This window comes from Pituophis catenifer, unplaced genomic scaffold (genome assembly GCF_029215685.1).
Source record: "Pituophis catenifer annectens isolate HBS135680 unplaced genomic scaffold, rPitCat1.0.hap2 SCAF_3, whole genome shotgun sequence".
In the NCBI taxonomy this organism is placed as follows: domain Eukaryota; kingdom Metazoa; phylum Chordata; class Lepidosauria; order Squamata; family Colubridae; genus Pituophis; species Pituophis catenifer.
This window is the reverse complement of record NW_027256883.1, coordinates 123,265,350-123,409,528: the sequence shown is the minus strand read 5'-3', so window position 1 is coordinate 123,409,528 and position 144,179 is coordinate 123,265,350. Positions and strand designations below refer to the sequence as shown.

General features: G+C 37.5%; 2 protein-coding genes across 2 annotated transcripts in view; one reads left to right on the top strand and one right to left on the bottom strand.

Annotated features, from left to right (window-relative positions):
• The window catches only part of LOC139313839 (arylacetamide deacetylase-like 4), an 18,008-nt gene extending 8,401 nt beyond the window's left edge, over positions 1 to 9,607 (top strand). Inside the window, exons 3-4 of the mRNA XM_070939315.1 lie at positions 6,917 to 6,980; positions 8,833 to 9,607. Coding sequence (XP_070795416.1) covers positions 6,917 to 6,980; positions 8,833 to 9,607 — 839 coding nt within the window. The remainder of the gene's footprint in view (positions 1 to 6,916; positions 6,981 to 8,832) is intronic.
• Positions 9,608 to 61,083: 51,476 nt separating this feature from the next.
• Positions 61,084 to 130,324, bottom strand: NEK7 (NIMA related kinase 7). Its single transcript, XM_070940979.1, has 10 exons — positions 130,267 to 130,324; positions 124,239 to 124,324; positions 116,213 to 116,353; positions 101,504 to 101,566; positions 98,978 to 99,088; positions 85,921 to 86,029; positions 83,388 to 83,495; positions 79,060 to 79,154; positions 74,484 to 74,597; positions 61,084 to 65,361 (listed from the first exon to the last, which is right to left on the bottom strand). The coding sequence occupies exons 2-10, from the start codon at positions 124,293 to 124,295 to the stop codon at positions 65,251 to 65,253; spliced, it is 909 nt and encodes a 302-aa protein (XP_070797080.1). The 5' UTR covers positions 124,296 to 124,324; positions 130,267 to 130,324; the 3' UTR covers positions 61,084 to 65,250.
• Positions 130,325 to 144,179: the final 13,855 nt, after the last annotated feature.

Here is a 144,179-nt window from a genome sequence, read left to right as displayed (position 1 = left end):
AAGCTCCAGCGCGCATGCGCACACCAGCCAATTGATTTTCAGGCCTTCCGGTCCCACCGGAAGTCGGGAAACTGGCTGTTTCTGGCCTCTGGAAGGCCTCCGGGGGGATGGGGAAGGCTGTTTTTGCCCTCCCCAGGCTCCTAGAAAGCCTCTGGAGCCTGGGGAGGGGAAAAAATGGGCCTACCGGGCCCACCGTGCCATCATGTGCCAAAAGCAGGGGGAAGTATGGGGGGGGTCATGTGCGCATGCACGGAAGGGCGGGGCACATTGAATTATGGATGTGGGCACACGCACTTGCGACCCCCCCCCCTGCTCCCTCTGCTTTTGGCACGCGATGGCAAAAAGGTTAGCCATCACTGGACTAGAACTAACATCTTTCTTTAGAGCTTTGAAATATATATGTCATATTGACTCATTGATGCTTCAAACGCTATAATAGAAAGGAGGAAAATAATTTCTCTGGCTGATGGCTTCTTCCTAATACAATAGTATAATAAACAATTTTGCATAATTTTGCATCAACCTGCTTCCAAAAGGAACAGCTCTCAGAGTATAATTAAAGTATCCATTTGTATCTGTATTTTCAAAATGACTTGCAATAAAAAATCAATTAAGTAGTTCTTGCATTACCTTTTTTTACTCAACTACCAAAATACTCTTGCCCAAGAACACTTTCAATGAGGTGGCCTGTCCAAAACAGAAAACACAATTCAGAGAAGAAATTGGGACATTAGAAATTGTAACAGCAACATCATGTCGATAAAAGATATATTACCTAGTTTGGTAATGAAACATTTGCAAGAAAACCACTAAGCTCAGAGAGCACTAAGGACCCCACAATACAACCCGCAGATACAAATACTCTCTTCTATCTATATCAGGGGTGTCAAACTCAATTTCATTGAGGGTTGCATCAATGTTGTGTGTGACCTTGGGGGGCCAGGGTGGGCATGGCTGTTGGATGCTTATCCTACCGTTGAGTAGGTAATATATAGAAAACTATGTTCTGTAACTTTAACTGCTACAAGATGACCAATTGGCTGTGCTAAGCAGACATAAAAGAAGGCAGGAAGTTCATTCACTTCTGCTCCTGCTATTAGAAGGTTGAACTGCTGAAAGGAACTGTGTCTGTTGTTGTAGCGCGGGAATAATGAGAGGCACAAGCAAGCTAGTGACAACAGCTCTTTAATTCAGGGTGAGACTTCAGCAACTAACACAGGCAACAGCCCTCCTTATATACAGTTCTGGAATAACCATTAACCAATCACAAACATTCTATCATTCAAATCTTCCGCACAAAATGGATACATACATAACACCCCTCCATTCCCAGAAGGCACTTATTCTATCTATTTACATATTTACATACAAAATCACGCAGGTGACCAGGGCGTGACTTCACTCTGGTTGACCTGCGCAGTTCAGTTGTTGGTGAGGCATCGAGCCGGTCAGAGGGACCTCCCATCTCTCCTGGCTCCGCCAATGGAACCTCCTGGATTTCTCTAGAGGCGTGGTCATCCCCGGCTGGGAGTGTCGACTCGTTGGGGCGGCGCTGGAGCCTAGGCTTACCCGATAAGTAATCTGGTTTACTCGGGCTTGAGATAGCTGTTTTGGGGAAACTTTGGAAGTCAGGTTCAACAATATTTGGATTTTCATAGGCTTCACAATTTAAACGTTTACGCAATTGATCTATGTGCCTTCTCCAAATTTTACCTTGCCCAACATCTACAGTGTATGATTTCGGGCCGGTGATTCCTACAATGGTTCCCCCTATCCATAGTGGACCACTAGCATAATTCCTTATAAGCGGCCAGGAAAATAGACCACCTGGTCATTCGGGGGGAAAGAGCGGTCGGGGTTGGTTTGTTGCCAGCCAAAAGTCCCAACAATGGCTGATGGTCCATTACTAGTTCAAAAGTCTGGCCAAACAAATATTCGTGAAATTTTTTAACCCCCGCCACAGCCGCTAAGGCTTCCCTGTCCAGCTGGCTGTAATTTCGTTCTGCACTGGACAGGGTGCGAGAGTAATATGCAATGGGTGCCTCTAACCCATTCGGTAGTCTATGGCTCAATACAGCGCACACTCCAAAAGGGGACGCATTGCAGACAAGAACAAGCGGCAATTCCGAATTGTATTGAATTAGAAAATTGTCTTCCGACAAAAGTTTTTTGACAGCTTTAAACGCGGCCGCTTCAGTCTTTCCCCAAACCCAAGGAACGTTTTTTTCCTAACTATCTGTGTAACGGTTCCGCAATGGTTGCCTTATCCTTAAGGAACATAGTATAAAAGTTCAGAAGTCCCAGAAATGCCTGTAATTTGGCCTTAGACTTCAGTCTGGTGCATTTTGGATAGCCCTTACTTTGCTCTCTGTGGGGTGTATGCCCATGCCGTCAATTCGGTAGCCCAGAAATTCTACAGACGGTACTGCAATTTTACATTTAGTCTTTTTGAGTTTTAGTCCCGCTTCTCTAAATCTGGTGAGCACTTGCCTAACTCTTTCTCCAAGCTGCGCCTTATTCAGGGCACTAATGAGGACATCGTCAAAATAGGGTACAACCCCCGGAAGTCCTTGAAGAAGGCGCTCCATGGTGCTTTGAAAAAGCCCTGGTGCAATACTAACCCCAAACTGTAGTCTAGTGCATTTGAACGCACCTCTGTGCGTTACTATAGTCTGCGATTCTGACGTAGCGTCGTCTACCGGCAGCTGCTGGTACGCCTGCGCAAGGTCTAATTTAGCGAATATCTTGCCAGGGCCCAGGGAATGAAGCAAATGATGGACGATCGGGACTGGGTACGCACTCTGTTGGAGCGCCTTATTGATCGTGCATTTATAATCAGCGCAGATTCTGATTGATCCGTCTGACTTGACTGGGGTGACTATTGGGGTTTCCCAGTTAACATGATCTACAGGGACCAGCACCCCTTGCTTAATCAGTTTGTCAAGCTCTGTGTCTATTTTTGGTTTTAAGGCAAATGGTACTCGTCTTGCCTTTAACCTAATCTGGGCTACGTTGGGGTCTGGGTTAAAAGAAATAGGGGTTCCCACGTACTTGCCTAGCGTCTCTTAAAAAACATCCTGGAACTCGTGCAGGAGGCTGTCCTTTAGAGACGGTCCGCCGAGGCTGTGGACACCTGTAAAGCCCATGCCGAGGGCCCGAAACCAACCTAGGCCCAGGAGGCTGATGATTGTCAGGGGAAGCTCCTTTTGGAAATCGCCGTAGGTGATCCGGAAAATGCCCACGTCTTCCACAGGAACTCGGTTTCCTTGGTAATCAAGGAGGTGAACTCGTTGCCGTGAAAGCTGGTTTCTCTGGAACTTCAGTAGAAGTGACTTAAGCATTGCCCAGGACATGATTGACAGGGCAGACCCGGTATCGATCTCCATGTCACATGGTCTTCCTTCAATCTCTATTCTGGTGTAGATCTTTTCCTCTACAGATGTGCTGGCTTGGCCGATTCTCGTGCTGTAGGTGTCTCGCTTTTGATTCTCGCGCCGTTTTCTCGCGCCACCATCTTTGGTTGGCTGATTTGAATGTGGCGGTTCTGATTGGTCATTGTGGTCACGTGACTTGTTATTTCTAGGAAATTGAGCTCTACAGACCCTAGCCAAATGCCCCTTTTTTTCACATCGCCTGCAAACGGTGTCTCGATATTTACAGGACTGTCTCTCGTGAGCTTCACCGCAACTTGAGCAGTTTTCTCGGCGACGATTTTTCTTGCCTTTCTTTTTGTCAGTGTGGAAAACGTCCTCGTCTGACTCTTCTTCCGTACTGGTCCGCGCCTCCTCTCGATGAACAGGTGTTGACTTTGGGCTGTCTTTACCCGACTGTGGACATTGTAGTGCTTCAGAAGCCTTGGTGGACGCTTCGTGCGCTCTTGCTTCATCAAGCGCGCCGGCTAATGTCAAGTCTGGCTTTGCGAGCAGACACCTCTGTAAATGAGTGTCTCTAACGCCACAAATCAACCGTTCAAGGAGTGCGTCTTCAAGATCCCGGTAGTCACAATGCGTTGCGGCTTTTCAAAGGGCAGCCACGTATGCGCTGACCGGTTCCCCTTCTTTTTGTACTCTTTGCCGGAGCTCGTAACGTTGTACAAACTTCGAAGGAACGGGAGCGTAGTGGGCTCTCAGATTTGCTTGCAGGATGTCCCAGGGACTGTCTGAACCGGTGTAGGTTCGCAGAGAGATTTGGCCATCTCGAAAACGTCTGGCCCACAGTGGCTTAGGAAGAGAGCTCTTTTCCGATTTGCCGAGAGACCTTGCATCTCACTTGCTTTCAGGGAACACTCGAACCTGGTTAGATACGACCCCCATTTCTCTCGGGTCGGGTCGAAGGGTTTTGGCGGAACGTAGGCAGCCATCGCAGTATGTCTCCACAGTCTGCTCGTCACCCCGGCTGAAACACAAGCTCTTTTTGTTTTGCTTCTTGTGGCCTCTATCCCACCTTCGTCGCCAATGTTGTAGCACGGGAATAACAAGAGGCACAAGCAAGCTAGTGACAGCAGCTCTTTAATTCAGGGTGAGACTTCATCAGCTAACACAGACAACAGCCCTCCTTATATACAGTTCTGGAATAACCGTTAACCAATCACAAACATTCTATCATTCAAATCTCCCACACAAAATGGATACATACATAACATCTGTGTGGAATTGTAAGCAAACTATGTTTTTGTGTTGAACCGTGATTATTTGAAGAAGTGTTTTCTTTGTTTTGAGAAGCCAAGTTTGTTTTTTTACTACAAGTAAAGACTGTTTATTTTTCTTTAAACTTTCAGAGTCTGTGAGTATCTGTGTGTTTTGCTAAGCAACGTATCTATTTGCTGTCTGGTCTGTTGCACCACTTTGCAGAGGGCAGTTTTACCGTCAACAATGGCCAACTCGATGTCACCTGTGTCGGGGGCACCTGTGGTGGCCCGAGTGCTCTGCCAGCAAAAACGGGCTCCCAAGCTCCATTTTCGGCTGCAATGGCCTCCTGCAGCCCTCTGCCAGTGAAAACAGAGCTCAGGATGCCGCCCGCGGCCCTCGCAAGCTCCGTTTTTGGCTGTGGTGGCCTCCTGCAACCCTCTGCCAGTGAAAACAGAGCTCAGGAGGGCCGCCTGCAGCCCTCACAAGCTCCATTTTCAGCTGTGATAGCTTCCTGCAACCCTCTGCCAGCAAAAACAGAAGAGGGCTGCACGCAGCTGTGTTCTTTAATCAAAGCCATCAGTTTAGCCATCTCTGCTAACTCCATCAACTTTTGCAGCTATTCCTCCATTGTGGGAATCACAGCTTCCTTCCATTTTTGTGCATAAAGTAATCTTGCCGCCCTCATCATATATAACATCAAAGTTCAATTTTTTCAAGTTCTTTATCTTTATCCTAAAAGAAAAGTCTCTTGTTTTATCTTTATATTCACTTTAAGAATCTTCTATATTACGATGTGAATCCTACGCCAATATTTCTTTGCTTTATCATATGTCCACCATAAACGATAAAAAGTCCTTATTTACATTTACATTTCCAACATTCTTTAAAATTCCTTTATATATTCTTGACAACTTATCTGCTGTTAGATACCAATGATACTCCATCTTATAAAAATTTTACATGATATTTCAATGTAAATTTTAGATCTTTCGTCCACATATTTTCCCGTAGTTCAGCATTACACTATATACAAAATTCTTTGCCCACTGAATCATACAATGCTTTACATCCTCTTTCTCCTAATTCAAATTCAATAACAATTTATTTAGCAATAAAATCAGTGGTGAAATCTAAATTTCTTTCCTACCTGTTCTGTGGGCATGGCTTGGTGGGGAGTCATGTGACTGGGTGGGCGTGGCTATGTAACCATGTGACTGGGCGATCAAAAGACAGAAACTCACTAAGAATGTCCTGCTGGAGCAGGGTTGGACTAGATGTCCTCCAGGTCCCTTCCAACCCTTGATTATCCTCTGAAGCTGCGTCTAGTGCCAGGTTTGTAGTCCTTCCTTCCTCTCCTTTTTCTTTCCTTCCTTCCTTCCCTCCCTCCCTCCTTTCTTTCTCTCTCTCTCTCTCTCTCTCTCTCTTTCTTTCAAAAACGTACCCCCCACCCCGTTTTTTGCCTACACCCCCCGTTTTTGGCCTAGCAGGCCTCAGGGAAGCCTGCTGGAAGAAAAAATGCACCCCCACCCCACCCCCGTAAAAAGAAGGTTCTGATGATTATGCGCTTTTTTACTACAGGCTCGGGCAAATAGGTAGTAAAAAAATGATTTAAAAAAGAGGAAAAATGGCTCTGATGATCATGCGGCACAGCTGTGATCATCGGAGCCTTGTTTTTACTTTTTTAAAGCATTTTTTACTACCTATTCGCCCAAGCCGGTAGTAAAAAAATGCCTAAAAAGTAAAAAAAAAAAAAAAAACAACCTTCCGACGATCAGCCGAGCGATGTTGGAACTTTTTTTTAATTATTTTTTAAAGCATTTTTAACTACCGGTTCTGGCATGTACCTCTCCATGTGCAGAGGGTTCAAAACACATTACTTCCTGGTTAAAACCAGGAAGTAACGACAACCGGGCAGGTGGGCAGAGCCTTGCGCCAGGATCGCTATCGGTTCTCCGAACCACCCGCCATGCTCGCTACCAGATCAGGCGATCCGGTCCGAGCCAGGAGCATTTCACCCCTGAATAAGATGCTCATCACTGCCAAACAGGAGGATATCCAATTCATTTTTCACAAAATCAAACTCTTTTTATCTAGTTTAAATCTTTCTTTCAATTGTAAATATGTAAACCAATGGCAAACACCTCCTTTTGATTCTAACTCCTCTTTAGACTTGAGGATAGGGTCACTATGATTGAAAGAAATTATTTGGCCATAAGTCAAAACAATATCAATAACATGTTTGCAATATGGAGGTACCTGAACATTAATACTTATTTTTCTTCCCATAGAAACTTATCATGCGCTATGCTGCTATCTTTCTCGAGAAAGCGATTCAGTGGTAGTATTTGTAGAGTAAGTGATCTTATTTGTATGCTTTGCCTACTTTATTTTTATGCATCTTTTAATGTTTATGCATTTTATTTTGTATTTACAGTTGTTAGGCTTGGGCACTGCTTGATGGGAAAAAAAGGGGTAAACATGATAAAGACAATAATTAATAAGTTTGGCTGAAATTCTGTCTCCCTGAAAGATTGTCCCAGGCACCACAAAATAGATTTTCAGCCTCAAAGAGAGATTGGATCCCTCAGTTCTCTCTCCCCCCCTTATTGCACAGCCATCAGTGACTTTTTGCCTCCATCAGTGGTGTTTCAACATCAAGAAAGGCAAAGTAATAAAATTGGAGCAGATCAAAGGAACATTTGGACTGGCACAGGACACAGTTTTCCTATTTTCCAAAATCTCCTAGAGAAGACTCTCTGCCCTAGAGGCATCATTCATTTCTTTCCCACTCCTCCAATCATAAAAGTAAAGAGGGAGAGGAGAGGAAAAAATGGCTAATTTCTCCTCTTTCCCAACTGAGTCAGAAAAGGGGAGTCAAGGACTACCTGTATTTAGCAACAGAAATAACTGTAAACACTGTATCATCATGATAGACTTTTCTGTTTAGTTTTCCTGCTTATTTTGATCTGATAATATAATAATGCAATACAGGTAGTCCTCACTTACAGATCACTTGTTTGGCAAGCATTCAAAGTTATGACAATGCTCCAAATTTCTCCAAACATTCACACAATTATGTGATCACCATTTGCTACCTTCACAGCCAGTTTAAGGCAAACAAAGGCAAAGAAGAAGTGGACAGGAAGTCACAACTTGCGGTCATATGATATCTTGCTCGACCATGTGTGATTCACTTAGCAGCCTTGGCATAGGTCCAGGTTACTTGAGGGACCATCTCATAACATTGGGATTGGCCCATACCACTAATGCCAGCAGAGGAGTCATTCTGTGGGTCTTGTCAGCCCAATTATTCTGTCTGACAGGGTCCAGGAGGTTGTTGTTGCTCCTGCCCTCTAAAACATCTTGCCCCCTGAAGTGAGGTGGGTCCCAACCATCCTATCTTGTCATAAGGGCCTAAAGATGTGGCTGTGTCAGTCGGCTTGGGACCCCAGGGGGAGAACAACGCAATGGAGGTGGTTGATTGAGAATAACAGATCCCACCTTGGCCCACACTCTCTGCCCTCCCCATGTGTCTTTGGTTTTAATGTTTGTTTTTTAACGTTTTATGTTTTAGCTTTCATGTAACTATAAGCTGCCCAGACTTACCCTATGGTAAGATGGGCAACAAATGGATGGATGGATGGATGGATGGATGGATGGGTGGGTGGGTGGGTGAGTGAGTGAGTGAGTGAGTGAGTGAGTGAGTGAGTGAGTGAGTGAATGAACAAACAAACAAAAACAAACCAATCACAGCAGATCCCACATTGTAAGTTGGCACAGCTACATGACATTTCATTTTGAAATGAAATTGCCATAATGAGTGAAAACTTATTGTAGTCAGTAAGGAGGATAATATTTCCTCCTTGTTTTCTGTATGTGGCTCTGTAGCCCTATCCTTCTGATCCTTCTTTTGCTCTGAGGCAAAGTGGTGGAAGGAATCTCCAGAGCAACTATGCACTGGGAGAAGTAGCAGAGAAATACATCCAAGGAGAAGGGAATTGCTGTTCCTATCAGCAGGGAAAGTACAAGACATTCAACGACCATCTCCTTATCAGAATAGTAAAAATATACTAAAGTTAAACAATTGATACAGTGCATCCTTTTATTGGAACCCAACAATATGTTGTCTTCAGGGACAATCTCAGAATACCTAATTCCTTCCGAGAAAATTTCAAGGTCTGACAAAGTCTTATTGTTCTTGCAGGTATCGTTTAGGTCCTGAGCACCAACATCCTGCCCAGCTATCAGATGCCCTAGCTACCACTCTGTATTTTATGAAACACGCCAAAGACTATGGAGTCGATCCAAATCACATTCTTCTTGGTGGAGATAGCAGTGGTGGAACAGTGGTTGCTGTGGCTTGTCAAGAATTGATCAAAATAGGGAACCAGCCAAAGATCCGAGCACAGATCTTGATATATCCTTTCCTGCAGAGAATGGATCTCATGCTACCATCCCATTTTCAAAACCAGCATGGTCCTTTTCTAACCAGAAAGCGGTTTATAACGCTTGGTTTAAAATATATTAACCAGGAATGTGTAGACAAAAAAAACCTGGGAAGGAATGGCCATGTTCCTGAAGACCTGAAGCAGAAATGCAAGAAATGGATTAGTGCAGATCTTATCCCCAGAGAGTTTAAAGCCCGAGGTTATAATCCCCCAATGCCAGCTCCATTTTCAAAAGAACTGTATGAAGCATCTCAACTGTGGAATACGACATTGCAGTCACCAATTATCAGTGAGGATGACATCATAAAGCAAGTTCCAGAAACATACATTTTGACCTGTGAATATGACGTAATTCGGGACGATGGACTGCTCTACAAAAAACGACTAGAGGACAATGGAGTGCCTGTGACTTGGAATCATGTAAAAGAAGGAATCCACGGATTTATACAATTTATTGACAGTGGAGTTTTTGAATTTTCATTTACAAAACCAGCAGCTGGAAACATAGTTTCCTTTATTAAGGGGCTCTAAAAATGGGGACAGGAAAGTATCCTGAAGTCATCCATTTGTACTTATATAAGGAATAATTAAAATATATTCCTTAAATCTTTCATTTCTATGACAACTTCACAATTCACTGTAAAATCCTTTATAAAATACATTTCCTAGTCATTGAATCCAAAGAAGTGTCATTACCTTATTTTCTACAGCAAGAGCCTTGGTAGTACAGTGGTCTAAAGCACCCTGTTATTAAGACCAGCTGCCTGCAATTACTGCAGGTTTGAATCTCGCCAGGCTCAAGGTTGACTCAGCCTTCCATCCTTTCTAAGGTAGGTAAATTGAGGACCCAGTTGTGGTGGCAATAAGCTGACTTTGTATAAATATACAAAAGGATGAAGGCTATTGCTTAGTGCATTGTAAGCCGCCCTGAGTCTCCGGAGAAGGGCGGCATATAAATCAAATTAAAAAAAAAAAAAGAATTGGTCTGGTTATTTTGGTTTGAACTGGTTTGGGGTTTCTCTCTCCCTTCATAGATCATTTATCATGCTGAGGAAAATGTTAATCCAATACCACATCACTGACAGCAGCAAGGATATCAGTCATTGTCCTCAATTTGTTATTGTTATTTTGTGTCTTCTGTTGCTCAAGTATACTCAAAGTAGCTGACAGAAATAAATAAATAAAAAGAAGCAGCTGAAACATGTAACATCTACAGAACCTACATTTAAACTATTTGACCATTGACCATTGCAAATTTGTCCACAGCAGTTCATTAAATATTAACAATACAATCCTATATACTCTGATGAAAATACTAACAGGGTTCAATGGGATTTATCTCCTAGTAAGTGTGTTCAGCATCACAGTCTATAAATGTGTCTATATTGATAAGACATTAAAACTCAGCTGAATGCAGGATTTCCACCAGAAAAATATTTCCAGTTGTGAGTGTAGGTAACAGCAACAGATAATAGAATCCTTAACTCACTCCCAGCTCACTATGAAAGCACCTCTCCAACTACCGGTTCTACATTATGACAAGTACAATTTCAGTAACTTATCACCTTCTCTGATAATACTGCAAAAGATTTCTTCTTTCCATATCTCATGCATAAACAAATTCTGAAAGTCTCATCATTGAGTCTCATTTTGCTATGGTAGTCAGCGGAAGTCTATAGAAGATACCAGAAATAACAACATATATTGTATATCAATCAAATAAACCCACTCTATACTCCTTTACTTTTAACATAACTTTTTCTTAAAATAGGATATCTCTTCTTCCCATATCTCAACTCTTGTCTTTAGATAAATGTTTAAAGCCTCATCATTCAGTCCTTAGGAACCTTAGGAACAAAAATCCAATAGGTTACCAGAAACAACAACAGATTCCAACCTTGATCAAATAAAGCAACTTCATTTCTTTACATATCACTTTTCTTTTTTGCTTTATTATCTATGTGTTTCCTTTTGTCCTCTGCCCTTTCTTTTTCATTTTTTTTAGTTTATATTAATTTTTTATATTTGTATCTTTCAACTTTAAAAAAATATTATAAAGAGAAAGGAAAGGAAAGGGGAAAGAAGGAGAAAGGGGAAGGGAGGGGAGCGAAGGAGAGGAGAGGAGAAAAAAAGAAAAAAAAAGAAGAACCTTTCCAATTGTGTATAGTTTTGTGCTGGCTTGTGCTGACCATATTGCTACATTTTACTACTTTTTACACAAACTCAGGTACTTTAATTGACTCCCAGATTGCTACCCTCCACAGCCATTTTATCTGGGGCTGCTGAACTGGATTCCTCATTCACAAACTTCCCTGGGTTTATTATTGGTTTTTCTTGTTACATATATATTGCTGTTTATAAACCTAAAGCAACAAAATTTATTTATTAATCAAATTTATACACTTGATTCATCTAAGTGACTTGAGTGATTTACAAATAAAAAAACCCATAAAGTTACTTACAAAGATAATCAAAGTTTAAAAGGCAGAGTGTGCCCTCCAGCCACTAACCACCCCCAGGATTGTGCACAACTACTGGATCCCCATTCTAGTTGACAGACCAGATCTTAAAGCTTTTCTGGAAGGCTAAGAGAATGGGGGCCAACCTCACATCTGGGGGCAAAATGTTGATAGGGCAGGGAAAGCAACAGAAGAGGTTTTTCTTCTAGACCCTGCCTGACTAAATTCTTTGGCCAACAAGGTCCATGACTTGTACTTCCTTCCTGCCTGATTGAATGAGATGAGTCAATATACTAGGAATGAAACAATTCTCAGTTAACCCCAGACCTTGCCATCAAGGGCTTTAAAGGTCCTTGAACCAACATCTTGAACTGGACCCAGAAACAAAGGGCCATCCAATATAGTTCACCCAGCAGAGGTGCTATATCAGCTGCCCTAATGGTGCCCAAGATTGCTTGGGATGCCGCATTCTCACATGCTGTGCTTCTGGATATTTTTCAAGAGTAGCTGCACATAGTGTGCATTGCATTAGTCCATACAGGAGATAACCAGGGCATGAGCAATTGATAGAAGGGCTTTCCAATCCAGGAAATGGTGTAGTTGGTGCACAACACAAAGTTGAGCAAAGCCCTCCTAGCCATAACTGCCACCTGCTTCTTGAGCATGAGTCCTGAGTCCAGGAGAAGGAACAGTGCAACCCCAACCAACACCAAAGATGGTAAGCCCCCAGATACAAAAAAGCCACTATCCACAGTCACTCTATCTTACCACTGCAAAAGAACATCCACAGCATCACTTAATTCATCTAATTAATTGTACAATTGGGTATCATGTGCATACTGATGATATCTCATCCTATGGTGATGGATGATCTTATTCATCAAATTCATGTAGATCTTTTTAAAAAATCAGAGAGCGTGCCGAGCCCTGCCGCACCCCACAAAGCAGGAACCATGGATTGGATTTTTTGTTCCCTATCAAAACCAGCTGGGATCAAACCTGGAGGAAGGAGGTGAATCAGCACAAAACTGTTCTCTTCACTCCCAACTCTCACAGCTTACCAAAAAGGATACCATAATTTATTGTATCAAAGGCTGACGAGAGATCAAGAAGAGTCAAGATGGATACATTACCCTCATCCTGCTCCTGCCATAGATCATTCAAAAGTGCAATAGAAATGCTATTTCTGTCCCATATCAAGGCCTGAAACCTGACTAGAAGGGGTTGAGATAATCTGTTACATCCATGATCCTCTACAGCTGCAGTGCCACCACTTTCTTAACTCAAACAGGGAAGATGAGAGTAGCCAAAAGTTATCTAGAATAGTGTGGTCTAGCAAAGACGAACCTGTATCATATTAAATGACGCTTGGAACATGCCCTCCCTCAAGGATAAATTGGCTATCACTAGGACCAACCCACATGTCAATTCCCAGGAGCCTTGATCAGTCAGCAAGGGCATAAATATAGTTCCAATCCCAAGACCATGTCCACTTCCTTGGGTCAGACAGGATCAAACTATTCCTAGATAACTAGGTAAATCCACTCTTGATTGCCTACTGAGAATAAATCTGAGTGATTTAATCCACCAGACGGACAGCAAATTCTACTGCACAGCCTTGAACCTCCAGGCCCCCATTACCCAGTAGGGTCCTAGTAATCTTTTAAAAGGCTAGCAAGCCTATTGTGCAGCCAGGATGGAAAATTTATATAACAAATGATAACAAATATGATGTTAAGAGCACCAAAGGACTATTTTAAAAAAGAACAGCAAAAAGTAGGCAGGTCTGGGAAGGAAAAATATAATTAAATAAAATGTTTCTTCCAATTAAATGATGTAACCACTATTCTGTAATAATACCTGCAGCAGAAATTAGAGAGTGAAGTCTGGGGAAATGCAAGAAGGCAACAAAGCTAATTGTTGTGCTTGCACACTTTTGCAACATTTTTGACAAGTTTGAGTCAGGGGTGGGTTCTGCTTACCTTTATTACCGGTTTGCAATGGGGCCACGCGCGCACGCATTTTGATGACATCAGGGTCAGTGGGCGGAGCCTCGCGATGGTTTTACTACCGAACCGGTGCGAACTGGGGCAACCTACCACTGGTTTGAGTACAATCAACTATTGTAGAGATTCTCTGATGGATCTGAGCTTTAGCAGCATTGATTTTCAGTGATTCTCATGTGCCAAAAATAGACCTGGGTGTAAACCAAATCACATCTCAATATCTGGTCTATGGTGTCCAGCAGGTTTCCCTTTTCTGTCCTGCATTGTTTAACATTTATTTGGAACCAAACTAGATGAACCATTAGAAACTCTTTTACTTCTTGTCATATAAATGTCAGTCTGTCGAGGTAAACCAGACAGGAAACACTACTAGATGAACTAATTCTGCTTTATTATAAGGGTACATTAACAGAAACTTGCAAGTCTAAAAGTAGAAATTTCTCACCGTCACTTTTAACTGCTTGACTCATTAAGGCAGGTTCTTCCTAAATTTCTTTCTTTGATCATTATGCCACTGGGGGCTCCAGCGTCTTTTGACTGATTGTTTCATAGGAAGCATCATTTCCCCTTATTCCCCAAGGTCATCCACACTTTCCATTACATCAAATCAGTAATGAGTATTCTTTCATTATCACTGGATGAAAGAAATTAAATCCATCAAAGTTGTTCTTGATCAGTAGAAAGCCAAAGTTGGGGCATTCAACCTATGCTGGCTAAGACCATATTATTCCTAAAAAGACCAATTCTGCCTGGAAATGCCCCTTGATAGTCAGTGATTGCTGGATTGCCAAGTAATAGAAGTGCTAACAATCCCATTTAGACTATTACTTCTAGTGTTGCAGCTGTGACTGTTTCCAAACAGGTCATATCTATATATAAATCTCTGAAGAGGGAATAAATGCAGCTTGGCTCCAGTTTTTAAACACAGTATGTAAATGCACAGGTATCAAGAATGGGATATCACAGAAGAAACAGTCTCTTGTCTAGATTTGATCACAGATACTGTCCATGGTGTCACAGAGAGCAGAGCAAGATAAGAAAAAAGTCGTGGAATATGATAACTTTGTTTATGCATATGATAACTGCAGCAAAAGGTTTGTATGACCAAGGATGGAGAAATTGAATACTGCCCACAATGGAGTAATAGTTGGTGAAGATGATGGAAATTGTTGAGATGGCTAAATTGACTTCTTTGATCATTTTCAGTATTTTTTAGGAAATCCCTAATGAACTTAATGTGAAAAAAAATGAATTTATGATTCATGGTTTTGATATTTAGGCAAGACAGATTGTAGAAAGAAGAGGGTTATGTTGTAACCATAGTGTAAAAGGTAATTTATATTTGTACTTATAATTGCTCTATAGAAGTTTGGAAACCACTTTTTTGTATCTTTATAAATTGTACCTCCACACCCAGTATGGACATCCCAAATTCCAGATGTTTGCGACCCAAATCCATTCATTATGGATCAAATCACAGTTTTTACCTCAAACCAGCTTTTTTTAATGACCAGTTTTTTGGGGGAGAAAACTATGAAGGCTTGCTTTCAAATGTCAAGTTAAGACTAACTTCTCTAAAAAGAGTATCAGGAAGTTCCCCCACCTTTAGTTTCCCTAGATGCTTTCATGACCAAGGAAACCACCAGAACAAAGAGAAATTATACTTCACTTCATTTTCGCTATGATAAGTTAGCAGCTACAATGATTAAGATAAGACAGCATAACTGTTATATAGAATAAAAAAATAATATATTTATTTATATTAAAATAAGATGTTTACCGATTTGCAGATCCTTAATTGAATAGTCAGTTCAATTAAGTGTCTTGTTGAATACCACAAAAATGCAAATCAGCACAGCAAGAGATCAAGTAGTTACCAGAGACCCTGTGAAAATCTGGTTCAAAACATCCAGATCTTTCATATCCTCAGAGGTCCAGGCTTCTAGGAACCATCCTTTCCAACCAATATCCCTGATTACTGATTGGTCCTTCTCAGGCTAGCTGAAACATTCTGAATCATGTGTTGACACCTTTATATTTCCAATATGTCTATATCAGTGGTTAATATGGTCTTGCTTTATATGATATGACAAGTTTGTCCACTTTATAGAGGCCCATTCACTCTCCAACTATTTAGATTCTGTAAAGAGACTTCTATTCTGCCTTCTCCATCCTCTTATTTTAACTTTAATTAAAGCAGACTTGCTTGTCAAGGCCTAGGCTTCCACATAGGGCCTAAATCAAAGTACCAACTCCATAGTATGCAAGCATTATTTCTTAATGTGGGTAGCCTTCCCCTGTAGACATTCACACTTGAACTGTGCAACCCCTCAGGAGTCTATGTTACTTCATTCCAAAAAGCTATGTTCCTTCACAAGTCTGGTTTATTTCATGAGCTTACTTCACAAGTTCTATTTTTTATTTCACACATTACCTCACAAGTTTGGTTTACATCTCAAATTCATTTTCTTTAGACATCTAGGGACAAACTGAATGTGATATTAAACACAGGATTAAATAGCATGCTTTCTGTAGTTGATCAGGAATGAGATTGTTAGGAATGGGAAGGAGAAAGTCTACAAAGTAGGTATATTCTAGAAGATCTCCATTTGTGGATAAATGAAAGGAAGGATTTAATTTTTGTTACATTATCTCAGTGCTAACAGGGAGGCAAAGTTCTTTTAAATGCAGATGTTTAAAAAGACCTATTAAGTGGATTAAAAGGATCATACAGTATGCAACAAATCTTTCTGAAAAAGTAGAACTTCTAATGCCATGGTGAAAACATACATTAATAATTCATATTATGATATGCCTTAATAATCATACTAAGATTCTAAGCAGAGTAAGAACTTCAGCTTAGATTAAATATTTGAGATTCTCAAAAAATGTAAATTTGGAGAAAAGTGGAATTAATTTTAATTAATGTTTTTGAAGTTTTATAACACTAATCTCTCTTGGAGTTGTGTTGTAAATGTTTCTGAGGAAATGATGCTCTTCAAATATTTTCAAAATAGTTTTCTTCAATTGAAATTATTTGATTGCATTGGTTTATCAATTCATATAGAGTGGATTTTAGGAGGAGCCCTCCTATTCCAACTCTTACTATGTTAGACAGCACAGTATCAACAATAGGTCCTTCAGGTTTTGGGGTTCTATAATCTTCCAGGATTTGAAATGGATTCCTAACTTTAGAACAATCATTAAAAATACTCTACTCTACTCTACTCTACTCTACTCTACTCTACTCTACTCTACTCTACTTACTCGGCTCGGCTCGGCTCGGCTCGGCTCGGTTCTATTCTGTTCTGTTCTGTTCTGTTCTGTTCTGTTCTGTTCTGTTCTGTTCTGTTCTGTTCTACAGATATCAGGCCAGTTATTAAAATTGAAAGAATTACAATCCCAAACATCTAAAGCAAACCAGGTTATGAAAAATTGTTGCAAAATACTATATGTATTAAATGCCTGAAACTGAATTTATTTAAACTTGAATTATTACATATTAGGCCTCAGAAAAAATATGAAAAAAGATCTCTTTTGATTCAGTCCATTTCAGAACCTGATGTGATTTAGAGCATAATCTGAAGTAGGATTAAAAATGCAAAATTTACTTCCCATTCTATAGTATTTGGGGATCCACAAATGGTTATAAATTTGTTTTAATTACTATTGGATGAATTCCCAAAGCATATAAAACTCATCTGATGCATTAACTTTCTCTTATACCGTACCTTGAATGAAATAAAACCTTGGTAATAATAGTTGAAATCAAATTGAAACCAACTTGATTCAATAAAAACCAAAAGTAATCAATTTAGGTTACATGTTTATGTGATCAATTTTCAATTCTTATTCTGCAGCTTATTCTGCAAAATCCAGAAAGGGAATGTGAGGTAGTGTAATGTGGCTGTCTATATAAAATAGGTTTCAGAGAAAATGATTTCCTTTGATAATAAGAATAGCCCAGAGGCATTTAGGAGTTGGGCAGGGCCTAAATCTAAATAAATACATGAATTTCCTTTGCAGGCACATAAGGGAAAGGTAACCAGTGCTCAGAAGACTGCCAACCTTAGCATGAAACAAGCTGGCTATCCACCATAATCAGATTTTACGAAGAGTGCTGAGCTTTAGCAGAGCAGAAGATATATTAATGGAGGGCAAGAAATCTGTGATTGGCAAGGAAGCTGGAAGGAGACATGCCCGCAAATAAAATCTGTAACTGAAGATACAATGAAGCAAAGGAAAGTCGTTCTTTTTATGTCTACGAAAGTTTCAGTAACAGTAAACATTCAGCAGGTGGAGAACAGTGACATTCATTCACTAAAGATTATCCCGGAGGAATTTTGTGGGTGCTTGAAATGTTTTTGTTCTTTTAAAAAAATGTAACAAGAATGCTGATTGCTTTAAATACTGATCAGTATTTTCCTGGGTAAAATACTATTTAGCCTAGGGAAGTTAGCATTCGCATGTGGATATTGAACAGTGTACAATTAAGTTTCTAATTGTGAGGAAAAGTTCTACCAAGTTTTCATTTAGAAAAATCTGCCTTTTTTTTCATGATTTAGCCTAAGTTTTCTCCTAGACACTGAAAGACAGCTCCAGTTTTTAGCAGATCTCATCTGGATCACAAACATTTCTGTACTGTGAAATACACAAAACCTTGCTTTGATTCTGTTCTGTCTTGTCCCTGTCGGGGTAAGTTTTCAGAAGCTGACAGTGCCTTTACAATTTAATTGGTGTTGACACCTTTTGAAGCAATGCCTTCAGGCGCTAGAAGTCATTGTCTTCTTGTTCTTGTTTGTCACAGGCTACTTTCAGTTGGCTACTTGGCAGCCTGTGATGCTGCATTGGCCCCTGCACTTTCCATTCATGTACGCACTTGTACCAGGCCTTTTTACAAGAACCCTTGTTAAATGCCCAGCAGGCAGTATTGAATAGAGATTTTCATTATCTTGGATTTTCCAAGGCCTCTGGCAAGAGCAGAAAATATACAGCAAAACACAAAACATCCTAGTTGAAATCTGGGTTTAAGCAGGAAAGAACTAAAGATGGAGTACGTTGGATTAGCTCTGCTTAAATACTTGGAGCATCTGCATGATGTTCACTCTAATTCTAATTAGGCTGAAAGTACTGTTCTTTCTTAGCCTCTTAGCAATTCAACGTGCCACACTTTGGCCTTGACTATCCAAATGATTTCTTTTATTCCTCTTTTTATTCCTCATTCCCTATATCTTGGTGAATTTGGGCAAGCCCTAATAATGTTCATTTAAATGAGCCAAGTTCCAGATGATTAGCTGTGTTAGGTCTGTTTCAGTAAAGACAAGTCAAAGAGCATCTTCAAGATGAAGAAGTCATTATGGAATTGCCTTTGTTGGCTTCTTTCTAACTTGAATCACAAGGTTGTCTGAAGAACAAAAGATTAGTCCAGTTGCAATGATTCAACTTTCAGGCAACTTCAGACAACCTTCGGTCCCCTTTTAACATTCTCTCCTTGAGTCCTGCTTATGATTACAAAGAAAACAATGACTATTTTTGCACTGTGCCTTTATCTATCCTCTGTGATTTTGTTACTTAGCCACAAGCTCCCCACAATGGATTTTGCAATAAAAAAAATTAGGTCTGGGCAAAAGAGTAAAGTATCAGCTCATACTTAAACCAGTAATTTAGTTTCTGAAACGCAATGATTAAACAATTATTTAAAATGCAAGAGACTCCTAGAGAGGCTCTGGAGGCTGGGGACAGCAAAAAACATCACTTCCTGTCCAACTGGAAGTTGGGAAACCGGCTTTTTCAGGCCTCCGGAGGGCCTCCGAGGGGGTGGGGAAGACTGTTTTTGCCCTCTTCAGATGCATAAGAAAGGTGAGAAAGAAAAATGGGCCTCCCCCTCCCCGGCCCTCTGGAGGCAGGAAACAGCCTGTTTCCCTACTTCTGGTGGGCCCAAAAGGCCTGAAAATCAGCTGGTTGGTGCATGCATGCATGCATGCCAGAGCTGAGCTGGCATGCCAGGCGACATGGCACGCGTGTTATAGGTTCACCATCATGGCTCTATAGCGTTGTTTTGAAGGTAGAAGTTGAAACAATTTATGTCCAGGATGTGAGGGGTCTGTAGATATTTTCACAGGCCTCTTTTTGAATTGTGCAGTATACAGATCCTCAATGGAAGGCAGGTTGGTAGCAATTTTTTTTTCTGAAATTCTAAGTATCTGTTGAAGTCTGTGTTTGTCTTGTTTGGTTGCAGAGCCAAACCAGACAGTTATGAAGGTGCAGATGACAGATTCAATAATTCCTCTGTAGAATTGAATCAGCAACTCTTTGGGCAGTTTGAGCTTTCTCAGTCTGAGAAACTCAGTTTGAGTTGGCACAGAAAGAACATTCTTTGTTGTGCTATTTTGATGACGTTTTTGATGTTAGGTGTCCATGTTAAGTCTTGAGATACGATAGAACCTAGTAACTTGAAGGACTCTACTTACTTGCTTCAAAATGAGATGGGCAGCAAATAAATTTAATAAATAAACAAACATAATGAGGGAAAGACAGGGAAGGGGTAGGGCATCAACTGAAACTGATTGTTTTCACCATCCCCAGTGCAGCCAGAGGGAGTGCTGGTCATTTGTTTAGACCTCTTGGTGGTTCCAGTAAGCACATTCATGGTGGAATGGGACAACTCACCATGGCCAACTTGCCACGGTCAGCTTGCCATGGCCAACTTGCCACGGTCAACTTTCCATGGGATAACTTGCTACGGCACAATTCAACAATTCAATTTAATTATTTAAAATTATTTTTAAAATTATTTTAATTTTTGTCATTCACATTTTATTTTGTCCTTCCTTTGGCCTTTCTTTAATGATTCCATTGGACTAATTCTTTGATATTAATGCAACTTTTGTCCCGCAGTAAGTTGTCCCACAGCAAGTTGGCCAGGGTGAGTTGGCTGCAGCAAATTGTCATAGACCGCATTCATGGACCACAGCAAAAATGGATATAAAGGTGTAGGGTTGATTTGGAACATGACAGCATTTTGCCTTCTACTAAATGAACTGATCAATCTAATTCAGTTTTGCCCATCTTTATACATATGTCTGTATTTTAAAAAAACCATATACCATATACATTTAAATATGTATTTCTGAATCTATTCACTCTTATCTGAATTAATGTGCTTCTATAAGTTTTATCTTAAAGCATATATCTTAAACACAGTGAATATCTTATTGATAAAATTCAAAAGAATGTGAAATGTGAAAATCTATGAAAATGCAAAGATGATGACAATCCAGAGATGCCATTGTTCCTGGAAGTGCAGAGGCATTCAAAATGGGATTCAAAAATATAAGCCTTCAAGATCCCTAATGTGTATCTGATTAGGTAATTTTCCCTACTTTAGGCAAGGCTTAGCTCTATAGTATAGCTCTTCTTTTTGCTCTTTTTGTTATTATCCAATATTAATGTCAGTATTTTTTAAAAAAAATATATTGTAGGTCTGTTGCTGGTTGATGAGCGTAATAAAGTTATATTCTATTCTATTCTTTTTGCTCATCTGACAGCTCGGCCACACCAGCACCCAGTCATTCTGCAAAGTACTTCAAGTGATCCTCATTTCAGAGCCTGTTTTTCCCCAATGCTCCTAACAGCCTCAGACTGGAAACATTTGAAAAGCGCTTTCTACTCCCCCCCACCTCCTTTCTCAAGGAAGAAAAACAGCTCAATTCCTCATGCAGAGTCAAGTGAGGAGAGGCAGGAGCAGAATGCAGCAGTATGAAAAGCTTAAGAGCTGCTTAGCACAGCTGGCTGCAAGCAGGAAAAAAGGAGAAAGAAAATGGTCAAAATCTAGCAAGCTTGGGGTGTTGTTTTTTTTTTAAGTTCTCTTAGAGAACCTTACTGGGTTCTGGTGAAAGGACTTACTGAGGGAAGATGGATATGTTTGTATACATGTGTATGAGTGAAAACATAGAGAACAGGGATCAGGGCTTGGCTTCCTTATTAAAACTGAAGTGTGCACTAAAATGCACAGATATGACAGGCAAAATGTTCACAAAGATGAAGAGAGTCTTTGCATTTCAGCTGCACTATATAGCATTTCAGTCTTGTTTTGCAGACAGCATTATACTGTAACCAGAATATGAGTCCAGCAATGGTCATGGGGTACAGGTTCCAGCTCATTGATTCCTATCTATTCACATTGTACCTTCATCCTCTGGACTTTACAGCCCAAACATGGTAACTACAGCGTGAAACTCCAACAGGTTGAGTGGATGAATAGTGTGGAAAAAAAGGGACAGAGGAACAAGGAAAAAGCTGCTGCCACTGCTGTGGCTCCCACCTACTGCTCCACTCAACCTGGAGGTGTTGGAGCAGGAGGAGAATGCTGAATATCCTAGTCACATGTCTTGTGCACAGACTAAGAAAGGGCAGCACACAATTAATTCCATTTTTATCATCTTTTCTGCTCCGCTGTACCAAAAATGCCTTAAGCTATGGACCTCTATGTGGCTAATCCTTTAAAAAGGGCAGTTGTAGCTATAGTCACCCAGCTGCTAACACTTTATAATGCTAAGGCCACACTTGGAATATTGCATCCAGTTTTGGCCACCACAATATAAAATGATGTTGAGACTCTAGAACAGAGGTGTCAAACTCACATCATTGTCACGTGATGTATCACAACTTTTTCCCCCATTTGCTAAACCGGGGGTGGGAGTGGCCAGCGCATGATGCATCCAGCCCGCAGACTGTGAGTTTGACACTCCTGCTCTAGAAAGGGTGCAGAAAAGAGAAACAAAGTTGATTAGGGGACTGTAGGCTAAAACATATAAAGAACGGCTGCTGGAATTCGGTATGTTTAGTTTAATGAAAAGAAGGACTAAGGGTGACATGATAGCAGTGCTCCAATATTTGAGGGACTGCCACAAAGAAGAGGGGGCTATTTTCCAACGCACTTGAAGGCAGGACAGTAATATCAGTCCAGTAAGTATCTTCCCTTACCAAAGCAAACAGACTTTAGTAACTCTTGGTATTCAGTACCATATAACAGATGCAGTAAGCAACAGGATACAATCAGGTATCAATCCGGAAGAAGCAGGAAGAAGGAATGCTTCTCTGTGCTGCTTATTTATGCACTGTAGCCTAATTGCAGGGTTCAACAAACCCTGATTACGTGGCTCAGTTGTTTCTTAAAGAAACAGATATATTGCCTGACCAACAAGTTAGGAGTAAGCTGCAAGCTGAACCTAACATTCTCCCCATTGGGCAGGACAATATACACAATAGATACAGAAACAAAAATACACATCCAAATCATACATTGTACAGTGGTATCAGTTACATTTCAGATTCTTAATCCAAATCTTTCACAACAATTGGTGTGTTTAATGGCATCTTGCGCTTTAGTAAAGTTGTCAGCAATATTGTCCTCTGATGCGCAATATTCCAATGTAATCATGTTATCCTTAACACATTGCCGAACATTCAGATAACGTATATCAGTGTATTTAGTCCTTGTCTTTACAGCAAGGTTTGTTGCCATTTTAATGGCTGCCTGGTTATCTTCATAAACCGTAATAGGATAATCCATTTTGAATCCAATATCTTCCATCAACTGTTTATAATAAATCAGTTCAGTACATGTAAGTGATAGACAAGAAAACTCCGCTTCCATGGTAGCCAAACTGATGTGTTTCTGGCGAATTGATTTCCATCCAATCAGGTAGTTATCCAACATGATTGCTATTCCAGATGTAGATTTTCTGGCAAAACTGGCATCAGCATATGCCTTTAACATCATATTGACATTTGGTTCTAAATACATAGCAAAATGCAATGTTCTTTTAAGATACCTAAGAACGCGTTTTGAAGCTTGCCAATGCCTATCAGTAGGCTCTGAACTATATTGTGCTAGTTGATTAACACTAAAAGCTATATCAGGCCGTGTCCAGTTGCTCAAATACGACAAACTGCCTATTAATGATTGATACAGTTCTTTACTGAACTGTGGACTCTGCAAACTATCCTGCTGGAATTCCTGTGTCATAGGAGTCTTGGCAGGTTTACATAATTCCATCCCATATTTTTTCAACAATTTGCAGATCTTATTAGATTGTGAAATTTTAAATCCTCTAGATGTTTTCAGGATATCCAGCCCTAGATAATGCCGTATATGTCCTAGATTTCTAAGTTTAAATTTTGTTTGCAACTGACCGATAATCTCTCTGGCCTCAGCGTCAGTTCTGGTAATTATGGCAATGTTGTCTGTAAAGAGTAACAAGAATGAAACACATCCATCCTGTTCTTTTTTAAACAGACATTTATCTGCTATGCCCTCATAGAACCCAATGTTATGTAATTCCTGCACTATACATTGGTTCCACTCGTAACCTGATTGCCTTAAACCATATAGGCTTTTTTGTAGCCTCCAACACTCAGTGCTATCCTGTGTATCATAACCAGGAGGTTTCTTCATATATATTGTATGCCTCAACGGAGCATTCAAGTAAGCTGTCTCGACATCTAAATGAGTAATAGAGCATTTATTTCTAGCTGCCCAAACAAGCATCGTTCTCAAAGTGCTCGCTCGTAGACTTGGAGCAAAAACCTCATCATAGTCTCTATCTGTCTGTGAGAACCCTTGTGCAACAAGCCGAGCTTTATGGGTTACTACCCCATCTACACTTTTCTTTACCTTATAGACCCACCTACAGCCTATAAGTTTCTCATTTGGTGGTATTCTTACAACTTCATAGACACCAAGCCTCTTCAAAGAATCAATTTCTCTATCCATTGCCTCTTGCCAGGCTTTTTGCTCTTTTTCTGGATATAATTTTATATCATGATAACTGGATGGTTCGATATCTACTTGGCAAACCACTGTGGCTTTATAGCGATCTGGTGGATGCCGGTCCCTGGAAGATCGTCTAGGCATAACAGGACTAACATCAGGTATATTGGGTTCATCCTCCCCTAACCCTAATTCCTGTTCTTCCATCTTAATAGATGGTTTATCATCCATCTCAGATGAACTATCATCAGGAATATGGTCTATCCTAACATCTACATCTGTAAAACCATAGTCTGCTTTTTCTAACCTGTCCCAGCCTTCATGTTCTAGGAATTTAGCACTAGTGCTACACAAAACCTTTGTTGTTCCTTTTTCCCAGAACCTATAGGACCTATGGTTAGCCTCATAGCCAACAAAAATCATTTTCTTTGCTCTCTGTTGGTCCTTCCTTCTCTGACTAACTGGTATATGCACCCAGGCTAGTGTACCAAAAGTATGAATATAACTTAAATCAGGCTTCCTCCCGTGCCATAAAGTAAAAGGAATTTTATTTATTTATTTTATTTATTTTATTTTTGAATTTGTATACCGCCCTTCTCCCTGAGGACTCAGGGCGGTGAACAGCCAGATAAAAACATCAGATACAAATATTAAAACACATTTAAAAATATATATAAATTTGGCCCCATTAATTAAAACGATAAGCAAAACAAAACAATTAAAAAAACCCTTAAAAAGAAATTAAGCCAGCCCGGCTTGTTGAAAAAAGAAAGTTTTAAGGGCACGGCGGAAGGCACTGAGGTCATGGATTCTCCTTATCTCAGGGGGCAACTGATTCCAGAGGGTAGGTGCCCCCACAGAGAAGGCCCTCCCCCTGGGGGTCACCAGCCTGCATTGTTTGGCTGATGGCACCCCGAGGAGGCCCTCTCTGTGGGAGCGCACGGGTCGGTGGGGGGTCGTCGGTGGCAGTAGACGGTCTCAAAGATATTTTCCTGTAGAGGAGTGCACCACATTATTTAAAATATGATTGGCACATAGTATTGCTTCTCCCCACAATTTATCAGGTAAACAAGCATCAGCCAGCATAGTCCTAGTCATAGCTTGTAGGGTCTGGCCTCTTCGTTCTATGTATGCATTATGTTCCGGCCGAAAAGGGGCAGAACGTTTATGCTGTATCCCAGCATCCTTCAAAAACTTAGCCAACTGATGGTTAGTAAACTCAGTTCCATTGTCAGTAACAATGCATTTCACCTTAAACCTCTGCTTCCTTTCTACAAAATGAAGCCAGTTTGTGATACATTGAAACGTATCACTTTTGGACTTCATAAGGTAGCAAAAACCATATCTGGTAAAGTGATCAACTATACTCAAAATATAGCATGCTCCCCCTAAACTGGGTTTCTTTGGCCCTATTAAGTCTAAAAAGACTACCTCCAAAGGTTTAGTTGTTTTAAACCCATTGCAGCGGTTTGCAGGTGTAACTTTACTTTTATGCTGGTTACAAGTATTACAGTTCAGGTATTTGCTGCAAGCCCTTAACTTTATGCCTTTAGACTGCTTAACAGTCGAATTCAACAACCTGAAATTCAGATGACCAAGCCTTCTATGTAGTAAATGTACGCATTCATCATGAGGCTTTACATTTCCAAATTTAGCTTTTGACTGAACTAACAGTAATGACTCATCCCTAATGACAAATAAGTCATTTTCTAATTCTGCAGTAACTACAGTGCCTTCACATTCCAGCAAACATTTGTTGTTTTTAAAAGTTACTGTAAACCCAGAATGTAGTAATGACTTTACAGATAAAAGGTTATATTTCAAACTAGGGATATAAAGCATGGGTAAAGGGTGCTTACTAATAGAACATTGAACAAGTCCCTCCCCAGCTACAGTCACATTCCAGCCATTAGCTAATTTGACCTTTTTAGTACTTTTCTTCATATTTAGAAACAGTTTTCTGTTTTTTGTTATGGATTGAGAGGCACCGCTATCAATCACCCACCAATCATCTTTTATATTATTAGATGAACTGGTTGCTAAATTACACCCTTTCCTGGGTTTAGCAGAGCTTCTAGCAGATACTTTCTTATTATTACAATATTTTGCAATGTGCCCCTTAGCCCCACAAGCATAACAGCGTTTAACAATATTGACATTCTCATATACAGCTTCCACTTTTGGTTGCTGTTGCATCCTTAACTGGTCTCGTTCTTGCCTACGTTTGGCCTCATCCAGTAACCTACCAGTTATACTGGCCAATGTTAGTTCATCTCTAGACAATACTTCTAATGATGAAACAAAAGAGTCATAACTGTCATCCAACGATGAAAGAATAATATAAACTTGCTGCAGTTCAGTAAACACAAGGTCTTTCTCATGTAGCTCCTGGAAAAGCCCTGTCATGGAGTCCAGGTGAGCCATCATGTCTCCTCCTTTCTGAAGATGTAAGTGAAATAATTTCCGTGTCAGGTAGATATGGACACCCACAGAGTCACGAACGTAGAGCTTCTTTAGCTTTGACCAACACCTCACAGCAGACTCTTCGCCCCAGAAATGGACAAGTTGCTGGTCTCCCAGTGTCAGGCCAATGATGCATAAAGCACACTCGTTGTCCCTGTGAAACTTCGCTATCTTTTTGGCATCTTCTTCGTCATCAGCATTCAGTGCAGTTATGTCCGGTGGATTATTAACCGTGTCCCACAGTCCTTCTTTTCGCAAAAGTAGACAGCATTTTGTGGACCAGCTAACATAGTTTGTTCCATCCAACCGGGTTATAGTAGAATAACTTGTACCTTGCTCAAAAGCCATCATCTTGACTACTACACCCACTGCCTGCACTTCTCACTTCCACAAAAACAAATTAAAGAGCCCTGGAATGTTCTGGGCCCATAACCAATGTTAGGGTGTGTGTAAAAAGTATTTGTTGCTTGTGCAACGAGCAGAGCAGAAACACACAGGGAAGGAGATAAACGTACGGCTCGTGTGAGAAAAATACTTTATAGATAACAAGCAGTCTCGGTGTAAGTAAAACAGTCCAAGGTCATAAACAGTAATATCAGTCCAGTAAGTATCTTCCCTTACCAAAGCAAACAGACTTTAGTAACTCTTGGTATTCAGTACCATATAACAGATGCAGTAAGCAACAGGATACAATCAGGTATCAATCCGGAAGAAGCAGGAAGAAGGAACGCTTCTCTGTGCTGCTTATTTATGCACTGTAGCCTAATTGCAGGGTTCAGCAAACCCTGATTACGTGGCTCAGTTGTTTCTTAAAGAAACAGATATATTGCCTGACCAACAAGTTAGGAGTAAGCTGCAAGCTGAACCTAACAGAAGCAATGGATGGAAACTAATCAAGGAGAGAAGAAGCGAGAACTGAGGAGAAATTTTCTGATAATTGTTGGAACAATTAATCAGTGAAACAATTTGCCTCCAGAAGTTGTGGGTGGAAGTCAGTGGACGTTTATAGAGATTGGACAATCTTTGTCAGAAATGGTAAGGTTTTCTGCTTGAGAATGGGATTGGACTAGAAGACCTCCAAGATCCCTTCCAACTCTATTATTCTGTTACCAAAATAAGAAGGCATGACCAGGAAGTGTCAAAACCAGAAGACTTCCAAAAGAAGAAGATTAAAATTTCCAATTGTTCATCCTATATGCCTTAGCCTGTCTTTAGAAAAGCCCAAAGCCTACCCTCTCAGGAGTCTGCCAAGGAAGAAACTGCATCAAGGTAACAAGGTTGTGGATGAAAAAAGCAAGACTTGGCAAGACTGGTACATAAGAAACACATTGCTTTTAGGTTCCACTTTATTTGCACTTTTGCCTTTTTTACATCCAAAAGATAGATGCTACATTCTGATCACAGTTAGAGCTTTCAATCACAGCTCCTATATGGGCCTTCTGAGGGAATAACAATCACCTCTCAAGAGCTCTGTAACATTCAGGCTTGCTTTTTGAGAATCTTCTTAACACTACTCAGTTGTGTAACAAATGCCATATTCCTTTTAGCAATAGGGTAAAGCTCAATAGAAGCCAGGACAAAGTGAATGGAGAAAGGGATGGTCTATGGCCGTGATGGTGAACCTATGGCACGCATGCCACAGGTGGCACATGTAGCCATAGCAGTGGGCATGCCAGCTCAGCTCCGGTGTGCATGTGTGCACCGGCCAGCTGATTTTCAGGCCTTCTGGGCCCACCAGAAGTAGGGAAACAGGCTGTTTCCTGCCTCCGGAGGGCCTGGGGGGGTGGGGAAGGCCTGTTTTTCTTTCTCACCTGGCTCCAGATCCTCTCTGTGCATCTGGGGAGGGCGAAAACAGCCTTCCCCACCTCCTTGGAGGATCTCCAGAGGCCTGAAACGGCCCATTTCCCAACTCCCGGTTGGACAGGAAGTAGCATTTTTTGCTGTCCCCAGCCTCCAGAGCCTCACCCTCCACCCACAGGGCAGGGTGCATAGAATTATGGGTGTTGGCACACACGCATGCGAACCTCCCTCACCCCCTCACCCTTCTGGCACAAGATGGCAAAAAGGTTAGCCATCACTGCTCTATGGCAATCCCTGCAGCCTAGAACAGCTGATTGGGGGTATTCCGGGAGGCCGATCCATCCGCCAATCAGCTGCTCGTGCTGAATCAGGCTGCAATAATGTGCTGAAACTGACCTGGCTGTTCACTATTTGCTGCAAGGACTGTCAGAGTTTGCAGTAGCAAGCAAAACATAAGCAGAGGACAGGAGTTTCAGTTTCAGTTTTAGTTTCAGAGATCAGCACAGCATGCAGCTTTAGAACAATTGACCTAAGCCATGCCCAGGCTCCTTGCTGTCTCCTTCCTTGTTGCTCACACAGCAAATACTGTTTCAGTTTCCAAACAGCCCTCAACTCTTTCACACACTGACAGGATGCTAGCCAGATTAAAACCGATGGATTCTGGTAGGCAGAGGCAGAATTTTTTTTTCTTATTTTCCTCCCCCAAAACTAAGGTTATTGGTTATACTCCAGAGCTTATACTCCGGAGTGTCTTATAGTCCGAAAAATACAGTATATGCTGATCCATTAAGCAGTGTTCCTGTAAAATTTCAATAGTAATTTCCCTTTACCTATAGTTTTTTCCAGTTAATCACTACAGCAGGGGTGTCAAACTTGTGGCCCATGGGCCAGATGCATCATGTTTTGGCCACGCTTATCCCCAGTTTAGCAAAGAGGGGAAAAGTTGTGATACATTACATGACTACAACGTGACACCACGAGTTTGACACCCCTGCACTACAGCAACAATCCCAAATTTACAAGGCCTTAGAATATGAGGCAAGCATCTTCTGAAACTTACCAACCCTAACCATTTTCTCCCAGTCTCTAACTTTTCATTTTCTCTACCTTTCTAGAAGAGACAGCGGTTACAGCAAAAGCTGCTGGGATATAAAGACCAAGGTTTCAGACTCATTACATATCAAATGATTAACAGAAACCACAAGTTTTGTGATCCCTGCCACATTGCCACTGGTTAGATTTGCAGGTCATTTTCAGTTCACTGTAATCCAACCTTCTTTGTTGTCACCAATTGTGTATTGCAAATGACTTTGGGAGCTTGTTACTACTGGCTGAATAGCTATAAAAAGTGAGATGAGACATGATGAGTGGTCAGTCTCTCCAAATTAAAAAAAAAAGAAAGAAACAAAGCATTGGGGAAATGTATTGAAAGATGTGTTCCAAATACAATGTGAAAGTTTAAGGGCAGGGGGGAGCTGGAATGTTTGCAATTGAAAGCAAAACACCCAGTAGCCAATGCTTTGTCTTGGGGAGAGGTTGTAAGAATCCTTGTGTGAATGTTTTGTCACCTAATTCTGCGGCACATAACCCTGCACATGGTTCACCTAAGGTTAGCACTTCTCAGGTGTCAGATATGAAATAATCAGTTCGCCAACTCTCGCAGGAATAAAATAAAACTAGAGGCCTAAGAATTGAAAGCCCTTGATATGGAACCTGGAGAACTGAATTTTTTACAAGTAATTGACATCTCACATTTGGATACTCAATCTTGAATGGAACATTTTATCTTAAAATTTAAGGAGCTTCAGATCCATTGTCCTTTCTTTTAGAGTTTGGCACTCATCAAACATGAAAAGTTGTTAACTGTCCGTGTCAACTATTAATATGCTTATATTTTATATCACACATCGATGATGTACTAATACTGTTAAGTGCCTGTTATCAAGTACTAAATACTGTTGTGATGATAGTTCAGTAATGGATTTGCATTTTATGCCAACTAACTGAATGTTTAATAATTGGCAAGTAATATTCAATATTTGTGTTTAATATTTATCATTGTCTACAACAAATATTATGTCAGGTCAGATAGAAGCATCACATATATGGAAGTTCTAGAGAATGGTCAGTGCTAGACTGACACCGAACAAGTAACAAATAATTCTGTGGCTTCTTAACAAGCAGAATTTTTATCATGTTACTACATTCACCATTTTAAGTTTTTGCACCAGCCACCCAGAGTCACCTTGTAGGGGAGATGGGTGGCATTAAACAAACAAACAAACAAATGTGCATACATACATACATTTGTTATACGGCAGTGATGGTGACGTTTTTGAACTTGGCATGTCAACAATTCAGAAAATGCCTAATTTGACTCTCCTGGTATACCATACACATACCCCTGAACAAATGAGAAACAATTCTCTATCCTGCCCCCCGCCCCCCAAAATCTGGGCCATCTTGAACACAGCACTGGCAGTAGCACTGGAACTGGGTCTGAGGTAGAGGCCCAGACTTTGACGTAAGCTCTAGCAATGCCCTTGCCACTCAAAAAGGCCACCTTGCACCATTCCCCAAGGCCCATAAGCCTTGGGGAATAGCAATAGCAATAGCACTTAGACTTATATACTGCTTTACAGTGCTTTACAGTCCTCTCTAAGTGATTTACAGAGTCACTATATTGCCCCCAACAATCTTGGTCCTCATTTTATCCACCTCGGAAGGATGGAAGGCTGAGTCAACCTTGAGTCTGGTGAGATTTGAACTGCTGAACTGCAGCCGGCAGTCAGCTGAAGTAGCCTGCAGTACTGCACTCTAACCAATGCGCCACCATGACTCATGGTGAAATGGTGCAATTGGCCTGCATTCCTCATTCTGCTGCACACCACTTACCCTCAGACGGTATCATATTTTGATGGGACCCTGTGACCTACCTGAGGCTGCTCCAGGTTGCAGGAGGCCTTTTTTCCTGAAACAGCTTTGGAGAATGCTCTTGTACATCCTCTGCAACTCCAAAAACCATGTGAAGGCATACCTCACTCTTGCATAATTTTTGGAGGCTGCTGAAGAGCACAAGGTCCAGAGGCAGCACAAGAGTACACCCCATTTTCATGCAGCCTCCAACAATCACATGAGAATGGGGCACGCTTCTGAGAAGTGTTGGTGTTGGTGAATGCTAGCATGTTATTCAAAATCTTGTGGCATGTCTCCTTTAACACACATGTCACAAGGAATACTCAGAGCCTAACAGATCATGAATATTTCTAAGGTAAGGCGTTAACAAATATTCCAAAATTCGAAATGATGTAACTATTTCAGACCTGCACTACAACTAATAAATATACAACCCATGTCTCTTCATGTACAGCCATCTTTATTGTTTCAAAAAGGTTTCCAATGCTAGACAATAACATTGGATAAATTGCTTTGTGTTGATGGCTTAGCGCAATGTTCTAAAACCAGCATCAGCACTAAACATTTTAGTAAACCAGGTTCCTTTGAAGAGCAAACCCTGAATCATGCTTGTGAAAGCAAATGGCCACCAAGGTAATTCAATGCATAGCTGACTGCAAAACCACTTTAATAGTTGCGTAATAAATCACCATAGCCCACCGAGACTCAAGAACTAAGGGTAAATATTTCCAGCTCTGTCATTTATGAGGGTTTCTTTCTCCATTTATATGTTTTGGTTTAGAATAGTGTTTCTCAGTGTGCTATTCCCACTCATGCACGCACAACAGGTATAAGTAGTCTTTATTAAAGCTTCCAAGCCTGAATTGGTATTCCTCAGCAATTCTCTGTGCCAGCACCAGTTCAACCCCAATGAGTTCCATAGGCTACTCAAATGAAGCCAACACAAGTTCCTCAAGGCAAAGGCAAGACCAGCCCACTAGGCAAAAGCAAATTCCCAATGGCAAAGCAAAGCTGAAGAGACACAATCCGAAGTTCAAGGCAAGAACACACAGCAAGGAAATGAACATGTTGTTCCTAACATCGTCTCCATCTGCTGTGCTAAATAGCCAGATTCTGGTGCAGCCCATCAAGAGGGGAGAGGCTGCCTCCTGATGAGTAATCAGGCTGACCTTAGCTGCTCCTGCCTTTTCTCTGACCTACCTGTTCTTGAATCAGGGGCAGAAGGCAGTTCCTCTTCCTCATCGCTGAGCACCTCCAGCTGTGTGCTTTCCTCACCTGATGCCTCAGGGCTGTCCTGCTGCAGCTGTGTTTCACCCAAATCATTCTCAGATGGCTGCTTGGAGCCAATGGCCAACTTCCCTCCTGACATGCCTGGAACTGGTTCATCCTCCTCCGAGCTGACATCTGAAGAGGAATCCAGAGAAGCATCTGCACCTTGAAGCTTTGGCACCTTGAAGTTTTGTGAACTTCAACTCCCAAATTCCCCAGCCAGCATGCAGGGAGAAGAGGTGTTCTGGAAGGTGAAATCCACATATCTTTAAACTACCAAGTTTGAGAAACTGATTTTAGAGTCTGAGGTTTTTGCAAACTATTAATTTAAAGCAGAGACTGGGGACACTTTACAGTGTGACTAAGAGCACACTGATGAGGAGAAGCAAAACAAGAAGGGTTGTAGTCAGGGGCGGGTTTAAAAACCCATCACTACCGGTTCGCTTGTGGGTGTGCACGCTTGCATGTGCGTGCAACACTTCTGTACATGCGCAGAAGTTTCTGCGCATGTGCAGAAGCGTCCGGGCGAGTGGGCAGAGCCTCCCGCTGCCACCGCTACCAGTTCCCCAATCCAGGGCAAACCGGTAGCAACCCACCACTGGTTGTAGTGCCTTGTTGTTAAAGATAACTTTAAGACAACTTGTTATCTTGAGGTTATAGAGGCAATATCTTTAACCTATGCAGGGAGAAGTGATAGAACAAAACAAAGCAGAGAAAGAAAGGAGAAAAACACCATCATTCCATAAAGTATTCTCCAGATCCATTTCCAACTGCTACAGCAGCTCTTAAGGGATATTATCATCAGCTAGAGCAGACAAGGAAATAGGATCAGTACCTTTCCTTCATCATTTTGCAAAAATAATTCCTACACATCACACAACACTTAACAAATTGTCCTATTTTTGTGAGATCTCTGTTTTTAAGGCCAATTGGAGGACGAACAATATAAGGGCTTGAAACCTAACTCAAAACTTTCTTCCAATTGTGGCAAGGGTAACAGGAAATAAGCTAAATATCTTGCAAGAATTTAATCCCATTTTCTGAATAGCCATGAGGAAAGTTGGTTAAAACCTGATATATTGGTAGTCAATCATAATTTTTTTTGTTTCCCCTCCCCCCCACATAGTCAGAAGGCTCCACCTAATCATATGATAATTTAATTATCCCAAGGTGTGAAACATACCACTTCAAGAAGGGTTGTTGAGAGGCATGTAGAGAAACAATGTGTTTACTGCAGCTTGAGACAATTATGTGAGCTGGCTTCATTTAAAGTTGCCAGGGAAGTTACTAGACCTCATGAGCATATCTAAGAAACTGCAAGCAGTTCCTGAAAGGGGCCATTACCAGTAGGGAACATTTATTTCCCTATTGGCCTTCCATAATACCCAGTGAATCATATTTCCATTCATTCACTTAAGTCTCTTTTCTATGATTAGTACATATGTTCAGCTTGAAAAATTCAGTCATTGAGTTCAGACTCCCATTTGCAGACTGAACAAGTTAATACCACATGAACAGCTTTAAGCCATCCATTTTATTTCATTTCCCAAATTCATTCTTAGAACCTTGATGGGATCCAAATTTTCAATGAGAACCCCCAAAAAACCCATTATTGGAGACATCTCATGAATAGACAGCTTAATCGAGTCAATTTCCTCTGAATTCAGGAAGACCTGAATTCAAGTAAACATGACTCTGATCAGTTTTTCTGTAAAATTGCACTATCTGTCTTTGTATGGATAAATAGAGAAAGACATTAAAGATTAAGGGGCCAGTCCCATAAAGAGTTGATACAACTATGTTGCTACAACAACTTCAATATTCTGAGTGCAAAAGAACAAAAATGGGAAACACAACATCAGAAAAACAAGCATTATCTTAAAAAAGGATGCAACTTTTCTTTGAAGATAAATCTGTGCAGCTTAACTGGCCTAATCAATAGTAGTAAAAAGGAGCTTTTAGTTCCTTTACACATTGGATTTTATTTAAAAAAACATTTGCAGGTGATTGAAGTGTTATTTTCTCAATTTCAGGAGAGAAGTTGCATCTTTGTCCTGCTTTTGTCATTCATCTCAAGAAAAGATGTCATGGAAGAAAAAGGAAACTGGAGTGGGGAAAGCTGAACAAAAATTACAGCGGTTAAGAATATTGAATCACATTCTTTTTTTCTGAAGCCACCCAAAGTTGTATTGGGAGTTGGGTGGTCTAAGAATTGGACAAGTGAAGAAATAAATTCCCAGAGAATACCTTCCTGGTAGGAAAACATAAATTACTCAGAATTTTAAGATAGCTAAGGAGGGGCAGGTAAAGATTGTATGATTATATATGACCTGGGAAGAGGGCCTTCTCCATTCTATACCCACTTGCATGTCTCTCATCACACACTACTTTTCCAATCTGTGGCCTAGCTTGGAAAACATACCTCCCAGAATTGTTTTTCCTTTAGCAACTTTGACCATTCAACAATATCTAAAATGGGATAATAAGCTGAGCATTCTGTAAACACATTCTCCTGTGTTCATTCCTCCACATGTTTTGTTTTGTTTGTTTGTTTTTTTAGAGCTTGGCTCTGATGATTTATCAGAACTGTTCCAAATGTGGGTTTTTTTTCCCTAGGAGGCAACTGGACTTCCTTGTTTTTTTCTTTTGAAGACATTTCACTTCTCATCCAAGAAGCTTCTTCAACTCTGACAGGATAGTGGGAAATGGAAGGATTTATATTCCTTGCAGACAGCCGGGATGAATTTGGGGTGAACACCCTTTGAATGGTGTGGGAGTAGGAATGCATTTCCAGAGAAAAGTGGCAGACTACAGGAACCAGGAGCACTACTCAGGTGATCCTGAAGACACAGATAAACCTCCAAGTGTTTCAATGACCCTCTAAAAGGATGCAAATTACCAGCTGTCTGCAAGGAATATAAATCCTTCCCTTCCCCACTAACCTGTCAGAGCTGAAGAAGCTTCTTGGATGAGAAGCAAAACGTCTTCAAAAGAAAAAACATGAAAGTCCAGTTGCCTCCTGGAAAAAAAAAACCCACCCACCTTTGGGATAACCATGACCTGGATGACTGAGAATCTCTACAGACTATCAGGACTATTGCCATATTTCTCCCAAGTCCATCAGCCATGAAGCTAGTTGGCAGCTGAATGTTCTGGCTTAACTTCCCCAAACCTCAAGTCACAATTTTTCTAATTGGGATTTTGAGATGCTGAGACCATATGGGCTTAATTTTAAGGAATGCCTGCTATCATTCACCTCCTAGACTGAAGTTTGATTCTCTTCCCTCAGCTTTCAGAGGCTTGTTTCAGGCAAATGCCACAAATTAATCCTGAGGCAAGGTCAGGGGTGGGACAACACTGGCTGCAATCCAGATTCTGTACTCCATTTTTGGTCTTTTAAAGGAGCACAAATTAAACATGGTTGTGGGCCATTGTGAAAAATGAGAGTTGAGTGTTTGGGGAAGCGAGGCAGTTCTTAACATGGAACTGCCCACTATTCTGAGAAGACCCAGGATTGTGTAGGAAGAAGCTAATTTCTTGAATTGCTTGCAAGGAAAATTTTTTAAAAAGTCTATTTAGTATAGAAGAGCCAAACATCAAACATGGGGAAGAACCCTGTAGTTAAGACTATTTGCAACAGCTGTTACACTTGTAAATTGGGAGGAATAAAAGAGAAAGGCTTCCATGACCATCCTCAATTTGTTCACCTCTATTTTAATGAAAACGTAGGTTGTAAACCTGATTTATTTTTTAAAACAAGATAATTTCTTATTTTTGGCTAGGGCACTGTGACTTGCTATCTTAACCTATAGGAGGAAAACATATTCTATCAGTACTTGCCCAACACCTGTAACAGGTGATTACAAATAAGGGCAGAAAAACAATGTAAACCAGTATCTAAACAACCAAGAAACCCGAGTGTAAGTAGAGATGCTCTTCTGGCACAATGCTATAAGTATTTTCTCAAAAGTAAAGTTTACTAAATTCAGTGATCTTTTTGCAGAGTAAATTGACATAGGATTGAAGCTGGAGGGATTATGACTGGGGAAATATCAATTCACTTAAGCTTGCAAGGGAAGGTGAAACATCATTTTAGCAAATACATTTTAAAATGGTAAATAAATGCATAATTGTCTGGCAACAGCTGTAGAAGATGCAATTTCTTATATGGCCCAAAGAGTGCAAATAAGTCATTTGGGGGACTCCCTCTCTCCAATCCACCATCCCATCAGGACTGACAGAACATTGGGATGTTGTGGGTCTCATACATGAAGAATGTATTTGAAGGGAAACAGGGGGAGAGCCTCTTCTGCCATGCCATCACCTTTGGATCATCATTTTCCCTAACCTCAGACTGGCCCTAAACTTGTTGTCCTTCTACAAGAGCCTGAAGACATGGCTTTGCCATCTAGCATTGAGGTCTGGTATTGGAGGTATGGAGCCAGCAAAATAGCTGTAGTGAAATGGATAATACTACAGTTGTGTCAGGGGTGCCAAAGCACTTCCGGGTTGAACGGATTATCCAGTGACATCACTGTTGCCTGGGGAATGCCCATTTGTGGGCGGGGTCTTTTCATGTCCTCATTAAGCTGCCCACTAAAGTGGTACCCATCCATCTATTCACAGTTGCCTATTTTCAAACTCCTGAATCGGCAAGAGCTGAAGCAAGTGATGGGTGCTCACCCCATTTTGCAGTAGCAACCGGAACTCCAGCCTGCTGATTGCCAGTCCAGCATCTTAACCATATGAACCCCTGTGCTCCTAATGAGATGGATTGTGTTCTTCCATATAATATAGGATTTTAATGGTTTTAAAAGTTTTTATTATGTTAATGTTTTAATGGGCTTTTGTTGTTATCATTTTGGTAATTTATGTATTTGTGTGTGTGTGTGTGTGTGTGTGTGTGTGTGTGTGTGTGTGTGTGTGTGTGTGTATTCTCTAAGCCACCCAGAGTCATATATGTGAGATGGGTGACTATATAAATTGAGTAAATAAATGAGATTCCAACATCCCTTCAATAATTTAGAGGCACCAACTTTCTTTTTTCAATATTTTCTCGGTTTTTTGTTTTCTCTAGGTTTCGGCTTATATATCTGTTAGAAACAAAACATATGGGTGACACACGCACGTACTCACACACACACAGAGAGAGCTCCTTTGTGGGAAACAAAGATCAAGGGTGATTATGCAGAAAAACATGTCCTTTTGTTTATTTACCATAGCATTTAAAAAGACATTCTAAATATGGTTCAGTTTCTGTAGACTTATTTTTATCAAGCCGTCAACGGGCTTCTGGGGTCATAATTATGCACTGCTCTGGGTGATAAAAAAAGAAAGTTGATTTTTAGAGGTGAACATCACATGTTTGTTTGCCATCAGTGTGGTCAGGATTTACAGATTTCTCTCAATGCATTTTCTCTTCCCTTCCCTTTCCTGGGATTTTAATTATCCAGCTTGGAATTAACTCATTCAGTCCCTGTTACAAAGAGAAGGTGCATCGCCTATCAAACTCGCTCCCTGTTCCTTACTGAGACCAGGCTGGGTGCTCTGCTGAGTAGATTCTGTGTCAAGAAATCAGCAGCTGCTCATATATCATGTTAGTCATTAGTGGAAGATCATTCTGGACCTTTGCCCACAGCACCTTGCTGTGGCAGGAAAAGGGCTATAAAACCCTAGGCCCTGTCAGCTGTTGTCATCTAGGTGAGAATTTATCTGGTCTTGGGGTGCCCTCTGACTGGATTATTATGAATAATGAATGAAGTTCTATGCCACGTTGAAGCATTAATAAGACTGGGAGAAATTCTACACGGGGAGGAAATAGCACCTGGGCTGGTCAAGTCGGAGGCAGTGGCAATGTTTCCCAGAATTCCAATTTAGGGAAGAAAGGGAGTTCCTCTTTATCATAAAATTTGGTGGTATTAGAGTTCTTTGGCTTTGTTGATCGGTAGTGACTATCACATCATTTATATTGCATGGCTTTCATTTTGTAAACAGAAATACTAGTTCACTCTGTTAGTTTAGAGACATTACTGTAGTTCATAATTTCCTGTCCAAGGAGTCATCCACTCACAAAAGCAAGGAGTATTTTTGTTAATGAAATGTGGCCACCTGAACCTCCGTCAAGGCTTAGAATACAAAAAGGTGTCCCAAGAAGTTGAACATGAGGGCAGCAAAGTGAGGATTCTTATAAAGTTACCTCTTTATTACTCCTGCAAATGCAAATGGTTGCTAAATGAGGCAGTTGCTAAATGAGGACTGCTTACAGTTTACCGTTAGAAAGCAATAAGTTAGAGAACTGGACCACTGCCTCATCTAGTTCAGTATCACATCTTCTACACTGTTTGACAGCAAATCTCTATGTTTTTAGACAGAAGTTTCTCTAACAGGATTAACACACACTAAATACCTTAAATACCTTATAGTACACACTAAATATATAAATACATACTATTTACCTTATAATAAATATATATTAAATAAATAAATATGCATACACACTAAATACCTTACAGTGGCTAAGACGTTGAGCTTGTCGATCGAGAGGTCGGCAGTTCAGCGGTTTGAATCCCTACTGCTGCGTAACGGGGTGAGCTCCCGTTACTTGTCCCACCTTCTGCCAACCTAGCAGTTTGAAAGCACGTAAGAAATGCGAGTAGAAAAATAGGGACCATCTTTGGCGGGAAGGTAACAGCATTCCGTGTACCTCTGGCATTTAGTCATGCCGGCCACATGACCACGGAGATGTCTTCGGACAGCGCTGGCTCTTCGGCTTTGAAATGGAAATGAGCACCGTCCCCTAGAGTCAGGAATGACTAGCACATATGTGCGAGGGGAACCTTTACCTTTACCTTAAATACCTTAAAATGCATACACCCTGCGTCAACTCAGTCTCAGTAACCCAATTTCAACATTGGTATTCCAGGAGAAACATGGAATGGGAAACCTGTTTTGCTTTTAAATTATTACCACTTACAGGTAGTCCTCTACTTATAACAGTTCAGGCTGTACTTCCTGAGAATGCTCAGGAAGATAAATCTATCTCAGCATCTACTTCTGTCCTACTATCGCAGCACCATTGAGAGTGTCCTGACATACAGCATTCTTGCATGGTATGGGAGCAGCTCTGTAGCGGACAAAAAAGCTCTACAGAGAACCATTAAAACTGCCCAGAATATCATCGGACTCCAGCTACCTGGAGCAACATCTTCGAATCTCGCTGTTTGAGGAAGTTGCATAACATTCTCAGAGACTCTTCCCATCCTGCTTACAATCTTTTTGGACTGTTGCCTTCTGGCAGAAGATACAGAATAATTAAAACTCGGACCACATGTTTTCTGAATAGTTTTTATCCTAGAGCTATAACTCAACAATGAACTAAAGGGCCACCATCAGTGAGCTGTTGGACAGTATTACTTGGTCTGTTGTGTGGATGTTTGGGTGGTTTAGGGGTGGGGAATTGTGGTGGGTGGGAGTGTGTTTGGGGATTATTATGTATGTTGGACCTGGTCTTTGGGTGTTAAGTGAATTTCATTGTATTGGTATACTGTGTATACACGTACAATGACAATAAAGTTATTTATTTATTTATTTAGTGACCAACCAAAGTTACAACGGCAGTGAAAATATTGACTGATGACCAATTTTCACAACTGCAACCTTTGCGGCATCCCTATGGTCATGTGACAAAAATTCAGATGTTTGGCAACTGGTTTGTATTTATGAACTTTGCTGTGTCTCAGGATCATGTGATCACCTTTTGCAATCCTCTGACAAGCAAAGTCAATGGAGAAGCCAATTTCACTTAACAACCGGGATACTAATTTTATAACTGCAGTGGTTCACTTAACAACTGTGGCTTAAAAGGTTGTAAACTGGGGCAAAATTCACTTAACAGATGTTTCACTTAGCAACAGAAATTTTGGGGTCAATTGTGGTCCTAAGTCGAGAACTACCTGTATTATATATATTTTCCAAGAGCAACATGCAGCAGACAAACAGCTCCTCTCCCATTTTTTCTTTTCATAATCTTCACAATAATCCTGTCCTGAACAAAAATGTCATCCATGAATATTGGTGAATTGAGATTTGAAGCAGGTCTCCTTGGTTTTGCTTACTCTATAGTCTACAGATAAGCAAACTGCTGCCTTCCAGACATTTTACAGTTCAATCAGCTTAAATACGAGTTAGTATTTCAAGCATTCCTATTTCAATCATAGCATAAGACAACCTGTTTTAATTGGTTACATTCTTAATATCCATTTTGGGATATATATATATATATATATATATATATATATATATATATATATATATATATATATATATTTATTATATTATATTTGTTTTCTGAGGTTTTTGCGGGTGTTTATATGTAGGTCTTTGGTTATTCGGGTTTTCTCCCGCGTAAAATTGGAAGTGTCTTGGCGACGTTTCAACGAAGTCTCATTTGTCATCTTCAGGCTGGTGAGTCACATATATCCAACCAACCAAGTTTGGTGGCAGTAAGGATGTCTACAGATAAAATTTGACACCAAAATAGCTATTTGTCATGGAGTAATCATTGCCCTCTTTTTGGTAAATTAAGCCGATAATGGATAAATCACCCCAAACCTCAACATAGAAAAAAGATATGAACATTTCACCCTCCCTACCATTTCCACACCTCACAAGGCTAAATCAGAAGCCATTAAAATGAAGTGTCCTCTTCCATGAGGGAAAAGTATGTTCTCTCTTCCCTCAGGTCCAGCTGCCTAAGGAGGATGAATAAGAATCCTAATGAAAGGGATTCTTTATTCTTTCATTACTGTTCAAATCCAACATTCCTCAGAATTTAGAATCATTAACAACCTTAAAGCTTCTTTAATATTTGGATTTATGACTTCTAAGAAGGGGAGAAATGAGTATTTTACGTGTTTTAATTCACAGGTCTTTTTTAGACAACCCAATCCCCTCCCATCCCCTCCCTCCCCCCCCCCCAAATGGATTTATTTCCAGCTACTTTCCTTGAGGGACCTTTGAAATGCTATATTGCTACTTTTCATGTTTTTTATTTGCCCTTTGGAACAATAAAAGCTCAAAGGTTCATAAATATGCATTCTGTAAATGTATTATGCTGACAAAGTGTTGCTCAGATAGCTGTTCTCGCCTTCAGGGAATGAATAAGTTTACAGCATGCTTAAACAACAGAGGAAAGGAGGAAAGGGGAATGGGAAGAGAGCTGCGTCAGCGCAGGGATAGAAAAATGGAACAAAAAAACATCTAGGATGCTCATAGAAGAACCTGAAATAAAGTAGGAACGATGATGTCAAGGTGCAATAATGAGAAAAGGGAGCAAAAAGCATTAACTACTAATGGGTCGGGTGCTGTCATCGTTATTTTTTTACTTTACTATCAATTATTATTCTCCAAAAAAAGCCCTGCATAACTTAACATAAAAACTCCAATTTTTATTCAGCAAGCTTCCAAGGGAACTCTCATTCTCTCAGTTCAGATCAGCCTTTATTAGCACCAATCCCCTATGAACCCAAATATAGTTTGCTGCTCTTTTTTTTTTAATGATTCGTCCCTCAGGAATTTGATTGACTGATTATCAATATAGGAGACATTTGAATGGATGAGAAGAAAATATTTTCTCCCCACCCACCCCCTTCTCCCATCATTTTATATTCACTCTTAAAAGATCCCCACCGAGAAAATATAGAGCAAAGCCTTCAATGTTCCTTGGTAGTAAATGTCTGAATAATAGAACACTTCAATTGCCTAATTGCAAAAGAGTATTAAATATATCAACACACTCAAATTCATTGCAGTCGGATGATTTGGTTAAGTTATGCCATGGACTGAATGCTGCTTCCATTTTAACCAGAGCTTGTTGAAGCAGAGAATAAACATTACTAATGATTAGCATTATTGTGGGGAACTATGAGGACCAGCTATGCTGTTGTTGTCTATCTTTTATATTAAAATAAGGCAATTAAATTGGTTGAGAAAAGAGAAGAGAATACGTATCTACTATTTGTACTTCTTCATGATTGATACTTTTTGATCTGCTGTCCCCTATTTATTTATATATTTATTACTTATTTTTATTTTTATGTTAGCCTTTTATAAGGCTAAATCCTGGCTATGTTCCTGAGCCTGGGCACTGAATGCACCAAGGGGCCCATTTTCTGGCCATTTTGCTAATAGATCAAATATCTTGCTCTTGTGTATCTTGAATTGGATGCTTTAATGTTTTCTACTGGTTCTATTGTTTTTTATTGTTTTAAAATATTTTTAATTTCTAAGTGTAATACATGTTCTGAATTGTAAGCTGCCCAGAGTCATTTACTGAGATGGGCAGCTATAGAAATTGATTGATTGATTGAATGAATGAATGAATGCTTTTTTAAAACTTTCTTACAAATCTTCAGTTTTGTTATTTGCATTCCTATTGAATTGAACAAACATTTGGCATATCATTACAGCACTACAATACCAGTGGCAAAATCATGTAACTCACAACATCTGATAGAATTCCAGAGTAGAGGGAAAAGAAGAAAAGTTGCCCCCCAAAAGTTGCTCATCAGAAAAAAAAAAGAAAGTGAATGTATCTTTGCTAGTGTGTCACTCAACTTTGCAAGTTTTCAAAGTCCTTCATCCCCCTCAAGTTCTGCAAGTTGCATGTGTCAAAGAACAATGTGCTTGGGGCAAACCCCAATCAGACCACACTTATGGAAACATTAGCCAGTCTTCCTCATACTCACTCCCCAGAACTTTGTTTTACCTTAAAAGGAAATGCTGGGACATCCCCTACTCCCAATAAGATTAGAAGAATAGAAGAGTAGAAACAACTATTAAATAAAAATCAAACCATAGGCAGCAATAGTGGGTTGCAAATCCCTACCGATTCCCACAGCCGCCGCTACTGGTTTGCCCAATCCAGGGCGAACCGGTAGCAACCGGCCACTGATGGGCAGTCTATTTAAGGCACACAGAAAAGACATGACTAGGATCTGGGTACTTGCGGGACCGCCTACTACCACCAATAGCCTCCCACCAGCCGGTACGCTCTCATAGAGAGGGGCTCCTCTGGGTGCTGTCAGCCAAACAATGTCGACTGGCGGCCCCCAGGGGGAGAGCATTCTCTGTGGGGGCACCTACTATCTAGAACGAGCTCCCCCTGGAGATATGGAGGATCCCGGATCTGCGCACCTTCCGCCGTGCTCTAAAGACCTTTTTATTTCACCAGGCGGGCCTAGCCTAACTTTCTCCCTCTTTTTAAACAATTTTAATATTTTAATATTTTTAATCCTCAAAGTTTAAATTTGTTTTAAATTGATTGGGGTTTTAATCTGTCTGGGCCAAACTATTTAATTTGATTTTATTTCTGTTTTTTAAATTTTGTATGTATGTATTTTATTGTTGGCTGTTCACCGCCCTGAGTCCTTCGGGAGTAGGGCGGTATACAAATCAAATAAAAGTAAAAAGTAAAGACTGAGTCTTGCCTTTGTGCAGTTGATGTAAGATTGGAATATCTGGCATAAACCGGTGTAACAACTGCCAGAGAAAAACCTCTGATGGCTCTCTGCAACACTACTATTCCTTTTCCTTCTTACTGGAAAATAAGATGAAGAAGCCCTCTTTGGGCTGCACAAGCTCAGACTATGAGGGTTTTTCCACATATGTACACATACATGCACATATCTGTGTATCACCAGAGGAAAAGGAGAAAAACACTGTTGCAATATTTTCAGGATCAGACTCAATAAAGATAATAGAAGTTAAAGATTTAAATATATCTCTCTTTAATCATAATAGGCATTCTATATTCGCTGAATATTCAAGATAGAAGCAAGGAAAATGGGGAGGATGGCTCCTTATATATACAAGGGGTGGAGCCAGGAATGGGAGTGGTAAATTATGAATACATTAAAGTCCAAAGAATAAGTTAACCCCTGATGTTCCATATATACATTATTTACACATTAGAGAATAAGGCATTTACATCTGACAAATCCCCCTCTAAATGCCGGTTCGTTATACAACACCAGTTACATTCAGATTCAGGACAATATAATACATATAATTTAGAAGTTAAATATTTGTGTTGTTTAGAAGGTAAGGGTTTTGTTAATATATCAGCTAATTGTTCAGAAGTATCACAATGTATTGCTTTGATGAATCCGTCTTGAGATAGTTGTCTCACGTGCTTAAATTTTATATCAATATGCCTGGACCTTTGTCCAATTGCATCGGATCTAGATATTTCAATGGCCGCTTTATTGTCTTCATGCATAATAAATGGTAAAGTAGGTTTCTTCCAAACATCTGTGATCAAATCATTGAACCATACAAGGTTATTTGCAGCTTTAGACAAGCAAACATATTCCGCTTCTGTGGTAGAAGTGGCTACCAGTTCTTGTTTACCAGTATACCAGTAAACTGGACAATCGTTCAATAGAAAAACATAACCAGAGGTACTCTTTCTGCATGATGTATCACCAGCCCAATCTGCATCAGCATAACAAGTAATTTTTGGTTCTTTGTCATTATTTGGTTCCAATATTAAACAAAAATCTAATGTACTTTTCAGATATCTTAAAATTCTTTTGACAGCTTCCCAATGATACAAGGTTGGTTTGCTAACATATCTTGACAATAAATTGAGAGGTAATGCAATATCTGGCCTAGTCCAATTAGATATATAAAGGAGTGAACCTATAACTGATCTGTAAAATGTGTTGTCTTTAAACTCAGGGGAAGATTCATCAGTGTTTCTAAGAAAATCAGTTTGCATAGGTGTGTCACATGTTTTGGCATTATTTAAGTTACATTTGTTTAGGAGTTCAATAATTTTATCTTTCTGAGTAAGTTTGAATCCCCTTTTAGTTTTGTTAATTTGTACACCAAGGTATTTATTCACTCTACCTAGTGATTTCAATGAGAAATGTTCGTTTAACTTATTTACAAAGATTTCCCTGCTCTCTTTATGCTTTCCAATATATAAAATATCATCCACATAAATTAATACAAATTCAATATGATCATTACTCTTTTTTACAAAGAAACAGTTATCAGCAGTGGTGGCGTTGAAATCCATGGTCTTAAGTACTTTTACCAAACAATCGTACCATCTTTTGCCAGATTGCTTCAATCCGTACAAACTCTTATTTAATAACCAAATTTCGTTCTTATTAGTGTATTGACTGTGTGGTGCTCTTACATATATTTCCTTATCTAATTTTGCGTGTAAGTATGCAGTCTGTATGTCATATTGAAACACGTCCAGATTGAGTGCAGATGCTACTACAAGAGCTGTTTTGACACTCTCTGTTCTCACTGTTGGTGAATAAGTGTCAGTATAGTCTTCTGGATATTTTTGTGCATAACCTTGTGCAACTAGTCTGGCCTTGTATAAGGTATTACCTCCTTCCAAATTCTTAATTTTATAAATCCACCTGGTACCTATAATTGTTTTATCCTTAGGTGCGATCGCAGGTGTAAATACATTTAATTCTTGTAAACTTTCCATCTCTTTTTCCATAGCTAGTTCCCATTTTTCTCTTTCTTCACGGGGAAGTTTCAATACTTCCTCATATGTATTAGGTGTTATTTGTTCTCCATCCATATGCATTATGTAATCTTTGTATTTATTTGGTATTTGGTTTCTATTGTTTCTAATATTTCTTTCAGGTTTGCTATGGTTGTCATGCAAATATCTGGCTTCCTTTTTTGTTAATGTGTCTGTCTTTATTTTATGCTGACTATTTGTCCAAGTTTTGGTTTTGTTCTTACTTTTGTTAATATTTTGATTTTCTGTTGTTCCTTCCTCGCAAGATATATTATCTTTGCTTTTATTAGGAAATATTTCATTAAGGTGCAATTTAGACCAATTGGCCTGCTCATGGAACACAGCTGTTCTGGATACTATAAATTTGTTATTATTATCAATGAATCTGTACCCTTTGGTTCCAGTTTCGTATCCCATGAATCTTAATCTCCTGGATACGTTTTCTCCCTTTCTTCTCAATTGTTTAGGTATGTGTACGTCTGCAGTAACTCCAAATATGTGCATGTGTGCTAATTTGGGTTTTCTATTGTACATCACCTCATATGGTGTCTTATTCACAATACTGGACCATGTTCTATTTTGAGTGTAATTTGAATAATGTAAGGCTTCTGACCAAAATTGTTTGCCTAAACCAGCATCCTCTAATGTGCATCTAATCATGGTTTGTAGTGTGGAATTCTTTCTCTCTGCAATCCCATTTTGAAATGCAGAAAATGGATTGGACGTGAAATGTAGCATCCCTCTATCCTTTAACCATTGGGAGAATTCTTTAGACATGAATTCACATCCCCTATCTGTCATAATTTGTTTTATTCTGATATTATGCTGTGTTTCTATGCGTTTGTAGAATTCCTTAAATTTCTGAAAGGTTTCATCCTTGTGCTTTAATGTGTAAACAAAACCATAGCGACTGTAATCATCCACTATTGTTAGGAAGTAACGTTTTCTATAGGTAATTGATGGAGTTAATGGACCAACTAAGTCCATATGTACCAAATCAAAAATATTGTTAGTTGATCTGTTAGATTTTTTTGGTCTGGGACTGGTTTTTAGTTTGGTGGATTTACATACTGAGCATTCCAAATAATTTTCACAATTTTTTATTTTGACACCTTCTGCGTGTTCAGTCATTTTTTGTACTACGGGAAAGCTTGCATGTCCTAACTTCCTATGTAAGATGTGAGCACACTCATCATGAATTGGTTTACCTATTTTTGGTTTCTTCTCATTGTGTGTATTCTTCGGATTCTCTCGAAATCGCATTAGTGGATTCGTTGATCATCTCTTGATCAGTTTCTATTTCTTTGCTGTAGGCCCTGGTGTTGGGCCTATCTTTCTTGGACATTTTTAATTACTTATTGAGTCAATTAACCATCCTCTGCTACCAGCTTGTTGCAATATTTTCAGGATCAGACTCAATAAAGATAATAGAAGTTAAAGATTTAAATATATCTCTCTTTAATCATAATAGGCATTCTATATTCGCTGAATATTCAAGATAGAAGCAAGGAAAATGGGGAGGATGGCTCCTTATATATACAAGGGGTGGAGCCAGGAATGGGAGTGGTAAATTATGAATACATTAAAGTCCAAAGAATAAGTTAACCCCTGATGTTCCATATATACATTATTTACACATTAGAGAATAAGGCATTTACATCTGACAAACACTATCCTAAACTTTCACATGACATTATATTACTATAGGATTTATGGGAACAAACAAAAGGAGTATGGTCCACACACTGCTTTACTTCCTCAATCCCTCTTTGCAAAGTTTGCTTTGGGTAATGTTCTTTTTTGTCCATTTCCCCACTCCTCCACCCCAAAAAAAATAAATCTGACAGTGGAAAAGAGGTTAGCATTGAGATCTTGGTCCACATGGAAATCACCCTTTCCCCCATCGAAGCCATTGTTAGCTTCAACAGGAAAGAACTGCCAATAGGTGTAGTTAAGATTGTAAAATTCTGGCAATGTTGCTTCCAATGGAAGAATTAAGTATATCATCACCACCACCACCACAATCATCATTATCCTCATCAATATAATAGAAACAGGTCCAGAACATTGCCATGCAGAAGCAGATGGAGGTAACATATACACAAATATCTATGGTCTCTCTTCTGCCAATCTTGTCAAGCAAAGCTCTGCTGACAATCATTTTCCTCTCTTTTTATCCATTGATAGGAGTTTTTTTCATCTATGTAAGTGTTTCTTAATCAAAAGAAAGATTTCCACACAGCTCCAGACATCAAAAGAGTACTTTCCCCCACCCCCCTTTACTATACTTTTCCCTTTTTTGAAAGCTATTACGGTATCAAAGACTTATTCTGTGTGGAATCTAAGGTGAATCTCTAAAATAATCCTTCTGGGATACAGATGAAAAATGGAGCATACGTGTTGGCCAGAAATATCTAATGCAATCAATTTCAAGAGGGGGAAGGGAGGGGAAATAAGGGGGAGGGGAATGCTCTAATACTTCCCTAATGCAGAAATTGGCCGCTATCACATGTAGTTTTCTAAGCTGGTTGGCTTTCTGAATTGATAAATTTGCTTCTGCAGAAAAGTTCCTGCTGAGTGCAACATAACAGTAACTTCTTAAAATCTTGTCATAGCTGATTAGCAAGACTTAGGTGGAAGCGATCTCTCGTTGCTCAAAAGATTTTAGAGCCAAGATTTTAGAGTTAGGAAAGGTGTCAGAAGAAAACAGCAGAACTGTAAATAACAATGATCAGGACGAGTTTGTCTGATAAAGACACATGAAAAAGTTTCTGTTGGACACAAATGTGTCCAAACTAGTTACTTGGACTAGTTACAAGGATTTGCTTCAAATCCTTGAAATCCGTCACTAAATGTTGGACAACAGAGTGATTCTCCTCCCAGTGATATTTGGGACTCCTCGGGATATTTCCTTCATTAGCACATTTTGGATAATTGGCGGATTCCCTTCCCAGCTGCCCGGAGTCATTGGGAGTCAGGCAGCATACCAATTAAATAATAAATAAATAAGTATAAAACAGAGTCTCCTTTGTACAAATTGAGAAAGAACAGAGGGGTTTATGTATTCCTCTATAAATATGGGACTGATAACATTGATTTGGGAGTAGAATGGATTTGGGGGAAATGTGCAGAAGAAGGAGAAGCAGCTAACAGGAAGGCTACAGCTATTCCAGATGTTGGAGTTTTTTACTTGCACCTGTTAACTTGTTATATAGCTTTAGCTTCTGCAAAATAAAGGTGAGAAATATTGATCAGGTGTGCAGGAATTATTTCAGAATTCTCTACAGTATGGACAAGAGCTGTGCTGTTTTTAATAGTGGTTAGTTTTGATTTATACACAATGTTCTAATTTGCACATGGCACCTGAACTTATATTAGTACAAGGTCCAGGAGGGACATTTGGAATTTTAAGAATACGTCTTGAAACTTTCACAAAGTGACTGCGATGAAGAATGTGGTAACCCATAAAATATCCTCTACAGAGTCTGAAGGTGGTGAGGAAGGATCCAATGGGCTCATGACAAAAAGAATTACACATTGAGAAATGTGTAATTACACATTAAGAAATAAACATTGAGCAAGTCTTCTCTATCCCTAAGACCAGAGTAGCATTAATTGTAAATGGGCAATCGCAAACAAAATCACCTTGCAGAATTAAAGGCATTTCTTACATCTCCTGTGATTTTGTTCCAAGCTGCAGGAGACATTTGTTACCATTGACCTCTTAGACTTAAACCATAGGTATCAAACTCACCGCGTCATGTTGCCATCAGGTGACATTTCACAATGTTTTTCACCTTCGCGCAACTGGAGTGGGTTTGGCCTGTACTTGATCATCCGGCCTGCGAGCCATCAGTTTGACACCCCTGCCTGAGGCTAAATTCAAAAATGATGGATGTTGAAAAATAGGATAATCTTTTAAAGATTTTCCATCATTTTCTGTTTTTCTTGTTTTTTTCAGGCTTATGCTATTCTGTGATGGAAGCTCTATTTCATTGAGGGCTGCATCAGGGTTGTGATTGACCTTGGAGGACCGGGGTGGCCAGCTCAATGTCCCTCATGTCAGGGGCGCCTATGGCAGCCTGCATACTCTGCCAGCGAAAAGAGGCTCCCAAGCTCCATTTTTGGCTGTGATGGCCTCCTGCAACCCTCTGCCAGCAGAAAAGGAGCTAGGGAGTGCTGCCCGCGGCCCTCGCAAGCTCCCTTTTTGGCTGTGATGGTCTCCTGCAACCATCTGCCAATGAAGACGGAGCTCAGGAGGGCTGCACGCAGCCCTACCGAGTTCAGTTTTTGCTGGCAGAGGCACTGTGGGCCAGTCCTTTGCTGTTTCCAGGGCCAGATCTAAGCATCCCGTGGGCCAGATTTAGCCCCTTGAGTTTGACACCCCTGGCTTAGACTCTTAATAGCATACTGAGATACAAACTTAGTGATAAAGGAATACATAACTATCAAAAAATGTCTCAAAACCATTTCTCATCTTACAAGATTTTGAAAAACAAGATATTTCATATAGTCCATGTCTGTATTGATTTCTTCCTTACTTGCTGAAGTTGGCCAGGAACATGGAAACATGGACTAGAAATTCTGAGAGTGCAGTCACCACACACCTCAAGGGTAACAGACTGAAGGTGAGTGCTCTCATTGAGTTCAGGTGTTGCGCAAAGCCCTGGTTTTTAGATCACACTTTTTTGATGAAACCATAGTTGGTTGGGGTCACAAACTGTACTAAGCCCCAAAACACAGTAGCAAAATTCTATTGGTTGGTTTATTCAGCAACTCAGCCAATCTCATGGGATACTTTCTGTTTTAGACTTACAAGTCATAGGTTATTATTTCCCGATTTTGGTCTACAACAAGCAGAAATAGTTTATGTAGTGAAAATCTAAACTGAGTGTGATGAGATAAAAGCGAAAATGCCTATTCAACAGTATAAAAAAGGGTGAGAGATTTAAACCAAAATAAACAGGAATTGACAGAACAAAACAAATACTTGTCATATTCTAAATTACAATTGCATTACACTCGGCAATATAACAGCAAATATTCCATGACAGAAAAAAATATGAACAATGCATCAAAGAGAGACAGAATGTATCTGGGCATTGCACAGATTTTTGCAAACCAGAGATGATAGCTGTAAATTACTGTGTTACATTTCATGGTTTAAGGGAGCAGAGTCATTATATCAGTTGGGTTTTGGTGTCTCATAATGTACTTACACGAGGTAATGTTCACATCTTAAAACTGGATGTGGAACTCAGGACTACTAATGTTCTAAATTAGATCTGTAAACCATTTAGTTTTACTGCTACTGACAGTAAATGCAAACAAACCTGTAAAATAAAACTTCACTCCAATCTGGTCCAGCCATTTAAACAATCCCTTAGCTGACTGCTGCAAGAACTAAATGTTTACTAGGGGAGTCTTTACTAGGATTGGCTGTACAAGGGATTCCTTAATCCTTTGCTTAAAGTTATAATTAGGAAAAGAACAATCTGAACAGATGGTGTTGTTCAATATACTCATTAACGATGTGGAAACAGAGGGTGAACAATTTGCAAGTGACATAATTATTTAGGATAGATATAATTAGAGGCAAATGGGCCTTTAAGGCCAAATAAATGGTTGAATTCATAACAGCCAATCGTAGGGGATGGAAGAATCTGTATGGATCGGTTCAAGATGGTATACATAATAATATGGAGTTGAACAACTTTCATACAAGGAGTGATAGGCCCAAAGTGACTGTACTAAAATCAAAGTAGAAATGTTAGCATGTAGCTCTTGATTCTGGAGACGGTGTATGTGTTTGCTTTGAGTAATTTATTTTCTTTTTTGAAAGCAAGGTTTATGCCTTGGCATAATAACATTGCATAACAACAACTAGTTTAAACATGAGATGAACGTTTAAAAGATATAATGTCAAATTTTAACAGACCGACTTCAGACTCTAGGCACAATGTAGTGGGAATCAAAGGATAAATATATCTTGGAGATAGTTTATTTAGAGATGAAAGTCAAGGCAGGGAATTTTTGTAGCTGCAGATTGTAAACGTGAATAAGGATCTGTCAGAAAGACTTATAATGAGATTAGCATTCTTGGAGTTCATTAAGGGGATCGACACACTTATAATTGGAATAAAATCAATGTAAGTCAGTTGCAAGTAGATGCATTCCTCAGAAGGACCTGTGTGTCATCTGATACTTGTGTCATCTGGCTGGATAAATACTATTTCATCAACTTGAAAAATTGATTGGTTGAATGACTTCAGAAATTTAAACCAGGAAAGGATAGCCTATTTACTGTTGAAGGCCTGGCTCCATCACAGCTAATCAGGAGATGGTTAAGCCTTCAACAAGGAGTAGGTTGGGCAGAATCAGAAACAGATGAAAACTTAGCCTCTTTTTAGAGGGGTAGCTATCACTGTTTTCTCATGTGGAGAGTCCGGTGCCAAAATATGGTTTCACTTCTGACTACTGTAAATTTATTGATATCCTGAATTCAAAGCACTAAACTAAACTAGGGAATTAAAATTAATAATAATAATTTAATCCTAAATTATTGTGGTATTTTAAATTTTCCCACATGCTTCCATTTATTGGGCCATTGATTTTAAAATAATTAAGAAAGTATTATATTGACAAAGGATAGCTTCCTTCCTTCCTGCCTACCTTCCTTCCTTCCTTCCTTTCTTCCCTCTCTCTCTCCTCTCTCTCCCTCCCTCCCTTCTTTCCTTCCTTCTTTCCTTCCTTCCTTCCTTCCCCCTCTCTCTCCCTCCCTCCCTTCTTTCTTTCCTTCCTCTTTCTTATTGACATTCTTTTAAGCCAAAGGTCTAACCTTAAACACTCAAAGAGCCATTTGGACCTGTTTTCCACAGAAAAGAAAACACCGGGAGCCACAAAACGCTTTTGACATCTAAGATGAAGATAACACTGCATATATCATTTTTTACCTTTATGCTATATTTAAAAAAACTATACTGTGTTGCATTTATGAAATCAATGAACTGCTATAAATTTTTATTTTTTTATTTCTGCGTGCAACAAAACATTTGAACTCTGAAAAAAAAGATGGGTTGAAAAGTTCAATAAATCACGTGCCGGTAGGTGTTGCACGTGGCAGTTGTGACACATATTTTGAGCGACAGGGAGCCGCAACAGAGGGATGAAAGAGCCACATGTGGCTCTAGAGCCGCAAGTTGCAGAATTGTCTGCATTGCTTTGCTGCCATTTAGTGGATGTACAGGTTTTGCAGCCTAGGTACTATAAGACCTATGCCTTCTTTTATCTCTTTCTCTCAATCTCTCCTTTCTACACACCCAGGCAGAATGCTCCACACTACAAGGCATCATGTTAACCAGTGATCTGAACTGATCTCTTGCAAAAGGCTTTTGAAATTAAAGGAGATTAATATGAGAGCCACATAAGTCCCTAAAGCACAGGGTACTTCCCTCTACAATAATAAGACCAGTTGATCAGCTGACTGGAGAATTCTCAACAGAAATCTAATCCATGGAGGCAGCAGTTACTGAAATAGCAAAAATCCACTTGACAAGACTCTTATGTCTGTAAGAATGATCTGAAAAACTTCATTGGGTACAGACATTTGAAACATTTTTTTTTCCTGACATCCTATTTTTATGGGGAATAAAGAAGAAAATTATTGAAAACGGTTCTGCATTCACACATATGGTAGCTTTCATTAAGACATTCCCATATTCACACAAACATCTCTCAAGGATGAAAAATGAGGACACCATTCCCAAAGAACACATCCAATAATAAGGGGGGGGGGTATTGTCTTGCCCATCAATCATCTAGTCCAGTCCTTTAAAATAGACATCAATAGCTAAGTCCTTCCTATTAGATTGTTGATTAGCTTGATTAGTAAGGATATGAAGTAGAATAAATCATGATGAGAATAAAAGAACAATATTCGGTTATACAGGTGAAACTTGAAAAATTAGAATATCATGCAAAAGTTCATTTATTTCAGTAATGCAACTTAAAAGGTGAAACTAATATATGAGATAGACTCATTACATGCAAAGCGAGATAGTTCAAGCCTTGATTTGTCATAATTTTGATGATTATGGCTTACAGCTCATGAAAACCCCAAATTCACAATCTCAGAAAATTAGAATATTGTGAAAAGGTTCAATATTCTAGGCTCAAAGGGTCCCACTCTAATCAGCTAATTAAGCCATAACACCTGCAAAGGGTTCCTGAGCCTTTAAATGGTCTCTCAGTCTGGTTCAGTAGGAATCACAATCATGGGAAAGACTGCTGACCTGATAGTTGTGCAGAAAACCATCATTGACACCCTCCATAAGGAGGGAAAGCCTCAAAAGGTAATTGCAAAAGAAGTTGGATGTTCCCAAATTGCTGTATCAAAGCACATGAATAGAAAGTTATGTGGAAGGGAAAAGTGTGGAAGAAAAAGGTGCACAAGCAGCAGGGATGACCACAGCTTGGAGAGGATTGTCAGGAAAAGGCCATTCAAAAGTGTTGGGGACTTTCACAAGGAGTGGACTGAGGCTGGAGTCAGTGCATCAAGAGCCACCACACACAGACGGATCCTGGACATGGGCTTCAAATGTCATATTCCTCTTGTCAAGCCGCTCCTGAACAACAAACAACGTCAGAAGCATCTTACCTGGGCTAAAGAAAAAAAGAACTGGTCTGTTGCTTAGTGGTCCAAAGTCCTCTTTTCTGATGAGAGCAACTTTTGCATCTCATTTGGAAACCAAGGACCCAGAGTCTGGAGGAAGAATGGAGAGGCACACACTGCAAGATTCTTGAAGTCCAGTGTTAAGTTTCCACAGTCTGTGTTGATTTGGGGAGCCATGTTATCTGCTGGTGTTGGTCCACTGTGCTTCATTAAGTCCAGGATCAATGCAGCCATCTACCAGGGAATTTTGGAGCACTTCATGCTTCCTTCTGCAGACGAGCTTTATGGGGATGCTGACTTCATTTTCCAGCAGGACTTGGCACCTGCCCACACTGCCAAAAGTACCAAAACCTGGTTCAATGATCATGGGATTACTGTGCTTGACTGGCCAGCAAACTCACCTGACTTGAACCCCATAGAAAATCTATAGGGCATTGCCAAGAGAAAGATGAGAGACATGAGACCGAACAATGCAGAAGAGCTGAAAGCCGCTATTGAAGCATCCTGGTCTTCCATAACACCTCAGCAGTGCCCAGGCTGATAGCATCCATGCCACGCGCATTGAGGCAGTAATTGATGCAAAAGGGGCCCAAACCAAATATTGAGTACATATGAATGCTTATACTTTTCAGAGGTCCGATATTGTTCTATGTACAATCCTTGTTTTATTGATTTCATGTAATATTCTAATTTTCTGAGATTGTGAATTTGGGGTTTTCATGAGCTGTAAGCCACAATCATCAAAATTATGACAAATCAACTTGAACTATCTCACTTTGCATGTATTGAGTCTATCTCATATATTAGTTTCACCTTTTAAGTTGCATTACTGAAATAAATGAACTTTTGCACGATATTCTAATTTTTTGAGTTTCATCTGTAGATGTATTATGCCTCTCTATTTAACAATTACTTGGGAAATGTTTTAAAATAGGACACAATGAAGCGGGTGTTTTTTAATGTCCTGTTACGGAGTAAAAATAATGGCAAGATGTTTTCTAAAAAAAATAGTCATCCTATCATATACATAATTTTCAATGCATCTCCAAGGACTCTTTAATAGATTAAATGTCAAGAACCACACACTGTATTTTGACTTTGCCAATGTATAAAATTATACTGAATATAAAAAGGGAATAATTGTGATCTCTGAAAAGTGCAATTTTACTGCTCTCTCAAAAAAATCTAATGTTCTACAGAAAGAACTGTATACAGTATTAAAAGTAAATACATATGCATATATATTGCATACTCAGAAATATGTAAAAGTACTGGAAATTAACTGTCCAATTTAATTTTAGGATGTGAGCTTGAAATAAATCAGTATGTAGAATTCTTGGATAATTGTAATGTATCTTGCTGTCTTTCAGATCACTGAGACCTATCCCTCTTCACTTGTGCCATACAGTAACTGAGTTTTGAAAAGTACAAATATGCATTAAACAGATGGCATTGGGGAATGCAGTTCCATAAGCAAGATTCATTACTTTGAAGAGCCTTTCCCCATTAGTCTTCTGCCACAGGTCAAAGGTTATGGGCACATGTTATAATCATTATAGATATTGAAGCTGTTCTTGCTTCAAACATAATGTGGAAAAAGTGCTTCAGCATTTCTCTGCTACTAATTAAAGCAGTCACATCTTTTAAAAAAAAATTTCTGCATGAAAACATACCATTGCTTTAAGGAAGCTGCTCATGCAGAAATCTGATAAAGATATGCTTTAGTGAATAACACAGAGATGCTTATGATCTAAAACTCCGCTTCCAATCATTTTGAAGCTAGCAAACCTTATAGGTATGTCCAGTTCCTTTCCCACATTTTCAGTTCACTCACTGATTTGTAATCCATACCTAAAAGGGAGTTACACTCATAGAGACATTCTACATGCAACATTTTGCCTTAGCCTATTTTAGAAGGGCTTAGATGCGTTTATAAAGAAGAGGTCACGTAAGAAAATAGATAGCTGAATCCCTCTCAAAGCCATTAGCAGGCCATTATATAGATCTAAAGTGTGAAAAATGGATGGATATACAGTATATAAGGCTTTATTAGCCTCATCTCCACATGTCTTTTTGTTTGAATAGGCTTCAATGAACTGAAAAGTAAAACTTTGATGATACAGCTTAAGTGTACCTTCTTGGTACACTTGGTACACTTCTTGGCACCATTCTTGGTGTCATGTTTTACTGGAATCACTAGAACCTACTTCTGTATAGAAATATATCTCATTTAGGTCCTTCCTGCTCTACATAGTCAGGCATGTATAACAATAAATGCTTGTTTTGGAATATGTTATTTTTAAAAATTTGATTTAATTTTTTTAAAATTTTAATTGCAAAACCATGTATTTTCCAAGGCACCTGAAGGCCAGACAAGGAATAATGGATGGAAACTAATCAAGGAGAAATTCAACCTAGAAATAAGGAGAATTTTTCTGACAGTGAGACCTATCAACCAATGGAACACCTTGCCTTCGAAAGTTGTGGGAGCTTCATCATTGGAGGCTTTCAAGAAGAGAGTAGACTGCCATTTGTCAGAAATGGTGTAGGGTCTCCTGCTTGGGCGGGAGGTTGGACCAGATGACCTACAAGGTCCCTTCCAACTCTGTTAATCTATATTTTCCACTGGTCATTCTAAATCACAATGTTTTGGGAGATCACATGGAACATTTCTTATTCCTACAGTAGATAGGGCACAGACAGGACATTTGCAGATGAATTTTTGATTTATTTAGTGTTAGCGATACTGCAGTTGTTAATTAGGCCACCTTTCCTATTAGTTATATGTAACAAAGAACTGCAGAAGCGGCAATCCTTGCAGAATTGAGATTTGATTTACAAGGCTAGCAATCAGACTGACAATTGAAATCAAACCGCACATTAGTTTCTCCACATTCTGGGCAAACAGGTCAATTCCTCCGATTGGTTATCCCTAGAGGGAAGTAAAGCATAGTGGAAGAAGAACATATTATGGCATAGTACACCTGTGCTAGCTATTGGATCAATAGCCTCTATCAGCAGGACTCTACTTAATGAAGCTTAGACTGGGTCATAAGTCTGCTAACAGCTGTAAGTTAACACCAATTCCAATAGAAACAACCGTTGAATCCAAATAATTGCTTCATTTTTTTTTCCTACCAAAGAGATTTATGAAGAAATTGCATTATGTGCATAAGACAATTGGGCATCAAGCCTGCAGCAGTTAAAGGAGAAACTCTCAGGTCATCTGAAGGACAGCAAACTAAAATGCAAGACAAGAGTTGATATAGCTGCTTATTTTATTTTCCATAGCCAGTAAGTTTATAATTTGTTGATTTTATGACCCATATAATATATAGCTCATTTACACTCAGTTTATGTATTACATATGAAGTTGGAAGATGGCAGACTGTAGGAGCAACCGTGTGTGTGTGTGTGTGTGTGTGTGTGTGTGTGTGTGTGTGTGTGTGTTTATGAGTGACAGTTGTTATCTAGAACTTTTGTTTATTATGTAGAAATAGTGATGATGAAAAGACCCCAAGTTAATTAGCACTGCAAGAAATTTCTGAATACAGGTAATGCTCTTAAGTGAGTTTTTCAGTGACACTGTAACTTTGAATGGTCACTAAATGAACTGTTGTAAGTTGTGGACTACCTGTATTCTAATACTGATAGCAATAGCACTTAGACTTATATACCACTCCATAATGCTTTACAGCCCTCTCTAAGCGGTTTACAGAGTCAGCATATTGCCCCCAACAATCTGGGTCCTCATTTTACCAACCTCAGAAGGATAGAAAGTTGAGTCAACCTCAAGCCTCTTAAGATTGAACTCACACTGTGGGCAGAGTTTGCCTGCAATACTGTGCTTTAACCACTGCTCATATTACATGTTAAAAATATCAAATTTTGTTTTTTTAAATCTCTATTGCTGTTTACTTAAAAGAAAATATTTCTGATGGAATTCTCACTGACTAAAGTAATATTATACACCTCCCAGAGTCCGTCTTTGAATTCACACATATATGAAAGCCAAATGGTATGCTTATTTGCAAATGGTGAAGAGTTAGAAAATGAATGTAAATGAGCTATATATTAGAAAACAGGTATGATGTTGTTGCTTTTAGAACAGTTCTGTTTCTTCATAATTAGATGTGATGAAACCTCTCCGTAAGATCTGACTGTGGTTTGGAAGGCCCATTAAGGAAGGTTTTCAAATTAAGACAAAGTTAATTTTAAAATGTAAATCCAAAAAGTAATCTGGAAATAATCTGTTCTATGTAAAAAAGTCCCTACTTAAAATCTTTAATTACTAGCAGCCAGTATTTTTGCTCTGGTCTTATCAGTTCTTGTTACAGAACTCTAAACTTAACTTGACCTCATTTGAATGTTTTTATAATTTAATTAGCTTCCCACCCTTTTCCATTAAAAAAAATGATAAAGAGAATAATAAGTTGGATCAGGACAACCCAAAAAAGGATAGTAAAGGACTCAACTCTTCCCTCTGACCCAACAGTCAATTAAAATTATTTGGGTTTTAAAAACATCCTTAGCTGGCAAATATTTATACAAAGTTATTGGGGAGAAATAATTAAACACCATCACATGCAAAGATAAATAGAATTCCAGAAAACAGTGCATGTAGCTATGCTCTTTTAAAAATAGCAGTGTGACACAGCAAACATCACTTGAAAATAAAGGTGAGAGTTCTTGTGTATGAGCAAAATGTGTAGTTTGCCAAATTGTTAGGAAAGTTCTTTTTGGAGCCATGCTGTTCTTCTGAAGTTATGCTGATAAGGTGATAGGAAGATATTTTTTAATCTATACCTACATTTTTCTTAGCCAAATCCACTGAAATTTGCAACCAAGGACATATTCACTGAATGCCTTTTAGATCCCAGAATGTTGGAAGGGGCAGTTCTCTATTTTATCCTTTGAAACTAATTTTCCTGGAATCCTACGTAACAACCAACTTAAAAACTTTATAAAGTTGTAAAGTTGTAAAGGGAAGTGTCTGAAAATCTACATAAGACAGGAAAACAATTGGAAGACTGTGTACAGGTTTACTCAGCAAATGGAACAAACACAATGTTCATTTATTACTTCCTTTGGGACAGTTCAGATGGAAGCCAATGTGTTCATAATATCCTGTTGAAATCACTAGCACGGAATGTATGAAAAAGTAGTAGTGTAATAGTAGTGGTGGCAGCGGCAGCAGCAATGTTGACAGGAAGGTGCGTATTGTGGAGCATTTCTAATGTGGCAAGAAACCAATCATCATTTATTAATAACAATATTGTATAAAGGTAAAGGTTTCCCCTTTCCAGTCATGTCTGACACTAGGAGGTGGTGCTCATCTCCATTTCAGTGGTCATGTGGCCAGCATGACTATACTCTGAGGAGCATGACTATACTCCAAAGTTCCCGCACCGGTCTTGAACCCAGGCTGTCAGCTTTCCAGCTGTCAAGCAGTGTCGTTAATCATTGAGCCATAGCATCTCTTAGCAAGACTGTGTAATCAATTAAAAATATATTGATGTAGTTTACAATGCTGAATGATTACAGCACAAACAGGAATACAAATCCATAGACTAGTATAATGTACAGAGGATATGTAAATGACAGCATGCATGTACTGTATATGATGCACGAGGCAGCTTTGCTTTCCTGTTCCACTATATGTATTTTTCAGTGTACAGAACTGCATGCAAAAATTATTTTCTTGTGCTAGAGAAATGTAGCATTAATATTTAGTAACTCTTATGATTATGGAAACAGAAACTTAAAACATGCAAGGGGTTGGTATATTACATTTTGGTTAAGAGTGAACCTTAGGAGAACACAACCTATTCTCTAAAAACTGCAAATAAAAATGCTTAATTTTCACATCTTCACCACATCAACATCAGCATTCTAATAAATAGGCAGATTCAACAGAAAATAAATTTAGATGGGTTTATTTTACCATATATTTTATCTGTGTTCTTTATATTAAGATATTGTACAACATAAAATTCTGAACACTGAGTACAATCATTGTGCAAGAGCATATTTAGAAATCAAACACAACACAAATATTCATAAAGCCAGAAATATTACAATATTACTGAATATAAAACTATGCATATTATGTTCGGTTTTGTTTAGTATATAGAATACATTTATTTCAAAGAAGCAAACAGCTTGGTTAAAATAAACACAGCAAATGTATTAACAGTACCCATATATGGAATCTAAAAATATATGTATTTTCTTATAGTGCAGAAGAAAAATTAAGGCATTTGTTACTTAGCAATTGCTAAGTATGTAAAACAGTTTAGCGTGGACAGAGTTGGGCTACCCGATTTCTGCTGTAAAAATCAACATTACTAGACAATACAGAAAAATGCTCTTTGCTGCCTTCTGGTAATTTCCAGATATATGCAACCCAGATGCAGTAATGCAATGATGAAGAAAACTTGAGTACGTTATTCTTCTGGATCTTGCTAGAGAGCCCTGTTGGTCTTGAACTAGAACTTGTTCTGCCAAGAATGAAGGTTCAGAGGCAGAAATGGCCCAGTTGCCATCCTCCTACCTTATGCTGTCAGGAACTTGAGTTCTTTTTGGCCTCTTATGCAACTTTCCATTATTTCGGCGAGATCGAACAGGTGGTTGCCAACACATACCTCTGCTAGTCAAATCAAAATATTAAGAAATCTATTTTATATTCCAAAGCATCATTAATAGTTCAAGAGACTACAATTTAATGGCTGCAGCATTGCTCTAGCATTGTTTGATGGGTCCTTCCCTTAGCAAAGTATTATGATCCAAAGACGGCTTTGGAAGCTGCTACACTGCTGGACTTGAATATCTAGTCTACAGAGATTTGCCTCCCCACATTCCCTAATATGGCCACTAAGCATGCTTACTGTGGACAATAAACATGTCCTTACTGTAGTCCCACGTTTGGAGATAACTCTTCTCGGTATATCAATGTTCTGGATGGAACATCACTATTTACTGCATTAATGGTATTTCTGTGTCAATGCACAGTGACTTGATTCTTGTGAAAGGGATGGTACCAGAGAGGAGAAAAATTATTTTGATCATGATTTAAAGATAATTTAAGGATTATCTTGATGTTGGTTTTGCTAGTATATAGTGGGATTGGAGCAAGCTTGCACTTTTTAACAAGGCTTAAAATCCACTATATCTGATGCTAACAGCAGATACAGTATATGAAACCTGTACCTTTTTCATACATGTAATTAATTTACATACTCAGTCCACATATTTTTATCAATATCAGATAGTTTTACAAATATGTCTTTGGTTTACATTGGAATTAATGTCATGATTATTCCCAACATTTGTTAGAAACAACTGTCCAAAGTATTTTGTGTAAGGTAGTCATGCACGTGTGTGTACACATACACACCCACACACAATTAGTGATACATACTTGGAGTGAATTCAGTAAACCTTTTTTTCAAATATGCATGCCAGAAGGCCACATGAAGATTATGCTATTTTAAATGCTACAGCTTCTTTTCTTCAATGGGGAAAAAAATTCTGAAATATTTTTGCATAGGAAAGCATGAATGTTGTGATGGGAACAAGGGACTAGGATATTATTTTATTCAATGTTTTAACAAATGTTATGTTAGTTTTATCCCTAGCAAAAAAAAAAAAAGAGGAAAGAATCTTACTGACATTAGCATTTTTCATTTTCTTTGAATTTTCCTGCGAAGTCAAACATGCGCTAAGGGAAAAGGCAAAATTTCAAGTTTCTCCCTCATGGCTTCTATGACTAGATGTTGTACTAAAGTTTTAACTATACTCCAAACATTACTGGACATAGAATTTAAAATCACATTAACATAAGCTGATGCAACAAAAAGCATGTGTTTCATACCTGTCCAATTAGTGGCAATCAGACCTCATTATTCCCACTAATCTTGTATTAAAAAAATCCTGATTAAAAAAATCAGTTATCTAGCTAGAATGGAACAGCAAGAGTAGAGAAATGGACAGTGCTGCTACACCTTTAAGAGACAACTAGGCATGAATCTAATTTTTTTTCTTAGATCATTGCAAAGGGGGACAGACCAGGGCTGGCTGTAATCATGAAATGACACATAAGTTTTATAGTCATATATGTGATTGAAATAAATGATGAATCGGTACTAATCTGTTAATATTAATATTTACAAAGAAAGAGTGATTACCTCTTTCTTGATTTACCTCTTTTGATTACCTCTTTCTTATGATATTATGGATTTCAACTTTATATGTTCCTTTAATTTCAAAATGTCTGCAGTGTGATAGGTGCAGATTTTGAGAACTGTGGTGTAATGTCTGGGGGACACGATCTTAGGGAAGCCTTGTTTATGAACTTCAGCATGTTAAACAATCAGACCTTTATCTACATAATTTCTTAAAGTTATAAATTAATATTCTTCCCTTTCATGATAGAATGCTAGTTATTACTTTATTGATCTATTTCATTTCAGGTCATTCTAAAGGCTAACAAAAGCTTCACCAATTCAAAACTTTTTTTTTTTTTAGTTTCCAGCCAATTATTATTGTCTTTTAAATTAATAAAGGATTTTCAAAGCAGATACCTTCACTGTAATTGATAATTCATATCAAACCCTGCCCAGCAGTGGATTACCTATTGCCATGAATCTTAACCACAGTCATAATTTAACCTTGTAATTAGGCTCTAATTACATGAACAAACATACACAATGGCCTCCATTCAGCATTATGAATCACAGCATATGGAGACATTATTCTATGTAAACAATTTGAAGGATCTTCCAAATGACAGTCATTTATTTTAAGTGTCCCTCATATTTCAAATACCTTGGGATGATTTTCCCACACATAACTACTTCTGTAACGTCTGTAATATTTTCTATAGTCATCTAAGCATCAGAGTGCCAAAGTAGTAGTAATGAGGACAGCTTTATATTATTTCAGCAGTGTCTGGATGTTGTTATGAAGAAACTACATTGCACAGCTCGGGAAGTGGCCTTGGTTCATCCTTCTTCAAAGTTCTTCAAAGCAAATTTCCTTTAAATCCAATCTCTTAGGTTCTTGGAGTCATCTATGCCAATGCAATTAACATACATAACTATCCAGCCCAAAGTTAAGTACTCTACTAGTCCTCTAATTTTTTTGCGTTTAGCAATGTAATACTGAAAAACTAATTTATAACTGGAGCTTACCCTTAGTAGCCACAGATTTGGAGAATGATGACACTACAGCTACAAGCTTGAACCTTAAGGCAGTGGAACAAGCTGGCTTGGAAGTCGTTAAATGTTCCTTTCTATTTAAGCCATGGGTGTCAAAACTCGATCGTGTCATGTGATGTATCACGATGCATCACAAGGTTTTTTGCCTTTGTGGAGCCAGGGTGAGTATGGCCTGCACATGACAAATCCGAGCTGCAGGCCGCCAGTTTTGATACCTCTGATTTAAGCCATCTGTTAGGGAGATAGCAGAGACAACCTGCGGTACAAATGAAGCAGGGAACTGGACCAGGTGATCCTCAACATCCCTTCGAACCTGATGACTGATTCTAATTCCTAGACATTGTAAAAATTCTCTCCGTTCTTGAAATCAAAATTAGGGATTGGGGTTATAATACAGTACAAGACTAGATAACAAACAATTTGACCAGATTTCTTCTCCATTGTTTCCCCAGTGTGGGCCAATATGCCAAAAAAAAACCAGTTGAAAAAGTCACATTTTCACATTCAAAAACTGCCTTAAAGCTCAATGTCGAATAAATACATATTTTTTAACAAGCAAAACTATACATTGGTTTTTTTTATAATATTTTTTTAAATTCCTGGGAGAGGGGTAGAAAGAAAACCAGCAATAAATTTACTAATGAATAATAAATTCAGTAATTATGCTTTCATCATATTCATGTCCATTTTGCTTGTAGGAAATAAACAGTTATCTTCCTAAGAAAACCTGCAACTCAGACATGTTAGATAAAAGTTAAAACTATATAAAAATGTTTCTCCTTTATTCAATAATTGTATAGTATATAAATGAAGTGCAATTACTCTTAAGTTATAACAACAATTTACCAATGTTTAAAACTATCTCATACTTTAAAATTTAAAAATATACGTAGCCTTTACTTATAAATTATGTAACAAAGGTGTTAATATAACCTTGATACATAAATAAATTTAAAGCAATAGACAATAAAAAAAAATTGCGGAGAAAGCATCTCAGTGCTTAAATGTTCACAACTTGTTTTGGTTCCTCCCACGGGGCAAATCTTTTAGCTGGTAGCTGTGTGGGCGTGCATGCGTTTTGCTATGTCATAAACATAGGTTATATCTGGTCGTTTCTCTGGATCTGGGTTGATGCAGATGTTAACTAGTTGTCGGAGCTAGAAAAAAAGGGGGGAAAAACAGCATAGAATTAAAAAGAAAAGAAAAATACTCCTGCAGGCAAAATTATGAGAATCCTTTCTACTACAAGTTCAGTGCAAGTTATAAATGCTGGAAAAGAAAAAAAAAAGAAAAAAGAAAGCAAGGCTATGCTTTCTTATAAAAACAGTATTGTTTAAATCACTGTATTTTCTTTTATATAATTCTCTACATAGTCACAGTAGTATCAGCAATAGTTTTGCAGGACTCCAGCCTGTATTTAATAGTACAAATCTCCTATTATATATCTGAGTACAAGATTTGTACAAGGGCCACACTAGATAGCAGGGTGCTTAATGATGTTTCCATGATGGATTTTTCACTAATCTTAAAATTGCTCAAAACTATCATGGAAACATAAACTGAATTCTCTTTTCAGTGACTTTGCAGAGAGCTGAGGAATGCCTACATGGAATGGAAATATTGTCATGGCTTCTGAGAATTGCTAAGCAAAAAGGAAAGACAGCTATGATTTAGATGAACATCATAAAATGAGTACTTTAGGCTAAAAATCTATTTATCCAAAACCACCGAAATAACACAAACACTGTTAGCTCTTTGGTCTAATCTGTGATGATAGTACCTAATCTTGAGTTTTATTTTAGATATACAAAATATTTCCACAAAATAGACTCTTTTCCCACCTTTTCTGTTTTCAGTATAATAAAGCAGCAAGGAAAGTTTGTAACTCGTGATTAGAAAACATATTCAGTAAATTTAAAAAAAACTTTAAAAGAGAACTTTAAAACAAATTATATAGAACTAGGAGCATTCATTCTTCTAATTGTTCATCTGCTAGGATTTCCAGGCTACCGCAGTCCTAGACCATAAGAGGGTTACAATATATTGAGGTAAGTAAAACATTTATATTTTAAACTAATAATAAAACAATCTCCTTCAGCAGCATCAATAAATCATCAAATAACCCAGAAGCATTTAATAATATTCTTGAATATCAATAGAAGACAGTGATCCTAATTTTAGACTGATTTCAGAGCAAGGAAGCTATTCGCTTCGGGGACCCACCCTGTATCTTCTGGAGAGTAAACACAAAGACAGTAGTATACCAGCCCAGTCAGTCCATACTTGGAACAGACCGGATGTAGCAATAGCACTTAGACTTATATACCACTTCACAGTGCTTTACAACCCTTTCTAAGAGGTTTACAAAGTCAGCATCTTGCCCCCAACAATCTGGGTCCTTATTTTACCAACCTCAGAAGAATGGAAGGCTGAGCCAATCTTGAGCCTGGTGAGACCCGAACTACCAAACAGCCGGTGATCAGCAGAAGTAGCCTGCAGTACTGCACTCTAGCCACAGTGCCACCACAGGTCATTTACCTAGACCCAAGACAGTTTACAAACAATAACCAGCGTCATCATTTCATATGCTGCCCAATTCCCTTGACTTGTACCTGGAAACAAATTGCAACCAATGTATTTCCAGCATCAAATTATCCAGACTTAAAGGCTCTTACCCATTAGCACACAGACAGCTGCACTGTGCAGCTGCAGCTTTTGAGTGGCTTTCAAGTACCACCCTATGTAGATTGAATTACAGTAGTTCCAAGCATGAAAAGTGACAAGGGCATGAACAACTGTTGCCAGTGCGTCAAGAACAAACATGCATAGCATAACACCATTCCTATTAAATGGGTCCACGAAGTTCTTAGCAGTAACTCTTCAAGCACTGCAAAGATAGGATATGATTCTGAAAGTCTAACATGCCTAACACAAATCTCTGCTTTTCGCTTACTTCTCAAAATCAAGCAAGCAAAGAGAACAACTTATTGCTTAGGTTGTTACAGAATAATGTGAGTCCCTTAATTAGTTCAGCTAGCTCCAGAAAGCCAGTTATGCTTTCTGCATTTCCATAGGACTTTGCTTAAAGAAACAGGATATATACTGTGGACCGCCTCAAGCAGCCATATCAAAGAAGAATGTGAATGTTGCAAGAGAGAAAATATACAATTGAAGTATATGTTATTAAATCTTCACTAATGAAAATACTGTTTGTCAGTAATATCTCCTATAGTAAAGTACAGTAAAGTTTGTAGTCAAACTTTCAGCTAAAATTGAAGGGAAGGATCGTGTATACAGACATGTATTCTTAATACTGTATTCTGATCAAAATATTACCTGTTCTGATTAAAAGAAGAGAGAGAAGAGAAATGACATAATATAATTTTGTTTCTATTCGGAATATTGATTCTGGGATTGAAAACAAAAGGTTGATTGGGTTCTTTAAAATTGGAGTAGAATGAGGCAGATATCATGCATTTTAACAGCTATGATTTGGAAGAAGGGCCTGTAGATTTGATTTAAATATTTCTAAGTAGTATCTCTGAAAACCTTGTCAGCATATGAGCATTTCCACTGTACTCTGTGAACGTCACTATGACCTTGATAAGAAGACATATTGACTTCAGTGGTGAAATTCAATTTTTTTTACTACCAGTTCTGTGGGCATGGCTTGGTGGGTGCGACTTGGTAGGCGTGACAGAGGAAGGATACTGCAAAATCTCCATTCCCACCCCACTCCAGGAGAAGGATACTGCAAAATCCCCATTCCCTCCCCACTCCTGGGGGAAGGATATTGCAAAAATCTCCATTCCCACCCCACTCTGGGGCCAGCCAGAGGCGGTATTTGCCAGTTCTCTGAACTACTCAAAATTTCCGCTACCGGTTTTCCAGAACCTGTCAGAACCTGCTGGATTTCACCCGATTGACTTCTATAAGAAGACCATGACTTCTTGCCCAATAGTCCAGTAGCACGATGAACAAGCCTACACTGTTCTAAGAACTGCCAAGAAGCTATTCTATTAACATGGAGCTAATGGCAACATCTGTATCTGGCTGGCTTCAAAAATGGTAATTTGAATTGGGCGGAGTTAGAGAAGTCTGGGCTTATTTCCCTTAACTTGTTCTGTGAACTTTGCTCAGTGATAGTATTTTGCCTGAAGCTGAACCTGTTGGTGGGACAACTTTCTTTTTGACATTAACAGGTTTGTCAGTTTCCAAGAGACAGAGAAGGGGAGACAGTGAGAAAATGTCCCCAAGATCACAAAGGAGGACTAAAGTACCCCGGCTATGACACCAGCCAACAAGATATGGAAAGTCTCCAGTTAAAATACCAAATAAAAGAAACAAACATGCATGCTCATTCTGGTGAGGATGCAGGGGTGTACTCAATGTATTACTCACTATAAAATAGTGATTAAAGTGAAATGAAAGGGTTTAGTAGAAGCACTGTCAAGTGACAGATATGGGAAAACCCACATATACTGGGAAAGTTGGCAGGAGCCTCTCAGAAAGGGTGAAGAGTTTGGAATTTCAGCCCTGTGCACAGAAGCAGTAAAATATATCTGAGTTCTGTCATTTTCTTTTACTGAATGTTAAATTTTTAATAAAAATCCTAAGGTTATACATTTTTTACTTTTCCAAAAAAATCTCAATTGAACTTTTCTAATTCCCATATGGCTTCATTGCCCTTTGCTGTGGAATTTGTTTGAAACTTTTAGTGAGTACTGTTAGGAAGTAGGATTTCTGGCTTGACACATGCAAGAAAGAAGCATAATTTGTTAGTGATACCTTGATTTAACTAGTCTGAATCTCACAGAGATGGCTTGGGAGTCTTTATAAAAAGAAATTAGCATAATTCTGAACTGATGCCATACTGATGCTACTGCTTTGTCAAAATCAGATTTTATTTTTTGCTATAGTTTCAATGGCATCCAGAGGCGGTATGAAAGTACTTAAAAATATATCTCTGATTATACAAATGGAATTTAAAACTTGAAAATACTATCAATAGATTTGGACAGATTTACATATAAGGAGCCTTATTGAAATGGAGCAATTGAAGTGAAATCATATTTTTAAAGTGAATGTTTTGCAACAGATATTTTATAACATACTTTATATTAGATTTTAAGAAATTTAACACACTGTTTTGGAAGCTTATTTTAGAAAATATCTCTCTCATTTCTTACTTTATTTGAACAAGTATTTTGCCTCCACAATTTCTATTCCAAAATCTATTTAAAAATACTGTAGGGACTACATATACTCATTTATGAGAGCCAAGAAAACTGCAGGGTATTATAGTCTAGGCAGCCAGCAGTGTTAAACACTGACTCAAAGGCACCAACCCACCAACTTAAATCTCCCATTTTCTTACTGTTAAAATTAATTTAAATATTAATATTTTAACTGCACAATATTACAAGATTCATTATCTAAATATTTTAGTTAATAAAAAGAAACATCTTGTAATATTGTGCAATTAAAGTATTAATATTTAAATTAATTTAAATATTAATTAATTTATAAAAATATGTATCATTTTATGATCTCAATTTTTCCTTTCAGTTTGCATACAATAAATAAAAGAGAAAGGAATTGTAAATAAAACTGTCAATATCATATAAACATCAATTTGTGAAATGTATTTAAAGACTGAATATACTTGCAGTCAAAATATAAAAATGCCCTAAGAAGAAATGGAGGATGGATTTGTAGTAAGTATTAAATACCTTGGAGAAACTTATTTGTATATTTATATATGTTCACATTAAGTATATTCCAATTTGATTCATATTTCATAGGGTATAATATTTTGTTTTGAAAATTGAGCACTCTAGTTCATTCAGCCACAATGCTGAAGAGGGCCACTATATTCTATTAAAGGAACTAAAAATAAAAGGGATTGAAAATAATTTTTTTTATTTTCAATTCCACTTATTGACATATGTCCAGACTTTTTGGAGTTGGAAATGATACCAAAAAAGGGCAAGTCTCCAGATTTTATTTTATGGAGCTTTTTGTAAAGAGAAAGCATATTATTCACCTATCATACCATAATTCTTGACCAATGGATCTTAATTGAGGCAAAAACTGGAAGAATGAAAGCACAGACCAAGATTTTTACCTTATGGGGAACTGAGCATTTGCAAGAAGGTCAATACAAAGTTGGAAGAAACATAAATGTTTCCTTTCTATGAACTTCCCTTCCTCTCCCTGAAGATGTACGTTGTGGGCCATTTCCCAAAAGGATCCCTTATATCAAGACCACTTATGTTCCCCCCCCCTCGCACCCACACAGACACACACTCACACACACACCTCTACAACTTGATCTGTCCCAACTTGTTGGATATTTAATTAATTCTAGGTCTAACCTATGCCATATAAATATGGAGAGAAAATAAAAATGATGATCAGTTAGAATTCATGCTTTAACTTCTGCATGTCCATAAAAAGGACGAAGATAATCTAGATTGCAAACACATGCTACAAGAAGACCAGAATAAGGAGCCTTTATGGTAACCGCCTAAGAAGCATAAAGGAAAAATGCAAAGTTTTAGGGAAGCAAACTTATTATTATCTTTTTATTTCTATATCATCATTAATGTAAAAATAAAGAAGGCTCCAAAGACAAGGCTGTCAGATTTTTCTGCTAGTCAAATTCTCATTAATGAGCTGACCTTGAGATCTAGCACATATCCCTATACTAGTCTTTGGATGATATCTATTCATTTGCAGTCAAAGCCAGCCTTAGATAGAATCAGTAAGCTTACTAGAACTATAGAGAGACAAATTGTATAAATAAAATTACTGCCCAGAACACACATTTGTAAAACATTGGTTTGTCAATTTCCCTCCTTCCTCCTCCAATCAAATATTTTTAACAACAAAAAATGAAAAACAACATGCAGTCTTTGAAACCAATACAGTAATTAGGTAGTTTCAGAATACTGAAATCAGACTTCCCTTTTCATCAATTAGAAGCACTCTAACTGTTCAGACATTAAAAGAAAAATAGAAATTAAATGCAGTTGTCAGCCCAAGGTCTAAGGAAGTGATGGAACTATTCACAGAAAGGACTTCAGATAAGGAAAGAAGTAACATTATCACATCATACTGTTGGCATGTGAAATGAGGAGTGTTACATGAGAATAAGAAACAAAAATGGACACCAAAGTTTTATCCAACTAGATCCTCACTTAGGAAGTTTAAATTTAAATGCTGGGAACTAACTTATACAGTGGTTCAAATGCTGAAAATTTTCAAATGGAATAAATCTGCACTGTAACTATCTACCAAAGATGAAAGAACATTAAAACAGATTTTAATTTTAAAAATTATTTTCTTCATCTAAAAGCCTTGTGTCAAAAATAGGCAGAGGTTGATGCAAAAACACATCTTTGTATTATTCCTTTGTTCTGTGATCCTTTAATTCTTCTGTTCAACTGGGGTGAACCTTTCAATCTACAGAAAAGTTTAGCCTACATTTTCTAGAAGTCTTTTGGATGTTGTGGTAGATACAATACTGCTTTTGTCTCTTCTGTAATACAGAGCCTGTGCAAAACATAGAACATTAAAATGTACAGTTAACAGGGATCATAACTATACTCTTTATAAAAAAAACACCCTAGTTTTGTTCTAAGTACAATTTTGGAACAATGAACTGTTCACAGTAATAATACATCTTCTATTACTGAATCTTTCACTTTGTCAGGAAATTATTTCCATACCTGTAATAGATCAGGGCTTTCCTTCTTCCAAATGTTATTGTATAGAAAAAGGATTTTAAAACAAAGGCTGTGAAAATAAAGTCCTTGTTTCTGAATGAGGAGGAAATGCAACATGATATTTTTAAAATCTCCCCCTCTCCTATCTATGTAATAATAATTATTGTTATTATTATTATTTCCCTTTCTGAATACCAAGGCTTCCATCAGGCCTGGACTTTGATATCTGCCCCTTGGCTGAGAATCTATATATCCAACTTCACACTTAGCTGCAGTGAAGTAGCCCTCCAGGCAGGCCGACTTCAACGAACCACTAGTGGTATCATCATTAAAATCCTGCTGAAGGTCACCATGGCAACCGCCTGCTGAGGCTTCACTGCTGCACGCGGCATCTCCTAATCAGCTACCATGTGAAATGCAAATTCAGACAGTCTGAAAATTAGTCAAGAAGAATAGAGGATGAGGATGCAGGTACGTGAAATATTCATGCGCTTCGTGGAAAAAGGAAGACAGCATGAATGACACAACAAAGAACGGCCCCTGACATTCTTGCTATCATTTTGCATTATTGTTCACACCCTACTGTATTTCTAGGCCTCCGGTTCTGAAATTGCCTATATGAAATGCCATATTTATATTCTGCACAATTGTCATAATTAAAAATGGCGACTGGAAAAAAAAACAGTTAATTGGAAAAGCTACATTAAGTCAACGCTGCACACACCAGCAAAGACCATCACATCCACTTCATCGTCTTCCTAGTCATCTTTAAAAACATACACCAAGAATTTCATAGTCAAATTCTCCATGTAATAAAAGTGCAAATATTATACAATGATTTTTAATGAGACCCATACTTCATGGACCACAGTTTTTAATTAATAAATAAAATCTCTAAAAGCAAGGAGATTTGGGAGTTTGGAGTTATATTATTCCCAATTCCATAAAAACAGTTAATTTTTACTGTTTACAAAATATGAGGATTTTATATGCATTTCTACACAGTGTAATTTACTTTTTCTGCTACTTTGCTGTGTCCTAAATTTTAAAAAAATATGTCCATACATGGTAAAGGAATCACACAAACACAAGTCATCTTTATATTAGTTACAAGAGACATTAACATATCCATCCTTAGCAGAAATATTAAGTCTTTCTTTGCTGTGTGTAAAGTACCTAAAGTTTTTAGCCTTTGGGGGCATAACTGTTCCTCGCCAGGGCACTGCATGCTGATGGATAAGATAAGCATATTATCTGTAAATAATATAAGCATTTTTTCCTCTCCTCTGCAGTTACGTATGGATGTACAAATATGTACTGCATTGTCACAGAAAGTAAAAGCATTTCCATTCTCTGCCACTTTTGTCCAAACAACCAAAATTGCTTGAGAAAGAATGGAAAGTATACATCGGTGCCCATTTTGTTGCAGCATGTTGTGGTACTTTTCTATCCACATCTCTGAATGCACACTCAAAACAAAAAACAAAAAACAGAATAGTAAACAAGTTTATGGTGGTTCCTCTCTATGTAAGTTCATGAAGAAATATATCATGTTGGAAATACACCCTGGATTTGGAATACACTTGGTGATATAAAAAGATTTTTTCGTATGTGTGCTTTTTGTGGGTTACAAAAAGCATACATACAGTACAGTGCACACATATTCCAAAGTTGTTATTAGAGTTACATAAGGCATTTCAAAAGGTTGGTTTGCAGAACCTTAAAACAGCCAATATATTTCAAAACAGTCAGTATCTTCCATTGTCTTCCCATGCCTCTGCGTGCACAGCCATACTGCTTTGTTCGTTGTCCCACTGAGACAACCAAGGTAAGTCTTTGAAACAGCCATGCTGAGCTTTTCAGATGACACAGTTGCTTTAATGCTTCAAGGAATTTTTACTTGCAACAATGCACTTAATGGTGTTCATAAAGCACCCCTCTCAAATACTATGCACAGTTATAGTCATTACTTCTGAACAGAGCGTAACTACTTTTTCATCCCATCCATGTAGGCACTTAGATCACAGTAAACTGAGGGAAGAGTTTCATCCTTTCACAATGTTTTCAAAAGGGTAAATAAGAACACCACAGGATATATCATTCAGAAGATATTCTATATCGCTGAAAATCAGAAATTCATGTTGTTCACTGTGGTGTAACCAATCTAAGCAAAGAGGATTTCAGGGTTAACTGCACTCAGTTTAAGCAATTTTCCCCTTATAGCTTGAATTTTAATGCCTTGCAAAGAGTTGCAACTATAAAGAAAGCACAAGTAGAAGATATAAAAAGTACTATGTAGAACATTACAACGGGTCTTTCAAAGCCATGGCCCATTTAAGGTTCACATTTGCAGCCATATTTAAACAGCAGACAATGTTTTTTTTTTTTAAAGAAAGTTCGGCTTCCAGGAAGAAACCAAACTGAAATTAATGAGAGCTGTGCAAGAACAACCCAGCTGTGGAAAACTGCATACCAGATCCCAGGAGAAATAGGATGCTTTTAAAAAGTAAAGCAAGTTCAAACAGCCCACCAAAAAGGAAGTTACTTACTTCTTCTGAGTAGTGGTCTGATGGAAGGGGTGGATAATCACATTGTTCTATCTTTTTACATAAAGAATACAAGTTCATTTTGTCACCATAGAAGGGGCTTTGCAATGCAGCCATCTGTATGGAGTAATAAAAAAGGGTATAATTTTAACTGGTGTGGCAGAGAAGACTCAAATACAGAAGCTTGGCTTTATTTTTAAAAAATACCAGTTTAAATTAGAGGCAAATACTTATTTTCTCTCTATGCTATTGGTTTGAGTCCCTTCTCATATCTGACCTTCAGCATATTGGATTAGATTGTTTCTATAGCATTATACTCAGCTTACATTCCTGTTGCATGATTTAAATTTATTATATACCCAGAACATTACTCATAAGTTTTGACTAATATAATATTTTCTCTATATAAAATCCAAATGTCATTTAGAAACATCTTACCATGAAGTTTTAATCAGGAATCAGACAAGCTCTGGTAAAATTCACCTAGCTCACAAAAGCTCTGATTTTGTTTTTCTCTGATAAATTTTATGTTCCTTATGACACCCCTTGTAGCAAGAACGCTATGATATTCTACATTACAAATTTTCAATCAGCAGGTAGAATTATATTCAAAATCAAAAGATGTTTTCTGCATTGCAGATGTATCAACTGGTATGTACTCAAATATATTTAAAATGTATGTAGTCATCCATTAAGACTTAATTTTCTGCAACTATCAAGAAGCTGAAAGCACCATGAATCTGATAAATAAATTATATATTAAGTACTCTGTTTGGACACCTTACTAAGTTTTTTATGTTATTGAGAAAAGATAACATCTAACTTTAAGGCAGAAGGTAATTTCCTATTTAGAAAGCACTTTGCTGTCAACCAAAGACAAGGAATACAATTCCCTGCAAAAAACTGTGTGTGTTACATCCCTCTGAAATTAAACAAATGCATTGTAAGGTTTGTTTAAATTATATTTCTAGTATTTTTCTTACAAACTATTTAATCTATTGGAGCAGCTCATTTTCCAAACATGATCTGGGTTTTACCCCTAAACTCTATATATTTTAGTATAATTATTTTTAAAATGTTGGAACTATTATCATTAGTGTCTCCACTGCTTATTTTAAATGTTATTGCTTGTCTTTTCAAAAGCAAACAAAAAGTGCAACATACTGCTAAGCTTCAAGAGATTTGTACAGAAATGCTCACATTGCCTCTGAAAGCCTTTAAAACTCTGAACCACAGCAGCATGAGCATTGCTCAGAGTGCAGTGCTGCCCCAAAGCCAGTCACCCTTTTCTATATGTGCTAATAAGTTTGATTTTGGAAGGACAATGTGTACATTCCCCAGACAGGCAAAGCGTGTGTGAAACACGCTAGTCCATGCTGAGCTACTCAGTGAGCTTCAGCAGGGACAGGACAAGCTGAAAATGGCTCTCATCTGTCTTGTGGTCTTTGAGACAGAGTGTTAACTCCTTCACGACCAAAAAAGGGTTCTCATTTTGATAGTGGTGCATACAGAAATAAAGAAAAAAAATGAAGAAAAAAGAACTAATTACGGGTAAATTATTAACAAGATGATCAAAATTGCATACATTAATTGGATATAATAACTGCTGAAAACTAAAGGTTTGAGGCTATCAAGGAAAACAATGATTTCCAATTGTATTATTGCCATAATGTTAAATCTTGAAACCACCTAATTGATGCAGTGTATTTTCATTTCAGTGCAATTTAAATACAAAATTAGAAAGTTTCACCACCCAATCAACATGCATGCACAATTGCAAAATAAACAGATACTCAGCATGGTACAAAGCGGGTTCATTAAAAAAGTAGTTCTGTTTCAATGCTTTAAAAAAGAAAGAGAGAAAAATGAATGGGGGGGGGGATTGGGCAGAAAAAGCTGAATGTCCCCTAAGGAGTTAAAACAGGACTACTATATTTTCATGCATCTCCTGCTTTGACAGATGAAAAATGTCAACTGTCCTGTTTTTATTTTCAAGCTTTTGCACTATTCATCTGGTTCATTAGTGCATCTTGCTGCTGCCCCTGACAGCTGCTCGCCCTCTCCTCCCAGCAGCTGAATTTTTCAGGCTAATTTGATCCTCCACACTGAGACGATCGCTAGAATGATTGACTTGCTCCCTGACCTCCAGGGTCTGACTTTCCTGATTAGTATTCTAGGGGTGTCTGAGGGACGAAAGCCCACTGTCTGTCTTCAGGGCTGGTGGCAATGCTCTCCCCCACCACCTCGCTCGCTCATTCTCTTTCTGGGGGGAGGGGGACTGTAAGCCACCAACCTACGACCCTGTAAGGATGCAATTACTGTGCTGAACAATAAAGGAAATGTGTAATATCTACTTTTTCATGTAAAGGTCCATGTAGTGGAAGCATGGCATGTTGATTTTAATTAGTAAAGTCTATCTTGTTGCATATCAATTAACACAGAGTGCTTAGAGTATTTTGAATTGTTTTTTAAGCATTTCCAGAATATTTGAAAGTCTAATTTTCTGACTGTAAAATTAACCTTCAACAACAACAACAAAGGTAAATAGTTAAGGAAAGAGAGCAATTTTTAACAGCCTTCTCCAATCTGGTGTCTTCCAGATGTGTTGTAACTTCAACTTCTAGAATTCCCAAACTCTGGGCGTTGCATTCTGAACACATCTGGAAGGCAGCAGGTTGAGGAAATGATATCCCATAGAATAGCAGTGAACAGAAAACACACTTAATTTTAGATTCAACTAAAGCCCAACCAAACTGTCAGCTATTAATATTAACATTCAAATAAAACATTAGCTGAAGAATTATTTATTGGGAAGCTATGTAATCTAGGAAAATCTCATGCACATGCAAATATTTTTCTTATTGCCGATTTGAAAAATAATATAAACCAATGGAACTAAAATAACTAACTTAGAAATCCTTAAATGCATTTTATGTTGAATATATTGAGCAAGTCAAGAATAAATTTAAATATTAAATTTGTATCATAATTAAGTTACAATATTCATGCTTTTCAATCCTCCTATTATTGGAGCTATATTGAATAAAATCTTACTGTTCTGTAAACTGCCCTACAATTATTTAATTTTTCTTACAAAACTAAGGGTCCACAAATTCCTGTTTTTTACAGAAACAATGGTTGAATGGATTTTGAGTAAGTGAAAACTGAGGGAGTGAAATAAAATTATACCACTTATAGTGTAACATAACATTTCTTTATTATTTTGCTGCACAATAGGCCATTAATGTGCCCCAATCCTTAATTTGTTTGCTAAATTTTAAGGAAGGTAGAAAAATTAAATTCTTTAAAACATGATCTTACTATATAACGATAATTATCTGTCAAAAAATTAGGTAACATGGCAACTGTGAGAAAGAAAAGAATAATGTAAATACAAATCCTAGTTACTAATTTCACAAATAGCATAATTATACAAATACCAGTAGCAGTATCACAGAAAATTTTTTTTAAAAAAAAATCCCAGTTTAAGATATAATTGCTAATAAATCTCCAAAAGAATGATCTCATTAAATGTTTATTTCTTTTATAATTCAGTCATCAAGTGGTTGTTGAGGTAAACAATTATATATAGCACTAATCTAGACCAAATAGTGCTTTCTGTATAAATGAGTCTGAGAGAAAATAATAATTTTAGCACTGAATTGTTTTGTTTTGTTTAAAGAAAATTTTGTTATAGTACTCAGAAAATCCTAATATTGTAGGGTTTTTTATCCCCTTTGATAGAGAGCTTTGGTGAATTCTGCTGAGCTGCAGTGAAAGTGGTTTGCCACTTCACCTTGCATCTGTATGACAGAAACTTTTCTAGAGAGCATTTGAGTGAAAGACTGCAAGCCAATGGGTAAAATTTTTAGAACTTGTTATAAACCTCCAGAAGGTTTTGGTAGAATTTGGTTATCTTGCTGATCTCATTATAATTAACATTTTACAAGCTAGAATTACGACTGGTATAAACAAACCAAATGAAGGAATATCTTTTCCTGATATTATTTTTCTATAGATCCTTTACCTCTGTATTAAAGTATTAATGGCATTGTGTTTAGTTGGTTATATACAAATAGACAGTTGCTGATATACCATATAAAAAGGACAGAATACTAGTTTCCTATGCGATAATCCGATTTAGCAAAGTTTAAATATAAAGTTTAAGATTCAGAAAACAAAAGTTTAATAATTAAAGAAATAATAGATGATATGACAAGTGTTGACTGGAGTATGCCCTTGATAGGTCCATTTCATGTGAAGGTAATGTTTTCAATTTCAAATTGCCACCTTGGATGTTAACCTTGATACTGAAAAATGAAGACCTTGAAAGAGATTATTTTGAGAAGTATATACCCCAAATTTTACAAATATTTGTATTACATTCTCTTCATATTTTGAGCTAAGGCAAATGTGCAAATTTCACCACGTATTATCTGTAACATGTCAGAATTCTTTGCTTTCAGCTAGTACTAATTTATGAAATTAATATTCAATAGAATCATAACACAAGTAGAAAAACACTTTGATCAACAGAACATATCAACAAACTATGCTCATTAAAAATTGTCAGTATTACCTCATATAACAGACATCCTAGAGACCAGATATCTGATTTGAAGTTATATCCATTTTCATGGATTCTTTCTGGAGACATATAATAAGGTGTTCCCACTACAAAAAATATAAATACATAATAAACAAAAAAATAAATCAACTTCAAGCAATGTATATTCCAACATTTGTTTTGAAAAATTACTATTCACTATTTAAATGCAAAAGAGTAAAGTTCAGTAAGTGAAAAATTATTCCAAATAATTTAAGCATTGTTTTATGAATTAATTTCATGATAACCTATTTAAAAAGTAGCAGTTCCCCATAATTATCAATAAACCAATTTTTTAGCAATTTAGTAATTTAATATTATATTAACATTACTAATGTTGTCAATTTGATAGACTGATAGAATTCTATATGAATATGTTTATTTATGCAGCATTTATTAAATAAAAACCATATATTGGTTTTATAACTACAAGGGTTTCCTATTTATTTTTATTTCCTTCACTGACTGAAACTCGCTAAACAAGATTTTGGTATTTCTACATCCTGTCTTAAAAGCATAGCCAACTTCCAATTCCATCTTTACATTATTTAAAATAAGCAGAAAAATGTTGTTTTAAAGATAATTAATACATCTTTTAAAAGGAAATGGCATCCTCATGTTATTAAGGCAAATTTTTTTTAAAGACTTTTTCCTAAAAGTGTGGGTTTATGGGCATGGGGATCTGTATGTCTATCTATAATTACTTTTAAAACATTCTAATATTTGCCAATTCATAAAACAATAATCAACTGTAGTTAATAGAAACAGAAATGAAAAAACATAAAAAAGACAGAAAAATTTAGTAAGGCATATGTCATCCTGTTCTAAGAGATATTTCATATGGGATAGCAACATGAATAAAGTCTCTTATAAAGCACGTGATTCATTATCCCAGTTTCAGAAATAATTTTGTATATATCTGTATAATTATCAGTGGTGGGATTCTACCAGTTCTACCTGGTTCAGGCGAACCAGTAGTGGTGGCAGCGGGAGGCTCCACCCACCTGCCCAGACATCATCACGGATATTCTGCGCATGTGCAGAGGTGGTGCGCGTGAGCGAAGCGAGCATGTGCGCTCACATTTGCGAACCTGTAGAGAAGGTAAGTGAATACCACTACTGATAACTATGTACCTAAATTTTATTTCTACATAAGATCAAATGTATTAGAAATTATTTACATTTCCAAATTGATAACTGATGAAATTTGTTTTTAAATAAGTATGAAAACATTTCAAATCAAAACATTGCCACAGAACATAACTTGGAATGTACAGTATCTTGAAAAATGTCAAATATTGTAGTTGTAAAAAACAATGGTAACTTTAGAATAAACTTTTTTCCTTTGCTTTTCATGTCACAGCCTTATAGCAAATACTCATATTATGTAATAGAAACTGCAAATTTAGGACCTTTTTCACAAGCGACAACCTCACACAAAGTAAAAACGCACATTAAGAGGAAAAAACCTACCTCACCAAAACCAAACAAATGAAGTTAACATTTTTGCCTCTGCATTCTTAAATACCCTCTTAATTACACGTGACCTCATTATACACAGGTGAAGGATCAATAAGCCAACCACACCAACACAGTAGAACCTTTAATTTAAATGCATTTTAAAAACAAAATACAAAAATATACTCTGAATATAAATTGCAAACAAACCAAATCAATTAGTCTATTATTTGCAATAAGAATTTATTATCTAAAGTTTTAACATTAGCAGCACTTCTGTGAAGCATGATATTGTAGTGTAGATATAAACTTTCGCATTTACCTAATGGTTATTTATGTGGATTTCAATATAGCATAAATACCATACTTTTTCTTTCCAGGTAAGCAAGAAGTTGCAACTAAAGTAATTTCCTTATGTCTGGACTGGAAACTGCTATCCAGAAAAATTTTTGTGTAGTAAGACTACTCTCAGAGCAGTCTCAAGTCTACACTCTGCTTTATCCAGGTGAATCAATGACTGCTGGTAATCAACAAGCATTTTTGGAAGAAGGGACCACAGATGGATGGATAAGGCACATGGAGAGCAGCTCCTGAATGGTTTTGTGGCTGAAAACCTAACCCAAGTGATTCCTAGACTGAGTCTCCTAGTGTCCTGGTTGATATGACTCAAATGTTGTGAAGTAGAAATTGTCCACTACACTATTTGTGTAAATCAGGTCTATCTGCATGCCTTTTCTGGTTCACCAACATAGTACAAAACTCTCCTCTGAGCTACAACTAAGCAGACACCATATTTTTTGCCAGGGTATGTAGACTTAATTGCTGTAAGCTGATGGAAGGTTGTAAGCGGCAAACTGAGGCAATGGGAATGAGGCAGCTGAGTAAGAAACTGTCTATATAAGGGAAGCTATTAGAGGGTGACTCCCTTCTCACGTTCTCGCTCGTCGTGTATCTCATTGCTTTCCTTGTGTCAGTATGATAAGGTATTTACCACATATAAGTCTGTATATATTTAGCTGTAGATAAAACCACAGTTAATTATCTAAATTATCTAAAGGCTCTGTGTGCTGGGTGCTGTGTTTTGTTCCTGGGTTTATCTCATAATACTAGTCACGCTGCCTAAACTCTGACATTTTTTCTTCTGAGCAAGGTCTCATATATGAAAGTAGACAAACAGGAGTCAACATGCTCATGCTCATCAATACTAAAATCAGGGTTCTGACTTAAACTGATTCACTAAATGATAAGAAGCTGTCACATTCAGCAGATCAAAAAGATGTAGGCCTCCTAGCTATTTCAAATCCTTTCATATTTTTGTGTCAAAATGCTGTGTCAAAAATTCCCCAACAAAGGAGCTCAGAAATTTAAACTATCTGTTGGAATTTAAGATTTAGCATTTTGAAAAGGCCACCTAATCCAATACATCTCTACTGATGAATTGTCCAACTAAGCTGTTGTGTTTTGATTAAATCTAATCATGCAAATTGCTTCAGAGGAAGAAACAAAAGTAATTCTGATTTCAGTTTAAGAGAATTGCTGAGAAAAAAACTTGGCAAAGCTCAGCCTAACAATGAGGTTTACAGGGTCGTACTTTATCAAAAACAAAAATACCTTTTTAACCAATCATTCTCCAAAACCTATTACTGCATTAAAGGAATTACGATATTGATAATACACAAATAAGATTTTGCAGAATTTAACTCAAAGCGCCCCATTGGCACTCAAACACTTTTTGCCCGAAGACTGGAAGCTTTGTTTGCATGCTGATGGGGCGCTTTGAGGTGGTGAAATGGAGCCGCCTCAAAGCACCCTATCAGCGCTCAAACACTTTTCGCTTGGAGATTGGAAGCTTCTGGGGGCCCTGATCTCACGCGACTTCAGGCACCCATCCGCTTTTGCAGAGAATGGGTGCCTGAAGTCCCATGAGATCAGGGCATCCAGAAGCTTCCAGCCTGTGCGTGAAAAGTGTTTGCATGCCAACAGGAGGCTTGAAGCAACACGATTTCACTGCCCCAAAGCCTTCCATCGGCATCCAAACACTTTTTTGCTCCAAGATTGGGAGCCTTTGGAGGAGACTCACTGAAGCTGCCTACTGCTCCAGAAGTGACAGGTAGCCTCGGTGAGTAAGAGAAGCTCGTTCTGTTTTCCCTCTGCTCTCAATGCTCACTTTTGGAGTGCAGACTGGAGAGGAGACAGCTCACTAGATCTTTGCAAGTTAAGTGGGGGGGTTGTTGACAGGGGGGGGAGATAGGCAGGGTGAATTTTGCTGTGCCTCTGGTTGTTTATAAGGATGAATGACTGCCATGGTGCTGCAACATTCGTAACCTCGGGACTGTGCCATAAGTACTTGGGGGGATTATGTTGCAACGTTGAACGATTGCTAAGTGAACTGTCCTGTGAAATTACTTGTATATAGGGTAATAGCGAGAAATCTTGACAAAAGAAGATCTCTTCTTGCTTTGAATCTCACTGCACAAATAAACACATTTCTTGAAGAAGTAGTAAGTTTCTACCATAGGCTGCATTAATCAAGCATTCAAACCAAAAACAAAGACTGACACATTTGAAAACTACAGTACATTGTTTTGTAAAGTAATCTATTAAAATTCCATTCAACAAGTGTCATCAAAATCAGTCATAACAAAAACAGCTTAATTTTGAATGAGCATTTTTCAATCCATAGAAATGAAATTTATTTATTAAACATATTTTAATCTATATCAGCATACAGCTGAAATTCTTTTAATTAAAAATACATCAAATAAAAAGTTTGCTGCATATACAGTACTCTAGATATATAACATTAACTTCCACTTTTAATTATACAAAGAAAATTTTCTCACCTAGAGAATGTGCAGCTGTGGTTTTAGAACTGAAAAATCTTCCCAATCCAAGATCTCCAAGTTTTACTACTCCTGTAGCAGTAATGAATACGTTTGCTGGCTTGATGTCTATAAGAAGAAACAAAGTATGTATAATACTATACCTTTAATAGAAAAGATTATTAAATATTATATTAAGTATTATTGTTTGATCAAATGTTTTAAATTATTTGTTTCATCTGGTGGTTAAGATACCAAGCTAGAAACCAGGAGTGTGAATTCTAGTCCTGCTTTAGGCATAAAAAGTCAGGTGGGTAAATTTGAGCCACTCAGTCTCTCTCAGCCCAGACCGTTACACAGGATTTGTTGTTGTGGGGAAAATAGGAGGAGGAAGGACTATTAGATAATATGTTCACTGCCTTGGGTTATTTATAAAAACCATAAAGATGGGATACAAGTATCTAAAAATTATGAGCATTTATATATCTAAATTATATCTGGGACAAGTAATATTCAAACTTTTAAGTACAGTTGAATTTAATATGCAAGTTACTAATTAAAATAAATGTGTTTATCCCTGCACTAATTTTAGGCTGAAATCCTTTCTCGACTTTTTAGGGAATAAATGCTATGAATTCAAGACGACTTGCTTCTGTAAAGAAATGAACTGAATTCCATAGTTCTGTTTAGTTTCATAGATAGTGACAACATGATGCTCTATGGGTGGTAACAATGACTTTACTAACCATGTATCAGTTTCATGATGATTATAAGAATAGTCATGATAATATACCTAGTAACATAATTCATTCCCTGAATGTTTTGGGACATTTCCAAATTTATTTGGACAAATATTTAATTATTAATGAAAGCTATGCTTCTAAATGTTCAAATAAAAAGTTTATGCAAGGGTTGATATAATAGCTTAACCAGTGGTGGGTTGCCCCCGGTTCAGACCGGTTCTATTGAACCGGTAGTAAAACCAGAGGGAGGCTCCGCCCACTGACCTGGATGTCATCATAAGTGATCTGCACATGCGTGCGGGCACAATGCGAACCAGTAGTAAAGGTAAGTAGAACCCCCCCCGAACTTAACTCATTTTGAGACCAGATTATGCAACTGTATAGTTTTCGCTATTATTTAATTGTCCACTCAAATTACCTTTGATCTTTCTGTCATGTTCTGAACATGTTCTGATTTGCTTATGTCCAAATATGGAATTCTTCTCTTGAGACACCTGTCTGAAAGCTACCTTAGTTATAAAACAGGATTTAGACTAAATTTGTTTAATTTAGTTTCTATACAATGTTAAATCATAATGAGATCATCTTGTTAATGTCAGAGGCAAATGAATTTAACTAAGCTACTCTGGATCCACCTCACAGTGATTTTCAACCTCACCAGTATATACACGTCTTGCTGTCAGAAATTATTTGCTCTTATGTGCAAATTATAATTATGTATAATTATAAAATTATACAATTTTATAAACAAACAAACTTAATGGCAAAGGGTGAAATATGCATATTTAATACATATTCATTACAAGATACTCTTATTTCATTGGCTGGACTTCATATCCTTCTAGTTATCCAAGAAACAGAAAGAACTGAAATTAAAAAATGGTGAAAAATTCCAAACAAATTTTGCAAAATCAGTCCATTTGAAGCCCTATTCTAGGTTGGAGAGGAAGTCCTACTTATTCAGTCACTGCGACTATATCACACTTTCCAGATATGTTAATAAGTTATTATGACTTGACTCTCATCAAACTTCTGTCCTTGATGACAGTTACCTTAACTACCAGGATAAAACTGTTCACAACCATGATGATTTAGATGAAATTTCTATACAAGAGCAATCCCTAAGAAATAATAAGATAAATAATAATAATGACTTTTCTGTCTCCATTCAGGGCACCAATGACAAGGTAAAGACAAAATTTGCTGCATCTATGGCCAGTGATCGAGCAATTACAGGAAGTATGCTTCCCTTCTTCCTGCAAAAAAGAAAAGTTTGATCTAAATGCAGGCTGTTGGTTTAAGAGCAATAATCTGGCCTCCATCCACTAGCCACAGATACCATCAAAAGGGCTATTGGATTTTGTATGAATACATATATTTGCACAGACTGAAATGTTTCAGTTTTGGAAGTGTTACCTGTTTTGTATAGGTCGCCCCATGTAATCAAAAGGCAGGGTACAAATCTTCAAGATACATAAAAATAAGAATCTACCATACATAAAACAGCATGCATATGAATGTAGATTACTTATTTTAAGTCAAATGATATTATATACACATAGACATGCATGTTTGTAACTGATTGGGGCAGCCAAAAATATCATTAAAAAATTAAACAAAATATAACTAGAGAATAGAAAATATGTTAATGGTTTTTTAAAAAATTACATACATAAAAATGTCTTTTAGTTGCCTATTTTAACAGATAAGAACAACTGGAAGAGGCCATCACTTGTCTTTGTAGCTCATGTAATATATACTGTAGTCCCTACATTTGTACAACATAGTTGGGATGAAATGCAATTTATTACCTCGATGCATGACACGCCGGGAATGCATATGTTCCAAGGCACTGCACAGCTGAACAAAATATTTCCAAACTGTCCTTTCCGGGATCAGCCTCTTCTGCTTCTTAAAATGCTTTGAAATAATAAAATAATACTACAATCTGGATTTGATATTCAGTAATGATGCAGAAGATTATTAAAATGAACAAGCCTTCAGCTTTTCAATCGAGAAATCATTAACACAACTGAGGAGGGAGGACCATGTTTAACAAAGAGAGATAGTTCCTCAGGGATGCGCTCTGGATGAAAAGAACAAGTATTCAGGAAAACAGCTTGGACCAAAGAAAAAGTCTGATAGGTCCAAATGAGACTGGGAACTTATGTATAACAAACTGAACCCTTACTTTCACAGGTGATAAACCCTCATTTGATTATGTCTCTCTTCTTCCTGATTCTAATGAATATAATTAGATATTAGATCATGGCTTAGAATAATATGAATGACATAGGCTCGCACAGTCTCTTCCTGCATTCTTCAGAACAGCAGCATGTAAGAAATAAGTTCCTGTTTCAATTGTTTAATTAGTCATAATTTAACATTGTTTCTGAAACTTAAATTGCAGTTAATCTTAATAATCATTGAGATTACATAGCATCATAAACTATGTGGGTTTCAAAAAATTTTACTACTGGTTCTGTGGGCGTGCTTGGTGGGCGTGGCATTGCTTGGTGGGTGTGGCTTGGTGGGCATGGCAGGGGAAGGATACTGTAAAATCTCCATTCCCACCCCACTCCAGGGGAAGGTTACTGCAAAATCCCCATTTCCTCCCGATCAGCTGGGACCTGGGAGGCAGAAAATAGATGGGGGCGGGGCCAGTCATTTTTACTACCAGTTCTCTGAACTACTCAAAATTTCTACTACCGGTTCTCCAGAACTGGTCAGAACCTGCTGAAACCCACCTCTGGTCATAAACCATGATTTAATCTACACTGTAATTTAAGTCTAGCCAGTGTTGTCCCAATTCTTTTTTGTTTTATATATATTTATATATAATAATTCCTTCAACACTGTCAAACTATTCACATTAGGCGTATTACTATTGCTATTGGTTTTCTCATTGTTCCTGTCGTCCATCTCCTCCCACTTGTGACTGCATTATTGTAACTTTGTTGCTTGTATCCTTGCGATTTATATTGATATTGATGGTTTCCTAGTATGATTTGATTGCTTATTGTACCGTATGACTGTCACTGGGTGTTGTGTCTTTGACAATCACTTGTCTTTGTAGCTCATGTAATATATACTGTAGTCCCTACATTTGTACAACATAGTTGGGATGAAATGCAATTTATTACCTCGATGCATGACACGCCAGGAATGCATATGTTCCAAGGCACTGCACAGCTGAACAAAATATTTCCAAACTGTCCTTTCCGGGATCTTGACGAGTGTATCTTGTCTTTTTATGTACATTGAGAGCATATGCACCAAAGACAAATTCCTTGTGTGTCCAATCACACTTGGCCAGTAAAGAATTCTATTCTATTCTATTTAAAATATATATTGTCCTTCCACCAAGAAATATACATGGGTTTGCTCCAATATTTTCCTCTCAACATCCCTGAAGAAACAGCTTAGGCTGAAAGAAAAATGCAATTGAGTCTGTCTGTATACAAATACCAAAATGATTCTCATTAGATAATATTTAAAGTGCACCTACTTTGGCCACATGTATGTTCATTTACATATGTACAGGATGTGTGTGTGTGTGTGTGTGTACACATATATTAAGGAAGTGAATGAGAGGCATTAAATGGTGAAAGATCAACTTAACTCAAAAAAATTAAACTAAAGTAGGAGTATTTGGGAAGCCCATCTGAAACTGAAACTAAAGAAGTTTTGCGATTCAGAATTCAGAAGGACACAGAAAAGTATGTGACAAATATTTTCCTCAAATTTTCCATTAGGAAAGTGCCAACGGAGAAAAATCTGAAAGTGGAAGGATGGGAGTTGAGACTATCTGATCATAACTTAGCTTAGATCTTCAGTAACAGCATTTCAGCAAATATTGTTCCAGTATTAAGTGATTTATTCCAAAAACTTTTGTAAGAATCTATAAGAATCATGAGGATACTTGATTGCTTGGAACTGCTGGATGTTCATGTCTAATCCATCATTTAAGCCATTCCACTCTGCTTTCTATGACTTCAATATTTACTAAGAGGCGCAACAAAGAACCTTGAATTGTTTTTATTCATTGTAGTTTCCTTTTCCCTGCACCTGGTACAGGCCAGAGCGTGATAGATAAGCAATCTAAGGATTGCATTTTGGGCCCTCTTGCTTCACTAGTCAGTTTGGTCTAGTGATTGAGGCACCAGGAGACTTTGAGTTCAGATTCTGCCTTAGGTATGAAAGTCAACTGGGTGACTTTAAGCCAGACACTCTCTCTCAGCCCAATTTACCTCATGGGGCTGTTGTTGTGATGAAAATAGGAGAAAGGAGTATTATGTATGTTTGCCGCTTTATTTATAATATTAAAAAGGTAAAGGTTCCCCCTCGCACATATGTGCTAGTCATTCCCAACTCTAAAGGGCGGTGTTCATCTTCGTTTCAAAGCCAAAGAGCCAGTGCTGTCCGAAGACATCTCTGTGGTCATGTGGCCAGCATGACTTAATGCCAAAGGCGCACATAATGCTTTTACCTTCCCACCAAAGGTGGTCCCTATTTTTCTACTTGCATTTTTTACGTGCTTTTGAACTGCTAGGTTGGCAGAAGCTGGGATAAGTAACGGGAGCTCACCCCGTTAAGCGGCACTAGGGATTCGAATCACTGAACTGCCAACCTTTTGATCGACAAGCTCAGCATCTTAGCCAGAATCACCACGTCCCTTTTTATTTATAATAAAAATAAAATTTTTATTTATAATTTTTATTTATAATAATAATAAAGCAAAAAATATCTTAAAAAATACCCTCAGGAAGTTTTCATTCCGGCCCATCAATTTCTTTCTTAACCAATTAAATAAACCAGGCTTTGATCATAATCCAGATCTGAATACAGGTATTATTGATGGTTTGATCAAATTAGCTTTGAAAGCAAATCTCGTTAGCTTGGCTTGTGACAAATGAAACATTTATTAGTGGATAAAAGAAAGAGCAGTAGGGAGAAAGTTTTATGCAATAGAAACAGGAAGGCAGAAGGTTCAATCCTGTAACTTGTTTTTTTTACCCCTCAGTTGCCATTTGAGAGAGCAAAAGAGTGATATTATGGCTGCATTTTCCTTAAGACAAGCAGCACCATAAAATATTTAAAAGTATTTTATATTTATTTTAATATCATTTCCTTTTACAATTTTTAAAAGCTCAAATGAGGCAATTAAATGCCAGTTCCCTGAATGGTGCCATTGCTGAGACCTGGATTGAATCCAAACAAATTCTGTGAACTGTTGTCCCTATAGCTGAAATTTGCATATCAGAGAATTGTTTGATGTTGACAAGAAGACAGAGACCAGAATTCTTTTTATATACAAGTGAATACACAGCTTCAAGAATATGAATATAAAGCGTACTTCTTTGTTTTTAAAATTATCCCTGAAGATTTTAGCATGTACTTCTAAACAAACGTCCCTAAAAATAACAACCCCTTACAAAATGCTTACCTATCTGGACAGCCCATCCCTTGCTTACATCTTTAACAGTATAATATGCACTTCTGCATTTGTATCTGTATTCTGCTTTGTGTTTGTGTTGGAATACTGCATGGAACACAATCACTATTACCACCACTCAAAATTGGCTATGGTAAATTCCCATTGTGGTAAATCTAGTCACATAGAAACGCAACTTCAAATATTTGCCTGACCTGAATGGAAAATGTTTTTAAAAAGATCTGCATGGCTACTTCTTTAACCTGCAAAGAGGAGCTGTTGGATCAGGAGACAAACTTAATTTGAGCAGAAGGAGGCAATTGCATCTTCCTTGAAAGCATGATGAGGAAGGGTTCATTTCCTAACCTGAATCAGAGGCTAAACTTTGGGCAGCTTAGTGACACAAGCTAACTTGGACAATCATTTGTTCAGTAAATGTTTGAAGTGATGATGGTGCTGAATTAGGAGATTTACAGCCAGTCCTTGAAGTTCTGCCTGTTGCAGAACCCCCCCAGTTACCAGGTCACAATTTGGGACCTTGGCAACCAGTGTACATTTATGAAGTCGCAGAATCCCATAGTCATGTGATTACCATTTGCAACATTCACTGCCAGCTTTTGATAGGCAAAATCAATGGGAAAGCTGGCAGGAAATTGCAAATCATAGTCACATCATTTTGCTTAATGACTACATGAAATTTGCTTAATGATAGGAACTGCCGGAAATGACATAATAAATTGGCACCGTATGCTTTCTGGCTTTACGCCTGTGTTGCTTAGCAACAGAGTTTGCAGTCCCAATTACTGTTATTAATGGAAAACTATCCGTACTTCCATCTTTGAACTTGAGTGGTTACTAGTGATACAGCTAAGAGGAATTCAAAATTGACTGAGGAGAGACAACAACAAAAAATTGGCTTCACTGACTGTGGCAATACAAAATTTAAACGACTATGCCATTTACAACAAACTAACCATCTTCGTTTGTTTGTTTTAAAGATAAAATCCACTGCATCCAATAAAAACAAATAAATATAGAACACCACAAAAATCCAAAGCCCAAACTCATAATGTACTATAGAGCAGGCCTGTGAAACTGGCGGCCCATGGGCCGGATGCATCACACATAGGCCACAACTACCCCAGTTCTGCAAAGGCAAAAAAGTCAGGATATGTCACATAATGCAATCAAGTGTGACACCCATGATATATAGAGTTTAGTAGAAGTGTTAACAATGAGGGCATACTTTGTATGATTTTATGTTTGAGCATCATGGAAGGAACATGCAGCTTTGATCCTACAAGACTGCTCTTAAAATCCTCCAATGTTTCAATTTTTAGAAAGGTTAAAAAAAACACAATCAACCATAGCATGATGAACAGTGGAAATGACTGGTGAATTAATGTAACTCTGTTATTAGGAAAAGTAACGTAATATGATTTGGTAAAATAGCTCCATTGTAATTTTATTATTTATTTATTATTTATTTTATTTTATTTTATTTCTATACCGCCCTTCTCCTGCGGGACTCAGGGCGGTGTACAGCCAGGATAAAACATAGCATATAAAATTTAAAAACATTTTAAAAAACAATTAAATAATTTTGGCCTGAATTTAAAACAACCCAATTAAAACCGAATTCGATTATAGTAGGAGTAGGAGTAATAGTAGGAGCTGGAAACTAAGTGGTCAGAGATTTAGGATAGACGGTGGTAGACTACTGCCTGACCTAGCATATCATTGGATAACACTATTTTCATAAATTGTAATGCTGACCTTTGCATGAGGGGCACATATTTTGAGATACCGATAATCCTTGGCTTACGACCATTCATTTAATATTAATTCAAAGTTGAAACAGCACTGAAAAAAGTGAAATTACAAGTGGTCCTCACACTTATGACCGTTGCAGTGTCCTTGTGGTCATGTGATCAGAATCCAGATGCTTGACAAATAGCATGTATTTATAATGGTTACAGCATCCTGGGGTCATATGAGTGCCATTCCCAAATCTTCCCAAAATAATAAAACTAGACACAACTCACCATGACTGAATCACTTAATGATAGAAGTTCTAGTCCCAATTGTGGTTGTAAATTGAGGACTACCTATATTATTTATCTGAATCATTTTGGTGTTGCAAATAGAAAAATGGGATAACTTGCTTGGGTAAGGGTTTTCTTATTCAGTGCCCTTGTTTAGTTGAAAATAGACTTTTTAAACAGAATATGGTTTCCTCTCATAATTGTGTGTGTGTGTGTGTGTGTGTGTGTGTACACACATACACACACACTGTATTTGTAACTTATATGCTTTTGGAATTGGATGGCTGGAACAAATCCAACAAATAAATTTTTAAAATGGTACCTTTGATTTAAGCTAAAATTTTTGGAAGAAGAAAGCAGCTTAATGGCACTTGACCATCAAGTACTGTAAATCATTCCTGCAAAAAGCAAGTCTCGCAGTAAGTTTACTCCATCTGTCACGGGCTTTGAGACACAAACTGGAAACCCAATAACGCTTTGAGATATTTAAGGGGACTTCTCTAACCTGACACCTTGCAGATGTGTTGAGGCTTCCTACCTGGAGAATACTAGGCCACATAATATTGATTTAGCAAGACAAAGGAAAGCTGGCAACTTAGAGAATAAGTGAGAATATGCTGAGAGTTCTAAACAACTTAAAAAGGATAATTACTTAAGAAAGGGGAAAATGTGGCATTTTTTATATAAATTAACTGGGTTTTCTTGAGTTGGAACCCAATAACATGTGTAGGGAAGACAAGGGGGTCATAATGGGAGCAGTATTGATGCATGAGCCCCTCCTTTTTTGTGCTCTTTGTAACACTGCACAAATGCCAACAGAAGGGTGAAACTGGCAATCGCAGCACCGCTGTCGTCATTCTGAACAAAACAGGAAGATCATTATATTAACAGCAGACAAACAGGTTGGCAAATATTCCTTTTAGCACGTAAGTTAAGAACTGGCATTCAAGTAAACAGAAATGGTGTATTATCTGCTGCGCCCACAAATCTCTTTGAAAGAATGGCTATTTAAAACTAAACAAAACAAAACAAAACCCCAAAAGCTGGCCTAATAAAGACACAAAAATCAACATCAAACAATAATTAGAGATAGCTTCAGAACTCTTAGCAACAAATACACAAGTAAACAATTCAAGGAGTTATTTTTATCTTCCTTAGGAAAATCATCACCATCTTGAGGTCTTGTGATCTAGTTTTAAAGTTGCTTCATGCAGTACAGGAAATATTATTTTAAAAAGAAGAATTGAGAGTGAATTTGGAGGGGTGTGAGGCTTGTATGATTTGTGATTTGAGGAGGATTGTGGAATTGTTTCCAGATGCAGAGGAGAATGTAAAGTTGAGGATAGTCTTCAGCTTACAACCACAATTGAGGCCAAAATTTATGTTGCTAAGTGAAACAGTTGTTAAGTGAATGTTGTCCCATTTTACAATCTTTCTTGCCATAGTTGTTAGGTGAAACACTGCAGTTGCTAAATTAGCGATGTGGTTGTTAAGTGAATCTGGGGTCCCCATTGACTTTGCTTGTCAGAAGGTCACAAAAGGTCATCACATGACCCCAGGGACACTGCAACCATCATAAATATGAGTCAGTTGCCAAGCATTCGAATTTCGTTAACGTAACCATGGAGATGCTGCAACGGTCATAAGTGTAAAAAACGGTCATAAGTCACTTTGTTCAATGCTATTGTAACTTTGAATGGTGACTAAATGAACTGTTGTAAGTCAAGGACTACCTGTATAGGAATTGAAGGGAATGTAGTTGCCTTCTGTAACCCCTAGTGGACAACACTGAGGCAGGGATTGAGAGTTGGAACAGGAGTGTTAAAGAGCGATCAGGAATCAGGGTAGGCAGAGGAAGATATGGTGGCATATGGTGCCACAAATAGGGAAGGGGGTTAGTTACTTGAGACAAATTCCCACTTTCAGCCCCTCTGTCTTTCTCCTATTTTGCCAGATTCTCAGAAGATCTAGTGGTGTATTTTGAGTTGTTTGATATCTGTCATAGCTTTACAACTAAACTGAAACATTTTTCTCTACATTGTCTTTAAGGCATTAAAACTAGATGTTGCTGCAATTTCTTCTTAGTGCATCAGAAGTTGGTATGCCACCAGAAAGGTACAAAACACAACAGGCACAACTTACACCTGTCCAGAAAGTCCCTTTATAAATTTCCCATGTACTGGAAGCGTCTCCAATGAAATCTGAAATATCAAGTAGGTCAGGTGTCGATGCTATCTTTAGAAATTCTCCTCCAGGTGTTTCCAAACTGTAAGGCATTTAAATGACGGCATCAAGTTTATGGCAATCACTTCAAAGTGAAGTTTGCCTTACTTTAGTTTGGTGCCAGATAAAGCTGCTTTCCAAGTTGAATTGTTTAAATGAATTATTTTATTTGTGCAGTAAGTTAACAGATTCTAATAAGGTTTTCTTTTCATTTCTTTTCCTTTTTTTAATACAATTATCTGGAAATGCTGTCAAAGAGGAATATATATTAGAAGAAGAAGGGAAGGGAACTGGTTTTAGTTTGACAGTGGAGCCACACTTGGCTGGAGTTTTCCCCCATCTGCATTCTGAGTATTATCTTACTAAAGGTATTCCTCGACTTATGACCACAACTGGGGACAGAATTTCTGTTATTCAGTAGGTCAAGCCCGATGTTATTACCTTTTTGCCATGGTGATTAAGCAAATCACTATAATTGTTAAGTAAAACATGTGGCCATTAAGCGAATTCAGTTTCCCCCACTAACTTTGCTTATCAAAAACCAGATGGAAGGCCGCAAATCGTGATCACATGACCCCAGGATACTGCAACAGTTGTAAATACATGGCAGTTGCCAAGCACCCAAATTTTGATCATGTGACTGGGAGGAATGTTGCAATGGTCGTAAAGCAAGAACTGGTCATAAGTCACTTTTTTTCAGTGCCATTGTAAATGCAAATGTTGCTGAACAAATGGTAGTACTTTGAGGAGTACCTTATATTACATCACCATACAGCCCAACCTCTTGCTATATAGAAAAGCCAAATAAATTCTATTTAGTAACAATAATTGCATCAAACTGATCACATATATTACTCTGAGTCATTTCTGAATTCCATAATAAAATCAGCACTCTTTTGGAAGAGTCAAATATGTGGACAGGGAATTTTCAGTGTTCTCATACCCAGGATCCATAAGGGATCCATCTTTTTAGGCCATTATGCACTTAAGAAGGAGCACTGCCATTAATATTTTATAACTAGAACATGAGACTGGGTACAAAATCCTTTGCACCATTGACGTCCTATGTTACTATATTGTACTGGTTAATTAAGTGACAAAGAAAACCAAGGTGCAACATTCAAAGCAGCCATATGCTTTGTTTTAATACTTCAGAGAGAAATGTTTCATTCATATAATGCACCTTGCAAGACATCTTTTTTGTACATTTTTCATGCCCTATTCAATAGTATAATAATAGCATACAATCACAAGCATATTCTGTTTTGCACATTAAGGTAAAATTTGGTATATGAGGGCTGTGAATATTTAAAAATCAATAGGAAAGCATACCTGAATAGCCTGATTTCTACACTTTTCCCCCTTTTCCTCTAATTTATTTATTTATTTATTTATTTATTTATTTATTTATTTATTTATTTAATTAATTGAATTTCTATACCGCCCTACTCCCGAAGGACTCATGGTGGTGAACAGCCACGAAATAAAACCCATACATATAAAAATTTAAAATCGAATAAAATGAATTAAATAAATTTGGCTGGATTAATACCCATGATTTAAAATACCCATATTTTAAAACACATTAAAATTTAAAATTTGCACTTAAAAGGGAGAAGATTTAGGCGAGGCCAGCTTGATGAAATAAAAGACTCTTCAGCTCACGGCGGAAGGTGTGCAGATCCGGAATCCTCCGTATCTCTGGGGGGAGCTCGTTCCAGATCGTCGGTGCCCCCACAGAGAAGGCTCTCCCCCTAGTGGCCGACAGACGACATTGTTTGGCCGACGGCACCTGGAGGAGCCCCTCTCTGTGGGAGCGTACTGGTCGGTGGGAGGCTATTGATGGTAGTAGGCAGTCCCGTAAGTAACCAGATCCTAAGCCATATATGTTTCTTAGTTTTGTTTGCTTAATGGATTCCCCCACCCCTACCCCAAATATTTTGTTTGCTTATTCTCCCTTACGTAGCCAAGTGCAAAGTTTCTTTTTTTTTAAAGCCATACAGTTATAAATTAGAAGATTATCTTGTAAATATAGTGCAAAGTATATAAACTTATTTATGTTAATAGAGTTAGTAAAATAGAAGTATGCATTACATAATAAATATTTATTACAATGTTTTAAAGCACTTTGTTCCTATGTCTATTTTTAAAGGAACTTTCTTATCTTAAGGAAGAGTAGGACTTTCCGGCTGATCATTAAAAAAAAAAAAATCTGATCTTTTCCAGACTTCTATGAAAGCCTGAAAAAAAGATGCCACTAATTTAAGAAATCCACTCATTACAGTTCAGGCAAGTCTTAAAACAGTACCTTTTTTTTTCCAGGCCTGCCCAGCAGCCTAACAGAGATTGGACTCTTTAATGAATAGCCAAGAGGTGTGATGCCTGCAGTCAGCAGAGCTTCCAACTGTTTTCAAAGAATGCACAGTGCTACTAGATAGCAACAATTCCATGCTAAATATACACCAAAAGAATCTAATGAAAGTAGGGACAGAAACCTATTAATACCTTGAGTTTAATTACTGCTTCTTGAGGTTAATTATTGATTCTCTCTATTCACATAATAAGCAACATGCATTTAGAGGCCTTATCATTTTTCTATTGTGTTATATATCCTTTCTCGTCAAATTGTCACCTAAAAGGTAGCTGGAAATGCATTTACTGCACTTCCCTCCCTCCTATATTTCTAACATAAATTCAAAGTACAAGAACTAGGAAAATGTTACTATACCATGACACCTTATGCATATTTAAACATAGCCAGATAAGCTGTCATTAACTTCAAATGGTAATCTGAATTCACTACATAAAACATGATGTGTATGTTAAGAAGCAACTGAAAATACCATGGAACAAGAATGAGGGGGGGAAATGGAATCAAATCTGACCATGAACAAAACCTGGATTACAACAGCAGAGGTAAAAATTAATAGAGTTGAGTACAGTAACATTAACTGGTAAATTTACTAACCATAGATTCAAACTGTGATTTACACAAGGACATGATTACATTCAGAACAGAGGTGGATTTCAGCAGGTTCTGACCAGTTCTGGAGAACCGGTAGCGGAAATATTGAGTAGTTCGGAGAACTGGTAGTAAAAATTCTGACTGGCCCTGCCCTCATCTATTCTCTGCCTCCCAAATCCCAGCTGATTGGGAGGAAATGGAGATTTTGCAGTAACCTTCCCCTGCAGTGGGGTGACAATGAAGATTTTACAGTATCCTTCCCCTGCAGTGGGGTGGGAATGGAGATTTTACAGTATCCTTCCCCTGCCACGCCCACCATGCCACGCCCACAGAACCGGTAGAAAAAAATTTGAAACCCACCACTGATTCAGAACTGTCTTCACTGAAGAACTACCTAAGAGGTAACTGTACTAAAAGTAAATCAGCATTCCCATTCTGATACTCTCCAAAACTTGGAATGGAAGTCCAACATCTCTATTGTGGAATATTATGGAAAATTCCTGCAATATGTAATTCTGTAAATCTAGAAAACTATTTAAAATTATTTTTAGTTTATAATTTTACAAAAGAAACTGCTAACCATATCACTGGAATCCAAACAAAAGAATCTATATTAAAAGCAAGGCAACTATTTAATACCTTGTTTCTGCCAAGGCTAAAATTAAAAACAGGTAGATAGATTATATTAATATGTATTATACATTTAAAAGAGAAAAACACACAGTATAACTTAAGCAAATGCATTCAGTTTGGTTAATTTACCAAAACATTATCCATCTATGTATCCTATTAATTAGCTTAACTTAAAACTATCATTTTGGTAAGAAACATTATTCAAAGTAAAAATAAATAAATTTATTGTATTCTCTTCCAGGAACATACAAAATAAATTTCTATTTTCAAAGTATAGTAGCGAAATAAAATTGTACTTCAACAAATATGTATTTAATTGTTAACTAATGTACTCTGAAGAACAATGTTATTGTGGCAGAAGAAGAATTAGAATAAAATGAAATGAAGAAATTTTATAGCCATGAAATACATATTACATACACTCATTTTATAGTTATTTACTTAAATATACAAATCGAAAAAATGAATATTTGACTTTTGGGCTTAATTTTTTAAAAAGCAAGAGGCAACTGAACTTTCTAGTTTTTCTTTGAAGACATTTTGCTTCTGATCCAAGAAGCTTCTTGGATGAGAAGTGAAAAGTCTTCAAAGAAAAACCAGAAAGTCCAGTTGCCTCTTTGGGACAACCATGGCCTGGATGACTAAAAATCTCCATAGACATTGAGGGGATTAGAAAGTAGATTAATATAGGTGAAGAAAAAAGAAATCATGATGGGCTGCTTGCCTAAGTATTGATTCCAGTTCTGCTTTAGAGATTCCAAAAAAGCTTTAAAACCTCTATCAATTGCCATACTGATTCCTAATTCATCTTTTCCCCACTTCCAAACAATAGAAAGAGTACCTTATAGAACAGTGATGGCGAACCAGTTTCTGCTCCTCTTCTGGTTTCTGGTGTGCATGCGCTGGCAACGATCAAGTGGCCGGTGCACATGCGCACACGGAAACCGGAAGACCAGCTCTTCCAGTTTCCGGTACTGCCATGCATGCGAAGACCAGCTGATCGTCACACACATATGCGCGCCAGAAACCCAGAAGAGCAACAGGTGAGGCCGCGCGTGCCAGGTGACATGGCTCTGCGTGCCACTTCAGGCACGCGTGCCATAGGTTCACCATCACTGTTATAGAATTTGTGTAAGCAACTGCTTCCAAATGATAACCTGGAGAAAGTATCTACATGTCTTTTGGAGGCAACATGTAGACACAATTGTTCCCAAATATAAATATGTCTAGTGGACCCATTCTTATTTATCATATGTTCAAGTTCTAATTAGATTTTATAATTGATACTGGGTAAAACTTGAAGAGAACAGGAATCTAATTATACTATTATGGCTCCTTTGTCAAATTTGGGAGAAAATTTACGTTTTTCTTTGATCTATATTTTCTTATATAATCTATTTATAAATTTATAATTTATTTGACAATAAGATATAATGTTTGGCAGCTGGTTATATTCTAAAAGTCTATTATAGGGAATACAACATTAGCTATTATTTTTATTTTTTAGATTGAATGAAATTTACTCCTTATCATTATCTGTAACTCCTCCTAACAAGAAAAACTCATACCTTGATCATCCTAGAAAGGTCTCCAGCATCTGCTAATTCCAGCACAATGTTTAGTTCATTGTCTTCAATAAATGATGCGTAATATTTGATTACATTGGGGTGGTTCAGTTGCTAAGAAAACAAATATATTTCAGTCAACAAACTACTATTCACAAATACTTATAGTAGTAAAAATTATAACATATATGCTCTGCCATTTAAATCTCCCAAAGTGGGAAAAGAACTTTTCCTATTTTATAATTAAAACATTATTTTCATATTCATTCTTTCCATACTTGCCAGGTTTAAAAAGAAGAAAACACTTAAAGAACCCCAATTTACAAGTCAGTGCAATCCTTGTTAAGGGAACCAAAGTAAACCAAACTCAAGTTTTCAGGATCTTCTCCTCTTTTATTATAAAATTAAATATATTTTCTTTTCAAATTTTAATTATATTTATAATATTCATTATAATATATAAAATGCATTTTGTTTTAAAAATATAATACAATTATAATAAAATTAAATATTATGTTTTATTTATAGAACTAGTTTAGCATAATGGTTAAGGGTACTGGGCTAGAAACCAAGAGAGTGAGTTTTAGTCTTGCTTTAGGCACAAAGCCACTTCATGAGTTTGGGCCAGTCATTTTCTCTCAGACCTAGGAAGAAGGCAATGGCAAAGCACTTTTGAAAGCCTTTAAGAAACCCGCAAGGAACTTGTTGAAGTCGTCACTAGGATTCAATATTTGCCTATACAATAGAATACAAATAACTGCTTAGTGACAATTAGGAAATAGGTTTTCTCTGTGCTGAAACCTACTCTGTGCAAGGATCTACCCTTGCCAATGCCAAATGATGGCATTTAAAAAAAAAAATCCACTTTTTTCCCCCCTGATAGTGGCCAATTCCAATATGAACTCTAGCAAATGCTGTTGTTTTCAATGGTGGCATCGTATGTAAAACAATACATAAAATAATTTGAAACCTAAAGACGTTAGCTTTTCCAGTGCTAAGTGTTTGATGTATCATTTCAAGCACGCCACAGAAGAAACTTTTGAAAAGATAAAATTATGAATAGGTTAATGTACACTTGTACAGGTAGTCTTTGACTTATGACTGTAATTGATCCCAGAATTATGGACATAAGTCATGTTGTTAAGTGAGTTGCCACAGGACTATATGCAAGTTTACGATCTTTTTTGTGCTAGGTTGTTATACAGATGTGGCATAAAGCAAAGACCATTGTCATTAAACACATCCATTGTCTGAAAATTGGTATTTTTTGCTGAAAACTGAAGTAAATGCCAGATTTTGGCAAAAAAAGGATTGTGAATTATGGTCACATGACCATGGAACACTGCAAATAGTCATAAATGTGGTCAATTGCTGAGCATCCAAAATGCAATCTTGTGACCATGGGGAAGTGACCTAGCCACCAAAATTTCAATGAGTAGCCCAGGGGAAGTGTGCCGCCAACTTGCATGGTCACTAAATGACCAGACATAAGTTAAGGGCTATCTGTATGAATAAAAATTGTAAATATAATAACTAAAACATAGGTTACATACCTAATTTTTAAAACCATATGTTATAATAAACATTTTTAAAACAAGCAACAGATATTTCCCTCTGGCAAACACTATCTACTATTAGGCGGATTTTAGAAACATTTTAAAAATAAAGCAAAATGGAAATCTATTACTTTACAAGGTTTGACAACAAAAAATACAGTAACTGGTTCAAGTGGAATATAATATATATAAATATTCTCTGCTATGCATTTTCCTTTTTGTGAATATGTTTATGTTCCTTGGCCAAAGACTTTATCCCTTTATCACCACCCATATAACAAATACATTTCAAAGTAAGGGAAGGCGGTAGAGAAAGATAGTATGTTAAAAAAAAATAAGAACTCTATAACCCATGGGTGAACAACTGATCCTATTTAAAATTATAGGTAACTTAAAATAAAATTTAAGTTATATTTTAATTTAAAATATAGCATATAATCTATCCCATGTGGAGTTGAGATCCCCTTAATTTATAAAATGTGTATGTTTAAATTAATTTCTAGATGGAGAGCCAAATTGGTCTATAGAGAAAAATCACAAAAATTCATATAGGATCTTTAGATTAAAGGTTGGATCAATTTATTATTGGATAAAGTCCTTAAATTATGGCTCACTTCATCAAGTATATCTGGTGTACAGTTAGATCAGTAAGCAAGGCGTGTTTGTTCAGTCAGTTTTAAGTAGCTGGAAGGCCTTTGGTGCTTTTTCATGATTCATTCTTCTTCCCCCAGAAAAAAGTCACTAGGGCCAGATATAGTCTGCTTCAAATTCCATAGATGAATGTGAATCTGACATAAAGTTTTAATTCAAACTGACCTATTGACTATTCAGTGAAGCGCTAAGCTATGATAGCTTGCTACTCATATGTAATAACATGCACAAAATTACCTATATCTGATAACTCATTGCTTCTTTTATTATCAAAATTGTAATGCCAGAATATATTCATTCCAGAAAAGAAAGAAAAAATTACCTTAAGAAGATCAATTTCCTTAATACAGTCAGCACGTGCCTTTGCATCCATTAAATCAAATATCTTTTAAAGAAAATAAAGGGGAAAATTACTAAGTGATAATACATTCACAAGAAATAATGTGTTCAATGCTTTCTCTTTAACTGAAAATGTGCAAGATAAAAGCAACCCATTGCATTAAGAACAAATTCTCAAGTAGTGAGCCATGAGAAATACATTACACAAATTAAATTAAAGCTTCATGGAAGCCCAAGATATGAATTCGTGAGACAGCACAAATCTTTGCAGCACCTCAGCATGAATTGCTGTTCCAACTCTGCCTCCTTCACAGCAGGAGGGGTGAATAATTCTGCCCAGCATTTCTGAATGAATGGATCATTCAACCAAAGTGATGTAGCAAAAACACGTGTTCTTAAAAAAAAAATCCTGGAGTCAGTGCTCTATGATCTTTTCCCATTCATGAGAGATGTTCAGAAACTCACATTACATTCTATCACAAGAAGTTCTATAGACCGTCAGCATAAACTTTCCAAAATCATTAAGGGAAGTGCCTTGAATTTTAATTCGGAAAATGAGCATATCTCAGTTGCCTGACATTTCAGAAACACTGTCAGGTACAAATTATGAAATGTGACATTCATGCTCTAAAAGCATTTGGGAATATAAAATAGTGACATAATTCTGCAGCTGGTTTTCAATGATCCTATTTCATGTAAGGAAATTTTTTAAGATTGACTCCAAGGCCTCACTTAGTAGCCCCTGTAAATAAGGGTCAAAGGTAGCAGTGGCATCTACAGTCTTTGGGCAAAACAAAAGACACTATACCCATGATAATGCACCAAGTGGAAAAAGTCAATTCTCATATATCTGTATGTTTTTCTACTTTGTTTGTTTTTTAAACTACATTAGGACTACTTAATGCTTATAGTGCTTTTTTATGTGTTTTTATCCAAAATCATAGAAATTATGCGCCAATTGCCTCAACTGCTCATAGGATATGATGGCAATTTATCCATTCCTGGTCTAAAACTAACTTTCATGGTAATGATTAGAAATGTAATTTTTTAAAATAAATATGAAACAACCAGGAATAAAAACTAGAAAAGTGGGACGAAATGCAAAATATGCAACTTGTTTTCAGCATTATTGTAACTTCATTTAGTTATTAACTACATAGGTTTGTTCATAAAAGTATGTTCACTTTAAACATTAAAAAAACCACTCTTTGCTCAGATAATAATTGTAAACCTACTGTTTAAATTTACTTCGAGTATTTTTAATTTTTGTTATAAATGAACTACAACTTATTTAAAAAATGATATTGTTTCATTTTTCCTATTTTAGGAAAACACAAACAAGACAAAAATGTAATGTTAAAAACATCAGTAAACAACATCACATTAAAACAAAGAGACATATTGTTAAGAAATATAGGGAGTGCTAATTGACAGAGGTGGGTTAAACCAAAGCTTAAAATACTCATTTTACCACATGAAGCACTGCATAATAAATTTTAATTTCTGACTCTACTATTTTCTACTTCTTTTGTAAAATATATCTATACAATATTAAGAACCTTTCTAACCTTTCACTTGTTAATTTGAATTAGTGTGAAAATTCCAAATATAGACTAACTTCCTTCTCATCTTAATTACCTCTTATAGTATTTTTAAAAATTAGGAAATATTCATAATATTTTTTAATCTGACAGAACAAACAAAAAAGACCCTGTAGCTTTTTTTAAAAAAATCCAAATATTTCCTTTTCCCCCCCCATTGCTTTAATCTTTATTTATACAAATCAAATAAACTAAACTAATCAAGAATGTAGAAAACCAAACATCTTCATAATTAGTTTCTGCACAAGACCATCTAATTCATTTTACTATTTTGGTGTATGCATAAATTATAATAATGCGCAGACCATTTACTGATATAAGGATCCTTAAGTTCTTTTAAAAAATAGCAATGACAAATTTAGTGTTCCCCTTACATTGTAATTTATCTTGATAAAAATTCTTGTCAGGTTCCAACAATCAAGAAAGACACCTAGTAACACTTCCAAGTAGATTTGTTTATTGTTCCACACCTATAAATAGAATCTTGCCAAACTAAAGCAGACTTATTATCTACAGGAAGCATATTCTTGGAACTATTAGGGAGGATAATCTTCACCCTCTTTCTGTCACATGAAACTACCTACAGAATTCCTTCTTCTTCCTCTGGAATGCACCCCCTCCCTCCTGGGAATCCAGACCACATTCCATCACAGATTCCTCCCTAGCCATAAGAAATCAAGGACAGTATTATTCCAACTGTTCTCTCCTTCTGATTCCATTCCAATTACTTCTATCCTTAACAAGTGTAAATTTTATTTCATTTTTTAACTGTTACAAGAATACCATGTGTACGCATTCAATCCTTAAAGCTAAAGGAGTAAAACAGAAAGAATACAAATTCAAAAGACAAGAGTAACTGCATTCAGTACTAAGCAATCATTAACTTTCAGGGGTAACAAACTTATCCACATATTTTAAGCTTTTTAATGTATTGCTTCTTATATTTTTACTTAAATATCTTGAATAGATTTCAAAAATAAATATTAAAATACAAACTAACATAAAAGGAAAAAGGGAATGTTGTGGGTTTGTTTTACACGATAGGTTAATGCTTCAGCATAGGACACACACGCACACATGCATACTGTCTTTTACTGGTGTTTTTTAAAAACACCTTTCACCTCATGTTAACAATACATCCAAATGTGTCAGTAAGAATGTTCCTTTTAATTTCCAGAAATCTTAAACAAATTGTATTTCAGAAATATGAAATTTCTGATTACTGAATAGGCAGTAGGATGATGAAGGACTCACAATCAACTTTCAACATTCAACTGTCGTATTTATTTTTTCCCTCAAATAGCCTGATGCATCTAACAGAAAGTATTATGAATATATTTAAGCCATTCTAATTGTTAAAAAAAAACAAGTTTTGAATTTTATTTATCACCTTTATACAATACAAATTCTATGATGGTAGAAAGCACCACCTCTAATTTGGAAGTTATGACTCAGGAAAGAGACTGAGTAATATTGCAGTACAATAGTAGGATATGTCAGCCAAATGGAATGTGAAGATTAAAGCTTGACAAATGGAAAGGGGGTGTATATTCAGGGTGTTTTTTTAATGCATACTTTAAAGGAGGTTAATGTAGATGAAAAACATATAAGTATAGATGTAAACTTCAGTGATTACATATAGTACCTGTAGTTACTGTAGTCCTTTAGACAAGAATGCAAAATATTTTGTCTTAATATTTTGTCTTTGGCACCAAAATTCCAAGATTTGGCACATATAGCCAGCTTCCAAAGATCTGACTGCCTCTGAGAAGACCTAATGGACACACATCGCTATTATTTGCCAAGAAGAGTTCTCTGTTGAGCATTTCACATCTGATCCTTGCTTTTTCAAATTTATTTGTACACAATTTTCTCTCTAGCTTCTTGATCCATCACTTTAAAAAACATGAGAAGTCAGATTTGTTCAAATAAAGTCAATGAAGACTGAATGGGAGGAAGCATCTAAGAGAAGCTTCTAACAGCTTTTTGAAGTTGAAATTTTATTTTCTCTGTTAGGCAACTTCTGAACAGCCCTCAATTATAAGCTAAGTAATAAATGGTCTGAAGTTCATGAGAACTCTCAGTAGCTTCTGGCAGGAAAATGAAATAGGTGAGATATAAAACTACTCTTCTACCCCATGGCCTTGAACAGTTACTCTCATTCTTCTTTGGTTAAAAGAACGGCAGTAGCAAACCCTAATTCATTTTGAACTTATTTTAGCATGCGCTAAAATAAGCCCTCCCCCAAAAATAAGCCCTTCCCGAAAATAAGCCCTCTCTGAAACTATTTAACCACATGTGCAGCACCGCCATTTCCTCTGGTTAGGATTAGGGAGACAGAGTTGGAAATCAGGTAAGATGGCAAGAGGAGCCCCGTCTTGCTCCACACACCCCAAAATAATAAGACCTCCTTGAAAATAAGGCCAAGCGCTTATTTCGGGGTTCAAAAAAATATAAGACAAGGTCTTATTTTCAGGGAAACACGGTAGTATCCATAATGTAATGTATCACTTTTACCTAAAATGCAAAAATCAATTATGCACATGACATAAAGGAATGACACACAAATAATCAATTGATAATCATAATAGTCCAAAGAGTCAAAGAAAGTTAGAAAGAAACAGTAATCTGCTTTGCAATATTAAATAATGTTTAATAGATTAGTGCTTAATTATATCAAACATTAAAGTAAAACAGGAGATCAACGAATATTTGATTATCATAGATTAATAAATACATGGTTTCTAAGAGGTCTTGCATTTACTCCAGTAGAAGCCTTTTCCCTTTCAAAACTGTGGTGCAATATAAACTGAACAAATTATTTTATTTGGTTTAACACCTAAATTTTATGTTGTATAAATTATACAACATGGATTTTACAAATAGATTATCGAAAAAAACCCTGAAAAAGTAACTTTTCTTTGCAAAGTACAACAATCTTAATTTCATCTTCCCAACTTGAAAGCTAGAGCTATGCACAATCAGTTCATAAAAGGTAAATTACGAAAAAGGCAAAAACTTCTTGCAGAATGCCCACAATAAATTCCAATATGATGCTAAGAAAACTGCAGGCACCTGTGCTACCCATCTCTCTTATTTGAACCTTCTCCCCAGCATGGCAGAATTGCTTATAAAAGCTACAGCCTTGAAATAGATGTTGGAGGAGATGTTGCATGGTTTGCAAGTTCTGCACCGGCACTCAGAGAAAGCAGGTAAAAGGAGTTTATTTTATTTATTTCTTAAATTTATATGGCCACCCAACTCACATACAGATGACTGAAAGGTCTAGAGGAAAACAAAGAGGTGCAACCAATCTAAACCCAACATTGGGAAGGTGCCAGTACTTTACCTACTGCCCATTAGTAAAGAAGAAAAACAGAAGACGTTGGGGGGGGAGGGGATTTAAAGACAAACCAGGGTTTGTAAAAATTAAAACAGTGTTGTATACTGGTTAATAGTAGCAGTATAATAGAAAATGTAAATATAGCACAGAATTACAAATTATAGTGTGTAATAATAAAATAAAGAATGGAGATCAATGTATAGTTGAAACAGAGTATAAAAGACAATAGACATAGAAAGATTTTGCGAAGTATTTTTGTGTGTTTTGATTTTGTACTATGGATATTTTTCCAAAATAAGACATCATCCCATTCCTTATAGGGAGATATAAAAACCGAGTTGTCCAGGGTTTAGTACTTTTGATGGATCTTTTGAGCTTGAATCAATCAAATGTGGGTATAGTTTGAACAGAACCTGTGACAAATAGTGATTTTTTTTCCCCTATTTAGATAGCAGCTAATGAATACCTATCGGTATCTGAATTATCATTACTAAATGATGTTTCCATCCAGACTGATATACATTGGGTTCTTATTAGCCCATTACCATTCTTTCGTTCTAATGTTTGTACATAAATCTGTTAGTCAGAAGGAATGGACCCCTCTTAATGTTTATTTTACAATAATTCTTTGATTATCTGAGTTTTCCACAGTGGTGGAAAAGAGACATGCTAAGGACACTCTAGTCTAACTGGAAGAGTTTGTGAATTGCTTCCATGCATGCAATTCTCTTTTCACAGCAAGACATATGCCCTGCTGCATACTAATTTGCTATTTATGTAGTAGATATACTAAGATCCCTATCAATTGGAATAGTTCCTGCATAAACACCCTTAGCTTTTAGTGCCTATAATCTATTGGGGTAAGCAACAGATGAAGCGACACTAAACGAACAGAGAAGCCAAAGAGAGCAGAGACAGACTTGCTTGCTCTTGGGATGAGAGTCAGCAAATTGGAGGGTGAGAATAGACAGGTGACACCCCACCCACCCATCTACTGGGTGAGTCAGCTCAACAGGGGAGAGATGAATGATGGATTTGGGAAGATTATTGTATTGGTAGCAGGTGGGATAGTCAGACTTGTTTTTTTAGCTGCAGCTGAACTTTAGTTAGGTGTTATATCTGGCACTGTTGGATTATGAAGGAGGCTAGGGAGACGGAGTGAGGATAATGGAAAAGGAGAAGTATAGTAGAAGATGGGGATGAGCAAATCCAAGGTAGGAGAGGTTAGAAATTTGGCATCGTTCTATACTTCAGGTCACCTACACTATTTTATTTTTTTGAATCAGATATCCAAAATACTGAGTGCTCTAGGCTCATATCGATGCTTTTGATCGCCCAATCTCTTTGTAGTAAGTCTAATCTCATCTGCAATGAAATTGAACACAAGAGGGCAGCCTTGGTGTGTGCACCAAAATCTGGCAAGCTAATGAGAAAGCCGTATTCACTGAGCTCTGTTTGGCTAGGTTTTAAGTGGTACTTTAAAAAGTCATAACCTTGGGGTTGGTGCTTAAAAATCATGACCCTAAAACAGGAGTAGAAATTGCAAGCTGTGAGCCCAAGAGTTGGGAGGACTACTATTCTGCAAGTTGTTGAATGTTGAGGCCATACATCTGAGGTTGGATCAGGGACTGAACAAGTTGGGGTTGCTGCTATTGTGCACCCCCCATTTGTACAACACTTTCTCTTTCCAACTGCTTGATCTCACTAGAGGGGTGGTTATGGAATCACATAAGCTATCTATCCATCCTGGGTGACTTTAATCTCTTCTTTGTGAAATTATTCATTAATCCATTCTTGTTAAACCCTTAAGAAAATGTTGGGTGGAAAGATCTGATTTGTGTAACTTGCAACTGTTTGCCTGACTACTTCATGGGAAAAGTAACTACTTCATGTAAAAAGCCAGGTAGATAGAAATTGATAAGGTGACAGAGGCACCTTCCAATGTTGGAGGGGGAAGAGAGAGACTTTGAATTTGAGGAGATGGACAGGCCTCTGTGAGTTGGCTCTGTCAGGGGTAGATTAAACTCCTGCCCACCTACTTAATTAAGATGATGTGTATAGGCACAGATAGCTGAAACCAGGTGATAGGCAATGGCTTTGAGGGAGGAGATGGCTTCAGCAGCTTTGAAGAAGGCATTTGCTAGTCCGTCTGCTGATCAAGAGACCTGCCTAAATCCATTTTGACTTGTGAACTACCATCCTATCTCCAACCTTCCCTTTGATGGGAAGGTTTTTGAAGATAAAAGTTATACAATTGCAAGGAGACATCAGGATTCAGGCAAAACTTTAGGGTGGTAGAAATGGCACTGGTTGTTTTTATGGACAATTTGAGATTTGGATGAAGGAATCTGGGTGGAAAGAGCACGCCCATCCTTGTCTTGCTGTCTCAGTGTTCTTCAAATGTTTTGACTATGACATTCTAGATCATGTGACAGTACTGGGAGTTAGCACTATTTTATGGTTCTGCTCCTATCTGAATGGTATTATGGCAGTCATTCTGTGCTAGGTTCTCCCCCCACTCTATAAAATCACAAAGTCAAGATGAGGTATTATCAATATATTGATTATATATATTTGAAGGATACTAGAATCTCTTGATTAGAAGCTTGGAGACTGTTCTAATCATTTTTCTAGGCAGAGCTGACTTATTTTGAGCCAATTATTCTCTCTGAACACAAGCTACATCACAGGGTTGTTGTGAGGAAAATAGGAAAAGGAAGTATTGAATATGGTCTCATTGATCAAACCAAGGCAGAATAAAAATTAAATAAAAATGTCATTAGAAAACAAGCACAAAAAGAGGGCACTTGTCCGGGACCCTCTTCCACTTCTCTTTTTCTAGTCCTCAGGCAGCACAGAAGAGTGTAAAACATGGAATTCAAATGTCATTTTTCATGCAATTGATTACTAAGGCAAAGGGACTCAGTATTTCCTGGGATCAAAGACTGGAAAGATTTGGGCTTAAGAACTAATTCAAATTGCTTTCTAAACAGGTTTACCCTCTCTGATTATCTGAATCATTTGGGGGGGGGGGATAGGAAGCTTGGTGATGCAACGATTAGAATGCAGTATTTCAGGCTAATTCTGCCAACTGCCACCACTTCAATCCTGACCAGCTCAAGGCAGATTCGGCCTTCCAACCTTCCAAAGTTGGTAAAATGAGGACCCAGATTGTTGAGGGCAATATGCTGACTCTGTAAACTGTTTAGAGAGGGTTGTAAAACACTATGAATATAAGTCTAGGTATATAAGTCTATAAGTCTATATACTTATATATACTTATATATAAGTATATAAGTCTAAGTGCTAGTGCTATTAAAGACGACTAGAAGTCCTATAGTGACAAACCCATTACTGTATCTTTCACTCCTCATTCTATAAATACAATTGCATTATGAATAGTATTATTGCATGAATGAAGGCAAATATAAGTGTTCCAGGATAATGTTGCAAGATCCAATCTGAGTATTACAGGTAGTCCTTGACTTACAACAGTTTAGTGACAATTTGCAGTTACATTGGCACTGAAAAAAGTGACTTATGGCCATTTTTCACACTTATGACCATTGCAGCATCCCCATGGTTATGTAATTTACATTTGGCTGCTTGACAACTGGTTTATATTTATGACAGTTGCAGTGTCCCAGGGTCATGGGATCTCCTTTTGTGACCTTCTGATAAGCAAAGTCAAGGGGAAAGCCAGATTTACTTAACAACGTTACTAATTTAACAACTACAGTGACTCACTTAACAAATATGGCAAGAAAAGTCGTACAATGGGGAAAAACTCATTTAACCAATTTCTCACTTAGTATCATAAATTTTGGGCTCAATTGTGGTTGTAAGTCAAGGACTACCTGTGTTGCATTTCTCTTAAACCTTACCATAACTAATAAATGAAAAAACAACATTCCTGTATACATTTGTATTTCCTTCTCATTAAAATGTTTTATTTGTATCTTAATGGGACCCTGGAAGGGCCCATATGATTTGTAATGATTTAATACTAAAAAGCTGAGAATCACTGTCCTAGCGAAACCTTAGCAGCAGAGCAAGAATCACTTTGTGGGGGTTTAAATCTTGTCTACTCAGCGCTTTCATCTGCCTCATAACAGCAGAATTGTCAGAAAATAATGGGGTTACCTTGTCTATGCTGCACGCATGGGAGTTTTATGCCTCAGCTGAGCAGCCTGGGGTGCAGGAAAAGTTTGAAACTTCTCCTGAGGATCTATTTCCCAGTGCCTTCTCTAGAGGTTGCAGAATGACTATATTCAGCCTGTCACTTCAATTATGACTTTAGGCTATTGCTCTGGCCTCTGGACTTGCCCTCTTCATTGCTTTCAGGTCACTTCTGACTTTTCCAGCAGCTTCAACATCTTACCGGATTCCAGCTTTGTGAACCTGAGAGATCTTACTTCTGCGGCTGAGTTTCTTCACACAAAGTTGGAGAAACTTCCTCATCCTTAGGATCCTTAATACAAATCAGCCCCAAAGCAAACATGGGTAAAAGCTATTTAAAAGCAATTAAAAGCACAAATGAATGCTAATACCGTTATATTACAAGCAGCTGGGGAGGGAGAGGTATTATTTTTGGCAAAGCCACAAATCATTTTTAATTATAATTAATCTCCAAGCCACCGTGGCTTTATTTGTGATGATGAAAAATAGATAAATTACTTCCATGTGCTTAAATGCAATTTGTTTAGCCTCCAAAGCACACACATAGAGAACACTCCAATTTCTGGTGAAGAACTTACGATGTGTTAAGTTGTTGGGATATTAGGATTTTGATGAAAGTGAACAGACTGTTTGAAGAATGCAAGCCAGTGATGACTAATAGCAATACACTGTGTCTTATGCATTAAGAGATGCTCATAAAAACTGAGAAGCAGAATATTATTTTTCAAAAAACCAGCATAAATTATTTTTAAATGTTGTTTTTCAAAAACTGAAGTTATATTCAATTGTTGCCTCCCTTATGTTATTTTCAGTATTTTTGACTGATCAGATTTAAAGGAGGGAGTTATGTGATACGATGTAAGAAAAGGGTACATGTTAGCAGTAGTAGACTGAATAATAAAACTAAAATGATCATATTGGACATGTCAAAATTAAAAGAATTTTGAGCAGAATTTTTTTTCCAGGTTTGTCCAAGCAACACACAGCAGCTTGGACCAATTAAATTGATTGCCTTGGATAATTCTAAAGGTTAAATTACTATTTTAAGAGAAGTTGATTGATTTACAGTCAAAGAATCCATTAAACATTATTAATAAGACTATATTCCTGGTTTCACCAGAGATTCTAATTATCCCAACCTACTGACCAGCCAAATGCATCCACTTTTCTTGCCTCTTCATCAGCTAAAAAGGCGTTTCAAATACATAAGAAGTTAAATCTTGACACCTTTAAAATAAGTATCATCCTTTGTTATAATTTTCTGCATCAGTTTAAAAGCCGAACTTAAAACTTTCTGAAAACCATGAAGGAGGCAAAGGATGGAGAGCTTGTAAGAATGTAAGAATGTAATCTGATGATTGAATATTTGTTTCATTATCTCTCCAGTGTGGAATAAGAGTTCCTAGGTCCATAAAACATTAATGACAAGATCCTTGAGCACTAGATAATGTGACTATAGGAATTTTGTGAAAAATAGGAAGTTAATTCTTATTAGATTCCTGAAGGGATTCAGAGAGGAAAACTATTTTAGTATAAGTTTGTATGGAAAAAATAGTTAATGAGCTAGAGGAAACAAAGACTCAGAAAAAGGGGAAATTTATCATGAGGAATGGCTTAGTCAGAGTGAAATACTTTTGCAGTGAAAAGTAAAGAGTTGAGAGGGGATTTATTTTGGGTTCTGTGGCAATCTTGTCTTGTTGGATGAACAGCAATATCCATCTCTATACAATGCATAAGGAAACAAATATATAGTTTAAAAGTGGGAGTTCTGAGTTACTAGATTATATGTTTAGTTTGGAGTCTAATCTTTTGTTGGATATAAACTTTAATTGGATCTAAACCTAGCCCAGTTACATATATAGTTTCAGTATATTACTCCGAGTATTACAAATACAATAGAAAAAGTAACAATTACAAAGAAATATTACTAGACATATGCAGTTATTGGGATGAGAAGGATAATTCTCAACACCTAGAGTCTTTCAGTAATGGTCCTATATAAAGATGGACAAATTTTGAATCAGACAAGCATCTAACCCAAGTAGCTGTGACTTCTATCTTTTTTTATTACAAGCTTTATTGTCCCACTTTCCAGCTTAATACTGATTAGTTGATTTTTTTAAAAAAAAATTAAAAAACTAACTAAAAATTGCATTTAATCATTTAATCAATTCACAATTTTAAAAGGCCTTAGGGTTACACTTATTTGAGATGCAAAAATCCAGACAACTGCTCCAGACTGCTGCAAAAAGAGTTTTCTGTATATGTTTATTGTCATTTAGTAGTCAATTTGGATTTTTATAACCTACATATGGTAGTTCTACTTTAAGATGAATTGCAAATGAGATCTCTCAGGATTTGAAACAATATGTTTTTCCCTATCCTGAAAAAGTTTCAAACTTTTAATTAGCGGTTACTATTAATTTATTTAACATGAGCTTCCACAATTAAAAAGCTTTAAGGCTGCTACAGAAATCCTAATTATGTTGGGAATGTTAGGAACTACAGTCACAGCCCTAGTAGAGGTAACCCACCATTTAAATGTGCTTACTTTGGCATCTTAAAAGGTCTTAATAAGCAATAACCAGAATATATAATAATTCAAGCAATTCAAAACAAATAAAGTAGCAATAGCACTTAGACTTATATACCGCTTCTTAGTGCTTTACAGCCCTTTCTAAATCAGAATATTTCCCCCAACAACCTGGGTCCTCATTTTAGAGACCTCAGAAGGATGGAAGGCTGAGTCGGTGAGTTGGTGAGACTCAAACTGCTGGCAGTCAACAGAATTAAACTGCAATACTGCATTCTATTTAATAAATAATAAAACTATATACAGATATTTTCCTGTTTGAGGTAATTTTTGTGTATATTTTACCATCCAAGGCTCTTAAAAGCCAAACTCCAGAGAAAATGCTGCTAGAGCTACTGAATGACCTTCATATTTTTTAAAATGAAAGCAAATATATCGACCAAGTTAGAAGCAAATCAGATATCCACTTCACCAACACATATTCATAATAACATTAGGTAGATATTTCCAGATTTTAGTATCTGCATAAAATACAGACAGCATTAGCCTCCAAACAGCCTAATGCACTGAGGGAAGAGTATAACAGAAGTTAATTGGCAATCTCTCTATGAAAAAAAAGTGAGGGTGAGCATATGAGGACAATAGCCAAACAAGATATTTAGAAGCTTCATGTTGCAAAGTAACATGGTAGTATTTCAGGGAATGAAAAGATGACTCCTTGCTATTTACATATTAGGTATATAGTAAATTAATTAGACAAAGAAGCAACACATTGTGCTGTAGTTAGAAGTAGTTCTAAAGAGGCTAAAATGCATAGTCAACTTGGTTTTCAAATCCAGAATTTATTTCTCTTAATGAGTTAATTTAAGCCTCAACTTTTGAAGACATAGAATGTACATCAATTAATCTATAGATACATCGTTTGGAAACATCTTGCATGGAAGCAATTATAACACTCCTGTAAAGTCACAGGTATTTAATTTCAAAGAGCAATGGCCTTTTTATTAGAATGTACAGGTTACAATCCAATCTTTAACAATGTAAGTATTAGAATCTTAAAATTAAACAATATTAATTAGGTTTTTTTAAGGAAGGTGGCACAATCTAATAGGAATGTAAAATGGTGTAGCAAACCCCTTGGAATTGCTAGAAATACATAAACCGTAACAGTTGCCATGCATTAAAATAAAATGGCGAGGCATTAACTTTATGAAATTATGATTATCTCTCTTAAGATCAATGCAATCCTCAAGAGGCAGTTCTCTGACAACATAAAATAAATAATTAATCTTGCTCCAGGATAAGAGCAACCCTTAGTTTGCACCTTCTGAGAAAAACGTGGAAGTAAATGGAAGAAAACACTAAATTCCCTAGGATATAAAATACAAGGCCGTTTCCGGCGAAGTTCCTGGGTAGACCAAGCATACTAAAAACTGCCGCAGTGTACAGAGAACAACACAACTTAAACTTTTCTTTTTTGTTGCTGTTACTGGGCAATTCACAATCTTGCTAAGCTTCTAAGCTTAAAAATAGTTTAGTAAACATACAACACTGAGTTTACTTTGGCAGTTCTCTTTTTGACTCATTTATGGGATGACTTAACACTACTGAACCCTGCTTCACCATTTTCTGTTACACCTCAGTAAAAGGGTTTATTTAACTTGGTCAGACAACTTTAAAAAAGGAAGGGAGAGGAGAAAGAGACTTTGAAACATGAACTACCCAAAAATGATTAAGAATTAAGCCTTAAGAACGCACTACTGATCTACAGACTTCCTGATGAGCATTGGGCTAACAATTCCATTTAAAAAGTGAATAGCCTTTGTTAAATAAACTGGCCTAGAAAAACAGTGAGATTAAGCTATATAACCATCCTGTCCAAATTCTATCATGATCTGTCATAGTATACCACATGACAGCTCATGGGGCTTAGAAAAAAAATAATACAAAGAAAACAAAGAAGGACTGACAATACTTTGTAAATATTAAGTAGAAAGGGTAGAAAAAGCAACCTAAAAGTTGGAAAAGGGAGGTGGGAATCATTGTGCTTTTGTTCTCCCTCTTAACCTACATATCCACACAATCCTTCTTATCTAGGAAAAAAGGCTTAATTCCTGACACCTTTATCTACGTATTTGGTAGTGCAAGAACCTGTACTAACAATCTTAGGCTTCTCTACAAATCTTGCCTCATTCGCTTTACTCTGCAATTGCAAATATGTTGGAAAAATTTTTATTGACACCAATACCTTAGCAACACAAAACACCATGGTTATCAGCAGAAAGTCAGACAATAGTATGGAAGGGTCAATTTCTTATTTGAATCCATAGCCTGGCTTTATGGTAAGAAGATTGTAGAACCCTTATCCTTCTTTTCTATCCATTTCATAGCAATAGCTAGTAATACTATTCATTGCCAGCCATTATCTGCTACCAGCATTCATTAGAACTCATTTTCTAAACAATGTTAGTGAGAATTAAAGCAAGTTTACTAGACAGCTCCAATCCCACAATGAACACAGGAGTAATAAAATGTTCTCATTGCAGGTAGAATTTCTCACAATGGTCGTTCATGATGTTGAGTTGAGATATAATTTCTAGGCATCTCTAATGCTTCAGATTCTTGCTTTGAACAAGCAGGAGTACAGACATGGCTTTTAAAGCAGCTATATCTTTTTTTGTGGGGCAGCTACAAAAAAAAGCCATATGAGTCTGGAAAAGTTCCATAGTATAGTGCAATTTTAGTTAATTCCATTATAAAATGTTATGAATGTTAGATGGGAAGATATTTAATGCTGAGAACCTAAGTGCTTCTTAAAAATGGAAGGCCCTTGTTGATAATCATTTTATGATTTTATCACAACACAGTTTCAGTAACCTAAAATGTATTTGTTTTTTTACTGTTAATGAAGCATTTGTAGTTCTTCAATCAGAACTGAATCTAAGTGATAAGGTTTGGAAATTTATATATGAAATAATATTTAAGCAACCATATCAGATTTGACACAGATGTTTTTCACTTCCTAAAGATGCTTACCTGCACTTTTTTTAAAGCTACTGGCACACCATCCAACAAGCATGTAGCTCTGTAGACTTCACTAAACTGTCCACGGCCAATCTTCTTTTCTATCCGAAAATTGGCTAAAGTATTATAGCCCATGTCAGGTCGTAAGGCTTTCTGCAGTCCAAGAAACAAAAACAAATAATTAAATAAACTTTCTTTTATTTCCAGTGGAGCCCGGTGTTCTGAATGTTAACCCCAGAAAAATAAATGTGGGAGGAGATAATATATCTAATTTTAAAAATGAATTCTAAGTGTCAGTAATTTCCCACTTAAAGATCTACAATTCCCGCTATCTTTTTAAAACTGACAAACATGTCTGTGTTAACAATAAAAGGTTTGATATTTGCAACAGACTTCCCAGTTCAATTGAAGAAACTAACTTTGGTCTTTAAAGTCCTAAGAGCCCAGGATTATGGTTCTGAACAGGGAAGCAGGGAAAGGGAGTACAAGTTCCAAATCAATCATGGAGTTCACTGGATAACCTCAAGTCAGTCTCTTTCAGCCCATTTATGTTACAAGGCTGCTCAAGTATTTGGTAAAAATGTTAGCCAATACAATAAGGTGCCATATGAAGTAGTAAGTTCTCATTAATTAGAGGTCTTTAAACCAAAGCTATGACATCATGATTAAAAACTGTTCTAGTGGTTTCTGCACTAAGCAAGGGGTTTGATTAGATGCCTCTAAAGCAGTGGTTCTCAACCTTCCTAATGCCGCGACCCATTAATACAGTTCCTCATGTTGTGGTGACCCCCAACCAGGGGTGGGTTCTAAAATTTTTTACTATTGGTTCTGTGGGTGTGGCTTATTTTGTGGGCGTGGCTAGCTGGTCATGTGACCGGGTGGCCATGGCTATGTGTATAGGGACTATTCAGAGGACTGAAAAAAGTCATTTCTGACAGATCTTCGCACTTTTGACTGGTCCTCATACTTATGACCATCCTCACATTTATGCCCCTGCAGCATTCTTAACAACCATGTCACTCATTTCACAACTGCTTCTCTCCACCATGGTGATAAGATAGGGCAAAAAACGTAAAATGTGAGGACAGTCGTAAATTCGAGGACTGGTCAAAAGTGCGAGGACCAGTCAAAAATAACTTTTTCAGCCCTCTTGAGTAGTCCATGTGCACAAAAGGACTACCCAGAGGGCTGAAAAAAGTGATTTCTGACAGGTCCTCGCACTTTTGACCGGTCTTCGCACTTATGACTGGTCATCATGCCCATTGTAGCATTCTTAACAACCGTGTCACTCATTTCACAACTGCTTTTCTTCACCATGGTGACAAGATAGGGCAAAAACGTAAAATGTGAGGACAGTCGTAAGTTCGAGGACTGATCAAAAGTACGAGGACCAGTCAAAAATAACTTTTTCAGCCCTCTGAGTAGTCCATATGCATAAAAGGATACAGCAAAAGAGAGGAATGAAGGAAGGGAAGGGAAATTGGAGTAGGAGTGAGGGTAAGAGAGGGAAGAAGAGAGGAGGAGAAGGAGAAAGGAAGAGGAAGTAGGAAGGAGAAGAAGAGGGGGGGAAGAGGAAGTAAGAAGGAAAGAAAAGAGAGAGGTGGTAGGTTTGAGGAGAAAGATTGCTGTACAATAAAAAAGATGAAAGGGAAGAAAACCAACCCCAAACAAATATAAAGATATTAAGATAAAGAATGAATTGTTAAACTTTAAAGAATAAAAGAGAACAAATATGAATAAATAGCAATAATTAGAAACACAGATACAAACATACAATGTATTTTTTTTGAACAGAGTATTTGGTCGGTTCACAAATTTAGCCAGTGTTTAGTCATTTCAATTAAATTTACAATTTCTATATTTTCTTTTTGCCATATTTATTCCTCATCTATTTTTTTAAAAAAACAATATTACCCTTCATCCTCATCTCTAATCTTAATCAACTTTAATTTTTCCCTTCTATTCTATATTATATCCCTTCCCATTGTCATCTATTTTTATATCCATCCTCACATTGGTTAATTATGTAATACAGTTGTTTAATACAATTTCAACATTTTAATATAAATCAATTAGTTATATAATTATCTTTTTTGTATATCAATCAATATGAACATGAATATTCCAATTATTTTCATGCAATTCAATTTCTTACAAATCAATTAATTATATTTACCAATAATAATAAACCAAATAATTTCCCCCATATATTCCTCCAAACCACAACTTAAGCATTTCTGCTTTCAACACAATATACAATTAATAGTATCTCAATTATTACAATTCCCTAGTTAAATAGAGCTTTTTTTCTTTTGTGTTTTAAAATCTTGAACCTCCTCTTTTGCCCTAAATTTCCCATTGTTTGCAATTTTGCACCTACCTTTTTTGGTGAGGAAAAAGAAAAAGAAATCTCTCTCTGTCTCATTTTGTCACGTTGCAGCAAAGACCATGCTTTACTTTCAGTTTTGTTTTTTCAGCATAGGTAGGGGGGAAAAAAATCTGCTCCTCTCTTTGCAGCTAGCAACAGAACCCTCCGCAAAACAGCTGAGAGCAAATCAAATCAGCTGAGAGTCCGGAGGCTGATCAAATCAATTTATGGTAATTAACCTATGCTGAAGCTGAAAGGGGCTGTTTTTTTCTATTTTTGCAGGCACCGGTCTTCTCATCTGTTTTCTTTTAACACTGATCAGCTGTAGGGCGGCCCTTTGAAGCCCCGCGGCAAGAATTTAAATGGTTTGTTTCCCTCTAGCCATCAGCTGGGACTCAGGAGGCAGCAATAGATTGGGAGTGGGCGGGGTAAGCGAATGACGACCGGCGATTCAACAGAGGCAGAGGGTGAGGGTGAGTGAAGGCGTGGGGGGGCGAGAGAGGCCTTTGGCGACCCCTGTGAAATGGCCATTCGACCCCCAAAGGGGTCGCGACCCCCAGGTTGAGAACTCCTTCTCTAAAGTCTTTTCCAACTTTATGATTTGATGAAAATGTATCTTGCTACACATTACACTTAAGGACAACTTAAGGACAACATTAAAGGTGCCTTTTGATCTTTTCAGTTACCATTCTTTGCTATTTATCATGTTGGGTGGCTATTGCTATTTGCCATGTTGGGTGGGCTTAGTGGAAACTGAACTCCTAAATATCTGAGGATGCCAGACATGTGCCTGGTATACTTGGTCTGTTGTGTGGATGTTTGGATGGTTTAGGGGTGGGGAATTTGTGGGTGGGTGGGTGTTTGGGGATTGTTATGTGTATTGGACCTGGTCTTTGGGTGTTAAGTCAATTTAATTGTATGGGTATACTGTGTATACACATACAATGACAAAAAAGTTGTTGTTATTATTATTGTGTGTGAACAGTATACACACATGTGCAAATTGAGAGGAACACATATATGTATGTTCATCTATCGGTCAGTTTAATATTGTTCATATAGGTCTTACATTCAGAAGACAAGTTTCCTTTGGCTACAGCAGATGAAGAAGAAAATATGAAGGAGACATAAAACTCAGCATAATGTTTCATTACTCAAGAGAAAAACTAAAACTTTAACTGATTACTGATACAAATATATGGAAGAATATGTACTGAACCAAAATCATAGCCTGTGTGAAAACATTACAAAAGAGATCAATTTAGTAATCCTTACTGTACTGCTTTAAACAAAACCAAGAAGCACAATATTAGAATCTACAGTTTTCCTCCACTTCCATTCTTGATGTTTTTACAATTTACTATTTAAACACACATTTGATTAATACACAGCTGATATTTTATATATACAAGGCAGGATTTAGGTCCAGACTGTACTCTGTTCTGTTATACTGTATAATGTTTGTACATTGAAGTTTTACAGATTTCTCCACTAAATACAATAGGCCAAGTTGAAATAACAACAACAAAGATCTGGAGGAGAACAACAACTTTTTCATTTCTAGAGATTATATTGATTTTCCAAAAAAAAAGTGTACCAATTCAAAATGATTTGGGAACAAAAATACTCCTTTTAAAATTTCAACGGCTTTTGACTCATTGGTTACTCAGGCCCACAATCAAAAATATTCATCAGATGAAGCAGAGTCTGCTGCTTTGATAGGAATAGCAGTGTACCAATTCAGGAAAAAATATATTCCAAGTGCCTATGCAGGTTTAATGAGTTCAGCCTAGCAGTTAGAGAAAAACATTCAAAGTTGGGGAGCTCTCTCTTATTATTCAAATGCTCGGGCTACAGAGAAACGGGATGTAGCTTCATTAAGTTTGGAATATTTCTGTGGTTGTTTAACCAGCATATATTTCAAAATTGGAATAGCGAATTGCATCCTCTGTCTGCACAGCAACTTGACAAACATTAGCATGAACTACTAAGGCAGTGTGACAGCCGCATGCTGAGAGCAAAGTCTCCCTAATGTGTTTTGGCATGCAGGTTTGTAATCACACATTTACATATGCAATGACCTACATTTGCATGTCAGATCACACACTGTCTGGCTTTATTAAGACCGGGCACCTCTCTGTGTTTGGCGGCCAGAGTGGCGAGAGAGGGCCAGAGGGTGGTGGGTTTTTTTGGCAGTTGAGAGATGAACTGCCACTGAGAATTAGACTGAGATAGCCTGAGCATTAGACACTTCATTAGAGGTAATCTGTTTAACAGTGGGCACTGTATGTAAACTTCACAGCCCATTTGCAGCATCTTCTCTGCCCACCCAACCCCAGTGGTCTTCCTTCAAAGGGCAATGTGGCTGACTGACAGCTTGTCTCATCTGCTCCCTTGTTCTGTCATACAATTCAGACACAGAGACCTGACACGAGAAGCAACATAGCTGCACATCTCCAACTATATAGCGGGACTCCCTCCCAGACATAAAGGAATTTGGAAAAGGAATAAACTCATGGATAATAATAGGGCCATCAGTTGGTCAGAAAACATATTATATAGCAATGATTAGACTGCATTACAACCAGGCATATTTTTTTAAAATGGCAGTATGTTCTATAGTATCTAACAAGAGGATTTTGATTTTTTTTCCAAATAAAACAGAAATTCATACACTAAACTAAAATGACCTATTTTAACTCATTCCGGTGTTCAAAATAAATCCATAGTTTGTGAGATGAGAGTTACAAGAACAGACTCTCATTCTCCTTGCCTCTTTTGACATCAATTCTTCCCTTCTTTCCTTTGTCAGAATACAGTATGATTTGCCTGGCATGGCATACAAAGTCCATAAAAGAGACGAAAATGTGCAAAATCCGAAGTGTAATCAAACAAGCACCCACTGCATAACAAGAAGCACATATTTTCACACTATACTTATAGGGAGGAAAACATAACCACTATGTAAAATGCATTTTCAGCCCAAATTCGATTACTTTGTTGAATTTGGTGCCTGTCAACAGCCTTTCCACTCCTTACTAAAGAACTGCAGCTATAGATCAGGTTTAAACATTTTAATTAAATGGCTGCATTCCACCACAATGGAGGTCCATTCTTCCAACAATAGCAGGGCCAAACACTTTTATGAATCCTTGAAAATGATGCTTGCAAAAGTGAGAGAGAAGCACATTCTTGCTAATGATTTCCAAAATCCAAAAGGCAACTTTGCTTTGTTAACTATTACTTTCAATTATTTATAACTGCACTATTTTGTACTGACTTAACGTTCTGTGGACCTAACATAGTACATTTTCTCTTCTAGGACAATAGAAAAGAGTTTCCCTTGGGACTAGGAAAAAACGCTAAAGGGATACCAGTTATATTAGCACATTATCTAAAAATCACCTTGCACACTGCCTTTCTCCTCATTACACTATTTTTGCTGCTCTGATTCTTTATATTCCGGAGTCTTTATTTTTATCTCTGGTATTATTCAAGCACGATAGAGGTCTTTTTTTCAGTCAGCTTAGGTGCCAACATCTGTCTGACGCAAACCCTGTCACAAATCAGAGAGCAAGGACAGTCTTCAAATTTATGATTTAACGTTCTGCTCTGCAGCAAAAGCCACAAGGCCACATCATCCCTTGCAGATGTTTAATCACACTCTCCCCCTCCAGAGATTATGATTGCAACTATATATTAAGCTAGTTTTTCTTTCATTGCATTTATCTTCATCAGTCCTGAAGCACTTTAAAGAACTGTCCCGCTCAAAACAGAAGGTATACTCTTGAAGCTTAGATTGTTAAAAAATAAAATTTCTATGTCACTTTCAATATGAGGGGTGGAGGGTGGGGTGCTGGCAGAAATACTCACTTGCAAGCACAACCTGAAGGTACAAATGTTTTTGTTACATTACGTTCAGCAACTTCAACCCATTTGCACATTTCTATTCTTCTCAAAATACAATAATCCCGATGGTTTGAAGCAATTCTGGAGCCTGGCTGAATACTAACATGAGAACATATCACTAGAAACCAAAATACCTTCGAAAAAAATATACATTTTATTTCAAGTAAGAAAATATATTCCTATCCACTTTAGCAGATAGGCAATAGGTTCAGCTATAGGAATATGTTGAAGGATTTGTCCTAAAAAAAAAAATCTGAAAAAGAGAGGACAGACATAGAATAAGATTGGGTTATACAAATTGTGATTTAAGGTTTTTCCTTGGAAACACCATTGTGGCAAAAATCCCTTTTCTCCATAACCTGGTTCTTCCAGGGATAAACTGTTAGCTTTCCTTGGAAACACCATTGTGGCAAAAATCCCTTTTCTCCATAACCTGGTTCTTCCAGGGATAAACAATTACCCTGTTTCCCCAAAAATAAGACATCCCCTGATAATAAGCCCAATCGGGTTTCTGAGCACATGTGCTAAAAAAAACCCACCCACCCCCGAAAATAAGCCCTCCCTGAAAATATTTAACCACATGCGCAGTCGATCCCTGCCACTTCCTCTGGTTAGAGCTGGAAATCAGGTAAGACGGCAAGAGGAGCCCAGTCTTGCTCCACGCGCCCCAAAATAATAAGACCTCACTGAAAATAAGGCCAAGTGCTTATTTTGGGGTTCAAAAAAATATAAGACATGGTCTTATTTTCGAGGAAACATGGTAGCTTTACAGACTGAGCTGAAAAATCATCAATCTCCAGCTGGGTAATCTTACTACAATTTCTCAATTTAATTCAGTAGTATACTCACAGGCAATCCTCAGCTAGATGAGAATCTTCACTGCAGACAAGACTGAATTCTTACCAACAGATAGAAAGCTCACTATAATATAAAGGTATCAGGGACTTGGTATTTTCTCAACGGGCATTTTCCTACTGCCCTTCCAAATAAACTTAAAGTTAATTTAAAAGATCTGTATGGCCACCCAATCTTAGAACACAAATCTGGGCAGCTCACAACAACAATGTATTTGTCACCTCCCTTAATGGCCTTGAACAACTCTGATGTATTTGCATCCTCTCTTGCCTGAGAACCATCAATTCCCACTTCATGAGCTCAGATCTTACATTATGGACATTTTTGCTGGAGCGGCAGTATAGATAAAGTCACTACATCCAAAGAAATTAATTGCAATTGCACACTTAAGTTTTCATCCAAAATAAAAAAATAAAAGAATATAGCATCAGAGATTTAATTTTAAGGCAAGGAAATACTTCTTGAAAATGTAAAATTTGTGTAATTTCTGTTAAGGTGATTGTTAGTTTCAGGAGAATTATTTAACTTTCGCTTCAAAAAATAGAATATATCGAAAGTTATACTTTTACTATGATCAATTTTAGTTATATAATCCTTGCAGTGATCTCTGTATTGGATGAATTACAATTTTGATATAAGGCTTCAATTTTGCAGTGCTCTTTTCTTTCCTTTCTTCTTTCCTTTTATTTATTTTTTTTTACAGTGTTCTTCATTACCCCATTTCAGCCCTGTCCATTTTCCCCCATTCATGTTTCCACTGGTTTCAGAAAAGGGAATCAGAATCAGATTCTGGAATAGATAATAACATTGCATTCAAAACACCTTTCAGTCTATACGATAACAGTTCTTTTAATATTAATGTACTCCTGACTGACTGCTTGTACTAGATTATCTAGATTATTTTACCTGTGGTTGAAACTGAGACACAGGAGGACCTGGCAGACCCTGTGATTGTTCATCCATTATTTCAAATCACAATCCTTTTGAATGACCTGCATTAAACAGGATACAATGAAAACAGATGTTTACTTGCATTTTTATGAAACACTTTACAGGGTTAACATGAGCAAAGGATTATAATCATAGTACTGATAAAAGAGGAAACCACAGAAAAAATAGTGAAGTCAATGTGTCAATGTGTTTACATACAGAGAGAGCAAGTTCAGTCAGCCAAAGAAACATCAAGTGATCTTTTGTATGTAACCTTTAGTCCAAGCTTGTATTTAAATATCTGTGCCCTTTTCTTTCTTTTCTTTTCATTTCATTTTCTACAGATGAAAGCTGGTGGCTCACAATGTCATCTATATAATCTTTTTGGAACTACAGAGACATCTGCAAGATCCAAGGCATTCATCACAATGATTAAACCAACATTGTGCTATACATGCAATATTATAACCTACATACAGTGCATTCAGAAAGTATTCAGACCCTCCTCGCTTTGTCAATTTTGTTATGCAATACTTGGCATAAGTAGTCAGACCCTTCATTCAATACTTTGTTGAAGCACCTCTGGCAGCAATTACAGCCTTGAGTCTTTTTGGGTATGATGTGATAAGCTTTGCACACTTGGAGGATTTTCTGCCATTCTTCCTTGCAAATCCTCACAAGCGCAGTCAGGTTGGATGGCAACCGTCAGTGGACAGCCATTTTCAGGTCCCTCCAGAGATGTTCAATAGGGTTCAAGTTAGGGGTCTGGCTGGGCCACTTTAGGACATTCACAAAGTTGTTCCTAAACCACTCCAGTGTTGTCTTGGTTGTGTGCATAGGATCCTTGTCATGTTGGAAAGTGAACCTTCAGCCTAGGCTGGGGTCCTGAGCGCTATAAACAGGTTTTCACTGAAAATATCCCTGTACTTTGCTCCATTCAGCTTTCCCTCAACCCTGACCAGTCTCCCAGTTCCTGCTGCTGAAAAACACCTCCACAGCATGAACTGCCACTACCATGCTTCACTGCTGGGATGATATTGGGCAGGTGATAAGCGGTACCTGATTTCCTCCAGACATAACATTTAAAAGGGAGGCCAAACAGTTCAATCTTGATTTCATCAGACCAGAGAATCTTATTCTTCACAGTCTGAGAGTCCTTCAGGTGCTTTTTTGCAAACTCCAAGCGGGCTTTTGTGTGTTTTGCACTGAGGAGAGGCTTCCATCTAGCCACTCTGCCATGAAGCCCAGATCAATGGAGGGCTGCAGTGATGGTTGTCCTTCTGGAACTCTATCCCATCTCCACACAGGATCTCTGGAACTCAGTCAGAGTGACTATCAGGTTCTTGGTCACCTCTCTTACTAAAGCCCTTCTCTCCTGATTACTCCGTTTGACTGGGCAACCAACTTTTGGAAGAGTCCTGGTTGAGCAAATTTCTTCCATTTGAGAATTATGGAGGCCACTATGCTCTTAGGAACCTTCAGTGCAGTAGAAATTTTATTGTAGTGTTCCCCATATCTATGCCTTGGAATAATCCTGTCTCTGAGCTCTGCAGGCAGTTCCTTTAACCTCATGGTTTTTGCTCTGCTACACTATGCAATGCATTGTTAGCTGTGAGGCCTTCTATAGAAAGGTGTGTGTCTTTCCAAATCATGTCCAATCAATGTAATTTGCCACAGGTTGACTCCAATCAAGATGTAGAAACATGTCAGCAACTATCAAGAGAAAAATGGGAAGCACCTGAGCTAAATTTCAAATGATGTTGCAAAGGTTCTGAATACTTATGCCAATGTGATATTTCCATTTTTTTTCTTTTTAATAAATTTACAGACGTTTCTAAAATTCTGTTTTTACTTTGTCATTATGGGGTATTAAGTGTAGATTAATGAGACAAAAAGTTCCAGAGACCATTTTTATTGCTAGAGAAGCCCTGTAAACATACTAGATATAAGAGTTCAAGTCTATTCATTCTCATTCATAAATAAATGAGATCTTCTCAAAAGTAACCAGATGTGTAATTCTGCTTAACAAACTTTGAGGTAAATCCAGTGTAATCTGTAAACCTCCTCATGTAAATCCCAGAAGGGTGAGTTAGTACTGCCAATGATGCACTTCTAAATAAGTGTACGTAGGATTGTAGATTTGGATGGAATTTTTCCTGAGACATGTGACTATAAAATAATAAAAGGTTAAGTATATATACAGATTTGCCCAGATTTAAATCATGTGGATGGGTTCCCAGAGGAGCAGGATTTCTTCAGTTTCTCCTACTTCCAGAACCCCCAAAGGCATTAAACATTTAGATCAGCTTGACAGTTGGTCCAAATATATTTCTTCCCATTGGAAGCAGTAAGAGGAAATATTTTTCCCAAATAAGAAAAAAGGCAGTGACAATGTTTTTATCCTGCCAGTCTTGTTACCAAATGGGCATCTGAAGCTTTTGGAGAAGGATTTGAGAGTTCTGTTCAAACAATAAGAACATTCTGCCACTAGCAGCATGAAATGACAATTTTTAAAAAGCACATTTTAAAAACCATAAAGATAATTCTTTATTATCCATTTGTTCAAGAAGAAGCTAAGATTGAATGTCAGCATTGAGTAAAATGAAAAAAATGAGTGCATTTTACTAGCTATGATTTTTTTTCCTCAATAGTATTACCTCAGGTCATAAAGATCTGAAGTAACTTTAAATGTGAAAACACTAAGGAGGATATAAGATATAAAAACATGTTGCAAAGAATGGTAACAACAGAAAAACATTTCTACAGTTCCTTGTTAAAGCCAAGCCAGAAATCCAAATATATTGGACGCAGAAACACTGAACAAGTCTATCCAACAGAACAGTATCACATAGCAGAATTACTGACGTAATAGTTGCACTTTTAAGACTGAAAGCTTCTTTTTAAGGTGTTCTAAATAATGTAAGTTAAACTACAGTACAAATAATCTTTCCTAGACATTTTTTCAGCAACATCTCTATTTATACCTTTTAATTCTTAAACTAGCTAGTTCTCCCCAAGCCTTTGCATTGTGCTTGAAACGTTATCAGAAAACTGTTCCACAGTAATTTCCTTCTGCTTTTAATCTCAAAATAATTGTAACTGATGCAAACAGCACACATCTTAATAATAACCTCTACACTTAAAACCAGTGTCCGTGTCAGAGAGAGGGGGGAGGGAGATGGAGAGAGGATGGAAATATAAATCCTGGGGTTTCTTAGAAAAGTTAAATATTATGATCCATAGCATTTTCCTTGAAGACACTATCCACCTTCCCTCCACTATGTTCAATACAGGTGCTTTAAAAAGAACAGTTCATTTTCATTGATTTAGACCAACGTGTGTTCTGGAGAGAGAAAAAGGAGTCTTGCTTGAACTTGATGTGCTGAAAAAGCAACTCTTAGAACACATTTCAGAATGTTCTACAATCTAAAATAATTCCATTATTAATATGGACTTTTAGAGGCAGAGAAATTTTATAAAAATATATACACCAAACAGAAATTAAAAATACATTATATTCCATCCAACTTTAAAAAGAAAAAACTATTAATGCCTCCACAAAACATACCAATCAGGTCCAGAAACTTCTAATGGACATAATGATGGTAAAAACATCAGCATTAATTCTAGAGATTTCCCAATTCTGGTAAGTAGCATATAACTGTCATATGAGAGCAGCCTGGATAGTTGTAATTAGAGGGGAGATCAATTCTGCCCTCCAAAAATGATAGATATGGTATTTCAGAAGCAGGTGTGCTACTGTCTCAATTTCAAAGTCTGAGCAGACACCAATGCTCTTCATATGGAATACTATTGTATCTTTCTATCAGGACCACCAGAGTTAAGAGCATCCAAATGTGATAATATAAAGGTCCTTCTGTGAGACAAAACCAATAAATGATACAGATAATGGGGGATTGTAAAATGGGACTCTGTTAACATTGTAGCAGAAGTGAAAAACGATTTTTTTTTTTTTGGTAAAACAAAATCTAAAATTCTCTGCTTGACTTTTCCAGGTTTCAACCAGGCATAGCATGGAAGAGGGGGGGGGGGGCGAGGAGGCAAGTCTACTACAGTGAACCATGCCATCCATTATTTGTTTCTTCTAACAAGACTGGTATCTGTCAGGACTTGTTGGGGTACTAATTCATCTCCCAAAAATTTGTTTAAGCTAATACTTCAATTAGCTCAGTCAAGAGAAAGGCACAAATTGGGTAAACTCTACAGTGTTAAGGAGCCAGAAGTCAACCAAATACTGGCCTCTCTTCTTACTTGCTCTAAACAGAAGCAGTTTCAAGCAATGCTAGTGCACTTCTCCAACCATTTACTAGGACATAATATCTCAATCCAAACTGAATAAAATATATAGGTATTTGTAAGGGGAGGGAGAGATGAGTAGCAGCTTCTGCTAAATGGCCTGAAAACTTAACCCTCCCTTGAAAATGCCTTTAGAAGTAAAGATTTCTCCAAACGTAGTTCAGCTGGTTTACACGCACTGATCAACTTAATACTCCAGGAAATTTGATCACGAATGTCATCTCCTTTTAATTCCTTTAGTAAAAGGGCCTGAGAATTTTGTAAGAGGTCTAACTAACAACTGGAAGTTTTCTCCTCCTCCTCCTCCTCCTCCTCCTCCTGTCTCCCCCACACCCTATTTTTGACCAAACACAAAGTATTTTGGATTCGTTGGCAAGTCTCCACAAGATACAATGTGTATTTTGTTTTTCAGTGCAACGCTTTTCAAAACTGCATAGAGCTCAGAAGTCAAATTCCCACGGACCTCAGCGGGATTCTTTCCTGGATAAAACGAATCTAGGCTTGCAAAATCTGGCACCATATTCATCGTGGGGGTGGGGGTGGGGGGGATACGATCTCTCTGCTAGCCTCAGCCTCATAAGGCTGGGTTCAATACCTAAACCGTTCTGCGGCCCTAAGGCTTTGCCTTAAAACCAGGATGGGGAGCAAGAACCTTGGTGACGCAGCAGACTAAAGTGCTGTTAAGTAGCACCAGCTGCCTGCAATTACTGCAAGTTCAAATCTCACCGGGCTCAAGGAACACCTCCGGGTGTTCCGCTGCGCACTGAAGACCCTGTTGTTCCGCCAGGCAGGGCTGTCAATATAATAATTTTAAATTGGGGTATTTTAATTTTTGGGGTTTTAAATCGGCCAAATCTATTTAATTATTTTAATTTTTAATTATTGTTGTGTCTTGTGTTTTTAAATTGGCTGTACACCGCCCTGAGTCCTTCGGGAGAAGGGCGGTATAGAAATAAAATTATTATTATTATTATTATTATTAAAGGTTGACTCAGCCTTCCACCCTTTCGAGGTAGGTAAAATGAGGACCCGGATTGTTGGGGCAATAAACTGACTTTGTATAAAAAAAGAACACCGCTTAGGGGGGGCCGAAAGCCCTACTAAGCAGGTATATACAAAAGTATGAAGGCTATTGCTTAAGCCCTGAGTCTCCGGAGAAGGGCGGCATATAAATCGAACCAATAAAATAAATAAATAAATTCGGGCTGGGATGCATCCCCACTAAGAAACTCCGCTTCCAGCAAGTGAGTCGCAGATGCCGCCTCCAGCAAATTTGTGGAGGATACCCCGTCCCGTGCTTTCCTAACCACTTTACTTCCTAGCTACTTACTACTTAATAATAATTCTTATTAATCGGCCGCCCGTTCTCGTTTTCTTGCAAAAGCCAAAACCAAGCCCAGCCCGGCACTCTTTTTCGCTTTTCAAGCTACCGTCCCAGCCGGCTGCAGTCTCGCAGGAAGTCCTTTCTGAAAAGAGCTGCCGATTGGCAACACTAGGGGCTTGAAAGAAGGAAGAGAGAAGAGAGAAAGGCAAGGAGAGTCGCTTCCCCCCAACCACCCACCCTTCTTTCCAGCCAGAAAGAAAACGAGCCCACAGACCCACCCACCCCTCCCGCCGGCCACCACGTGAGCCAGGAAAGCCGGGCCACCGTCTCAGAAAACAGCAAGCCAGGACAACGACTACCTACCGCCCGAAGAGCGGCGAAGGGCGGCCAGCTGGGACGAGTCGCGGAGGGAGGAGTCGGGGAGGCTCAGCAAGAGCGCACGCGCCACGGGATGCCCGGGACTCGCGCGCTGGGTCGGCCCGGAGTGGCGTTTGGGGAGGGGCAACGTGGGGTGGGGGGGGGAAGCTAAAAATTCCCCGTGTCCCGGGTTGGCAGCTCCGGAAGCAGAAGCGTTTCGAGGCCCGGAAAGTTCTTCGTGTGAAGAACTGAACTTTGGTTTTTTGCTCTGAAAGAGAGGCGCTCGTAGATTGTAGCCGCCCGACCCTGCGCTTTTTTTTAATTTTATTTTCCCCCGGATATCCCCTCTTAAGGGACGGCCGTTGATTTTCTTTTCGGAGCCTAAAATGTGTAGGAGTCGTTACGTAATTCGGAATTTCTCGCGAATGGCTTGCGGAGTTTCGCTAAAATGATTGAATTTGGAAGCTTTCACCGAGCGGGAATTTGGGCTGGGTGACCAAATATGACCTCTTCCAGTTTTTGATTGTATACAAATGAAAATTGGAAAAGTCTTCAGTGAAACCTGGACCTTCAACAATTACGATTCACATTTAGAAACGATTGATAGCAAGGGACGGCCTAAGCACACAGCCCTTTGCAAACATATCATTTGTATATTGTTTACACAGAATTTTGCTCATTGACACTCCTGTTAGGTATCAAGTATCGCTTACATAAGTTACATTCTAACTAAAATCCTTATCTACAGCATATCTCAGCCTGGTAAAAAGGTTTAAAGGATTTCTAAGCACGGTGACAACTACTTCCTTATGATTTGTAAATTTTACATCTTAATTTGTTTTGCTTCAGAAATGTTATTGGCTTTCTTAATACAATGTGTAAGGGACAGAAAGATACTACAGCTGTCCCTAACTCTTTTCTCTGTTGTATACTTATGTATCTTTGCTTAAAATGTAAATGAAGCCGTTCTTAACTGAAGATCAATCTCAGGATAAAGGAGGTGTCCTTTCTGTCTTACTTTCTTGAATACTTTCTTGAAGCATCATCTTTCAACAATCCTGTAGTGGGATTTATCAAAGGATGTCATTTCTGCAGCCTTTGACTCCATATCCTTCCTACTAACATATAGATCAACTTAATATGCTTTCTATGATTTGTGTGGCATGGGTACACAAAGTACATGTAACATCTTGCATAAGCAGTGCTGACTACTGCTTATGCAAATGTGTATTATTGGAAGCTTTACCCAAATACTGTCTGGCAATGGAAATGTGAGGGGTGCTGTACATCAAGCAGAATACTTGGGACCCCTGAAGTAGATAAATGGCTTGCAAACTTCCTTTTGCAACATTCTGGAGACTGCTTACCCATATTCACTGGAAGCCTTGTCCCAGTACTTTGTAATATGGGTATTGGGAACTCTTTACATACATCTGCATTATTATAACTTTATTTCTCCAGGTTCTAAATAGTAAAGGGGTATACTGAACTCTGAAGTACAGTATTGGATAGTTAGATCCTACCCTGTTCCTTCCAGCTCTCTATCCATATGGGCACTAACTCCAGCAACCTTTGGGGTGTGGCAGAGGGGCAGAACAAATTGCTACATCCCTATGGATCTAACATCTAGTTAAGCAACATTATTTGGCCTCAACTGTTAGAGCCTTTGATTTACATTCATACAAATACATAACATCTCTTTCCTCTTCAAACTTTTGTGAAACACCTTGTGTGATGAGTTCAAGGATACAAAATGACCTAGAAAAGCACCTCTGTTTCTATGTCTATTGGAGGACTTCAAATACTTTTGAAAACTTAGAGAAGTTTTTCAATGAAATCTGAAAAGTTTCCCAAACCCCTTAATAAAATTTTATAGATAGTCCTTGGCTTACAACTACAATTGAGTCCAAAATTTTTGTTGCTAAGTGAAACATTAGTTAAGTGAGTTTTGCCCCCATTTTATGACCTTTCCTGCCCCAGTTATTAAGTGAATCACTGCAGTTAAATTAGTAACAGAGTCATTAAGTGAATCTGGCTTCCCCACTGAGAAGGTTGCCAAAGGTGATCACATGACTCTGGGACACTGCAACCATCATAAGTCAGTTGCCAAGGGTCTGAATTTTGATCGCACTTGGGGATTGTTGCAACTATCACTGTGGGAATGCTGAAACGGTCATAAGTGTGAAAAATGGTCATAAGTCACTTTTTTCAGTGTCATAACTTTGAATGGTCACTAAATGAACTGTTGTAAGTCGAGAACCACCCAGAAAGACGGCTGCTTCCTTGCTGAAAATCACATTGTTTGATCAAAGAGAGTGGTAAGGACAGCTGAGAAAATTATAAGAAGCTCATTTCCTGTTATTCAGGATACTGCTTATAAGTGCTATGTGCTTAGACCGCAAAGCATTGTTACAGACCCCACACACCCATTTCACGGTCTGTTTCAGTTGTTCCCCCTGGGAGGAGGTTTTGAAGCATTTATAGCAGGTTACTAGATTCTGTAACAGCTTTGTTCCTTATGCCATTCGTCTTGTAAACTTGCAGAATTCTTTTTTTTTCCACCATGTACATTATACATCGTGTACAGTCATATATGTGTGTGTATGTGAATATATGCATAATGGTTACCTTTTGAGAGCTGAATGCAACAAAATTTCATTTAAATGTATGCTGTTTAATGTCCATTTAAAGTGACATTAAATAATGTCCCCTTGCACTGTAAGCTGCTCCCATTTCATATGTATGCAAGCATCATTCTGTCTACACTGCTTTGGTATTCTGCCCCTCCCTTGCCTGCCTCTCCCATAGATACTGCTGGCCTTAAGATGCTTAGTCATTACAAGAAACAAAATGCTGAACTAAGATGACCCTTGACTTAATCCAGCAAGGCTATTATTATGTACTTATTTCTGGACTCATCACTGTCATCTCAGTGACTGTGAGTGTTTATATACCAGTTTAGACTGAAACACCAGCCACAACTCCACCTGGAGAGAGACATCCTTGCAAAACATTCCAATGACTTCTAACTGGATTATGCTGAACTGGTATTGTGACTGCAAATGGTTTCAAAAACCTCAATTACTTCAAAACAAAGCAGATGAATTACTAGCTGGGTCGGCCAGTGCAATCAAATGCCACTGCATTGCAGCCCACCAGTTTCCACTACATTTCCAGGGCCTGTCCAAAGTACTTGTACTTAAAAGATTTAAGTGGCTTAGGATCAGATTACTTAAAAGGGCATTTCCTTTCACCTGTTTCTATTTGGACAGTGAGATTTTTGTCACTTCTCCAGGTTCCCTACACAGGAGTTTTAAATCTTTTTGTGCCATGACTGTCTTTGTGAGTCTGGCGGAATCTATAAGCCCCTTCTTATAAATACATATTTAAATGCATAAAATACATGGATACATATATATTACAAAGGAAACTAATAATGTTCAAGTGCAGTTATCAAACATTAAAAATTACCCATGTGTAATATTGTAATATATATGCTTTATTCATGCATTAAATCAATAACAAGGCAAGCTAAATTTCTGCTAGAGCTTAGTGAAAATAAAGTTATAATTTTTTCCCCCATCCAAATGCATGAACCCCTTGAAATCTATCTAGAGTAAGGATCTCTGCCCTAGAGAATGTGATAGTGATGAAAGAACATCTTTAATAGTGAGGCCCTATTTCAAAAGTTCACCTGCCTGCATTATGAACTTTTTGTCAATAGGCAAATACCTTTCTATTTCTGTAATTCGTTTTACTGTAGTGATTGCTAGTTTGAGTGAGCTCTATCTCCTGTTATGTGACTGTTGTTATTACTGAGGATCTTATTGCTTTGCCTAAGGCTGCTGGTTTATTGTTTATAACATTTTAATATTGCAATTCTGATTATATGAACCAAATGTCTTTTAAACTATAACAAAATAAACAGTCAATAAATGCACACATTCTATAGGTTATTTTATTATATTGTTGGAAGAGATATCCATCTGGGTTCAGTTCCAAGTGGGGAAAAAGACACTGGAAACATGGAGACTGCTTGGAAATATGGTTTAATGGTAGACAAGATCACATGGTTTGAGTTCCTGAACAGAAAAGGGCCGAGATGCTGAGCGTGCCTTGGTTTATGCCCTCTCTAAGCTTTGAACTTCCTGGGGCACAGGAAGAGTATCCTGATTGGTTGTCAGACTCCCAGGGGGTGGGGGGTCTTAGCTAGCCTTGCTGGCTGATGTAATCTTCCCAGGTGCCATGTGGTGAGTTTCTGTTGCTAGATGGGTCCTATTGTGTTGCAGATGATGGTCCATTGACAAAAGTGGGAGGAGGCAGAAAGCTGCTTTGTCTTTAAAACATGTTTCTCCATTTCTCATCCAGGGAAACATAATATTCTGTCCCTTTCAATATTTCCCAAAATATTTCATTCTTCTAGGAGAGGGGTAGGTGCTAACTTTCTACAATATCTTAATATGTATGTGCTTTGCTCAAAGGGTTATTGGTAATAGCTAGTTTACATATATAATATTATATAATTAATATTATACAGTAGAATAGAATAGAATGCAATACAATACAATACAATACAATACAATACAATACAATACAATACAATACAATACAATACAATACAATACAATACAATACAATACAATACAATACAATACAATACAACATAATATAATATAATATAATCAATACAATAGACATTCCAAGTGGATACAGAACATGAAACTGGTGGACAGCCCCTTTTGAACTTTCATTTCATTTCATTTCATTTTATTAAATTTGTATACCGCCCTACTCCCGAAGGACTCAGGGCGGTGAACAGCCATAAGATAAAACATGTAGATACAAAATTTAAAATAGAGATAAAACTAATTAAATAAATTTGGCTGAGACATTTTAAAACCCCAATAAATTAAAACCAAATTTAAAATTCCATTTAAAAGAGGAAAAGTTTAGGTCAGGCCAGCTTGATGGAATAAAAACGTCTTAAGCGCGCGACGGAAGGTACGCAGATCCGGAATCCTCCGAATCTCCGGGGGGAGCTCGTTCCAGATCGTAGGTGCCCCCACAGAGAAGGCTCTCCCCCTGGGGGCCGCCAGTCGACATTGTTTGGCCGACGGCACCCGGAGGAGCCCCTCTCTATGGGAGCGTACTGGTCGGTGGGAGGCTATTGGTGGCAGCAGGCGGTCCCGTAAATAGCCAGGTCCTAAGCCATGGAGCGCTCTGAAGGTGATAACCAAGACCTTGAAGCGCACTCGGAAGACCACCGGGAGCCAGTGCAGCTCACGCAGGAGAGGTGTTACATGGGAGCGCCACATTGCTCCCATCACCACCCGCGCGGCCGCACTCTGCGCCAGTTGGAGCCTCCGAGTGCTCCTCAAGGGGAGCCCCATGTAGAGAGCGTTACAATAGTCCAGACGGGAGGTGACGAGGGCATGAGTGACCGTGCGTAACGAGTCCCGATCCAGAAAGGGACGCCACTGGCGAATCAGGCGGACCTGATGAAAAATCCTCCCGGTCACGACCGTCAAGTGCTCTTCTAAAGACAGCCGTGAATCAAGGAGGACACCCAAGTTGCGAACCCTCTCCGTGGGGGCCAATGCTTCGCCCCCAATAGTCAGCGATGGCACCAGCTGACTATATCGGGACGTCGGAAACCACAGCCACTCGGTCTTGGATGGGTTGAGCCTGAGCCTGTTTCTCCCCATCCAGATCCGTACGGCCTCCAGGCACCGGGACATCACTTCAAGGGCATCGTTGGGGTGGTCTGGGGTGGAGATGTACAGCTGGGTGTCATCAGCGTACTGATGGTACTCCACCCCGAAACCACGGATGATCTCGCCCAGCGGCGAGTTTACAGTTACAGTCATTTATGTTAAATCACAGCAAGTGTCAATGAAAGAGTTTTATCTAACTTTTACTATAAAATACTTGTGAGTAATTTATAGCAGTTACATAAATTTTTCTCTACAGTAGTTTTACATAGTGAGAAATCACAGTGTTCTGCCTTTTGGGGTCTAGAACTGAATCAGGAACTTAGCTTTAAGACATAATTTGTTTAACCATGGCTAACAAAATCATAATTGGCTGAACTCATACAACATGCAATTTCTGAACATACAGTTTGCAAATCACAATGGGTGAATTGATTAAGATGTTAAACCAAAACAAAATGAGACCCATTATGCCTTAATGCAAGATATGAATCCAGCCACAAGTCCCTTTGTGGAAATTAAGCTATGAATGCAGCTTTCCTGTGTAGAAATATCTTGGCCACAAATATCCCAACCATCTGTCTTAATTGTTATCCAGAGATTTATGAAAGTTGCACATTATTTACAGACAAAAAACAATAGGTAAAGTTAGGTGGCTTTTTCAATATTCTCCAACATCTTTTTTTTTCAATGAACAAGATATTGCTCTGTTTCTACTGAGATGTTTGTAGCATTATAAACTGTTTAGTTGCTAGATAATTTCATTTCTCTGTCTATTCAATAATTATACATTTATTTGACCTTGACTTGGCTCAGAACCAAGATAATTAATCAGCAGAAGTTAGTATGATATCTTTATGAAGATCACTTAACTATTGTTTTTGTATTTTGTTGGATCTGCTGATTCTAGTTCAATCTAGAAATTCAATATTCACCATTTGTGCAGTTTTATTAGCACCAATAAATGTAGTATAGCACTGGATTTTAAAGGATGCTGCCAGTTGATGCATCATTCTATGTATCATCTGTTCTTTAACAGCATTATTTAACATTCTATTACTTTCTTGGCTCCTGTATTTTCAGTAAGTAATAATCACTATTAAATCTATGAAAACAAAGAAGACTTCTGGCTCAGATGGTTTTCCTATTGTTGCATAAGACTTTTACCAAAAAAAAAATTGTTCCAATGGTGTATGTGATAGAATGTTGGTTTGATTCAGCAAAGGAGGGAAGATAAGATTGACTTATTAGAGAAAAGAGTATTTGAGTAGTTGGCAAATAGAAAATGGGGTGAGAAACCCCACATAATGCTGCCTTAGAGCAATGTATTAGGTATAAGCTGAAGTAGGGAAGGGCTTCAACAGGATTTTCTTACAATATCCAACCGCATTGGATATTGAAGTGCATTCAAAGAGTACTAGCAATATCTGTTTCCTGATTTTCCTACTTCAAAAGACTGACATGGTTTATAACGATGCCTTTTTGAACAAAGCTTCCCCAGGTTTCCTTGCTGAGACTTATATAACTTTAAAGGCAGGTAAAAATTCAGCTCCTTATACAATTTCCCAAACCCCTTGTTCAATGTTGATGCCAACATTTTGATAGCAGCACTAGTACACAGACAGCAGACAATATTACCTTTGATTGTCCATCTTGCACAAATTGTTTTTATAAAGGGATAATAAGCATAATATCATAATAGATTATTAATTGATATTTTGGACATGAATTTAAAAAAAAATGGCAACTGTGGTCACAGTTTGAAATAAATAAATGGTGAAAAAATCCCCAGGGAAGGTAAATATTGTAAAAATGGATATAGTTTCAAAATCGAATATACTTAGAAGTATTCTGCTGTTAATAATTTGAAAGTATTTTAAGCAAATCGATGAATTATTAGAGTAACATCTCCATTCAAGCTTTGGCGTTGATTATTCTTCTACAAATTCCTGGGTGCAGTTGAATTGAATTGAATTGTAAAAATGTTTATTCCTGCACACACTGTGGGTAAAGCTTTGATAATCCTGCTGCTGAATCTAGAACATGCCCAGAAACAGATAGTTGATATTAACAATGGCAGGAAACTGAATGCAAAACATGTCTGCTTTTCTTCAGATGGGAAAACACTGTTTCTATTCATTTCATAATCCTATTATTCTTGATGAATCTTACTATCCTGGCAGCTCATTCAGGGGGCACATTGTCTCTTGATTTGTCACATTCTTTCTTCCAATCCTTTATATCAGCCTTATATTAGGCAAGATGGCAATCCTAAATATCAATCTCTTACTTCAGGCAAGATGGTACAATTGGCTTACAATGCAAGATCCACCCTTTTCTATGCTTGCCTTGCGATAAATACCATCTTCCCTGTTTTAACACACAGAAAAATCATAGATGATGTTGACCTTCTCCAACTTGATCCCATTAAATGTTTTGGAATTCTAGGGGCTAGGTCTTTGGAAAAAGTTACTCTATAATATGCTTTTTGTTTTTTTGGAACAAATTAGCGTCAGGCAAAGAATGTTTCTTCAGATATGTGGGTATGGATATAGATATAAATCAGGTATAAAGATAATTTGCCTTAATTTCAAAATTCAACCATTTCTTCTAGATGCATGTCTTGTTCTACCCTTTTCTGACAAATACATCTCAAAGGAAGGGGGAAAAACATTGTGCACAAGGCAAAATACAAGCAAACAATGATTTTATGTCATTCAGAGATGTCAAAGCTACAGGCTACATGCTTTCTGAAGCTTGGGCTCTTTTAGAAGAGACAAGAGCCAGACAGATTACTTTTAGAAGGGATGTGTGAAAATGATTTTTTAAATTGTCTGCTTACATAAGACTCCTAGTTAACAACATCAACTTAATTATTTAAAAGATTTATATATGGCTGCTCATTTTAGAAAGCCCAACTTTGGGCAGATCACAACAGCCATAAAAACCAAGGAACAATCAAAACGAAACATCCAAAGGTGGCATCCTCCTCTGATGCATCCAACTCAGCCATTCTCAAGCTGCATGTTTATGACCTTCCAGAAACTAAAGAGGGTCATGGCCTACCAGGTCTCAGGTGGAACAGTGTCCCACAAGGCAAAGGCCACTATTGAAAAGGCATACTTCCTGGGTGTCACTAAATGGAAAAAATTAAGGGAAGTAACATAGTATCTGATATGGTTCCTGCTCTATCCAACATAGTGGAATATGCAGATACTCTGAGGGAGGGTTGGTCCTGCAAATAATCCGGCCCTGTGCCATGTAAACTTTAAAGATGAAAAGCAGTGCATTGAACAGCATCTGGAAAGATGCTGGGAGCCTTTGCAGCTTGCACAACAGATTTGCAATATGGGCAAAGCAAGTGGCACACACACACTGCACATATAGACCTGTTGTAACTTCAAGGACAGTCCCATGGAGAGCAGATTGCAATAGGCCAACCAGATGTGAGTGACCATGAGCAAAGCTTCTCAGTCTAGTAATGGCACATACCATCCCATACCATATTTTAAACACAGTCCGTCTATAAAGGCAGACACTTTTAAAATTAATTTCTGTGTCCATTGTTCAAAAATATCCTTCAGCATGTCCAGTGTTAAAATATTTTACTCTATTTTGTACTAGTAAATCAAATTTAAGTGTTCTTCTCCTTTAATTTAGGTTCCTTCTAGTTCCTACTTTGTCCAACTTTCAAAATCCCATTCTACCGGTATTATATGTTTGTTTGTTTTTTAAAAAATTCAAAACAAAAGCATTTTCCAATGGGGAAGAGGCTTATATTTCCAAAAATGTATTTCAAATCGATCTGGATCTTAAATCAATTTGCAACTTTCCAAAATCAAAGTTGTAATCACCTTTTTTGCTGTCCTTAACTTTGTATTTAAAATTTCATTCACTAAGGATTGAAGGAAGTTTACCCAGTGTTTTCAGACTTGTCAATCCAAAGGTTCTTAACAGTCAAAAGACATTTAATGAGCAATTTCCAAAGATTAGAAAAGGAAGGATGTGAACCCAGTGTCCTTTTGAAGCTGCTGGCTATGGTTTGAACAATATTTCCTGATCTCCCAGAGTTCCAAACCAACCTTGTAGTCTTCTCATGAGAAATAACTATCTGAAGCACTTGTGCGTTATCTCAAGTCTTCTCCTTCTCTGGAGAGGAATTACTTAGTACATGTCTGCTTATCAACTCTTCATTCTGCCACCATCGTTGGCTTTGCTTTTAGCAGAACCGTCTTCAGTTCACCATTTCTTCCATGGAAGTCACCACTTTCAAGTTCCTTATTTCTCCCTTTTTTTCCTCATCTCTCCTTCTGCCTTCTCATTATTTCATGAAAACACACATACACATACACACATGCTTCAAATGTACTACAGTCAGTGCCTTGGTCTGCATGAATGTTGAGTTTTTTAACATCCTATTCTTCACTGCCTAAAATATTAATTTGTAGTTCCTTATTGGGATGATAGAGAACTTCATCTTGTGACAGCGCTTTAGGGGGGTAGAATAAATGACAGGGAGGTATGATATTGGTGAGAATTTAAATTGTCAGATTCAGTCTACTTCTAGAACAACTTTTTTTTATGCCTTGCAATTTTTTTTTATGCCTTCACTATGTTTTTAAAAAAAGATTTAGAACTAAATGTTCTTCATTTGCAAGCTTCCTTTCTTGTGTTTTCTTTTTCCTTCCACAAAAAGTTATTTTAAAGAGGCAAAAATGATAATTGCACAAGACATGTTTTGACAGTAGCACTTTGGGCAAGAGCATCACTTCAGTTCAATATCAGATCACCTTACACAGAAGTATAGATGTAATGAAAGGTGGTAAAAATCTTAAAAGATTTATGGTGCAAAGGATTTTAATTGGAATCCATTCTCACTACTAGGAGAAAACTTTAGAACAAAAGAGAGAAGATTATTCTGGATATGCATTTTTAAATACATTCAGAACAGTGGTGAAATGTAAAATTTGTTACTACTGGTTCTGTGGGCGTGGCTTGGTGGCTGAGTGGGCGTGGCAAACTTTTTTTTTAACTTTTAAAACCATTTTTTCTACAACCTCTTCAACTGAAGAGGTTGTAAAAAAATGCTTTTAAAGCCTCTGACCATCCCAGCTGACTTGCCTGATTGACAGAGGCTTTCTTTTTTTTTTTTAAAGCCTCTGACAATCCCAGCTGACTTGTCTGATCGGCAGAGGCTTTTTTTCCTTTTAAAAACATTTTTTCTATAACCTCTTCGACTGAAGAGGTTGTAGAAAAAATGCTTTTAAAAGCCTCTGATGATCCCAGCTGAGCTGCACAATCATCAGAGGCTTTTTTTTTTTACTTTTAAAAGCATTTTTTCGGCCAAAGAGGTTGTAGAAAAAATGCTTTTAAAATTTTTTTAAAAAAAAGCCTCTGATGATTGTGCGGCTCAGCTGGGCCATGGGGGGGAGGGATTTTTGCTACCGGTTCTCCGAACCACCCGCCTCCATCGCTACCGGATCAGGCGATCCGGTCCGAACTGGGAGCATTTCACACCTGATTCAGAACATTTATTCAGGAAGAAGTCTTTGGTAATAACATGAGGAGGGAAAAGATATCTTGGCTTCCACAAATAATAGTAAAAAAGGCTTCATGGTTATTTACTTTTAATTGAAGTAATTATGATTTCTACATCCACAATTTTTTACAAAACCTTTAGCAGGTTTAATAACATTGATCATTTCAAAAACATGCTTTCTATCAAAAGTAAATAATGACTGATCAAAATATTTTTAGCAACAGGAAAATATAAAAAGTAATTTATAAAACAGTTCCTCTAATTTCAATTTAGTCCTTTGGAAGTGAAATTGCTGTCTGTAGATGTCAATTTAATTTGTACATTGTAACATACATTTATTCATGCATACATACTTTAATAGATATAACGCACAGCACTATGTTCCCATCTCTCTCTCTCTCTCTCTCTCTCTCTCTCTCTCTCTCTCTCTCTCTCTCTCTCTCTCTCTCTCTCTCTTATTTACTATTAAATCATTATATGTCAAGATTTCTACATATTGGAATCTCTGTATACTATACTAATAACAAGACATGCTTGCTTCAAATAACTACAGATAACTAATCTAAATACGAACTCTGGTGCTTCATTTTTTAAATCAAATATATACAGGCATTTCTTCTATTACAAAGTAAATTCACAGGATTAGGGGTATTCTAGGTAACATCATTCTAACTTAATTTTTATCCCCAAACTTGTTGGGTTCAGAGTGGTCATCATATACTGCAAATGAGATACTGCTATTCTCCTTTTCTCCAGAAAAACTTTTTAAAATTTATCCTCCCTCTAGCATCACTCCATTCTGGACTTTTAAAGTGTTTCTAAGATGCCCTTAAAATGCTTTATTTCCATATTCCTTCCATACAGTATTATACAGTACAGGAATATAATCAGAGAAAGGTGTTTGCCTTTTGAAATATCAGATTATAATCTCCACTGTCCCTACCAACATAATCATAGCTCATGTGGCTTGGGGGTGATAAATATTATAATCCAACATCTCTGGAGGACAACAGAATGAGAAAAGCTGCTGTAGAGCGTACTTATTACTTACAAATCACAGAAGTTAAGGAAAGCAACTTACACAAGGACTGTGTTTTGGGATACATCCCTGAAGTGGAAAGCTCCTTATATAATATATTCAAGTAATGTCTTCCAGACTGTCAGCTTCAATTTCTGTGAGGTTTGATTCTGTCAAGTAACACACTTATGCTAAAATATTCTTGATGCTGGCATTAATCAATAACTATCACTGAAGTGCATCAACCATGACAGTGAAAGAATAAAAATATTGTACACCACTTGGAACTGTGGCTTCGTATTGGAAAACAAAAAGGAGTTCTAATAGCTAATGGAAGTTGCAGACAGCCTGATGCAACCTCAGAGGCATATGCTCCCTTCCATCATTGAACCAGGGAGAAAAGAAAAAATGAAGTTAAACAGCTAAAAAAATGCTATAAAATTTTATAGTTACACACTATTGTTTATTGTTTATAAAATATATAAGACATTGCAGTTTAGAGGCTTTGAGTACTGCACAAAATCAAAGTGCAATATAATAAAACACCAATAAAATTCTAAGTAATGGCACAGATCTTTTTCTAGCTGTATAATCTGAAAAAATGGATTTTAACCAGGGGTGAAATCCAGCAGGTTCTGACAGGTTCTGGAGAACCAGTAGCGGAAATTTTGAGCAGTTCAGAGAACCGATAGCAGAAATTTTGAGCAGTTCGGAGAACTGGTAGCAGAAATTTTGAGCAGTTCGGAGAACCGGTAGCAGAAATTTTGAGTAGTTTGGAGAATGGCAAATACCACCTCTGCTGGCCCCAGGGTGGGGTGGAAATGGAGATTTTGCAATATCCTTCCCCTGCCATGCCCACCAAGCCATGCCCACCAAGCCACACCATGCCCACCAAGCCACGCCCACAGAACCAGTAGTAAAAATATTTGGATTTCACCACTGGTTTTAACTATATTTTGGAAGACTACAAGAGTAGAAGCTCTTGAGGAAAGGCTGTTTCAAAAGAGGGGAGCAGCCATTGAGAACACTTGCTTTCCAAAATGTGGGTTTTTCCTTAACATAACATTTTAATATATTGACTTCTATTTGATTTATTCAACTAGGGTGGACATTTTGCATTAGACAGAAACTTTTTACTTATGTTCATAGTGGCTGAGAAATTCTGGGAGATGATCTTAAAGTTGGCAGACTTGAGAGACACTGCCTTAGGAAGTTGACCATGTTAGTAAGTAGCATATACTAGACAGATCCCCCATAGTTGCAAACTCCTGAAAGTTGCTTTTCACAGTTATCTCTGCATGTACAATATACTGTGCAGAATTTACTTTTATGTAAACTGCCATCAAACACATTAGGATGTGAGTTGATACATAAGAGGACAGCAGATAGAAGTAGAGAGTCCAACACACGGTATGAAACATTTTTGTCAGCCTCCCCCCCCCCCCCAGCTATGATCTAATGTAGGTGAGATTATCAATGAAGGAGAATATAGTTAGCTCAGATTTGCTCAAACTAGCACTGATCATGTTACCTAGTTTGGGTAATGAAATGTCTGCAAGAAAACAACCAAGCTCAAAAAGCACCAGGGGTCCTCAGGTGGGATTATACCTATATATTATTGGTGGGGGATTAGTTTGAAATTTAAGGCTTT

Excerpts from the sequence above, each read along its gene's own strand:
- NEK7 (XM_070940979.1), bottom strand. The coding sequence starts at position 124,295 with ATGGATGAACAATCACAGGGTCTGCCAGGTCCTCCTGTGTCTCAGTTT. Across the intron at positions 79,155-83,387 it reads CACAGCTGCACATTCTCTAG|TGGGAACACCTTATTATATG; the intron begins GTGAGAAAATTT and ends TATTTTTTGTAG. Across the intron at positions 65,362-74,483 it reads CAGACCACTACTCAGAAGAA|CTCCGACAACTAGTTAACAT; the intron begins GTAAGTAACTTC and ends CTTTTTTTCTAG.